The sequence below is a fragment of the Asterias rubens genome, chromosome 12 (genome assembly GCF_902459465.1).
Source record: "Asterias rubens chromosome 12, eAstRub1.3, whole genome shotgun sequence".
Lineage (NCBI taxonomy): Eukaryota > Metazoa > Echinodermata > Asteroidea > Forcipulatida > Asteriidae > Asterias > Asterias rubens.
The window spans coordinates 7947316-8091494 of NC_047073.1; the positions used below are offsets into that span (position 1 = coordinate 7947316).

A 144179-nucleotide genomic window follows, 5' to 3' on the forward strand; every position below is an offset into this window, starting at 1 on the left:
ACAAAAAGACAAACTCGAGATGATACAGAGAAGAGCAGCCCGCTTCGTCTGCAGAGCCTACAACCGCACAAGCAGTGTTACAACTATGCTAAAATCTCTCCAGTGGGACACCCTGGAAAGCAGACGGAAAGTGGCACGAATTTCAATGCTCCACAAAATCCACCATGGTCAGGCTGCCGTCCCGGCAGGAAAGTTCTTACAGCCGGTCACACGCCAATCCAGACACAATCACAACAAGGCCTACCAACTGTTCTCCGCAAACAAAGACTGTTTCAAATATTCATACTTCCCCCAAACAGTAAAAGACTGGAACACATTACCACCAGACATCATAGCCATCACGGACAATAAGATCTTTAAAAGAGCCGTCATATCTCACCTAAGAAGTAACTAAAAACTGCACCGCGCACACTCACTCTTCTCGTTTTGCTCTAGTAAGAGCGTTGAGAATATTGATCCAGATCCAGAGAGAAGCTCCCTCACCTGATACAATCAAAAAGTGTCTACTCAACTTAAACCTGTTTATCAAAAGTAGAGCGCATTATAATAATTAGAGTCCCCAGCACCACACACCTGCAACCTGTACATCCCTACATTGGGAGATTGGTTGCAGTATTGATCTAAATCCAGATCCAGACAATCCAAATGCATGTCATCAGTGGTTGACGGCCGTTCGCGGCATTTGACTAAATTTCATCAAAGTTGCAAATCGATCGTCTGAATCCACTGACTCTGTTTAAAAGTTAACGAACGATAACCAAAAAGAGTCGCCAGTCTGAGCTGTCACCGTGCAACCGGAACGCACAAAAATGAAGTTGAAGGTCCAAAAAAGATGAGGTTGTCAACGAAGGTAAACTAAATTCTTTATTTTGTTGTTACATTGTTGTATTTTCTTAATTAATGTTGTAATGTTAAACTGTCATATATTTTATTTTGTCAGGTTGTACGTTCTAGGTCTCGTGGGCCCTTGTATTCTGTGGAATACCTTGACCTATCTTGTCTTGGTATCGGTAAGTGCAAACCACTACCCCATACAAAATGTGCAGCTTTCGTTTTCGGTTTTTCGGTTTTAATTATAAAAATATTAGTAGGAGGTCCTGTTTTCAAGTTGTCCCTAAAATCGTGGCAAATCTTTTACCTCTCTGTGTGCGATGTAAACAGTCCCTAGATAACAAAAATTGTGGTTTTATTTGCCAAGCAAAGAGTCTCCTCTCCCTTGACCAAAACTTAGAAACACGTAAGGCTCCGTGGTTATACACAGTTGCACTTGTAAATGCAAAAAGTTTGGTATTTTAGGCATTTCTACAAAAAACAAGTAAAAAAAAAAAAAAAGTACAAGGTACAAAAATATGTCATAATGTTGAGGCCATACAAAAAAACTTGCCCACCGAAATTTTTTCATCAAGCACTATTTCAATGGGCCATATTTTTGACCGCGTGAGGGCGCTCTCAATCACTTCCGGGGGTATATTCATTTATACGCAAAACAGTTTTTAAAGATTGGAACACATTATAACCACAGACATCTAATCCATCACAGACAATAAGACTTTTAAAGGAGCCGTTATAATCCACCTCTAAAGCAAATTGAAACTACGGCGCAACAAAAGTGACAGAACGCCTATTAATTTGTGCAGGGCGAATCGCGTGTACCCCCGGAAGTGATCAAAATACTATTTATAGCGCCCTCGCGCGGTCAAAAATAAGGGGCATTTACAATTCACGATGATCAAATCATGTGACTGATGGACCTTCTGCTGAGCATTCTGGAAAAAAATACAGATAAATAAGAGGCTTCCGCTTAGATTTATATTAAGCCGTGTGCCTTATATCATTTTCTTAGATTTTTTGGGAATTTTTTTTAACCCTCATATCAATATTATTACTAACATTAAAATTTAAATATCGGTGCATGGTGATTCAATTATCAGTGTTTATTTACAAATACACATTATTATAAATATATATATATTTTTTTAAATGTCATGAAAAATATGTTGAATAAAATGAAGACAACTGCTGGCTATAGAGTAATACAAAGAGTTTCCCGGAACACTGGTAGTCACTGCAGATGTTTCTTCCACGTATGAAGCTTCCATTACCAACCGTTTACCCCCACATGATGCTCTCTCCACCAATAGGAATAGCAAAACTGTCTGAGGTATTTATGAATTAAATATTTAACCTTCACTTTGTTTTCCGAAATTGTTTTACCGCTAGTTACAATCGATGGGTTGAAACGATGCAGCAGATTACAAGTTCTTCTTCTACAAGGGAATCATATAGAGATCGTACAAAACTTGGAAATGTGTTACAGCCTATGGAAGTTAGATCTCTCCAACTGCAAGGTATGAAATTCAATTTAGATCACTGGCCTTGGCTTTAGTTTGGTGGTATAATATTGTAGCGTGATCTTAATTGGGTTCTTGTTACAACCTGTCACAAAACGCCAACAGGAAAACATTACGACAATCAGATAATCTTAACTCAAAACTTTTGTTCAACTTCTCAAAACACGTCCACTCGGGACAACATCAGCTTCAGAACACCTCAGCAATAAACGATACATGCTAGAAAAAGGGCGCCAAAACAACCAACCGCATCCATCCGGTCAGCGCACCTGGATATATCTAATCTTACACGATGTTATACAATGTTACAGAAGATATTGTCCAATCACTGCACAGTTCACACAAAGTTCAGTCTAGCTACTGTGGGAGCTCTGTCCTTCCTGATCTGGCAGGCACTCCAGCGCACCCGGCGCATAAGTTTGTGTTTGTTACAATATCATGCCTCGAAATAACCCACAGCACCCACAGCAAAAGTTGCGGTGATTGTAACTCTCCATTCTCCCGATGGTTGCATCGCAACTACCACAGCAATTGCCTTGGTGCCCTGTGCTTTTGCCACAGTGCCCCATGCAAGGAACCTGTACAAATTTATGGAGTGAAATTGCTGATACCCCCCGTACAGCAATTTCACTTTGAATGATTATCAAACATTTGACATTCCTCAGGCCTGGAATTTCAACTTTGACAGGGTAGACCATTTTTATTTTGCAAAGGGTACTACCATTTAAGGAAACTTATGAAGAGGCACCAAGGCCTTTGTGCTAGGCCTCATAGTGACTTGTCACACAAGGCAATGTTTTTTACAGGAAACATGGAGGCAACCAACTGCACTGCTTGCAAAGCGTACCTCTTTTGTAGCATAATATTAACCTATTTAGGTTAATAGGGCTCAAACTCTTAAAGCCATTGGACCCTTTCGGTACAGAAAAAAAAATAAAAGTTCACAGATTTACAAATAACTTACAGGGGTACAGAAGGTAGTGGTGAAAGACTTCTCTTGAAATATTATTCCATGAAATGCTTTACTTTTTGAGAAAACAGTAAAACAATATCTATGTTCGATAGCGAGAATTACGGATTTATTTTAAACACAAGTCATGACACGGCGAAACGCACGGATACAAGGGTGGGTTTTCCCGTTATTTTCTCCCGACTCCGATGACCGATCGAGCCTAAATTTTCACAGGTTTGTTTTTTGATATAGAAGTTGTGATACACGAAGTGTGGGCCTTGGACAATACTGTTTACCGAAAGGGTCCAATGGCTTTAATAGGGAAGATCCACCAGACTGAGCTCAGAATCTTTACTGGACCGGAATTTTATTTATAAGAACAGAACTGAAATGAGAACAAAACTAAAATCAAAATGACAACACAGTTTTATCATCTAAACTGTTTGGATTGACAAATATTTTTGAGACTCAAACTCAACATTTGAACATAATTCTTTTTAGTCAAAGATGTAGTGATAGTTCATTTAAAAAAAATCACACCCTGTGTTATTTGTCTTACAAACCACCATAAATTACTTCGAAACTGAATTGTGAATTCTTTTTTTGTTGGAGATGGCCTGGAACTAAATGCTTGTAAACTGCCTTGTGTGGTATAGCCCTGGCCCCTGTAAGTGTACATAAATTAATTTATTGATTATACCATATGATTACAAAAGCTCTAGATCCTGTTGCTGGGGTTTGGCTGATCCAATATTTACATTCCCCATTCACAAAGCATCATCTCTGTTGTCATTTACAACACACTCTAATTCATGATCACACTGTTTACACCACCATCAATAGATGAGAAATATTTGAATAAGCGAGTCAATATTTACTAAGTGTGTTCACCACAGGGACGCTGTCTAGAATGAAACTTGGTATATAATTGAAATTTTCTCATCATATTCATTTTGGTTTTACCCCTACACTGATGGGTGTTAGCACAGTATACTTGAGTTCTGTGAAGAAAAACAATCACACGCATACTTGGGTGGGATTGAACCCGCCCTAACAAATTCTAGAGCAGTGTCTTACTTACAAACTAGGCCAAGAGATGGCCCAGTAGCTAGAAGCAGAGTTGAACTTGGTAAAAAATTGTAATTTTCTCAATATTTATTTTGGTTTTACCCTTACACTGATTTGTGTTAGAACTGTATACTCGAGTTCTGTGTAAAAAAATCACCCATAGGCATATTACTCGGGTGAGATTGAACTCGCCTTTTTTAATTCTAGAGCAGTGTCTTACAAACTACACCAGGAGATTGCCCGGTAGCTAGAAGGAGAGTGGAACTCGGTATATAATTGAAATTTTCTCAATATTCATTTTGGTTTTACCCTAACACCGATGTGTGTTAGAACTGTATACTCGAGACTTTTGGCTAGAAGTCTTTTATTATTTTAGTGAGAAATTACCTCTTTCTCAAAATCTATGCTACTTCAGAGGTAGCCGTTTCTCACAATGTTTTATACTATCAACAGCTCTCCAAAATCTACGTTACTTCAGAGGTAGCCGTTTCTCACAATGTTTTATACTATCAACAGCTCTCCCATGCTCGTTACCAAGTCAGTTCTTGCGTTAATATTTGTTTTGAGTATGTACCTTCCCTTTAATGAAAAATTCATTGTTTATTGAAAAAAAGTAATAAAAAAGGACATCCAAATACAGTTGAAAAATGGTACATTTGTGTGTCATATATTAGGCCTATACAATAATATTTCTTTATGACATCACACAATTTTCTTAAACTCAAAATAATGATAGACTTCTAACTGTTATTGTTTTGTTTTATGTCTCACCACATTTCTCAACTTTCTCAATCCCACCCGAGTTATATTCCTATGGATTGTTTTCACTGAACACAGATATGTATTGAATATACAGTGATAAACACACATCAGTTTATATACAGGGATGTATATGGGTAAAAGCCAAAATTGAGTATTCTTTATCCCGATGCAAATTTAACATATATTAAATTCATTTAATTTCATTCAATCAATTGTTTATTAAAAATCTATTCAATTCGCTGCCAGCAGCAGAATTACATGAACAGTTACATTGATAAAAATTTGGAGTAAAGCATTACATTAATAATTAAAATGTCCTTAAATCTTACACAGAAAAATGGAGATGTACTGTTCACTCTAAATGGGAAGTTCTCAATGTTTTTGGTATGTTTCAGTTGAGCAACATTGACGGCTTGTCAAAGTTCATCGCCCTGGGTACCCTAAACCTTGCCAATAACAACCTAGCATGGCCGGAGCTGATGAAGATCCGCCATATGCACATCTTAGACCTCAGTCTCCATGGCAACAACAACATGGAGAAAGATAAATACTGTAAGTCATGAAGGTCACTCGTCTGAATGCGTTTGGTAATGACTGGTAATTAATGGCAGTAAAAAAAACCTACTTTGTAAGAAGTACAGCAGCTCTGGAGAAACTTTTCACTTCAAAGAACTGCAGTTATGGATAAAGATATAACATTTATCCCTAAATTTGTTCAAGGCACTGTACACGTTTGGTAATTGTCAAGACCAGTGTTCTCACTTGGGGTATCCCATCATAAGGATAAAATAACAAGCCTGTGAAAATTTGAGCTCAATCGGTCATCGAAGTTGTGAGAAAATGTTGGACGAATTTGTGTGCTTTAAGATAGGAATGAAAGACTTTATTTTAGTGAGAAATTACCTCTTTCTCAAAAACTACATTACTTTAGAGGGAGTCGTTTCCCACATTGTTTTATACTATCAACAGCTCTCCAATGCTCGTTACCAAGTCAGTTTTTAAGTTAATATTTGAGTAATTAACAAACGTGTACCTTTCCTTTAATCTGTGTATTTCAATTGTAGATTATTCTTTTTCGGCAATATCTCGAAAGAAACAAACAGTGGGTTTCAATCCAAATGTAAACTGTCTCTTGTAATTAGTTATCTCACAACCGGCCTAATAGTTGGTTCGGAACATGGCATTTGTAGGCTAAATAAGGCCACATAAAATAAAAAAATTGTTGATCGTCCCCGCTCGACCGTTCAAAACCCCCCCGACCCCATTTTGTTTAATTCTTTTTTTTTAAAAGATGTTTAAAGAAGGTTTTTATTCATGTTGGCAAAGCAAGAACAATTCTTCAACTATTTACTTGGGCTACACTGTGCTTAGTTGTTTGAAAAAAGTTTACAGGAAATGTCATCGAGGAGTTAAATTTGTTTGACAAAACTATTGAAAACATCAAAAACACACAAACCCTCTGTTTTATAGTGATTGTGATGATTTCTTTACTCTTAATGTCATATTTGGCATGTCAACAAAACTTAAAAAAAAAAAAAAAAAAAAAAACCTCCCTCCCTCCCCCATCCGCAAAAAAAAATGGACGATCAACAATTTTTTGTGTATGTGGCCTAAGGGGAAATCAGTTGCCTTCATTGCTCTGAGAAGCATTGTATAATATGTTGGTATAAATGTAGCGGCACATGCCCCATGCCTTGTCCAGTGTCTCCTCGGTACCCCCATGTATAAATTCAGATACATGTAGAACCCTTAAAGTGGGGAGGGCCCTCAATGGAAACCAATGCCCCCCTCCCACCCTATTTAAACAAAATCCTGGCTACACTGAGCTGTATAAATGTAAACTCTATCGTCCGCCATATTTGATGAAATGTGCATGTGTGCAAAGCTATCATTGGCTAAGAGCTGTGCGTAGCGCGTAAATGTACGCACTTTTGTATTGTTTATACATCAAATATGGCGGTTGATGGCGCTTAGTGCAATCCATCTGTATATATGCAGCTAGCTGAATATGGAAAACGAATTGTATTCATAATAAATTTTGTACTTACACAAAAACCTTTAAAAAATGATATTTTATTTGTTTTCTTTGATCAGATCGTATTCATGTGATTGACAGCCTTCCTAATGTTTGGATGCTAGACGGTCGCATTGTCACATGTAAGTATAAAATAGTTTGGGTTTGAACAAAGAAAGTTGCATCTCCTTCCCTTGGCTGCAGCCTCCAAAGTTGGGTAAGATCCCTGGCTACAGGTCAGTTAAGGGTTGTATGGCTTCTGACTGGCAACTCGAACAAAGATACTCACTATTAAGTAGGGAGACTGCCAACTTAGGGCTGGATAACACAAATGGTTGAGTTCCGGTATGTTAATCCGTTGGTTGGTGGTTCACGTACGACTCCAGTTCAATTTTCTTTGTTTTAAACCCAAACTATTTAAAAAATTACCCAGTCATGTTTCCCTTGTGGTTTTTTAATTGATATAACGTGGAAAGAGCAAGTTTTTAAGTAGAGCACATCATTAGTAGAAGGGTTTTAAAGTGAAGGTGTATGTTTGGGATTCACTATTAAAATGAATGGCAATGAAATTTCTTTGTTAGAAGCCTACACCAGCTTTCGATAGGATCAAGCGTTCTGGGAAACATTTAACTTTGAAGTGAAATTATTTTATACAAATTTCTTCAAAAAAGAAGAAGAAAAAAAGAGTTAATTTATGTGCCACAAAAAAAACAACAAGGATTGATAATAATATCATTAGGATGAATTTTCTACACGTGTTAATACTTGAAAACACAAAATTTACTTAGACATCTAAGCTGTTAAAGACACTGGACACTATTGGTAATTGTCAAATTCCAGTCTTCTCACTTGGTGTATCCCAACATATGCATAAAATAAGAAACCTGTGAAAATTTGAACTCAATTGGTCGTCGAAGTTGTGAGAGAATAACGGAATTAAAAAAACACCCTTGTCGCACAAGTTGTGTGCTTTCAGTTGCCTTGAATTCAATTCAAATATTTGAGTGAGAAATTACTTCTTTCTCAAAAACTACGTTACTTCAGAGGGAGCTATCTCTCACAATGTTTTAACTATCAACAGCTCTCCATTAAGCTTGGGCGATATCACGATATTATCGAATATCGCGATACTAACTTGGAAACGATTTTGATATCGGATCGATTTGGTTTTAATCAAAATATCGATATATCGCGATATATCGCAATATCGATTAAATATAGCAATATCGGGATGAAATTTCCTAGCTGAGACATCTTTCACCCCATAGGTTTGGAGTAAAACCAAAAGAATAGGTCATTAGAACACCTTTCTTATGCTGTGACTGTCTCTTCTACAACTTTCACTTGGAGTTTGAAGACTGATGATGTCAAATATCATTAATCGCGATTATATCGAATATCGCGATATATTGTCGGCGATATATCGTGAATAAAATAAATCGGTATCGCCCAAGCTTACTCTCCATTGCTTGTTACCAGGTAAGTTTTTATGCTAACAATTATTTTGAGTTATTACCAATAGAGTTCAGTACCTTTAAGTCACAATATGCTACTCTATTCCCTTCTTATAAAGTTTTTGGTTTTGTTAATTTCAGCTGCTGAGCGAATCCAGGTGGAACATTTTTTCCAGGACTCGGCCCTCAGTGAAAGACCAGTTGTAAGTGATAATAATAATAATTACAAGTTCTTATATAGCGCAATTCACAATAATCGTCTCAATGCGCTTTACATTAGTGCCCTGGTCATTGGGCCAATAGCATCCCTTTTAATCTTTCTCAGAGTATACTACCTGGGCAACCGTAGTGTTCTGAAGGCTTTTTCATATACAATATCAACCACTATCTGACTATCCTCGCAGGTACACATGTACCCATTTATACCCCTGGGTGAAGAGAAGCAATTATAATAAAGTATCTTGCTCAAGGACACAAGTGTCAAGACCGGGATTTGAGCCCTCACTCCGTTGACTTAACTACCAAAGTTTGAGTTCGATGCTCTTAACCACTTGAATATGACATCCTACAGAATTAAAAACTTGCAGAAGTGAACCTTGTATAAGTCTCTTTTGCAAGGGGTGTTAGATCTGAAAAGGGCAGTCCTTCGTACAAACTCTGCTCAATTTCAGGGGAATGCTACTCCCCCGGCTAAATGTGTACTTGCTTTAACGTGTACTTCTTGTTATCATTCCAGAGGCACAAGTTAACACGAGAGCAGTTTGTGCCATCTTCTATGAAAAAGCTCCAAGTCAGTGGAATATATGGTGAACGGGTGAGTAGATGTTCTGACAACCATCCTAAATAAAACCCCGGTTCATACTTGTACTTCATGCGAATGCAACGAAAACAAATTCATAACATGGCTCTTTTCGCAGAGAATGTTTCGCTGGAGTTGAACACAGCTGAACTGTTTTGTTTGGTATTCGCAGGAAGTATGAACCAGGCTTGAGCCATTTACCAACAAATGCTTTCTACAGAAGATTGTATTCAAAGTCTTGATACATGTGTTTATTACCCGTAGTCATTTAACAGAGAAACAGAGTTAACCCACGCACACTGAGATCAAGCGAACATTTACAAAGAAGCAGCAGCAGTATTTAAATACTTTGGCTGAGCATCTGACATCTGGGAGATTGTGTGTTCATACTAGTAAAGTGCCCTGCTTGTAACTAGTTATTTTTGTTTATATTCCCGGTGCCTTCACAGACCACGCATTTCATGATGCGGTTCCCAACAAAGGGTGCCCTCAATGTTGAGACAGATAACAGGAGATTGCGATATTTATCATACTGCTTGCAGTTTGACCTACTTCTGGAAGTGCAGCACAGAAAGAGGTGAGTGTCATGTTGATTAAAGGGAAGGTACACGTTTTGTAATTGCTTAAAACAAATATTAATTTAAAAAGTGACTTGGTAACGAGCATTGGAGAGCTGTTGATAGTATAAAATGATTGTGAGAAATGGCTCCCTCTGAAGTATTATAGATTTTGAAAAAGAGGTAATTTCTCACTAAAATAATGAAAGACTTCTAGCCAGAAGTCTTTTATTCCTATCTGAAAGCACAGAAATACGTCCAATAAGGGTGTTTTTCCTCTCATCGTTTTCTCGCAACTTTGATGACCAATTTAGCTCAAATTTCCACAGGTTTGTTATTTTATGCTGTTGTTGGGATACACCAAGTAAAACTGGTCTTTGACAATTCCTAAACGTGTGCCTTCCCTTTAATTCATTATTCAGATTCCTTTAATCATTGGCCAAGTACGCGCAAAGACCAATGGTTATGAGTGGTTGTTTAGTGACATACGTGGGACATGCGCACAGAAGTTGAAGTGCGAACGGACTCTTGTTATGTCAATGCGACTCGATCAGAAAATTAAAACTCACTTGAGCGGCTCACATGCATTTTCATTTTATGATAACTGGTCCTCTCGGCACTGTGCTATGCCGGCTATTGGTAAGCAGTGATGAGGCCATGCCCAGAAGGCTGGTTCAAAATAGTCGACTAGCGTAGTCCAATTATTGCATGTCAACTATACAGAGTAAGGACTAACTTAGTCAAATGATAGTCAATAAAACTTCATGCGCTAAATGGCCATTATGTGCTAAATAGGAATAACACTAGAGCCTCAGCATTGTAGAGAAAGACCTTAACAAATACTACCTGTGCTGGAAGGTATAGAAAATTGGCTGGGACTACTACTCTACAATGCTTTAGCTTATATGATCGTTATTAACTGCACTGCCACAGAGTGAGTTCTTAAATTGGTTTCAACGTTTCGACTAGCTTGCTCTAGTCATGCTCAGGAGACTGAGCTTTCCTGTAATGGTTTTTTCTTCTGTTCCTCCAGAAACCAGAGACTAACGCTATATGAGTCTAACTACTTGGAGTGTCTGCTGGGGGCTAGACCCATTGAGAGAGACAGGTGTAATGTACTCCTGCTACTACTCATAGCGTCGCTGGAATTCTCTCTCCCTACTAACCTGGTCCAGGAAACCCTCAGTGCTGCCAAGCTGATGGAAATAGGGTAGGATGATCTCTCTGTTTGGTGAGGGGAAAGGGGAGAACAGGCCTGGAATTTTCATCATGTTGCAAAGGGCCCTTTTCATTTTGCAAAGAGGAATCGAACTAGAAAATCTTAAAGTCAGTGGGAAACTTTTGAAGGACACCAAGTTCAAGACCAGGGGCAACGGATATTCTGGGATAATATGTGTGTGACCCTAAAAAAGGATAATCTAGAGATAATCTTCTTCTTTAGGACATGCAGAGCTGTGTTTCCTAGGAAAGGGGATAATCTTTGTGTGACTTTGAGAAGGGGAAGATCGTTTTGTGGCTTGTGTATGACCTAGGGAGGATGTATTCTTGGCCGGGGGGGGGGGGGGGGGGAATTGTAATCTCTGTGTGATATTATAAGGAGGATCATCTCAGTAGGACCCGAGATAGAGGACATTTCGTTGTGACCCGAGAAAGGGGATAGTCCCAGTGTGACTCGAGGAAAGGGATAATCCCAGTGTGACCTAGAGAAGAGGTTAATCTTTGTGCAACTAGGGGAAGAGGAATAGTCACTGAATGGCAGTGGACACTATTGGTAATTACTCAAAATAATTATTAGCATAAAACCTTACTTGGTAACAAGTAATTTGGAGAGGTCGATAGTATAAAACATTGTGAGAAACGGCTCCCTCTGAAGTGACGTAGTTTTTGAGAAAGAAGTAATTTTCCATGAATTTGATTTTGAGACCTCAGATTTAGACTTTGAGGTCTCAAAATCATCTGAAAGCACACAACTTTGTGTGACCATGGTGCGACAAAGGTTTTTTTTCTTTCATTATATCTCGCAACTTCGACGACCGATTGAGCTCAAATTTTTACAGGTTTGTTATTTTATGCATATGGGGAGATACACCAACTGTGAAGACTAGTCTTTAACAATTACCAATAGTGTCCACTGTCTTTAAGGTTTAACTCATTGTTTGTTTTCTTGAAGGGGTGTGGATACCATTGAGTTATTCTTGATGCCGAGGGATCATAGATGTCAGATTGCTTCACTCCTCCTCAGTGCAGTCAAAGTGGACAGAGACGACAAAAAGGTACAGTTTCATCATTGTGTGTTGGAATCATCTTTGAAGTGACCATGCAAGTCTTGAGTGTATTCTAACTATTGTTGTTTAGTGTTCTTTTTCGGTTTCTGCTCTTTTTTCTGTCGGTGGTTCACTTTTTAACTCTGTATTAATTAGGCCCACTATTTTTAACGTTGTACCTTTTTACTGGTGACTGTATTTTTATGTGAGCAAAAAGGCCAACGGAATTTTCTCATGAACGGACAATTAAGTTGTATTGTATTGTATTATATTGTATTCAAACATTTTTGGGACCACCCTGTTCTCAAGTACTTTGCCTCAACGCGTGAAGGAAACAAACATGCAAACTTTAATGTGTCCTAATGTTTGAATCTGGCAAGACTTTCATAGTCTTTTGCAACAAAAGCGAAATTTTTTTTAAAGCGCGTTGCCTGTAAAAAGCTGTCAGAAGTCAATAATTTTAACTATAATTGTTTTTTTTTTTTTCGTAGTGGCTTTTCTGTTGTACAGTTAATAAATTTGTTGATGTGTACTTTTCATATCCAGGCCTGATACTTCACGGAGGCAACGAAGGCGATTGCCTCCATGCCCCCTTGTCAATGCCTTGGTGCCCTTGAAATGCTCCAGAAGAAATTTACAATTTCCTCATAGGGTGTCTTTTACCAAAGAGAACATGCCTTGGTGCCCTTGCCCTTACAAAAACGAAGCATACAGGCCTGCATATCTCTTTCTGTTAATGGCTTTTGTTGCTGTTGGTCGGTGGTAAAGAAATCAAATTAAAATAAACAATGTGCCGCCGTCTCTAAAGTAGCAGCTACGGCTACGGCTGGATTGCCACGTCATCATGCATTGAAGTGTAGGACCTCCTGAGCAACACCCTTAGCAACAGTCATAGCCTTAGTCAGAGCCGCTAATTCAGTTACAGCCTAGATGTAGGGCTATTCCCCAGAAAACATTGACTAAGAAACATTAATAGGGCAAGGGTTCGATAAGTCATGCCGTTAACTATTTTTTGAACATTAATTTTGGTTTCTTACCCATACACCGATGTGTGTTAGCACTGTATACTCAGTACTTTGCCGAGAACAAATATCACAGGCATGTTACTCGGGTGGGATTCGAACAGTGCTAACACACATCGGTGTATGGGTAAGAAACCAAAATTAATATTCTTTATCCCCGATGCAAAACTTAACATCTCTTATTATTTTTTGAACCATCGGTACTTTTGTTTGGTAAGCAGTTTGGTGAACAGCTAATTTTATTTTCTCATTTAACATCTTTTCTTGTTTCCATTTTGGTCTGTCAGGATGGTGGTCTGTACGATCGGTTGTACCTGTGCCTGTACCACACTGTGACTGATCTATATAGGAGGATGCATGCAGACATTGATCCATCTTCCCCTCAGCCTTCCCCAAGGATAAATGAAGAGTAAGTAATAATAATATAATAATTGCGGCTTCTTATATCCGTCACTCGGTGACGCTCAAGGTGCTGAAACATTCATTAGTGTTTTCTTGCAAGGTTTGTAAGACTAAGTTTTGAAGTATGATACCTGCTCCTTTATAAAGCACCATATTTACAAGGTGCTGTGGTGCAATTTGCTGCCAATCAAACCAGGAACACAGAGCAAACGCCTGCTCTTTTACTGGGTTCTTTTACGTACATTACACAACACACTGGACCAGCGGCTTTACGTCCCATCCAAAGGACGAAGCATCAGTGTTAAGTGTCTTGCTGAAGGACACAGGTGTCACGACTGGGACTCCAACCCACTATCTGCTGATCAGAAACACCAGAGTGTACGAATAACAAGGCTCTTCCAAGTAGTATTTACTGTAAAAACAAAATTGTAAACAGCCACATGACTCAGTTTACCTTTTTTTGTTTCTTCGGCATTTCAGGTCCAGGGAATTCAAGTCACTCTTAGCAGCAGAGGTTGTTCAGCTCTTCTGCATCGTACCTGTCTTCTTTGACTACGTCACCAAGGAGTCTGGGGTCATGCGTCTGGTTTCATTGGCCACAGCGGATGTAACCGTTGTGGATAAGGTCGCTGAACTCATCGAGCGAATAACAAGACAAGGGGTAGGAATGGATTTTGTGTTGTTTTTTAAAGCACTGGACATGTTTGGTAATTGTCAAAGACCAGTCTTCTTACTTGGTGTATCCAAACAAAGTAATGCCTCAAATGAACAAGATGTTTTAGATCAAAGGTCTCCAACATCAGTTCTTTTCAATGGCTTTGATGGCTTAAACAAACAGCTTTGTAATTTAATCAGGAATGATGACAATCTTGCCAGCTTGAGCAGCTTGGTATGTTGTCTTTTTTTTCTTCCAATGATGTATATCATATGTATTTATAAAACAAGAACTGAATTTAGATTTTCAGTTTTGCCTTTTGACCCACCCACCCACAATTTTGAAGAATAAAAAATTGAACTTTTAAACATTGACTATTCTGAATGGCCCCTTCTGTGTGTTTTGTTATCATTAAGCCTTTGAGAAAAGACTCTGCTAAGATCCAAACGCCAGGCCAGTGACTTTATGAACTCAAACCCTTTTAAACAGTTATTGTTTTAAATGCGTTATGACCTTTGACCCTGTACAGGGTGACCTGAGGCGCATCATCGAGGAGGTAGCAGAATTCATCATCAACGGACTCAACAAGAACACCAAGATTGTTTTAAATAAAAGAATACCAGTCAAAAGCTCTTCTAGCTATGTATTGTCTGTAAGTATATACGCAGTCACAGTTTCCAACAGTTTCTGAAAGACTGATCAAGCTAAATGAGTCGTTTGTCCAAAATGTCAGTATGGAGAAACAAGCCAAAACATGCCAAAAAGGGTGACATTTTCAACATTTTTTTTTTTTCAAATTTAAATGCCAAAATGTATCTTACTTTATCAGTTTTGGCAATAAAACACAGTTAAAACTATTATTAAAAGAAAATGTTTGAATGTATTCTCAATAAACAACTCGACTTTAAACCCCTTTTTCTCAGTTTTATTCTCGCACATCTCTTGGCGTTTCTACATACACCAGCTTTGAACCCAAAGTGGTATCAACATGGGGTTTTAACAGTAGGCCTACTAAAGTATAGAATATGCTCTTTTCAAATGTATAAATAAGAATTATCTGGGTCGACAAACGACTCACTTCGCTTGATCTCATCACAAATGTGTATGGATTATGAAAGATTTTATGATAGTCAGAGATAACATCATTGTATTCCTCCTTCCTCTCAGACACCAAAAGCCCTTCCTAGAAGACCCCAGTCCTCCCCCGTCCATGCCAGTTCGTATCTAGCCGTCGGTCGACCAAGCCCAGAGCGCCCTCTAACATCTCGAACACGTCCATCTACAGCTCAGAGTCTGAGCGTGACCGGACGACAACAACGACTGCCGAGACTCGGAGATAAGATGCTGTTAGCGCCTCAAAATCTTGGGTTTATCATCGCGTTGCCGGAGTGTGACATCGCTCTGGTGCAGCTGGATTGCATACCAGGTATGATTAGTGAAGTAGGATTTGAAACTTTGCATGGTGGGAGTTTAGGTGAAGTTTTGCCATAAGAAAGAGCAGTGTCTCTACACTAAAACATCCTGTCGTTTGTTTAGATGATCTTTTATTATTGATCTGGTGTTGATCAAAGAAAATTGGACTAAAGCAGGATTTGAACCAACAACCTCCAGACCTTTACTACCTGAGCTATATCTAGCCTGATCTGGCAACCATGGGCAGCGCGCCGTATCACGCTAGCTTTGCGTATGTCTCTAACCCCTGGGAGGGAAACTCCGATTCGTGTCTTTGATTGGCTATCATATACGCGCAAAATTTGAAACGCTGTGCGTCTCCAAAAAGCTCTATACGCCGAAATGTGTGCGTATAAAAATGTATGTATTCACTTTTTTTGTCACGCAACACTGAATGCCAAGGCAAGTTTATGACTTTTATAACACACAGCGCATCCAGCGTGTGAGCGACTAACGCCCAACACAGAACAGATCAACCACAGGACTAATTGTAATATCCCTTATATTTGGATATTTTGGAGTTACACTTCCAGGGGTTATGATCGAGCAAGGCATGCTGGGAAAAAAAAGGCGCGGCGAGATCGATCACATCTGGTAACGAGGTTGTATCTAGCCCTATGTTGGCGGTCGACTCCATGTTTTGTTCAGGGATGCCAGTCACAAGTCATATATGTACAACCCTTAACTGCCCTGTAGCCAGAGATCACACTTGAAGTAACAATAGAGCCTGAGAACCCACAGCATATTATCATTCTAATGCAATTCAAAATTGGTTTATTTTAAAAAATACATCATCAAATAAAAACTCACAGACTAAAAGAATTTCATACCCTTCTATCAAATAGTTTAGCTAAAGAGCAAGGACCATGCCCTTTGCTTTGCTAGTGGATTAAGTGTTTAAGATTATTAAACAGCTACTTGAGCGGAATTTGTTTAACGGAAAGGCTATTTTAACTTGTTTATAATGCGTTTGTTCACCATTTAAAGGTAATTTTGATATCTGTATAATTCTGAATTTTTGTGTGATTATCGATTAAAAGGCCCCAACCTCAGGCCCCAACCTCAAGGTTTTGAAAAACTTAAAACACTTCTGCCATTGACGGCGCACGTCAAAATGACAATGCTTTGATGTCATGTCTGGGAGTTTGCTTTATTATATACCTCTACGCTGCAACAAAGCGGCTATACAAATTGGAGCTCCCAGCTCTGCTACGTAACATGAGTGGTTACGTAGCAGAGCTTTTTGCGAATCTTTCAGAAAAGCGCTGGATAAGGGTATTCGAAATGATTGTTTTTTTTACACAATTAAAATCTATTTATAATCATATGACTCGATTTCCTTGATTGAAAACATTTCAAATGAAATTCAGCAAAGTTCACGACTTAACATTTTCGTTCAAGCAGGTCTTTAACAAAACATGTGCAGTAATGTTTGTCTTTGTTTCTCAAGCCAACATGCATTATGGATGAGAGTAAGTGTTAGTGGAAGGAACCAGGGTAACCATAACTCCTTCGGCCTCCCCAGGTCTGTATGCCCAAGGAAATAGTACAGATGCAGTGTAAAAAGGCTTTACATGTATATGTGCACTGTATACTTTGGTACTCAAACAGAATTAAATTCTGTTCAATAAACTTAAGTGAAAGTCAACGTTTGAACATAATTTTGTTTCCCCCCAAGCTTGTCCGGGCATAGATTCGTCCACCATGGGCTAAAATCGGTGGTCCAGTGTTAACTTTTAGCCCTGGAAGTGCTGATGAAAACTTTGCCCCAGCCATGTATTAGTCGGTTAATGCATTGTCTCTGTGATCACGTGATCATGTTTTGCTTGAAATAGCAACTCCTTTTTCCACCAAATTTATTTACAACTCCTTTTTATGCCGACACAACAAACTCTTGTTGAGTTAAAACTTAAGGCTATGCATGGTGGAAAATACTAAGTAATATAGTGTGCAGTGACACTTTATAAACATGTCTTCTGTGAGTAGTGGTGGCTCTGAGAAGACCTCTTCTCAGTCAGGCCACCACTTCTCACAACAGAGATTATTACATGGTGTCACCTCAAGCCCTAGTTGCTTAATTCTCAGTTTCTAAATTGCTTGATACTTGTTAAATGTTGCTCTAACCAATGAAATTGTTTTGTTTTGTTTCCTTTGTTTTTGCTGGCTTTTAACACTCTCCAGACCTGATCCTTAATCTCAAGGCACAAGGTACTCCTTTGGATGAATGTGTTTCTCTGTTTGCAGTGCACAGATGAACAAAAGAGAAGAACATGTTTGTAGAAAAGGCTGCCATGATTGCTCTGTAAAGCCGCACTATTTTCTCCTACTGTTGTTGTGTTTGTTTTTGCCTAGCAAATGCTAATTATATTCAACAGGCATATTTGTGCCACAATATAATTTCCCTCCTTAAAACCCGGTCACACTAAGACGCTGCATCCTTCTATATGTACTATGATGGAAAAGTGGCCGAGAGCGTGGCAAATTTGGGCCAATCGTGGGCCAAACGTTGGAGGATCTCCACAAGCATGGTTTGATCGGGGTGGGATCTCCTAAGTCTGGAAGCTGCATGCTCTCCCCACACTTTATTTTGATAATTTTTTGAGGTGGGGGATGATCAGCATGGTCTTCGTAAGATCGAGAGCTGTGTGAATGGGGTATAAAGCAGTGTGTGTTGCAAAATAAGTGTGTTCTTTTGGTAGGTGCTTCTTGTAAATTGCCTTTCAAGTGGCAAGTATGAAAAATGTTGTCATGTATAGGCAATACTAAATACTGTGCACATTTTGTCTGAAGTTCTGTATGATGCAACCTGAGTGCCTTATAGGCTTCCTTAATCCTTGGCTGTAATTTTCTGCTTTCTGCTGAGTGTAACAATGCTTTTCTTCCTAACCTGCACACACGTCTGCATTTTAGATTGAGTAATGTCAATGTTAAATCTGGAGCACTCTAACTGTATAATGTTTTTTTTTTTTTACACTAATAGGCCTTTAATCAGTTCATAAAAAGAAGTTGTGCCATGTAAAAATGTACTGCTTTGGCTACAGCTATATGGCTTGATTGCTACATCATATTGCATTGAATGAAATAAAGGTGGATTGCACATGACGTCATTGACCACCATCTTTGATAAACAACAATGGAAACGTGCACAAATGTACGCGTTGCGCTTGACTCGCAGCCAATGATAGCTGTGCATGCATGCACATTTCATTGGTGGTGGGCAATAAATGGGATCTACAGGAGGCACTAAAGGCCGGTTTGTACTCGCTGCGACTGCGTGCACGCACCCGACAATTCGAATTTTAGCCTTCATACTTCATCAAAACAAAAAATAGATGTGCATTAAATTTGCGTTCGCGCGAAAATGAACACGTCAACTTGTGTTCATACATTCGTCCGAGGATTTTTCATAAAATAAAATGCCTTCCGTCCAAATCTTTATCGCAAATTTTCCAAACTTCCTTTTTACATCTCGGTATTCTTTTTAAGTTTGTGTTACACAGATTTGGAAAAAGAAGCACAGTTTTTATCTTTTCGTGTCAGGTTGTTGCCATTATTGACTGAAATTGCGTCTACGCGTCCGACAAAATGTTCAAATATTTCAATTCATCCGACTACGCATCCGATTAGTGTGTACGACCTAATTTTCATTTCGAAAAATTCATACGCATTTGCGAAAAACGATTACGCACTGCGCTTCCTTTAACGCACTGCGGACTTTAAAAAAAGAGTCCGCGCGCTGCGTACGCAGTGAATACGCAGCGAGTATGAACCGGCCTTAAGCATCACCCTTTGGCAACACCTTTTGGCAACAGTCTTTGGCAACAGTCGTTGGCTTACACTGTAGCTGTACATGTAGCTATAAACTTAAAAATGTCAGTGGGTGTTTGCTTTATTTTGGAATTGTGAAATTTGAAATCTTATCCTTTAGGGCCCAAGTTGAAGGAGGATTGATCAATTATATGGTTGGTCGGTTGGTCAGTTCGTTGGTTGGTTGGTCATTTGTCAGTCAGTTGGTTGGTCAGTTGATTGGTCAATCGATAGATCAAATTGATTGGATGATGGATTGACTAAAATCCCTAAGGAAGCTAACATAACTAAATAAGAAAAACATGTTTTTTTTACATATATTGTGCAAATTCCACGTTCAAAAGAGCATTAAAAAAAAACTCCTTCCTAAATAGATTTATCTGATAGCTGTACCGGCAAAGTTTTACTTATACAAGGTACTTCTTATTATCCACACTATGGACCAATCCGATGAAACAAAGTTGGTAGTGCCCTCTATTGAATTTTTACAACTGCGGTGTCTTTGCGCAAAATCTAGGCATTGAAGACACGGCAGCAAATGGCGCGGCGCTCAACACTTGCGCCGCGCCCGGTGCACGTCGGATTGGTCTATATCCAAAGTTTGAAATGTCAGATTCTGTGTTTGTTCTTTAGCCCCCAATGGCTCAGTAGTGAAGAGTACCAGTGATGTTGATAAGAACTACTGTTACATTGACATGAATCAAGTGAGATGGGATGGTCAATACCAGTACTGGAAGCCAGTCGGAACCACGGGTGATAGGTAGGTACTCAAAATCATATAACAAACATGATCATTTTTCTGCTTAAATATGATTTCCGATTTGTTTGCCTTGGAAAAACTGCTGTTAAATAGCATGAAGGGTCTATTAAACCCTGCAGCAAATATAAATGCACATGTACATGTAGGTCAACCCTTGTTCTAAAGTAAAATTGTCTGTTTTCTTTCAAGAACCGACTATCATACCTGTAAACCAAGTTTGGTATTTGTCTTTAAATGATTTTTTTTTAATATAATTTCTGAAGTCCAAGTTGATGTGAACAAATTTCATTCTGCACTTAAGCTGACCCTTCCTAGCTCCTTGACTGTCATAAGGAGATTTGTTTAATTATTCAAACTGTGTGGATTGTGTTGCTTTGAAATGTGAAGTGAAATGTTTTGTGCAAACTGGAATATCTTGCAGGTTAGGAGTTTCCAGTGAAATAACTATAGTTGTTTTATTTAAATAATTGTTGTTATTTACTTCAGTTTTGTTGTTATTTACTTCACAGGATAACAATACAGAATATTGAGGAGAAGCTCCCGTCCAATCCACCCACCAGCCCAACCACGGGTAACACGCCCCCTTACAGCCCAAGGGAGGACCCGCACTTACCCCCATCACCAGCAGGAGAGGTAAAGGCTAATAGCTTTTTCAATCTAAAGGAACTCTGCAAACTCCCACAAGGGGCTATGAACACCAAGCTAGCAAACGTTGGTTTAAAACATTTATGATTAGGAATTGTTCAAATCAAGAAGTTGTGGTTCAGTATTTTGATGAAAAAAACTTGCTCTACTCTTAATGAAATTGACAGTTTAGCTTGGTATTAGGATTCGAACCCACAACCTTCTGATTGCAAGTCCTGCAGTATAAACCACTAGACATCACACCACCTTGTTTGTATTGTATTGAAATTTTGTCATAAACTAATCAGGAGCGGTTTGTAGTAGCACTACGTGAATATCTCTTTTTAAATATCTCTTTTTGGTGTTGGTTCTGAAAAGAACCGGATTGTTGACAACTCAACGATTTAATCAGTACACACTGATTGTCATCAGACTGCAAAACTCACCTAATTATACTCCCGCCATGCAAATTTCAAGTCCTACCGAAACTAATCGTTGAAGTATTTTCTCTCTCTGATTGCAGATAGATGATTTGCCACGTTCTGTCTCGGTCCTCCTCAGAGAGAGTCTTAGAATCTCTCCTCAAATCCACATCCTCGACAGTAACGAGTCTGCGTCGCCTCCAACTACAAATCGATCTCCTCCAACTACGAATCGATCTCCTCCGACTACAAAACGATCGCCACGACAGGAAGAGACAAATGAGATAACGGAACTCACCAAGAGTTCAGATGAGGCTGTGCTTTACGATTGCGTCAAGTGTGCGATGGAAGTTGTGAGATTGAACAATGATTTCATGAGCCCAAGAGATGGAGATGATGAAGGGAGATTGGAAGAAGATGCTGAGGAGGAAAGGAGATTGGAGGAGAGTGGCGATTATGAGGAAGAGAACGAAGCAAGAGAAGAGAGGCCAGCGTCGGCGCGCTCCTTGAGGTAAGAGCTCAGGGCCCAATTTCTGCTTACAATCACAATTCTTTGCTTAAAGACACTGGACACCTTTGGTAATTGTCAAAGTCCAGTCTTCTCACTTGGTATATGTCAACATATGCACGAAATAACAAACCTGTGAAAATTTGAACTCGATTGGTCATCGAAGTTGTGAGTAATAATGGAAAAAAAACACCCTTGTCACACGAAGTTGTGTGCTTTCAGATGCTTGATTTCGGGACCTCAAAATCTAATTCTGAGGTCTCAAAATCAAATTCAAATATTTTAGTGGAAAGTTACTTCTTTCTCGAAAACTACATTACTTCAGAGGGAGATGTTTCTCCAGTGTTTTATACTATCAACAGCTCTCCATTGCTTGTTACCAAGTAAGGTTTTATGCTAACAATTATTTGAGTAATTACCAATAGTGTCCAGTGCCTTTAATGTAAGTGAAGAATGCCGAGTATATGGTTGAGAAGTCAGGGACTCTCAGAAAAGCAAACTTAATCACTGTACTAGAAATAACCCAAATGGAGAAAAGACAAGGAAGGAAGTTTCAGTTTTAGATGTGGGAGGATCGAAAGCCCCAGAGAATTACTCCAGGGAACCCACGCAATCAGTTAGGGACTGAAAACTCAATCCACATAGTGCCTCCCGTTGGGATTTGAAACCAGGGTCCTAGAGGTGGAAGGCGAGGAAAGACAATACTTCGCCAGCCCGACCACCCCAAACAACACCCCGATTCAACATGTCAATTATGAATCTATTTACTATCTGTTGCAGGGGTTTGACCGAGAGGGCAGTCGATGATCGTTTACTGGATGAGATCACTGATGCTAACACTCAAACTCCACCCGGTACAAGGAGGATTAGTCGTCAATCTTCTACTGAGAAAATAGTTTGTGAGCAACCAGACGAAAGGTTAGAAACATATTCGTAATGATCAAAAGGTCATTCATTGAACAAATTGTTTAAATTTGAAGAAAATAAATCAAAATTATGATACACATTTTTCTGTCAAACAAGTAATGATTTCTTGTTGTTTTCCTTCAGCAGGCAGCTCCCAGCAAGACCGAAGACAGCAAGCGGGCCATCAAGAGCAACATCGGCAAAGTAAGAAAGAACCTTTCAACTCTAGCAGAGTCTGTCAAGAAAGACTCTGCTAGGGTTGAAATGTCCGGCCATTAATTTAGCATTCGTACCACAGGTTCTTCTGGTTGGTAAACAGTTTGCAATAGCTAATTGTGTTTTCTAAATTTGTATTCAATAAGATATTAAGACGAGTGTTTTATTGACTACAGGTCGACGGCAAGCAATACCTCAGTTACAAGCACTCGGTCTCGTACCATAGAGGTTGATCTAAGACCAGATAGCGAGATGTTCTCTGATTATCAAATGGATCGTACTGAGGAGTGGAAGCGGACATCTAAGAGGCCACAGTCCTCAAGAAGCCTCGGAGGATGTAAGTTTAGTCTTCAGCTCTTAAAGGATTGCGGCTGGTAACCTTGTTCTGAAATGCACAATGTTGTTATACTTTGCTACTTTTCGTGCTTAAAGGATTCAGTACTTTTTGTACGGCACAAAACACAATGTCCACAGATATACATTAAACTTACAACGCTTGAAGATAATGATAGTAGAATACAATACAATACAATACAATACAACTTTAATGTCCCTGCAAGGGAAATTCCTTTGGCCTTATTGCTCACATAAAAACACAGTCACCAGTAACAATGTTAAAAATGGGTTAAACCTTACCCCAGAAAAATAGTGGGCCTAAATACAGAGTTAAAAAGTGAACCACAGATAGATAAAAAAGCACATACGGAAAAAGAACACTAAACAACAACAATAATAAAAATGCAATAACAGATCTAGAATGATACATTAACTCGCCGTTCAAGCTTCCTTTCAAATATTACTTAAGCCCGGTTCATACTCCCTGCGAATGCGAAGCAAATCTTGACGCCACAAATTCGCAACGAACAATTCGCAGCAGTTGAACTCTGCTCTACTCCCTTGCGAATAATCGCTGCGAAAGGAGGGTGTGACGTCAAATTCACGTCAAATTCACTTCGCATTCGCATTCGCAGGAAGTATGAACCGGGCTTTACTGAGGTGCTGTAGTTTTTGAGAAATGAGAGAAACAATGTCATGAAAATAATTTTGTTTTATGAAATGAATTGTTTTTAGCATGTACATGTACAACGTACTAGTATTTTCGCGACTCTCCTAAAAACATCACTCTGTGATTTTCTTTTTCTTTTTTCTTAAAAAATTTATGATTAGTGAAGCTGAAGCTTCTACAAGTAAATTATATTACATACATCTTCATTTACAGTGATTCATGTAATGCCAAAAACGAAAGGTATATCTTGACAATAATAATAAAAATAATTATAATAATAATAATAATAATATAGGTATTTATATAGCGCCTTTAACACAGATCAAAGCGCTGAACAATAAATAGAACAATGTAGTGTGGGGTGCTGTGGCCGAGCGGTCTTTGGTGGTGGACCATAGAGCTATAATTATATAGCTCTATGTGGTGGACTCAAGTACTGTAATTTACAGAATGTGGGTTTGAATCCCGGCCTTGTCAGTTGTGACACTTGTGTCCTTGATTGAGCAAGGTACTTTATCCTAATTGCTTCTCTCCACCAAGGGGTACAAATTGGTACTGGCGTGAGCTGGGAGTAACCTGTGATGGACCGGCATCCTGTCCGGGGAACTATAAATAATCTCAGTCGTTTAATGCCAAGGAAACCGGATATAAACACAGGCCTGATGAGCAATATTCGCTCAGGACAGACTGAACTTTAATATAGTTTTGGTCTGAGTGAAGAAATTTACTGGAGCGGGTTGTAATCCAATGGCCTCCTGATCAACATAGCGGTGCTCTACAAACTGAGCTATCAACCCCTATATTGGCAGTCTCCCTATAAGTCAATATCTTTATTCTAGAGTTGCCAGTCAGAAGCCATATAACCGTTGCCATGAGGCCAGGGATCGCACCCAAGTTTATGAAAATGATATAAAGTATTATTGTAGGAGTAAATCAGCATTTCATTGTAAACTTGTTACCTCAGCATCACGATCTTCAACACCAACACGAGGGCGCTATCATGAGCCATCTGGAAGTCCTGTCTTGGTCCAGACGGCCAATAATTGGCTAGCTGGCGGTATGAATGTTCATCATATAGAGAAACTGACCAATCGGATGAAAATTCATCATACTCCGGGATGGATGGAAGGAGTCAGTGGCCGGCGTCCACAATCCGTCGGACCTAACAGAACAAGGTAAGGAGGTCAAGATGATGATCAACACCAGAGTTTGAATTCGGTGCTCTTAACCGCTCGGCCACGACACTTCCACAACACTTCCATACAGTCTCAGGCACTGGACATGTTTTGTAGTTACTCATAATAATTTTTAACATAAAAACTTACTTGGTAACGGGCAATGGAGAGCTGTTGATAGTAAAACATTGAGAGAACTGGCTCCCTCTGGAGGAATGTAGTTTTCCAGCAAGAAGTAATTTTCAACTAAAATATTTTAATTTGATTTTGAGACCTTAGAATTAGATTTGGAGGTCCGAAATTAGGCATCTGAAAGCATGCGACTTCGTGTGACAAGGGTGTTTTTTATTCCTTTATTATCTTGCAACTTCAACGATCAGTTGAGTTCAAATTTTCACAGGTTTGTTGTTTTGTGCATATGTTGGGATACACCAAGTGAAAAGACTGGTCTTTGACAATAACCAAAGGTGTCCAGTGTCTGTAAAAGCACTAGAAACGTTTGGTAATTACACAAAATATTTAGCAGAAAAATATGGAGCAACAGAGAGCTGTTGATGGTAAAAAACATTGTGAGAAACGCCTCCCTCTGAAGTTCCGTAGTTTCTGAGACAGAGGTAATTTCTCACTAGCATATTTGAATCTGAGAAAGACTTCAGGGCTGAAGCCGTCTTATGCATCTCAAAGCACACACATAAAGGCTATGCACTTTTGCTCAGTCAAATTGTTTTTACCTTTTCTCTGAGAAGCCAAATAACGATCCTGTTTTTTATTTATTTTTTTTTAATTTTTTTTTTTTTTTTTACACTTTGAAGGAGTTTGCAAAAAACAGGTAACCGAAGAAATATCAAGTCAGCTGGGATGTCAAGGGATTCCTCTGGAATGTATACAGGTAAATATAACTTACTAACATTCACATCATCAGTACAATACTGTATTTTTGTTTTATTCAAGGTATAATTATTTTGGTTAACATTGAATGTTTTTAACTTACAATATAAAACAAATCTAATTAAAATGTTATTGTACAATTTAGATGGAACTTGGCAAGTGACTTTAAAAAAATCTTCCCTATATTCAAAAAACATAAATCCATGTGATCGCAGTGCATTAATATCTTGGCAGCTTAGCTGTTAACTCTCCCTTATTTTGCAGAATATTCCCTGAAAATAACCAGTCTTTCAATGTTCTGATGAACAAGTTTGAAAACCTCGCTGATTGTGGCACTGCATTTCTTTGTCAAAGCTTATTTGAACATGTATTTTTTATGGATACCTGAGCTATGTAAATTGTTTTGATTGATTGCTTGGTTAATAGACTTTATAGTACTGATGACACCACAGTTTGTTGACCACTTTGTGAAAAAGTGGACTTAAAATGGACAAAATGTGTTTGAGTCAATTAAACAGATTGCATTATACTCTATGTCTTCTGTCTTAAACTTTCAGACTTGTGAAAATATCAGACATAATGAAAAGGTGATATCGTTTTAAATGTTTTAAATACTGTACCTCCAGTTTGCTCACTGTTCATCATTCAATGACCATCAGGATCAAGTATCTATGAGCTGGTGCTAAGTAAGAAGCATGTGCTTAGCGTTTATTTAAACAGACTTCTAACTGCCATATTCATCTGCATGATAATAATAATAATAATAATAAAAAACATTTATATAGCGCCAAATCCATTAAAAATGCTCCCAGGCGCTTTAAAACAAGAAAATTTTAACCACAAAAACAAAATAATGAAAAGGTTCAAAATTAAGATCAATAAAATATGATCATAAAACAATAAAGATACATAATGTTTGAATAGCACTTTCAAGTAGGGACCTATTGAGTATATCATTCTTAATACACATTGGCGAGGGATACAAAACCATTATCTATCAGAAAAAAAGTAAACAAACTTGGCTTAGTGTTTTTTAAACCGAATTCCAGCTGTGGTATGGATCTGACTTGAAGTATGAAAGACAACAATGCTAAGCAATGTTGGTTTGAACTTAACAGCTCTGTGGCACTGGTCCTTTAATTGTTTCAAATGCAGTCATTATTGGTTTTGCTTCATGTCTTTTATCCCTTTCCAGGATCTTTAGGAAATGTTCCTCATTTACACAGAGTAAGATCATGCAACAAATGTCCTTTTTATAACAAGCACGGGTGGAAAATTAAATGACCTTATGACCTCAAGGTTTGCTAAATATTCATGAAGCTATGCATAATTCATGATTGTCATGTATTAATCATGAGTTTGACCATAACCCATCTCAGGAACTAGCATTCCCATCCTTTGTATAGCTTCCCACAAGCCTCCCCCGTCCCCAGCCTCCTTGAATTATAACTTCTCCCTCGTGGACCAGGCACGCCAGACTACCTGATGACCCAAAGCTTGACATAATTCATCAAGCTATGCATACATGTAGTACATGACTGCCGTAAAATCACCAATCTCAGGAACTAACATTCCCATCCTTTTTGTAGCTTCCCACAAGCCTACTCCATCCCCAGCCTCCTCGGATTATAACTTCTCCCTCGTGGACCAGGCACCAGACTACCTGGACCAAGCTCGTCAGCATAACTTCACTAGATCAATGACCCCACCCTACGGTGGCCGCCAAAGGCCACCATCACCGCTTGGCATGCAAATAAAGTGATGCTGGACTCTAAATGCTAAAGCCCTAAAGCAGCTAATGGTAAAAAATGCATTGGGTGCTGTGCTGAAGTTAGCATTGGGTGCTGTGCTGAAGTTAGCATTGGGTGCTGTGCTGAAGTTAGCATTGGGTGCTGTGCTGAAGTTAGCATTGGGTGCTGTGCTGAAGTTAGCATTGGGTGCTGTGCTGAAGTTAGCATTGGGTGCTGTGCTGAAGTTAGCATTGGGTGCTGTGCTGAAGTTAGCATTGGGTGCTGTGCTGAAGTTAGCATTGGGTGCTGTGCTGAAGTTAGCTGTTCTCCCTTGTTTGATTTGACACATGTTTGAGCAGGCTCCAATTTTGAGGAATTTGCAAATTTGCTGTTAATCTAACTGCATGCATGCTTTGGAGTGATATAGCAATGCTTCCAGGGCCCAATTTCTTAGAGCTACTTAAGCAGAAATTATTGCTTAACAACTATCTACTAAGCAGAAATGAGCAAGAAACCAGTCATACATTGTTCATAAGACATGGTGGTTTGGCTGGTAGCTTATTCTAAGCAGCTCTATGAACTTGGGCCCAGATGTTGAGAGAGGGGCTCCTTGGTCGAATTCAAAAATGCAATAATTTTCCAGTACATAGATACAGTCCTGATATGGATTTGAGCAAAAAATTACAAGTCTTTAACCTCCTGTTTAAACAGTGTAAAATGCAATTTGGTTTGATACCTGTCCAGTGTGAATTTTGCCAACATGAAAAACATGCAGTGTCATTAAATTTCAAATAATATGGGCTTTACATTTGCAGACCTGCCAACCTGTACGCATTTTGCGTACCATGTACGCATTTTCACCTTGGAGTACGTTGGTACGAGAAATTCTTTTGGTGCATTCCTGAGTTTGATGATATTCAAGCAGACTGAATTTGATCTTTTGACTGCTCCAAAAAGTCATCTTTGGATCGAACAGACCCTTTTGGTTCTGATTTGCTATGATTTCAAGTTTAAAATTTTGCTCTGAAAGAGTTTAAGCTGAAATTTTAACCACATTTATAAGATATCTATTGAGAACTAAGTTTGACCTTAGAGCCACTCTCTAACTAATTTGATCAATTAAGGGTTGCTGTGATTTTTGTTCATGTCAAATTGCTAACACTTCAATTTAATATACTTGTTTCATGATCAAATTAAAGGAGCATTGTCAGATTTTTGGCCGATTTACCCGCAAATTTTGATTTAAATTTCAAATAGCTATTTTAAAAGATTATAAAAAGTTCTTAGCTTTCATTTGATGTATTGCACGAAAAAATAGCCAATGATTAGTGATAGGTAATTAAAAACTAAAATGAATTATTGTCGGGATCCCGACAATAATTCACGTCACTGCTGAAAAATGCATTGTTGCAGTGTAGGTACTATAATACATGTACATATGTACATGTGACAAGCTCGCGTCGTTATGTACACTAGTTGAATATGAAACACACATTGGAGTTTGTGTTTATTGAACGCTACGCGATGCTGTTTTGTTCAACTTACAAAATGCCAGTTTTGTCAACTAAGAAAATGGCCGCCTGCGCGCATGCCGGAGTGCCTATATAGGCCAGTGCGCCCTCTAGTTCTTATTATTCTATGGTGTACATCGCGATCGCTGTGTGTCTTGTGGAAAATGAGTATTCATCATGAATTTTCATTAACTTGCTTATCCTTCTGAGGAGGTCGTTGGTTCGAATCCCACTCTAGTCAATTCTTTGTTCAACCCCAAAAAAGATTTGCCAGCAGTCAGACAATCAGAATGAAGTCCTCGGAATGTAGAATTTAAAAGTGTTATAACTATAGTTCCTGACGTCACAAATCTTCACTTTTTATATTTTTCGTTACATAAATATATATCCTTTCTAAATTCGTTCACCATTCAAAATTGATTTTTGACTCCAAATCGGCAAAAAATCTGACAATGCAACTTTAACCCAAGTTATTTTATGGCTAATACAAAGTTTTAGTTCAGACGAGTCTTGAAAGGTAGGGTCATAGATTGGTTTTTGTAAACAAATGATGACTTAAAGGAAAACTTATCAATGTCACATTTTCAGTTGAATACAATGCATGTCTACTTGTCTTGAAAACAGCAACAAATTGTCGCTGTATTCACATAATGAGCGTTGAATCCATCCACATCACGTGTAAATTTCATCTCAAAAGGTGGTCGCATTTTTGAGAGATTGCCAAAAATAGGAAAACACAATCTGAGAAATGTTACTCACACAAGTCTTATTCAAACTTTGGGGCATAACAAACTTTTATTTCAAAAGGTGGTAGTGTTTTTGTGATATTGCCTAAAATCTGGAGCGGTTAAATGTCCACGCAGGAAGAATAATCTGCAATTGGAATACGCAATCTGAGAAACAGTACTGTCAGTAATTCGCTTCTCAGATTCAGATTTTTGGAGTTCAAAAGTGATATCTTTTTCCACTGTAGTACTTTGAAGTTACTGACCTCTCTTATTCAAACTTTAGGGCGTAAAAACTGTTTAACCACATTACTTCGAAGTGAAATGTTTCTCAAAATTTTTACACTATCGAAAACCTGCTTTGGGCTTCTTATCAAAAGTTGATATTGCTGGTAATTTAAGAGTGACTACCAAATGTTTACCTTCCCTTTAAATTACTAGCATTAGTTCATGGACTCAACATTGTTAAGTTAACATTGCAACTTGTTAATTTTGCATTATTAAATCAATGCCACCATAGCTTGAAAAACTTTGTGGCGTGTCATGGCGGGGCGGTTAAGAGCACCGGATTCAATCTCTGGTGTTTGATCAGCAGAGTGTGGGTTCGAGTCCCGGTCAAGACACTTGCTATGTAAAATTGTGGAGGTAGTGCTTTCTGCTCTACCAGCCAGGCTTCGGATTGATGATACCCAAGCCTACATGTACATTCGTATGGACAGTAAAAGGGGTAACCCTGTTTCAGCCCTAGGAGTAGGTGGCAATGGCCTCTGGAATAAAATAATTGTAGCCCACACCTTGACGTGGCCTTCAGGCCTTGTGTGTCTGGCGACTTGCATAAAAAAAAAAAAAAAAAAAAATTAAAAAAATAACCTGCATCAAAACTTCATAAACTTGTGGCTTCATTTGAAAAAAGTGTTGAAAGTTTTAAGTGTGATCACAGCAGCACTTTGGTAATAAAAATATACAGAGTGATATGTTCTTCTTTATATCTTGTTGGATGTTGTCCCTGTTTTGTTACAGAGCCTCTACTCCTGACGCCGTCCGATGATCCTCCCATCTTCTTCGGAGATCCTTCTCGTCTTAAGAATCCAATGTATGAGACAAGAAGAGGCCGTCAGGTTCATATGAGAACAGCAAGAGTGATTTGGGATGTGACGTGATTCCATTTGGAAAGTCTACCTCTTTTCTTTTTTTGGGCAGAAGTGAAGCCATGAGGTTTTGTATTTTTAAGAAATGCTGGGGCTTGAAATTGGAGAGGATTTTTGATGTGAGTTCATTGAAAAATCCACCTGTTTGCTTTTTTAGGGGAGAAGTTAAGCCAGGAAATCTGTATTTTTATGAATTGCTCTGGCTTGAAGGTGGAGGATAAATAAGGTTTAAGAGTTATTTAAGACAAAAGAGTTATTCTATATATGTGTAAATTATTTATGTTCATCAATCCAAGAATGGTCAGTGCCCAATTTTAAAGAGACTACAGGCAAATGCATATATAGCCCGGTTCATACTTCCTGCGAATGCAATACAAAATGTTTACGTCATATGGGTGTTTTTGCAGCGAATATTTTGAAGGAGTTGAGCACAGGATGCGAATTTGTGATGTCTAAATTTGTATTGCATTGGCATCTGCAAAGAGTATGAACCGGGCGATCAATCTTTGGCTATTGAATGTATTGAATCTATTAATAATGAATGCTTGTGAGTGAACTGTCACAGAAAATAGTTACAAAGTGCAGTCTTCACTATTCCATTGAAATTGAAAATGCAAATTTCACAGAGTGATTATATTCTGCGACCATACCCGAATGAAAAAATGTAATTTTTTTCTTTATTTTACTCACACATAGATCCTTGTCATTTCATCCTGAGTTTTTTTCAAAATAAACATTAAATAAATCTACAAAAATTATCAACCACATACCTAAAAAGTACTTTTAAAAATACCTTCTAACGTTGATGTCACCAACATTGTCTTGACCTTGCTTTGTTTGGTAAGCAGGTTGGAAATGATCATTTTTGAAACAATGCTGCGAAACGCCTATAATTATCCATAAAACATTCCTATATTTACTTTTGGAGCATCGCCACTAGTACATACACGTACATGGAATAATGAAAGACAACATTTAATGCATGTAACACATGTAACGCAAGTTCCACCAAACAAATGACAAGGATCTGTGCGGTATATAAAGGGTACTATTGCTGTGGTGGACAGATAAATGGATGTACATGTATTTAAGGGAATGTACATGTACCTTTGGTAATTGGAACCCACTGTTTCTTTCAATCCTATTTTAATGTAGATACACACCCTGGAACTAACCTGTGAAAATTTAATTTTAAAGCCATTGGAAACTTTCGGTAAACAGTATTGTCCAAAGGCCCACACTTCGTGTATCACAACTTTTTAGTTTAGGCTCACTCGGTCATCGGAGTCGGGAGAAAATAACGGGAAAACCCACCCTTGTTTCCGCACGTTTCGCCGTGTCATGACATGTGTTTAAAATAAATCCTAATTCTCGATATCGAGAATTGATAATTGTTTTAACGTTTTCTCAAAAAGTAAAGCATTTCATGGAATAATATTTCAAGAGAAGTCTTTCACTATTACCTTTTGTAAATCCTGTAAGTTATTTGTAAATCTGTGAACCTTTTTTTTTTCTGTTCCGAAAGTGTCCAATGACTTTAAAAGGTGGTAGCGTTTTGGGAGATACTGCTGAAAATCTGTAGCAGTTATGTCCATGCAAGAAGAGTAATCTGCAGTTGGAATACACAATCTGAGAAACAGTACTGTCAGTAACGCTTTTCAGATTCACGATTTTTAGGTCAAAAGTGTTATCTTTTTCCATAACTGTTAAAAGTGTCTCAATATTCATCATACTATCCAACGCTGGTTTACTTCTTACCAAGTAAGTTTTTATTGTAAGCCATTAATTTACAGAGTCATTACCAAATTGATAACAACAATTTTTGTTGTTTATAGCACAGAAAGGTTTTTGTTGAGCCTATCATGGGCAGGGCCCAATACATGGCTCTGCTTACCATAAGTACACAAGGCTGTATCCTTGTACACTTTTTTAAGGCTATAGCCTTGTACACCTTCACAAGCAAAAATTGCTCAGTACACAAGGCTATATAGTCTTGTATACTTTTTCAAGCAAAAATTGCTACATGTAAGTACACAAGGCTATATATAGCCCTATAGACCTTTTCAGGCAAAAATTGCTAAATACACAAGGCTATATATAGCCTTGTACACCTTTTCAAGCAAGAATTGCTAAGTACACAAGACTATGGCTGTGACAACGGTGTTCAATGTATACCATTGGTAAGACCAATGGTGATCAATGGTATTGTAGCGGCGGTGCCGATCGACCGGTAGGGGGCGCCAGCTTGAACAACTCCCCGTAGGAGCACCACTGGCGACCCCGGCAGGCCGATCGGTAACTCTGCTCGCCGGAGAGGGCGCTCTCTGGCTTAGGCCTTCTCTCTTGGGTAATTTCAGTGACTTATTAAGTGTAAATAAAGCTCCGAAACGAGGACAGAAAAGCCAGTAAATTGTACCTTCTTGTGTCATTAAACTGTGTGCATTGCAACCCCGGTCAACGATACAGTATACCAAAAGTATCACCTATGGTGTTCAATGGTTATACCAATGGCTAGACCAATGGTTATACAATTGATATCACCAATGGTACTATATAGGCTGAATGGTGTACAATGTACCACTGGATCTGACAATGGTGTACTGAATGGTATACCATTGGCTATAGACCAATGGTTTTCAATTGTCACCAATGGTACTGAATGGTATACCATTGTACTGCATGGTATACCATTGGGTTTTGAATGGTTGGCTAGACCAATGGGGTTCAACGGTATACTCAAAATAATTATTAGCATTTATAAAACCTCACTAGGTAACAAGTAATGGGGAGAGGTTGATAGTACAAAACATTGTGAGAAACCCTCTGAAGTGACGTAGTTTTCGAGAAAGAAGTAATTTTCCACGAATTTGATTTTGAGACCTCAACTTTACAAATTGAAGTGACGAAATCAAGCATCTGAAAGAACACAACTTCGTGCGACCAGGGTGTTATTTCTTTCCATATTTTATCTCGCAATTACGCGATTTCGCGACGACCAATTGAGCTCAAGTTTAAACAGGTTTGTTATTTTATGCATATGTTGAGATACACCAAGTGAGAAGACTGGTCTTTGACAATTACCAATAGTGTCCACTGTCTTTAAAAGGACAATCTCAACACTCCCTGGTTAGTATTATCATATGGCTGTCTGAGAAACACGTGTAACCTTAGTGGCGTAACCTTGGTGAGTGTGGAGGGGGGGGGGGTCTTTTTGTTAATCCAACTCATATCTGTATTTTATTCGTTAGAAGATATGAGTTCCTTGTTTACTTGTTTCAGTAAAAAAAACTTGATTTTGAATTGGGTTTGGTTATAAAACAGCAAAATTGCAGTGTTTTCTTTTACTCAAAAATCAATTACTCCTGAAACGTAGGCCTACCTGGTAAAAAAAACCCATAGAAGAGCTGTTGATGATAAAACTTCGTAATAAAAACAACCCGCTTTATAGTGATTCTTGTGTGAGAGGTCCCTAAGCATATCGCACCCACTTAATAACAACAGGATTAGAGGCCTATCAAACAAGTTTCCATTTGTTGCAATTGCTTTAGTACTGGTATTCAATCAGTGTGAATGTTTTTTGGTAATCCTGTTTTCATCAACAACAATAAAATCACGCTAAGCAAATTTTTGTGCTTAGCAGCTCTATGAAATTGGGCCCAATTTCATAGAGCTGCTAAGCACAAAAATTTGCTTAAGCATGACATTTTTTCCTCGATAAAAACAGGATTACCAGCCAAATGTCCATTTGTTGCATAGTGTTGTTACTGGTATTCAGCTTTTGTTTGCTTATCCTGAAAATCACATGGAAATTTGGTTGGTAAACCCGTTTTTATCAAGGAAGAAATATCATGCTAAGCAAATGTTTGTGCTTAGCAGCTCTATGGGCCCAATTTCATAGAGCTGCTTAAGCGAACAAATCCTTGCGTAGTAAAATCAGATTACCGGCCAAGACTCCACTCAATAGTTATGCTAAGTAAACAACAGCTAAATACGTACAGTCACAAGCAATGTATATGGCATGAAATTTAAGCGAGCTATTTTCGTGCTGCAGCTCTATGAAATTGGCCCCTGGTCAATTTGGCCATTCAGTGATTCTTGTGTGAGAGGTCCCTGATAAGCATATCGCACCCTCTAACAAACAAGCCGTACAGTGCGCTCGTCGTCAAAATGTGGTCCCGAGAATGTAACAGGTTGGGGGACGACTAAAAAAAGAATCACAAAACAATAGTTTTCTTACGGAAGCCCATCAGCGCCAGTAAAAAATAAATTTCAAATCCGTTTTTACGGATTAGCAATCCGTTATTACGGATTAGTAATCCGTTATTACGGATTAGTAATCCGTTATTACGGATTAGTAATCCGTTATTACGGATTCATAATCTGTTATTACGGATTCATAATCCGTTATTACGGATTAGCAATCCGTTATTACGGATTCATAATCCGTTATTACGGATTCGCAATTTGGACAGGGAACTGTCCGCCGTCTTTTTAGGAATCTTAGATCCCGACGGAGTTAAGTGTAAGGAAGATGCTTCAGAGAAAGTCTTTGTTTATATAACTGTCATAAGAACAATGATTAGAAGACAGTTGTAGTTCCATTAATTCTGGGTGACCCAAGACTTTCTAAGTCCTCAGAGTGAAATATTAAAAGGATAAAAATCAAACTAACATCACTTGGTTGGCAAAATTGACATTGATTATATCTGAGTAGTTTTAATGAAATACATCAAGTCGAGTCTCCACCGTGAAGCATTTTTTGTCATATATCTACATGTATCCATACCCTTCAAATTTGCGAAAACGCTCGTTATTTGCTTAACAGAAAAACTGAAGTAATTATTGAATTATGAAGTAATTATGAAGTAATTATTTAAATGGTTGGAAAGATGTTTTTAAAGTATAATGTAATGACCGCACACAATGCCATTTGTGTGATTTTCTTTATACTACGTGAAGTAAAACTGTTCGTAATTTTTTGGTGGTGTCAAATCTTTGACTCCACAAAATGGCGGACGCCAGTCGAAGCTCTCGTCAATCAAACCACTGCACTCTAGGCTGAGTAACCAGCACATAGCGCCCTCGGGGGATCCTCGAGGGAATCCGTAATAACGGATTACTAATCCGTAATAACGGATTACTAATCCGTAATAACGGATTACTAATCCGTAATAACGAATTACTAATCCGTAATAACGGATTACTAATCCGTAATAACGAATTACTAATCCGTAATACTGGATTGCAAATCCGTTATAACGGATTTGAATTTTATTTTTTGTTGGCACTAATGGGCCTTCGTATTTTCTGGCAGTTGCACGGCGTTGGGACTTGGATCATGCTTGGATCAAGTCTACCGTGTTGTGCGGCACGTGTTGTCGGCTTTTAGTAGGACCCCAAAAGAGGGCGCCCTTCAAACAAATTTGGTGGTGTAAAAAAAAAAAGATGATCGGAGGAGTTGGTCAGCAGTCACGTTATCAACACAGAGTCACCTGATTAAGATAATTATCTCGTCAATTAATGATATTGATAAGTTCGTGTACCTGCATGTACACCTATGTATGGAAGTATTTACATCCGAGATGGTAACACCGAAAGGGATGAAAATGGCACCGGTGTGATGCGTAAAGTTGAGCTTAACGAGTGAGTATTTCAGATAGAGATACGTGACGAATTCCTACGTGACACGGTCACTCTTGACTGTTGTGCATGTGTTTTCTTTCGATTCGATGAACAGGAAATCATAGAGAGAGGACAGAGGAAATGAACTGGGCTGGTGGTATGGACAATGTCACTTTGTGGTGTTGCGATTTTCCTAAACCCTCGATTCTCCCGATCTTTTGACAGCTAGAGTTGGCCCACTTCTTATCTTAGTCCTCTACTAAAAAAAAATACTAGGAGTCTAGCTGGGGAGATTCACTAAACAACATAAACAACATCTGATTAGATTAATCTGGACATAGCTGGATAGGTCTCTTGGAGACATTCAATTTGACACCTCATTTGTTGGGGTCGGGTCATGCAAACCCAAGTTACGCCAGGTCAAAATTTTGCCATTGTTTTCATTAACAAAAAGTGTGATTTTTATGTACTGTAATTTTATGTAGCATACAAATGCATGTGAGTTTAGTTACAAAAAAATGTTTAAATAAATTTGTTTTATTGATTTTTTTATTAAATTTTTGTAATAATTATATTGTTTGTTATAATCTTGAATAAATTGTACAAAACTAAGTCAAATATTGTGTTTTGTTTGTTGTTCAAGCATAACATGTTGGCCAATCACTATCAGCGGCACACATAGCATGACCCGACCCCAGCCCATAAAAGTTCGGAAAATCCCCGCCGTATCACTGTCTTGAAAAGGCGATTGCGACAGACCGCGATGACCAAACATTTTGAACAAAAAATCATTTGACAGCTTAAATTCCACTATTTTGAGTTGTCATTCAGACAACAATTGTCCTCTTTTTATATATAAATATTTTAATTTTGCGCTTTTATGAGATTCTCTTGAGCGGCAAACGGCACATGGTCCAACACGTACAATTTCGACAGCTAGTCAACAGATATGCTCCATTTTTACTACTTTCGAAAATCATGACACAAATTCTAGGAACACAAACTTAATCCCAATGTCTAATGAAGCCTAATGAATCCTTTACTAACACTCAAAACACAAAAAGGACATAAACTTACCAGATCAGAGTCACAAATTTCCCAGGTTCTATTTTTAACCTGTTGCACATCGCACGTTTTTTGACTTCTCAATATAAACATACTATGTTCAGTACTTTATTTTTTGGTCACTAAGCACTGAACCGCAGGTACCAGCCTATTGGGTTGACGAACTGCCAAGCCTATATGAGTGAAAGGGGGGGGGGGCATTGTAAGCGGACAGCGCACACGCACTGCTGCACTGCCTTGTAACTCCCCTTTCACAGACCGGTTTAGTCCAACTTGGCCGCGGCTTGGCTGTTTCTTGAACATTTCAATTCAAGGCATTTCCTGGCAGGCAAGATACTGCACTACTTTAAAGTCTGCTTTATGTACACATTAAATCAAGATTAAGTTGTCATCATTAGCCTCGGAGAAAGACTCTGTTATGGTTGAAACGTCAGGCCATTGACTATTTTTTGCAATTTATATCATTGGTCTTTTTGATAGGTAAACAGTTTGCAACCGTAAGGCTTTTATTTTCTCATCTAAATTAAGAATTGTAAACATGGTATTGTTGTCGCACTCGAATAATAATAATATTAACCACTTTCTATACAGCATTGGAGCCACACATACATGCAGTGCAATGAATACTGCAGCTAGACGTGGTACGACGGGTTCAGGCCACCGTCATAGTGATAGCGACTGTGACATGATACAAACTGCTGACGAATTGGAACAGAACTCGCAATATGAATCCGGTACACATACAAGTAATTATCAGTACGAGCCACCACCGGCCATTGAGGAGAAAATGCGACGAGAGCTGAAGTTCTACTTCATGAATCCGTACGAGAAATACAAGGCTAGAGGGCGTAAACCTTGGAAGCTTGGAGTACAGCTGATTAAGATAGTCTTGGTGACATTGCAGGTAATGGTTAAAGGGAACTTGTAAAAATTAGTTTAGGACAATCAACAAATAAGTATGGTCTAGTATAGGCCTGGGCGAATAATTCAAATATCCTGTTAATGGCGAATATTTTTGCTATACCGTAACCGCGATATCCGCAAGGGGCGCGGATAATAAATAATAATAATATTAAGACTTGTAATACGCACATATCCACCCTGCTGGGTGTTCAAGGCGCAGTAAAACCAAAAACAAAACAAAAACAAAACACAACACAAAGAAAAACAGACACAACAAAATTAGTCATTGAAAACCTGTGACATAATATAAGTTTTGAGAAGAGACTTGAATTTTGTGGTACAAAGACAAGATCGCAGATTAAGTGTTAGAGAGTTCCAGATGCGTGGTGCAGCTGAAGAAAAAGACCTGTCACCCCATGAGTGTCGAGACTTGGGTTCAATGAGGAGAAGCATGGAACTTGATCGAAGATTCCTTGATGGAGTGTAAACTTGAAGCAGTTCAGAAATATAGTGGGGAGCCTTGCCATTTAGAGCTATGTGGACAATGAGCATCAGCTTGAAGATGATTCGTTGAGAGATAGGGAGCCAGTGTAGTTGTTTCAGAATGGGGGTGATAGAACAGGATTTTCTAGACAGTGTCACAATGCGGGCAGCAGTATTTTGGAGCCGTTGAAGTCGGGAAATCTGGTTGTTAGGAAGACTGTAGAGAAGAGCATTGCCGTTGTCAAGACGAGAAGTAACAAATGCGTGAATGACCTTTTCAGTGGCACTTTTGTCCAAGTACTTGCGAATCTTACCTATATTCCTGATGTGATATGATGATAAACGAACAATGTTGTTGATGTGTGGCTGAAGTGTCATTGATGAATCAAAAATAACCCCTAAGTTCCGAGCTTTCAGCGAGGGAACTATCCGAGCATCACCGTATGGCACTGAAACCTTAGTTAACTGTTGACGTGACCCAAATAAAAGGAACTCTGTCTTATCATCATTTAACTTCAGGAAGTTTTGTTGTGTCCAACGTCGAATCTCTTGGATGCATTTCTCAAGTCTTGCAATAGATGCATTGGCGTTTAAAGATTTAAACGTGATGTATAGCTGAGTGTCGTCTGCGTACACATGGTAATTCAGATTAAATTTGAGGATGATGTCTCGAATCGGTAAAGTGTACAGCGTAAACCACTGCGGGCCGAGTACCGACCCCTGTGGCACAGAGTAGTTCAAAACAACAGGGTCGGATATCGCGGTGCCAATACATACAGGCTGAGTTCTATTGTGGAGATACGATTTGCACCATGCTAGGGCTGCATCCTCTATGCCAAGGTGATGCTGGAGCCAAGAGAGAAGGATGTTATGATCAACAGTGTCAAAAGCAGCACTCAAGTCTAGCAGGACTAGTGCTGTAAGGTTACCATTGTCCATAGAAGAGAGAATATCGTTGCTCACACGGACTAGTGCAGCCTCGGTCCCATGGAAAGGCTTGTATGCTGACTGGAACACGTCGGACAGGTTGAAAGTATGAATGTGATCAGAAATACGTGATGACACTACTTGTTCGATGACTTTTCCAAGATATTTTAAGTTTGCAACCGGTCTGTAGTTTTTGAATATCTCCTTGTCCAGGTTTGGTTTCTTGATGAGCGGCCTGATGTAGGACACTTTGAGGCTATCGGGGAAACAACCGGAACTGAGAGATTCGTTTACAAGCTTAGTGATGTAGGGTACAAATATATCAATGTGTTGCTTTATCATGGATGTTGATACTGGATCCAGCTCACAGGATTTTGAAGGAGATTTCATAATAACCCTTTGAATCTCAGCAACAGTGGCAGGCTCAAACACAGGTAGTCTACACTCTGGTTGAAGATGTGGCAATGTCTGCGGCACGTTGTAAGGGACTGATGAAAATGATGAGCAGATGTCTGAAATCTTGGTGACAAAGAATTTCTGGAACTCATTTGCTAAGTCCTGGTCATTGTAGGTGGATGGAAGGACAGGGGTTTTGGGTTTGAGCAACAACTTAACAATTATCTTGAAGAGCTTCTTTTGATCTTCTGAGGATTCTTGTACTTGAGATGAATAATGGATGATCTTTGCCTGGTTGATCAAATTCCTAACTACTTTACATTGGTTGCGATATTCTTGTCGTTGTATTGCCAATTTGCCATTTTTTCGCCACTTCCGCTCCAGTTGACGACGGATCTTTCTTGCTGTAAGAATATCATCATTGAACCAGGAGACTTCAGTTCGGACCTTGACTGATCTCGTTTTCCAAGGTGCGTATTTATCCAAGATGCCACTGACTGTATTCTCATATTGGCTGACATAGGAATCCAAGCAGTCATGATCAACTTCTAGATTTGCTAAATGAGTGCCTATGTCGCGGAACACTTCGGGAGGATTCACATGTTTCCATTGTCGGCTCTTTATAGTGACGGTTACACATGACTGCATAATGGTCATATAATCCAGGTAGAATGAAAAAGTTTGAGACAATTGGTGGGGAGATTTCACGAGTTATGACAAGGTCCAGGCAATGACCGAGACGATGAGTCGGCTCCTTGATATGCTGGGTAAGACCAAAAGCTTGAAGTAGATGCTTAAACTGGTTTGCATTGGTGTTGTGGACGTCATCAACATAAATGTTAAAGTCGCCGGTAATGATGATTTCCGATGGATGAAGCAGAAATTCCAAAATCGAATTCTCAAACTCCCTTAGAAAACTTGAGAAAGTCACATGTTGGCCGTTTGAATCTCTTTCAGGTCTGTATACAATGACAAGGTGAACAGATTTAGAGTTTCCGGAAACTTCAGCATGGAGAGATTCAAAAGTTGTGTACTGGACGTCATTACTTTTCACAGAGACAGATAAAGTAGATCTGTACAGTATTGCAACTCCTCCACCAGTCTTGTGAGGTCTTGGGATTTGATGAAAGTAGTAGCCAGCAGGGGTACACTGACGACATGTTAAGGTGTCGTCTGGTCTCAGCCATGGTTCTGAAACGGCAACAAGGTCCAGATCTTTTTGCAGAACAAAATCAGCAAAATCGTCATACTTGTTACAGATGGACTGTGTGTTTAGAACACAAAGGCTGAGTTGAGATTTGGCTGTAGTCACTGGTACTGGAACAGAAGGGAGTGTAACTTCGGGTACAGGGGGTTTATGAACAGTTCTACGGCGACCAGTTTTTTTACCACGATGTGTAGGTCGGTAAACAGTGCTGGGATTTACAAAAAGGCCAAGGTTCTGTAATGATAATATACAGGAAGGCAGAAGAGTTGTAGCATGTGTGGATGGGGCATAACGGAGACTGAGAAGCTTGTTCCGTGAGTAGGAATTTGCAGAGTTTGGACTAGCTTCTGCTGAGTTTGAGTTATTTACACCTTCAGGGCCGGGATTTACAGCAATGTCACCAAAAAGCACAATTTCCAAATGAAAAGTGGCTGGGGAGTTGTCATAGTAAGAAACAGGGCATTTCAGATATCTTCGGCGGTGGATGAGGCCGAGATGTGTCTTTGGCAGGATGCAAGCACCAGACACAATTGATGCTGATGGAACAAAGCTGACCACAGATGAGTCAGTACAGTACAATGGTCTAGCAAGCAGGGAGAGAATGAAAAGGATACTTACCTCCATTGTCCCCAGATGGGCGAACAATGTCCATGGATTAGGTGGATGACTGCACAGGAAGCAGCCACCTAGGTAAGTGTGTGTAAGCTTTATACACCAGAATTCTCAGCTGAGACAGTGAAAAATTCCAACAGAAAAACACTGTTTTCACAATTCAGATGACTCCAGGATACACAGAAAAAGTCCTGTAGATTCCAGGTGTAGTAACAAATCCAGTTGTATAAGAATAAGAACACAAATTGAGCAATATACTAAGAAATTAGCAACAAAAACACAGAGCTGATTTGAGTGGCCGCTGTCAGACGCTCAGTCAAACATTTTAATAAACCGGATAGTCTCTAATTTTGTTCATAATACTGCATTGAAGCAGACCCTCCAACCACAGAGGGGGAGGGGGTTGAAGCCTAACTTGTCTTTATAACACACCTCTTGCTTTTTCTGTATTCTGGTTGGCTAAACACTGTCACGTGTGATGAACTAATATAGTCTAGTGATCGCGCACGCGTGTTTTGCGGGAACTAGTTCCCGAGCGGGCACTAGTCTTTAAAAATAGTGCCCCGTTACAGCACCCTCTCTTGACTTGAACCGTGAACAGCAACTACAAAACTTCCTTTCTTTTCCAGATTTCTGTTCTTATATCACATTTAAGACGTGTGTTATGAAGCACATATTGACTGGCATAATCATCGGTAACTAGTGTACGTCTATTCTTCCTCGGGCCTGTGAGTGACCAGATAAGAGGCCTATTTCCCGAGGCCGAACTTCTAGTCACTCAAAGTCAAAGGGAATAGACCTACACTAGTTACCTCATTGCCAGTCAATATGTATATTAGTGGATTGGACAACTGTGTGCCTTTCAGCTAGTGAAACCATGTCTCTGATAGAAGTACAGTCCAAAGGAAATCCCCCAAAAATTAACATTGGAGGATTATATCAGACTTCTTGTCCTGGATTAATATTGACAAAATTCCTGAGCTGGATCGAGGTAATTGAACTGTACTCCACATGCAAGGCTCTTTCCTCAGGTTGGATTCAAACTGGGGTGTACAGGGAAAGAAACCACTGAGCCAACATGATTTCTACAGACAATGTGATGACCTGTGACATTTGTATCACATGTTTACAAAAGAGCCACCAAGCCTAGACTTCCTGCAGGCACGATTTGTACACAGCTCAATGGAAAACAACATAAAATCTTATTTTATGGAGATTGCACGGTCTAATTCTTATCAGCTTTTGATATGATGAAAGAGGGCACCTAAAAACTTGTCAAGCTTTTACTTTCATAACTCTTGGATTTATGTGGAAATTATGACACAAAATGTCAACTTTACCATTTGATCAATGCAGTGTATTGCCTGCCAGACAAGCCAAAAAATGTACAGGAAAACACTTACTGTAAACAAAGGTCACATGGTCTATATAAACAAATTGTTTCCAAGTTTGCTTGTTCACCACTTTATGTGACCATCCTTACTCTTTCATTTGCTTGACTTCACAGCTAGTACAATTTGGGACGAGTCAGTTCAAGCAAGCAACATTCTTTGAAGACAACGAGAAGGCTTTCAACAATATTTTCCTGAAAGACTGGGACCCTGGTTATGACTCCTTTGCGTATCCTAAAACCAGACAGCTCTATGCACTCTACTTGAAAGAAGACGTTTTCCAACATTTGGACTATGCTATTTACCAGGTAAAAAATTTGGCTCGTTTTTTTCTCGGGTAAAAGAACTTTGTGAAATAGATGGGGGAGTGATGTGGCTGTCTCATGTTGGAGTTTCAATAATACTTTGGGCTAAGCAAAGATACCAGAAGTATCAGAAGTTTGTGGAAGTGTCGTGGCCGAGCGTTTAAGAGCACCGAATTAAAACTCTGGTGTTTCTGATCAGAAGAGTGTGGGTTTGAATCCCCAGCCGTGACACTTGTGTCCTTAAGCAAGACACTTAACCATTGCTTTGTCCTTCAGATGGGATGTAAAGCCGTTGGTCCCATGTGTTGTGTAACGCATGTAAAAGAACCCTGTGCACTTATCAAAAAGAAAAGGGGTTCGCCCTGGTGTTCCTGGCTGTGGCTGCTGTATGCGCCGTACAATAGGGTCTCAGAATTCATCTCTGCAATAACCTATCTTTCTGAAAGTTTGTATATAGGCCTACTCAGCCCCTTGAGTACCTTGTTTGGTAGATACCTGTGCTATAAGATTTCAATATTATTAGGTGTGCGTGCTCATGCACGAACACCTATTGTTATTGCTCTGTTTTTTTTTTTCTTCTCCATCTTCCTTCTTCTTCCCGTCAACTCTTATCTACAGCATAACTCAAGATTCAAGCCAAACTGAACCTTGAAACTCACCAGACAATTGAACCTCAATACGAAGACGGCACAGTTTTCATTACGTCACGATGACGTCATTAGGTGTCAAATTACAGGGTTTTTAAAGTTGAAAAGGAACCATTTTCGTTTTGCTGTATCTTATCGAATATGAAAGCTATGATGTTCAAAGTTTTCGCATCTGATAGACCAAGACTGGGGCAACATTTGAAAAGTTAATGCCAAAATCGTACGACCTTAGCATCCGGGTCGTTACCCTGGGTCGAAGTTCACCTTCGGGTTTTTTTCGTCAAAAAACAACTTTCGAGCTTTTCTACGGAATAACTCAAGATTGAGATTGAATGGAATGTTGAAACTCAACAGATAGTTGAACCTCAGTATCAAGACAACACATACTTAATTACGTCATTATGACGTCATCGGGAATTGAATTACGTTAGATCAAAGTTTAATATTTGTAAAAATCATAACTCAAAAACTATGAATCGGATTTTGACAATCTACACATCATCGGATAGATCATTAAAAGTTGGACAAATGCTTCACAGAACACGTAAAATATTTTTAATACTAGTGCAAAACAAAATTTGAAAATTTCATAAAATCTTATCGTATTCATGTTTTTAAAACTACTGATCATTTCAATGAATTTTTGTTTCAGATTGTAAAACAGCAATCCCGCTCAATCTTTTGCACAGAAATAACAAAATTTGGACCTTTACATCAGTCGAAAAGGGACGTCAAAGCACCTGTTGACCCACGCGTTTACCCCATTTTGATCAACAACGCACGCTATGTACGCTATGCAGTGCAAGCGCGGGAATTCCCAAAAGTGCTCTCTTTAGTCCAGCGAAAGAGGGCGCTGTAACGTTTTTAGTAACATCGAGCGCTGAGTGAATCGCGGTGAATCGCAGTAGTTGAGTAATAATGAACGTCTCGCACCAAAACTACAAGTAGGAATACATATGCATTGATGTTATAAGATACATTATACACCTTCAGATAGTCCATCACATAATTATAAAATGTTTACAAGTCATACATCAGCTGAAAGGTTTTAATGAACTAGTCAGGATCTACACAAATGAAATCAGTTTAAACTTGGCTTCTTGTTCAAACCGGAGGTTGAAAATAATTGGTCAAAGAAAAATAATTTCACAACCACACATTTTGATTTTTTATATATTTATACGTCATTGGGTAGGTATGTAACAACTTAAGAAACGATACACAACATTGACTATTAAACCTTGACCTCCAGTTAAACAGGAAGATGCAGTTAATTATTTGAAAAAATATTACCCCAGAACCAGAAATTAGTTGTTTATTATCTGAACGTCGTCAGATAAGGCTTTGAAAAACACTACTAACGCTATAATTTGTGACCTGACAAAATTGTCTTCCGGTTAAAACCGGATGTTTAATATTTGAAAAAAATCATAACATCTGAACCATACATTGGATTTTTTCAATCTATGCATCATCTGAAAGGTCTTAATAGACTTATCACGTGCTATACAATATGCGACTCTTGTTTGACCTTGACTTCCAGTTAAAGTTGGAAACTGATATATAATGGTTGAAAAATAAAAAAAATCGTAAACCACATGATTTGATTTTTATCATCTATACGTCAAAAGAAAGAACTCAAAAGACATCACCAACGCTACCAAGTGTGACCTCATTTGACAGTACCTTCCGGTTCAAAACGGAAGTTGAAACTTTATATTTGAAAAAATCATAACTTCTAAACCAAATATTGGATTTTTACAACCCATCCATCATTTAAAAGGTCTTAATAAACTTATCACGCCCTACATAAAAAGTAACCGCTATTTGACCTTTTATCCGATGCAAACCGGAAGTTGGTGTTTAATTTGTAAAAAAATCATAACTCCTTAACCAGTCATTGGATTGATGAGGTAAAATGTTGTCACCAATTCATTCACTCACTCACCACGAACACCTTGTTTTTGTAGTAAACAAAAACTGTACATGTACCTCTAGTTATTATTATTATTAGGTGTTCGGCCAACAGCCGAACAACTATTGTTATTGTTCTGTTTTTTGTTTTTTAGGTGTTCGGCTTTTAGCCGAAAACCTATTGTTATTGTTAAGTTTTTTTTTTTTTTTTTTTTTCTCCGTCTTCTTCTTCTGCCTGAACGTTCTCCGCCAATTTTGAGAAAAACTGAAACTTGTATGAACTTGAAACTTCTCATGAACATCAACCTCGGTGAGTAGACGGCACCGCAACTTTTTTGGAATGGTGACGTCATTGATGACGTCATTACGTTAAATAAACGTGAAATAAACCTTAAATAATTAGAAAAATCATATCTTCAAAACCAAAAGAGCTACGTTCAAGATTCTTTTTTTACATAAAACCTCTTATAAAGATCTACAAATGCGGTGCACAACGTGACCCCATTTGACCTTTACTTCCGGTCGAAACCGGAAGTTAAAGTAACAAATCATGTTATTTTGGGCTCTAGAGCTTAAGTGAATAAAAATATGAAAAAATGTCCAATGCATAAAATTTTTTTAAACTCAAGAGCATTCTAAAAATATAATGTGTGACGTCATAGCTACGTCACAACGAAAATGGTACACGAGGTCGAAAAAAAAATTATTTTGCTATCTCAAAAAATACAGCATGTACGGACTTGAAACTTACCACGTACTTAGACCAAAGCGTGTATATGACAAAGAACAAAATTTGGAATGATGACGTCATCGATGACGTCATTATATTAAATTGAAGTTTTTTATTAAAATACTCATATCTCCAGAATCAGATATGCTACATACGTGATCTTTACACCATATGAAAGGTCATGAAGTATTAAACAAATCTTACACAGGGTGTGACCCCATTTGACCTTTACTTCCGGTCGAAACCGGAAGTAGTAGTTTGTTTTATAAAAAATCGTATCTGAATAATATTATTTTGTGTATTAATATAATAACTTAATTTTAAGGCCCTTCGACGATTCTACAAATGTTTACAATGTGTGACCTCATTTGACCTTCATTTCCGGTCGAACCCGGAAGTATAAGTTTGTACATACAAAATTGTGTATCTTATTAATGAAACGTGGTACATTAATAATCATTACATCAATTTTGAGCTCTCTGTCAATTCTATATGTTTTGCACAAAGTGTGACCCCATTTGACCTTTAAATCCTGTCAAACCGGAAGCTGAAGTTTAATATGACAAACCTTCATTTCTCCGTCTTCTTCTGCCTGAACGTTCTCCGCCAATTTTGAGAAAAACTGAAACTTGTATGAACTTGAAACTTCTCATGAACATCAACCTCGGTGAGTAGACGGCACCGCAACTTTTTTGGAATGGTGACGTCATTACGTTAAATAAACGTTAAATAAACCTTAAATAATTTGAAAAATCATATCTTCAAAACCAAAAGAGCTACATTCAAGATTCTTTTTGTACATGAAACCTCTTATAAAGATCTACAAATGCGGTATTCTTTCACCAAATCATAACTTTTCATCTAACCAACGCTTTTTTACGACCAAAACTTCATCCAAAAGGTCACCCACAACTGCGAACCCAATTTGACCTTGCGGTCTTCAGGTTTAACAAAATTTCAAACATTCCTATCTCAACAACTGCTCGTCATATTTTCACAATGTTTGCATCAGTTTGCAAATTGTTGACCGTGCTCAAACTTTTGCATTGACATGACCCCTGTTTGACCTTTATTTCCAGTCGTTTAAGCGCACCTGCGTATTATCCCCATTGGTACAGCACTAAAACCGTATGTACAACGTACAACGTGTTACACCTATACAAACCCCAAGTGTGCTGCAACTTCCTGTATAGTTTCTGCTCAAAGCGTTTTGTCACTTAATCCTTCCCTTCGGTTAAATCTAGTCTCTTCTACAGTCGTCAATATTCATAAATTCATATTTCCTTAACTACACAAGCCATCTCGACAATATACACCATATGAAAGGGCTCCACATACTTCACAAAAAAGAATATGTTGATGACCTTGTATTGACCTTTTCACCTGTCTAAACTGGAAGTTCTAAAAAACGCTTAGAAAAAAGGTTATTTAATAGCTATTCACTTTGTTTTCACAATAACACACAGCATAGCTCACTATCTCCCCAGTCAACTAAACTTAAAAAGTGATGGCTCGTTAATTCAGGCCAGAAATCCGAACACCTCGAATTTGTTATCAAACAAATTCTTATGTCTAGTTTTCCTCGCGTTCTTCTTTCCCTGCGAACCTTCTCCAGCAATTTTAAACAAAAGTAAAGCTTGTACAAACTTAAAACTTACTATGTACATAGGCAATAGTGAGTAGACGAAACCGCCACTTTTTGGGAATGATGACGTCATTGATGACGTCATGGCAAGGTTTTTAAAGTAGAAAAACGACATTTGCTTTTCGCTGTATCTCAACGAATATTAATGCTATGATGTTCATACTTGGGCATCAGATAGATAAAGACTTGGACAACATTTGTAAAGTTAACGCCAAAATCGTATGACCTCATCTTCCGGTCGTACCGGAAGGTCAAACTCTGCCTTTGTGTTTTTTGTGTTTTTTTGTAAAAAAAGACAATTTGTTGTCATAACTCAAGATTGATATGGAATTTAACATTGAAACTCATCAGACAATTGAACCTTAATAATAAGACCACACAAACTTAATGATGTCATGATGACGTCATCAGGTTTTGAATTACAACAAATCAAAGTTAAATATTTTAAAGAAATCATAACTCCTGAACCACATGGTGGATTTTGACAATCTACATATCATCGGACAGGTCGATCAAACTTCAAAAAACGCTACACACAAAATGACCCCATTTGACCTTGACTTCCGGTTCAAACCAAAAGTTGAACAATTTTACAATTTTTGATCTCTAAAACTACGTACATTTCAACATAAATTTTGCATCCCGTTATAGATGACTAATCCTGCTCAAACTTAGCGCTAGTTTAATGGTGTACCAACATTTTACAATTGAAGTCCGCTCATATCATATTCGGCGTCAAATTGTTCCCCTGTTCGCCCTTCTCATGGCTTAATTATCAAAACGGAATTAAAGACGAAGCTTCGCTGAGATGGCCACCTACTTCAGTGATTCGTATGACTTTTAATTATGTGAGAAAATGCAACCAGAAAAAGACGAACATTGGTTATGCTTTGATCAAACACCGGGAAGCGGATTCGTGACATCGACTCGTGAAGGGTGTTTCTATCCGGCACTCACGGCAGTGTTTAGCGCGCTACACGGTAAAGCTTTGTGAACAAATCATTGCTTTTCAAAATAAGTGTTTATTTAATGCCTAACAAAATCTAACGTGCATCCCAGTTATCGTAGTTGTATCTGTACCCGTGTCGTACACTTGCGAAACCTCTGTAATACTTACAGTTATTTACAGTTATTTACTTCACAAGTCTAAAATTAGTAAACTGTTGTTTCGTATAAAGTTTCCCCAAATCCAGTTAACCTTTTAAGAAGTTTACTCTTGAGTTAAACATCACAAGGATCACAAAACCTTCAAACTTTGCACATAGTTAGCTCTTTACTAATAAAATACATCGCTTTAATAAGTATTAACCTTAGCATTTGTTTTCTGTGCAAAGAAAGGTATAAATGTAATAGATTTACACTTTTACTTTCTGTGAAAATTAAAAAGCTATCAACAATCTGTTCATAGATTTAATTTTCCTCGTGTTCTTTTTTACCTCTGAACCTTCCCAAGCAATTTAAAAAAAAAGTAAAGCTTGTACAAACTTAAAACTTACTGTGTACCTCGGCAATAGTGAGTAGACGAAACCGCCACTTTTTGGGAATGATGACGTCATTGATGACGTCATGACAAGGTTTTTAATGTTGAAAAACGACATTTGCTTGTTGCTGGTTATTTAATAGCTATTCACTTTGTTTTCACAATAACACACAGCATAGCTCACTATCTCCCCAGTCAACTAAACTTAAAAAGTGATGGCTCGTTAATTCAGGCCAGAAATCCGAACACCTCGAATTTGTTATCAAACAAATTCTTATGTCTAGTTTTCCTCGCGTTCTTCTTTCCCTGCGAACCTTCTCCAGCAATTTTAAACAAAAGTAAAGCTTGTACAAACTTAAAACTTACTATGTACATAGGCAATAGTGAGTAGACGAAACCGCCACTTTTTGGGAATGATGACGTCATTGATGACGTCATGGCAAGGTTTTTAAAGTAGAAAAACGACATTTGCTTGTTGCTGTATCTCAACGAATATAAAAGCTATGATGTTCATACTTAGGCATCGAATAGATAAAGACTTGGACAACATTTGAAAAGTTAACGCAAAAATGGTACGACGTTAACTTCCGGGTCGTTACCCTGGATCAAAGTTCGCCTTCGTGTTTTTTTTATTAAAAAAAAACTTTCGAGCTTATCTACGGAATAACTCAAGATTGAGATTGATTTGAACGTTGAAACTCAACAGATAGGTGAACCATGGTATCAAGACACCACAGACCTAACTATGTCATAATGACGTCATCGGGCATTAAACTACACTAAATCAAAGTTTAAAATTTGTAAAAATCATATGGCGCGCAATTTGGGGGGAATATCCAACGGCGCTCTCTTTGGTCCAACGAAAGAGGGCGCTGTTGGGTATAAAGATTTTAGAAACATTGAGCGCTATGTGCAGAGCGGAAAATCGCAATAGTTGAGTGATAACGTCTCGCACCAAAACCACAACCTTTTTTGAATTGATGACGTCATTGATGAAGTCATTACATTAAATAGCTAGAAAATTTATATCTTGAGAATCACAAATGCTACCAATAAGCTATTTTTATGGTCTTTTCCACGACAAAAGTATTTTGTTAGTGTTTGACCTTGCTTTCGTTTAGAACCGGCTTTTTATCGTGACATAAGATTTTCAGTTGAAAAACTAAACCTAAAAATCCGGAGTGGCTTTGCATTAACGATCGCATTATGGCACACTTTTCTAAAACATTTTAAGGGGATTCTCAAATCTGTAATGCACATTTAACTATAAAATAACGACACATTGTATAAAAACATCTTTATGGTTCAATGTTTTTGAATCACGTCATCACGTAACGTCCAACCGAACACCGTGTTTTTGTAATTAACAAAAAACACTATGTCTAGTTATTATTATTATTATCATCCCAGGGCTGTACCACATGGATAAGAGATACACTGTGCAAAGTGCTTTATGGTCTACACCCAGTTTTGAGTTTGGGCAGGAAGGTGCCTGGCTTTAGTAATAATAGGACACTTCTTTAAGGTTGCGGCCAAAGCTCTGATGTTTCTAAGTATTGTTTGAAGCTTTGCATGGTGTGGAGAAACAAGAAGAAACTATAACTAAATAGTAAACTTGCGCGTATAACCATGTATAATCTCTTAGGGTGAGTGTTGGCTCTGAAAAGAGCCAGTTGGGTCTCGACGTTTCGAACAGTATACTCTGCTCATCTTCAGCAGAGTGTGGGTTCTAGTCCTTGTCGTGACACTTGTGTCCCTGAGCAAGACACTTAACTTTAATTGCTTCTTTCCACCCAGGGGTAAATGGTAACCTGTAAGGGCAGAGATGGTTGTTTTGATTAATTTAGTTTAGCACATATTTGTTGCATAGGCTGTGTACTCCCCTGGGAACTGAGATGGGTTAAGGAATGAATTAAATGGTCCAGTGACCAGGGGTTATACATGCATGTAATGGTGGAAGCTCTTTGAGATGCCCATTGGGTGTAAAAGGCCCTATGTGCAAGTTTATTTTTATTATTAAATTTTTTATTATACTATAATTATTACTATTATTATTATTAACGTTTTCAGTATTCGCAATTGGAGAATATAGCCATCGGGACCTATGAGTTTGAAGTATTAAACGGCACTGAAGATATTTACACCATGACGTTGTGTAACAAGCACTTCACATCAGTCGAAGGCAAAAATGGAACATTTGATGTCAATCTTACTACTGCAGTGGGTAAGATAAACTATTTCATGTTTTTAAAGGCACTTGTTGACACCTTTGGTAATTGTCAAAGACCAGTATTCTCACTTAAAGCCATTGGACACTTTCGGTATTAAAACAGTATTGTCCAAGGCCGACGCTTCGTGTATCACAACATATTATATCAAATAACAAACCTGTGAAAATTTAGGCTCAATCGGTCATCGGAGACGGGAGAAAATAACGGGAAAACCCACCCTTGTATCCGCGCGTTTCGCCGTGTCATGACATGTGTTTAAAATAAATCTGTAATTCTCGCTAACGAGAATTGATATTGTTTTACTGTTTTCTCAAAGAGTAAAGCATTTTATGGAATAATATTTCAAGAGAAGTCTTTCACCACTACCTTCTGTAAACCCTGTAAGTTATTTGTAAATCTGTGAACTTTTTTTTTTTTCTGTACTGAAAGGGTCCAATGGCTTTAAAGATGCTATGTCAGATTTTTTGCCGATTTGACCAAAAAATGTTGATTTAAAATTCAATAGGTATTTTGGTGGGGGGTCGAAAAAGTTACAAGCTTTCATTTGAGCCATTGCTTGGAAAAGTAAGCCAATTATTAGTAGCAGTGAAATAAAGTGCTCAAAATTAGTTTTTGTCGGGATTCCGACAATATATCACGTGACCTATTCTATTGTGTTTTATAAGAAACGTTTTAAATTTTTGTCATGGTTCCTGACCATTAAAAGTAAAAGTTTAACTTTTTTTCTTTAGAGCGGGTGATACTCTTTGAAATACCATTCACTCAAAAAAATCTATTTTCTAATGTTTGGGGCCAAAAATCTGACAAAGCATCTTAAAAATAACAAATCTGTGAAAAATTAGACTCAATTGATCAACAAAATTTCAAGAGAATAATGAAAGGAAACGACCTTGTTGCCAAAAAGCACAAACCGTTGATTATTTTCTCTTATAATGTAGGCCTACAGGTAGGCTCATCAATGATACAAACAATTGTATTGTATATCAACGTTCAGTGCTCCCTGTTTTTGAATAGGTTAGCTTTTAGTGTTCATACTCATGGCTTGAAATTATCTTACCAGTCAAAAAATTTGATTTCAGAGGATTTTAAAGTAACTCATTTTTTGATTACAATTCTCCCCCGTTTTAGAAAGTATTCTCCACAGTTGACGAATCAATCTAACTGTTGTAGGCTAACAATTGAAAAAATAAATTCCAGTTTGTTTGTTTGTTGGCAGTATAACGCATTGTTAGTCGTGTTTGTACACCTAGACTACTACTTTATTTTTGTGTGTCAGCTAGGACGGTTCCCAGCAATGAATCATTCATGAAAGGTGTGCGTATCTTCGATATTAGCAATCATAGTTTGGAGTACAAACTGTGGCAATGTAATGTCATGTAACTGTATCTCCCCAAAGGAAATTTATATGTTTACAAAATTATATGTTTGCTTATCAGTTTCCTTCATGATGATTTGTGTTTTTTCGCAAGTCATTATTCAATCAAATTGCAATGTGTTGTGTACTATTAATTCTGTATTTTCTTTTATAGAAATGTCTAGCCTGTAAGGACAGGGATGGGAGCCCAAATACTACAAAACATTTTTTTATAATTTATATACATTGGGTTATTTATTGGACATAATATTAAGTGACATCCAACTGAACGCTTCAAAATGTTGCTTGATTTTCACACTCTAAGTATCTTGAACTATTCTGACAAAAAAAGCTGACGTACAAAAATAAAGTAGGAGTCAATACTTGTGGATTGAGCGGTAATAATAGATAAAGAGATTTTATTTCCTTGTTCTTCACACCCAGCTGAAAAGAGAGGGGTGGATTGTTTTATCAATGGAGGGGATACATATTTTGTTGTCCTTTGTTTCTGAATCTTACTATCGTCTTCTTGTGTGAAATTTGTCCGTGTGTACAAACACGACTAACAATGCGTTATACTGCCAACAAACAAACAAACTGGATTTTTTTCAATTGTTAGCTTACAACAGTTAGATTGGTTCGTAAACTGTGGAGAATACTTTTTAAAACGAGGGAGAATAGTAATCAAAAAAATTGTTACTCTAAAATCCTTTAAAATCAATTTTTTTTGACTGGTAAGATAATTTCAAGCCATGAAGTATCATTGTTGAGCCTACCTGTTTAAGTAGTGTAGGCCTACATTATAAGAGAAAATAATCAACGGTTTGTGCTTTTAACAACAGAGGAATTATGTTCAAATAACAAATAACTCTTTATTAGAAAAAACACTAACTCAAATACTTTCAAAATAACATTGAAAGCACCTGTTGGTCCCTGCAATTTGATTGCAGGATCTATCCAGTACACTCAAAAATTTGTTACGGATACCTGCCCTGTATGGTATCCTGACAACATCAATATGGAACCACAGCAGAACCTGACTATTTTTCACGCGAGAAGTCCGTCGTCTGCTAGGTTTTCTGTATTGTTTTAAATTTGTTTTTTCAGGGACAAGGACTAAAAATTTGCCTTGTATCCACCATTTTCGGATTCAGCACCCACTAATTAGTTAAATCAGGTACATGTATGTTACCAAATTTTACTCAAAAATGCCCTCGAAGTTGTTTTTTTTTTAAATCTGGTCTAGACTAATACTAAGCATTCTTTGCTTACATAGCTACAGTGTAGTACAGTAATTCAGCAGTTGCACAGTTCGAGTAAGTGGAGAATGAATGGTGATCGTAAGCGCAAAATTCGCCAGTAACCAGAGCCATGAAATTGGTCTAAAACATTGCAAGAGCTCTTTTAAGTAACAAGAATGGTTTGCTTTTTGCAGATTGTCAGCAGTTTGAAGTTTCACCGACAGCTAACATCAGCATAAAGACAGTTATGAAAGACAAGAACTTCAGTCTGAACTTTGACAGGTGAGAGAGAACTTTTTTGTTTTTTATCAAAAGTGTCAACCAAGATTGGCTGATAAAACGCCAGAGGGCAGGCAGGGTAGCAAGATTGGCTGATAAAACGCCAGCGGGCAGGGTAGAGTTCATCATTATCAATGTGCTAGAAGGGATATAAATACTTAATTCTTTTTATTTTTTAAGTACATTTTTTAGTTTTATAATTGTTTTATATTGACGATTATGTTTTTTGTTTTATCACTTTTTGTTTTTTTATAACGGTCCCTTAATAATTGAATATATGACAATATTAAAGACACTGCACACCTCTGGTAATTGTCAAAGACCAGTCTTTTCACTTGCTGTATCTCAACATATGCACAAAATAACAAACCTGTGAAAATTTGAACTCAATTGGTCGTTGAAGTTGCGAGATAATAATGGAAGAAAAAACACCCTTGTCACATTAAGTTGTGTGCTTTCACTTGCTTGATTCCGGGACCTCAAAATCTAATTCTGAGGTCTTGAAATCAAATTCAAATATTTTATTGGAAAATTACTTCTTTCTCGAAAAGTACGTTTCTTCAGAAGGAGTCGTTTCTCACAATGTTTTATACTATCAATAGCTCTCCATTGCTTGTGCTAAGTAAGTTTTTATGTTAACAATTATCTTAAGTAATCACCAATAGTGTCCATTGCCTTTAAGTGATGTTTGAAGATTGCATGGTTTGAATAATAAGAAATAATTATACAACATTAGTAAATTAGTAAACCATACATGCACTTCTGTATTAAAATATTTTGTGGGAGTGATGGCTCTGAAAAAAGTCGGTTTTGTCTGGGCGTTTTAAATAGTTTACTCTGCTCGTTTTCAGCAGAGTATACTGATCAAAACATTGAAACCACCGTTTTTTTTTAGAAGCAACACTACTCAAAAGAGATTATACAGAACCAACACTACTCAAAAGAGATATAGAACTAACACTACTCAAAAAAGTTATTTATTACAGAACCAACACTACTTAATACACAGGAACCAACACTACTCAAAAGAGATATAGAACTAACACTACTCAAAAAAGATATTAATTACAGAACCAACACTACTCAATACACAGGAACCAACACTACTCAAAAGAGATATATACAGAACCAACACTACTCAAAAGAGATATAGAACTAACACTACTCAAACAAGATATTAATTACAGAACCAACACTTCTCAAAAGAGATATATACAGAACCAACACTACTCAATACACAGGAACCAACACTACTCAAAAGAGATATATACAGAACCAACACTACTCAATAAACAGGAACCAACACTACTCAAAAGAGATTATACAGAAGCAACAGTACTCAAAAGAGATATTTACAGAACCAACACTACTCAATACACAGGAACCAACACTACTCAAAAGAGATATATACAGAACCAACACTACTCAATATACAGGAACCAACACTACTCAAAAGAGATTATACAGAAGCAACAGTACTCAAAAGAGATATTTACAGAACCAACACTACTCAATAAACAGGAACCAACACTACTCAAAAGAGATTATACAGAAGCAACACTACTCAAAAGAGATATATACAGAACCAACACTACTCAATATACAGGAACCAACACTACTCAAAAGAGACATACATGTACAGAACCAAAACTACTCAAAAGAGATTATACAGGAACCAACACTACTCAATACACAGGAACCAACACTAATCAAAAGAGATATTATACAGGAACCAACACTACTCAATATAGAGGAACCAACACTACTCAAAAGATATACATGTACAGAACCAACACTACTCAAAAGAGATATATACAGAACCAACACTACTCAATACACAGGAACCAACACTACTCAAAAGAGATTATACAGAACCAACACTACTCAATATACAGGAACCAACACTACTCAAAAGAGATTATACAAACCAACACTATTCAAAAGAGGTACAGAACCAACACTACTCAAAAGAGATATATACAGAACCAACACTACTCAAAAGAGATATATAAAGAACCAACACTACTCAAAAGAGATATATACAGAACCAACACTACTCAAAAGAGATGTATACATAACCAACACTACTCAATATACAGGAACCAACACTACTCAAATGAGATATTACAGAACCAACACTACTCAAAAGAGATATTACAGAACCAACACTTCTCAAAAGAGATATATACATAACCAACACTACTCAATATACAGGAACCAACACTACTCAAAAGAGATATTACAGAACCAACACTACTCAAATGAGATATTACAGAACCAACACTACTCAAAAGAGATATTACAGAACCAACACTTCTCAAAAGAGATATATACAGAACCAACACTACTCAAAAGAGATATATACATAAACCAACACTACTCAAAAGAGATACAGGAACCAACACTACTCAACAGAGATAATATTCAGAACCAACACTACTCAAAAGAGATATACCGTATACAGAACCAACACTACTCAAAAGAGATATATATACAGAACCAACACTACTCAAAAGAGATAATACAGAACCAACACTACTCAAAAGATATACATGTGAACAGAACCAACACTACTCAAAAGAGATAATATACAGAACCAACACTACTCAAAAGAGTTAATATACAGAACCAACACTACTAAAAAGAGATAAACCGTATACAGAACCAACACTACTCAAAAGAGATACAGGAACCAACACTACTCAAAAGAGATATACAGGAACCAACACTACTCAATACAGAAAGGTTTCTCAGGATATAATGTATGGTATTAAAGACACGGACACTATTGTTAATTGTCAAAGATCAGTCTGCTCACTTGGTGTATCTCAACATAATGCATAAAATAACTAACTTGGGAAAATTTGAGCTCAATTGGTCGTTGAAGTTGCGAGTTAGAAAAAGACACCCTTGTCACACGAAGTTGTGTGCTTTCAGAAACTTGATTTCAAGACCTCAAATTCTAAATCTGACAGTCTGAGGTCTCGAAATCAAATTCGTGGAAAATTATTTCTTTCTTGAAAACTACGTCACTTCAGAGTGAGCGCACAATGTTTTGTACTATCAACCTCTCCCTATTACTCGTTACCAAGTAAGGTTTTTTATGCTAATAATTATTTTGAGTAGTTACCAATAGTGTCCACTGCCTTTAATCTTTATGAAGAATAACATTTCATGAAACTGTACAGATTAGATTTTGAATCATAATAAAATATATTCACCACACAAAACCTTGTAGGCTGTGCCATAAAACCTTTGGATGTGTTATGTTTATAAGCAATACTTCCTTGTTTCTGCTTTCATAATTTGCGTTTAAAGAGAGGTTAAAGACACTGGACACTATTGGTAATTGTCAAAGACTAGTCTTCACAGTTGGTGTATCTCAACATAATAACAAACCTGTGAAAATTTGAGCTCAATCGGTCGTCGAAGTTGCATGAAATTAATTAATGAAAAAAAAACACTTGTCGCACTATGATTACGTGAAGTTGTGTGCTTTCAGATGCTTGATTTTGAGACCTCAAATTCTAAATCTGAGGTCTCAAAATCAAGTTCGTGGAAAATTACTTGAATACAATGTTACTTCAGAGGGAGCCGTTTCTCACAATGTTGTATACTACCAACCTCTCCCCATTACTCGTTACCAAGTAAGGTTTTATGATAATAATTATTTTGAGTAATTACCAATAGTGTCCACAGCCTTTAAAGAGAGATTACTGATCATAAAAACTTACACCATGGTCCAGTGGTTAGACTGCAGGACAAGGTTGTGGGTTCGAATCATGCCCAAGCTTACCGCTGATTTCATTAAAGCCATTGGACCCTTTCGGTTCAGAAAAAAACCAAAAAGTTCACAGATTTACAAATAACTTACAGGGTTTACAGAAGGCAATGGTGAAAGACTTCTCTTGAAATATTATTCCATGAAATGCTTTACTTTTTGAGAAAACAGCAAAACAATATAAATTCTCGTTAACGAGAATTACGGATTTATTTTAAACACATCATGACACGGCGAAAGGCGTCGAAAACAAGGGTGGGATTTTCCGTTGTTTTCTCCCGACTCCGATGACCGATTGAGCCTAAATTTTCACAGGTTTGTTATTTGATATAGAAGTTGTGGTACACAAAGTGTGGGCCTTGGACAACACTGTTTACCGAAAGGGTCCAATGGCTTTAATGACTAGCATTGTCGCCTAGTTACTGAATCAAAATTTCTTGCTTTGTGCAATTCATAACCATAGACAGCTAACCAATGTTTGTATGAGAGAGATTGGCTTTCGCCAGCTTGGTGCTAACATGTATATCCCCTCTTGGAAGTTTGCCGAGTTCCCTTGGCGGGAAGACAGACAGATTATAGATAATAATTAAAAGCTGTTAATATAACATTGTGAGAAACAATTATCTTTGAAGGAATGTGATTTTAGAGAGCGCGGTAGCTATTCAAAAACATTTCAATATGAGAAACATTTCTGCATGAAACATTTCTCAGATTGTGTATGCCAATTACAGGTTATTCATAACCGCTCAAGTTTTTTGAAAATATCTCATAAAAGCTACCACTTTTTGAAATGAATTTTGTCGGTTAGTTTAATGTTAATATTATCTCCATTTGTTTAGAAGGACCTTTGTTAGTTTTAACATGTTTTTAAAGCTAATATCATGAACCATCACTGAATACACAGGGTCCATAATTGCATGGCTCTCCTTACCCCACATTTCTGTGAAATCGTATTTCATCAGATCAAAGACATACTGGGTTTTTTAAAAACACATTACACAGTGAGGTATTATTCTTCATTCATAAATACCCCAGACAGTTTCTCCACTCCTATTAGTGGAGAGCGCGTCATGTGGGGGTGTTTAAACGGTTGATAATGAGCAGTGTTTATAACCGGCTGGCTTCCGCGTGTCTGGCGCGCAAGATTATCACGCGGAACATAATTCATAGCTATTAGTAACAGCGCGTAATCTATTTCTAAGTGCGCGCGCGTACACATAACCCACACGCAACAGACTCTTCACAAAGTTTTTGAAAAAAATATTTAAAACCTCGAATTTTCAACTGTCAAAGTGTCTGTAATTGTATTTTTTAAAACGTTTTTTCAACAAAAGGGCATTTATGAATGGGAATAAAAGAGGAGTGACTCGTTCTTAAACGTCCGTTTAAAACCTTGCAGGGTCATTGCCGTGCGCTATTCGACCCTGCAGGCTTTAAACGGCTATGTACATGTAAGAACTCGTCGCTACCCTTTATATTAATATTCAATTAAAAAACAAAGCAAGACTGCCGGACTTGTCCAGTTATAAGTTTACTCTGCCCAACACTAAAGCTATTGGCCTCAGGACTGCGGGCCAGTCTAAACTTCAATCCCTGCTTGCTATATACTTTACAGTGCACCATGAGTGCAGAATTGGACACTTTCAGAACAGAAAAACAAATTAAAAGTTCACAGATTTACAAATAACTTACAGGGTTTACAGAAGGTAATGGTGAAAGACTTCTCTTGAAATATTATTCCATGAAATGCTTTACTTTTTGAGAAAACATTAAAACAATGTCAATTCTCGATATCGAGAATTACGGATTTATTTTAAACATGTGTCATGACAAGGCGAAACGTGCGGAAGCAAGGGTGGGTTTTCCCGTTATTTTCTCCCGGACTCCGATGACCAATTGAGCCTAAATTTTCACAGGTTTGTTATTTTATATATAAGTTGTGATACACGAACACGAAGTGTGGTCCTTGGACAATACTGTTTACCGAAAGTGTCCAATGGCTTTAAACGAAGCCAATAAATTGCAGTCTAATGGAAACCATAACATTGCGTTTTGTTATTCTTAACATTTCCTTTTTTGATTTTACTTCCTGTTTCATTCATGCAAGTAGCTTGATTGAGTTGAAACTGAAGTTTTCGATTCGGAGTTTACATGTGAAGAATCTGGATATGCTGACGTCACCAGATTGTGTCAGGTTCAATATATCAGTGAGTTTCACTTTAATAGTTAGTATTCTTGAAAAGGACATTGTTAATAATGGATATGGGTTCATTTATAATGCCCTTGGTTTATTGCACTGGGTCCAGTGCGCCCCCCCCCCCAGGTGCCCCCTCCTAGAAAAAAATCTGGAAAGTGGCTAATTTGTTTACGAAAAGCGTTAGCCAATAAACTTGAGAGCTAACATTATTTGTGCTGTAAAGCATTATACTAGTACTTGTTAGCTAATAAATGAATACCATCTCGACCAGAACTTTTCCACATGTTGGTCTAAACGTGAATAATTCACTGATACAAACTGAAGAGACCATATGCGATGTGATGGTCAAAATATACTATGTACATTGAAATCAAACTAAAATACCTTTTTCACAACTTGATTGTAAATACAAAGCTACAACAATGTGAACAAATTAAAATAAAAATGAGTGGTTGAACTATTTATTAGAACCGATGTTGACAATTGAAGTGAGCGCTAACATTCTTTGTTAATGTTAAAGTCACCTGGAAATATAATTTTTTTTTCAAACATAAGAGTATATGCTTATGAACAATAAAACAATTTTTTTTAGTAATTGTTAGTCTCGATTTATATGTTTAAAAAATAGATAAAGTTGTTTCGGGGGCTGACTCCGCCTACCCCTTTTGTGACGTCAATCGAGGCAGACTTTACCTGCAATGCGTAGAGTAAACAAACATGCAAAGTACATTTTTTTGCATTTTTTCGGCAATGCCGACCAGGTGTTTTGCTGCTGGATGCAGCAAAACAACTAAAGATGGGGTCAGGTTGCATGTGTTTCCTGCAGATCCCAAGTATGGGCGGTTGTGGGCCGCGAAAGTCGGACTCACAAGAGCAATAGTGGTCCGACGTCTTTTTCAGTGCTGTGCAGCGAACACTTTGAGCCGTCGTGCTTCGAATCCGGAACACACCACACATTTGACATGAAGAGAAAAGTTATTCTAAAACATGACGCCATCCCAACAACTTTTCCAGAGTGGGAAGTCAAAGAAGGTACCTGAAAGACGTGACGAACCTAGAGGAGCGTATGCCAAACGTGAAAAATTTTGGTAAGTTGAACTTTGAGGGCATGTTTTTAGCTTGCGATTCACCATGCAGGGTAATCCGAGTGGACCGTCCGAACAGCAGCCATAGTGCTCCGTGACCGTAGTTTTGTCCGTACATGAAGGCATCATACCGATCAGTTACCCAGACGTAGTGTACGGGGCCAGACCACACATTTTTTCTTCAAATATCGCGCCTCGATTGACGTCACGAACAGCACCCTCTCGAGTCTGGGCCTACTCTTAAATTTGTAAATAAAATGAGAACTAACTTTTTTAGAACATTCCACACATCAAAACAGATATCTTAGTGACAAAAGCTTTATTTTGAAAAGAAATACCACTTCCAGGTGACTTTAAGCATTGTACAGTTGTTTGCTAATAGATGACAACAAAAACCATCCCACTCAGCTGTTTGAACTATTCAGCATGATGGAGTTTGTTCCAGCTTCAGAATAAAATACAATACAATACATTATAATACAATACGATACAATAATACAATACAATTTAAACTCTATAGTGTATTTCTTTCTAACTTTCTAAAAGTGACACATTTCTTTATTTTGACTTCAGATCATTTATGATTACACCATCCATGGAGGTCGCATTGGGGTCAAACTTGACGAGGACCACTCAATATTCTACTGTTCTAATAAAGTAACGGGTGGTAAGAGTTCATCCCTTCTTATTTTCAGTCCACATGAAACTTCAAACCAAATAACTTTTTAAGTTTTTTTTTTTTGCATTAAAGGCAGTGGACACTATTGGTAATTACTCAAAATAATTATTAACATGAAACCTTTCTTGGTGACGAGTAATGGGGAGAGGTTGATAGTATAAACTTCGTGAGAAACGGCTCCCTCTTAAGTGCCATAGTTTTCGAAAAAGAAAAAGAAGTAATTTTCCACGAATTTGATTTTGAGACCTCGGATTTAGAACTTGAGGTCTCGAAATCAACCATCTAAACGCACACAACTTTGTGTGACATGGTTTTTGTTTTGTTTCATTATAATCTCGCAAGTTCGATGACCAATTGAGCTCATACTTTCACAGGTGTTATTTTATGCACTGTTGTTGAGATACACCAACTCTGAAGGCTAGTCTTTGACAATTACCAATAGTGTCAACTGAAGAATGATTATTTTGTCTTGCCCAACTACATTGTACATGTATAAAATGCACTGTATGAGTTGCTGTGCTTGGCCCAATTTGAAATGTGACTTCGGTGGATATTTTTGGAGCCCCATACGGGAAAAGAAAACAAGAGAGGTGCTGCAAGATTTATTAAGGGCAATTATAACACCCCTTACTAAAACTCTGCCTTTTTATTGGTTTAGAGCGCGACCCATGATATGTCTTAGTTTTACCAGAAACCTGGCGGTCGTGTGATAGTCGTTTGCAATGCAAAAGTAAAGACTATTACATGGCGCGCGCGGTACCCAGATGTCTTTTTACCCACCTCGAACTCAATCAGCTGTGCATCTGTGTATCTGAAATGCGGGTACAAACGTTATGTGTACGAGGATGATAAATAGTGTGTTTGTGGGTGTTATAAAACAAATATTGACTGCTTTTACTCGTGCTATGGTTTAAACTCTGACTCCCTCGGTGATCCCCGGACCGTTCAATTTTTTCCAAAATAGAACGCTCCGGGGATCACCTTGGGAGTCGTTGTTTTAACCATAGCACTCGAAGCAGTCAATAGTTTTATACTACACCCGCACCGAAGGCAAAGTTATGCACCTCCTGGGAGAGTTAGGTTGATGCACACTGAAGAAAAGGAGAAAAGTAAGCCAGACTCACCAACTTGGTGGACATCCCCAGTGACCGCTACCTAATGCCAGCAGCCAGACTCAAGTCATTTAAACATCAAAAGCGCGTACACATGTGCACTTTTCCATTGTTTTTTCCATCAAAGATGGCAGTCAATGACGCATATTGCAATCCATCTATAGCCATAGTGGAGTGGAATGCCCTTGATGACTCATGTGAATGCAGCAATCTTGAACAATTTCAAGCAACAACTAATTTGAATTCCCATAACTCCTCATAAGCCTGGCATCATACGCTCATTGAGTCCAGCCAATATTAGGCTGTATCTGAGTTAGCGGCTTCAGCTATGGCTACGGCTGTTGCTAAGGGTGTTGCTGAGAACGTCCTATACCTCAACGCATGATGACGCGGAAATCTAGCTGTAGCCCTAGCTGTTGAGGTCAATTCGGACACAGCCTTAGAGTAAAAGTAAAAGTGACATTAAGGATCTTCTCACTTCAATGCAAGTTTAACTGAATCTTTGTTACCGGTATGTGTTTTGTGTTGTGATCTTCTCACTTCAATGCAAGTTTAACTGAATCTTTGTTACCGGTATGTGTTTTGTGTTGTGATCTTCTCACTTCAATGCAAGTTTAACTGAATCTTTGTTACCGGTATGTGTTTTGTGTTGTTTTTTCATTTAGACCATTTTGACGGTGTTTTTAGCGATCTTGTCAAGGTCTACGATGTGCTGATCATGATCCTCTGTTCGCTATCTCTCACTCTGTGTTTGAGGTCCATCCATAGAGGAAGGAAACTGAAAAAAGTAATTCTAACCCCCGTATAATTTTCACCATACACCCAGTCTGCAGGCCTAATCCTTCACAGAGGCAATGGGAGACTTTCTGGGACGATAGAGGGCAGCAGACTTACCGGGTAAATCCATTGTTCTCAGAATTATGCGCATGTTCAGAACTACGTAAACAATGGAAATTTACCCGGTATGTCTGCTGCCACCTAGCGCTGGAAAGTCTCCTATTGCCTCTGTGGCCCATTGGTGCCCTTGGTGCTCTTGAAATGCTCCTTTAGAAATTAACAATTTCCAAATAGGTTGCCTTTAACCAAGGAGAAAATGCCTTGGTGCCCTTGCCCTTTCAAAAAACAAATCATACAGACTTGCCCAGACCTTGCTAACCTTGTTCATTTTTAATCCCTGAGAAATTTGCGGAAAATTGTTAGGAAATAGAAATAAATAACTTGCTCAAGAATTGTAGATTTGGTCTGATACCTTTTCTTTGACACTCTTGTTCAAGTGGAAGTAAGTCAAGTGTTGTGGCCAGGAATTGAAGATTTGGTCTAATACCTTTTCTTTGACACTCTTGTTCAAGTGGAAGTAAGTCGAGTGTTTTGGCCATCTTTAGATGCTCTTCCTATCAGGAGAACTCGGCAAACTCCTTTAAGGGGATATAAACCCCAAGCTGGCAACAGCCAATCTCTCTCATACAAACATCGGTTTAATCATCGTCTATGATTATTATGATTTACACAAGTCAAGAAATTGTGATCCAGTAACAAGACGACAGTACTTAGTCTAGTCATTGTGAAATCAACAGTTCTCTTGGTAGGATTTGAACCCACAACCTTGTGTTTGCAAGTCACACAGTCTAACCATTTTACTTCTACAAAATCCACATACATGTACTAATCTATAGACCCTGTAACTGTTAATTCACATGTTAACGAAAGGGCCACAGAGCCTGGACTTCCTGCAGCCAAGATTTGTACTTAGCTCAATGGAAGAAACTATAAAGTTCTTAATTTTTGAGAAGATTACACAGGTTTTTGTTTCAACTTTTGATACAAAGACAGGAGGCCTGTCTCAAAACTTTTTCATTAGGATTTGAAACTTTGCATGGTTGAATTACGATCTAGTAAGGTTTGCCGTAATGACAATGAAAATCTCTAATTGAGTTGGGGTGGTTCTAAAAAGACTGTAGATTTCAACTTGTTTCAGAACCACCCCTAATTCATTTAGAGATTATCATCACATAGTGTTACTGCAAACCTTACTAAAACTTGTTCAGTTGTTATTGTTATTAACAAATTTTCATGTCTCTGTTCTCCTGACAGAAAACAATGAAGTTTTTCAAGCGGTATTACAGCAAAAATTTAACCCGGATCGAGAAACTTGAGTTTCTGAATTTCTGGTACATCATGATAATTCTGAGTGATATGTGCACAATTATGGGGTCGACCGTCAAATTGCTGATTGAATTTAAGGTAAGTTTACTCTATGTCATGGCCTGTCATGGGCAGGCGGTTAAAGTATTTGGGTACCTTTTCAAAATGTCCATAGTTTTACATTAAACTTACAGGGTTTGAAGATAATGATAGTGGAAAGCTTCCCTTCAAATTTTACTTACTGAGGTGCTGTAGTTTTTGAGAAATGAGTAAAACAATGTCATGAAAATACGTTTGTAAATGATTTAAATAATTTTCGTCTCATGAGACGAAAATTATTTTCATGACATTGTTTTACTCATTTCCCAAAAACTACAGCACCTCCGCACGTAATATTTTCTGGGAAGCTTTCTACTATCATTATCTTCAAACTGTGTAAGTTGAGAGTAAATTGTGTTTACATTGTGTTTTTTGTCCTACAAAAGTTACATAGACCCTTTAAGATCCCTGTATTCAAACTCTGGTGTTTCTAAATTTCTGGTACATCATAATCATTCTAAGTGACTTGTGCACAATGATGGGTTCAACTGTCAAATTGCTGATTGAACTTCAGATGCATAACAAAAGGCTTCAGCTGAAGTCTCATATTATTTGAGTGAGAAATTACATCTTTCTCCAAAAACTATGTTACTTCGGAGGGAGCTGTTTCTCAGAATGTTTTATACTATCAACAGCTCTCCATTGCTCGTTACCAAGTGAGTCTTTGTGCTAACAATTATTTTGAGTGATTACCAAAAGTGTCCAGTGCCTTTGCAAAGATGAGTTTTCAAGGCTGTTTTAAAAATGTCCGATGTCTGGAAGGCTCTGATGGAATAAGATAGACCATTCTAGACCTTCCCTGCAGCTACCCAAGATCTGCAAAGAGTTACTAAATATTTATCTCTCGTCCGTGTAGCGTCTTTGTTACAAAGACTGTATCTATGATTGTGGCTGTGCACTGTAACATTGTCATGTGTAATATTCTGCATCTTTTGTTCCCCCAGTTGAATACTGCCTATGATGTATGTAGCCTGCTTCTTGGCTCTGGATGTTTCTTTGTTTGGCTCGGAATTCTCAGATATCTCGGCTTTTTCCCAAAATACAACGTAAGTTTTATTTAGTTAAATCGAAACGATACCCGCTGCCAAAACTTATAATTCAATTCAAACTGCCTCTAGCTACCAGGCAATCTCTGTAGTCTTGTAGGTAAGACACTGCTCTAGAATTGCAAAGGTCGTGGGTTTGAATCACACCCGACTAAAAGGCCAATTGATTCTTTTCACTGGACTTCTCTAAACAAAAAAAATGAACAACCTAAGTTTGTTGTATATTTAGTTTGCCGTAATAACACCATGTGTAAATTGAGTTGCTGGGAAGATTAGGTTCTTTTGAGAACTTGTCTTGCTGTTTATCCTCGGAGTAGAACATAATCTACCCAGAAAGTAGATATATACATGGTTATTAGACATTTAAAAAAAACCAATAATGACCAAAGATTTAAGTAGGCAAAAATAAAGTCAAAAATATTACGGGAAAGCTCCACTAAAGATTTTCTGAGTATGGCTACAAAAACTAAGAAAGTATAGATCCTTTCCAGTGATCGAGTGTAATATCAAGTACTTGGATCGTTAAAATTAACGAATGGGCATTTTTAAATGCCCATTCAATTATTTTTGCCTGGGGCATTCAGCAGCACCTCTGGTTTGTGCATGATCCAATGTAGTCCACTGTTTGGAAAGCAGTTACATGTACATGGAAAAAACAGGTGTAAGTTGCCAGAAGAAAAAGATGTGTCTTTTCTGCCTCTTTCTTTAATGGAGCATTCTCGTAATGAATTCGAAAATTTATGTATCTGGAATTTTGAGTTAGATTGAGTGTAAACCATTACATGGTACTTCATGTGTGTAAAAGGAGTAGGTCTCATAATTCAAACTTAGTACCACATACTTTGCATGGAAAAACTGTATATTAAAGCACCTTGCGCGCTATATAAGAAGCTACTATTGTTGTTATTAATATTATTTTACATTACAGATTCCCATAGTAACGTTGAAGAGTGCTCTACCAAACTGTGGCAGGTTTATTGTATGTGGGCTCATTCTGTACATGGCATATGGTTTCTCTGGTTGGATCGTACTGGGACCTTACCACCACAAGGTACGTTTAAAGATGTCAAATCAGGCAAAGAAAATGTTGCACTAATGAAAATAATAAGTTTTGAAGGTACACAAGTAGTACATTCTGCTCAACCAGCCAGTCTCCTAATGGATGATACCCATGTCTATCCTAAGGGACTGTGAAGGGGGTAACCCGGTTATGCAATGTGCCTCTGGTGACAGTAGATTTGGGTTGATAGCCCAAATCAGTTAAAGGCACTGGACACTATTAACTCGAAATAATTGTTAGCAAAAATACTTAATTGGTATTGAGCAATGGAGAGCTGTTGATAATGTAAAACATTGTGAGAAACGGCTCCCTCTGAAGTAACGTTGTTTTCGAGAAAGAAGTTATTTTCCACTAAAATATTTGAATTTGATTTTAAGACCTCAGAATTAGATTTTGAGGTCCCAAAAGCAAGCATCCGAAAGCTTACAACTTCGTGTGACAAGGGTGTTTTTTACTCCATTATTATCTCGCATGTCATACAGTCATATCGTGCAAAGACAATTGTGCACTAATGATAAAAATAAGTTGGGAAGGTAGTGCATTCTGTTGAACCAGGCAGGCTCCTAGTGGATGTAACCTTGTGTCAGCCCCAGCAGTAGGTGGCAACATGCCCCTGGTTACACTTTGTGTAGCCCTCACCTTGAACTGGCCGTCCGTGGCCTTGTTATGTCAGGTGATCTCTCATAAACCAGCAACCCCAAAACCAAACCAGTTTTTATGTAGAGCCTTATCTACATGTACGGGTATCTTGAAGTGCTGGTCTAAGACAAGTCTTTGAACTATAAGACCTTTTTAGGCTGCGCTTACAAAGGTACTGTCGCTTTTTTGAGATATCGCCAAAGAATAATCCCTAATTGGAATACACAATCTGGTCACAGATGCAAATGTTATTTTGGGGCATAAAAACTGATACATTTTTACAAAATCACATTACCTTGAAGTGAAATGTTTCTCAAATTGCTTTATACTATCAAAATGTGCTGTATTTCTTGCCAAAAAAGTTTTTTATTGACATTAATTATAAAAGTGATTACCAAACAGTTGCCTTCCCTTTAAACCCTTAACGCCTCAATGCCCGGCTTACACGCATGCCTGGATAGCAACCTTTGTTTGCCTACAGCTGTACCGGCCACCGACTGCATTCCACGGCTTACCACATACACAGTCCACAGCATTCCGGAAAAGATTAGCGGCCATAGCCGCCTTCCATCTTCAAGGGGTTAATGATTACTTTTTTATTTGTTTTGGTTTTACCCATATACACTGATGTGTGTTAGCATTGTACATTATACTCAGTACTTTCACGAGCTCTGTGTACAAAATCACAGGCATATTATTACTCTGGTGGGATTTGAACCCACAACCTTTGCAATTCTAGAGCAGTGTCTTAACCAACTTTTTTTTTCTCGAGAGAGAGAGAGTTTGGGAAATTACTTCAGTGCTAACACACATCATTGTATATGGGTAATACAAAAATTAATATTCTTTATCCCTCTTGCATATATCCATCTATTAAGTTAAAATTTTTTTTCCCTTTCATTCAGTTTCGAACACTCAACGTTGCCATTGAGTGTATGTTTAGCCTCATCAACGGTGACGATATGTATGCCACGTTTGATGAGATGTCTGATAAGAGTACAGTGGTGTGGATCTACAGTCGTATCTATCTCTACTCCTTCATCAGCCTCTTCATCTATGCCATACTCAGTCTCTTCATTGCTCTCATCATGGATACCTATGAGACGGTCAAGGTGAGTCCACCTGAGGTTTTTTCCCCTTGAGATTTTGTTCATTAATAAAGTTAATATAGGGTGCATTCGATAAGCTTCCATGTGTCGACCCAACTGTGCTTACTCGGGTGAGCCCCTGACAAGAGCTAATGGAACGATCACTCACCCTCTTGTGGTGATGTCATGCACCTGGGGCCAGTCCCAAGTGACCCACTCCACAAGCAGGGAACTTGGGGCTGACACAGAAAAGTCCCTTGAATGACCCCAAAGCTATTTGAATGTACACTCATACGCCATTTTGGAAGTTGTGTTTTAAGTATTAAACTAGCCCACTTAAAAAATATATATAATTGATGACCGAGAAAAGAAACTTTGAAACTATTTGTGATTGTTTTCTTGATTGTTTTTTTTGTGGTTGGTTTTTTTCTCAATCAGGAGTGTCACGGTAGACACAAGAATCACACGGATCTCGAGGCATTTATTGATAAATGTGATGACAGACCGGAGTCGGGATGTTATCGGAGAAAGAAAAAGAAGAAACGAAAACTTTTGAAGTTTGTTCGCAACTGCTGTAAAAGGTTTGTTAACCAAGAATATTAATTTTTTTTTTTTCCCCCATAAACACCATTGCGTGTGAGCACTGTATACTCAGAACTTTCCTGAGCTCTGTGATATAACTCGGGTGGAATTCGAACCCACGACCTTTGCAATTCTAGAGCAGTATCTTACCAACTAGACCACTGATTGTCTTTAGCTTGTAATTTTGTTTCTTACTAGAGGGACATTCTGTGCAAAAACATTGCATTTCCTTGCTATTTGATTTGTGTTTGCAGTAAAACAAAAAAACAAAAAAAAGATTGACTGAAGCGGGACTTGAACCAAAGACCGCAGGATTAACATAACGGCGCTCTACCAACTGAGCTATCCAACCCTATGTTTGCAATCTCCCTATTAGTCGATGTCTTTGTTCAGGGGTGCCAGGCACAAGCCATTAAACCGTTAGCTGTCCTGTAGCCAGAGATCACACCATGTTCATAAATACAACCTGGGAAGTGGCAGCCAGGGGGACTTTACACATATATTTTAATTAATATTGTTATTTACAAATAGTTTGTTTGTATGTTTGTTAACAGATCCAGCTCTTCCGATGAAGAAAATTTAGTTCAATGAAATTTGGGAATACATTGGAGCAGTGCATTGGCAAGTCTTCCTGTATATAAAGCACTACATTCCCACCTTGACATTGAATGCAGAATAATTCTATGGCATATGACGACCCATAAGTATTAACTGTACATTTTTGTAATGCGCCAAAGACTGTTGACACAATGAAACTGGCGCTAAGATATCGGATATGGTGATGCCCAGTAAAAAATTAATAGTAAAAACATTAAGCAGGTACTTATTCTGAGCACCTTTTCCAGGGGTTGCAAAGTGCTAGGATGTGTTCAACACAGAGAATCTAAAACAAAGAAGGCCCAATATCAAAAACAAGTGTGTCTTCAGCAGTTTGTTGAATGATTCAAGTGAGTTTGTATTTCTGCAGCTATCAGGAAATGAATTTCACAGGGCTGGGCCCGCATTGGAGAAGGCTCAGTCTCTAGCTTTAGTGATTGGCCAATCCTAAAAAAGAAGGTTGCTTAGCGCTCCAACCTCTTAATATATAAGGCTTTTTCAAACACAATATCAACCTTTGAGGTACCCATTTATACCCATGTACCTTTCTTGTAGTTCTACCTTATTCCCCTTTGGTATGCAGTTAATTTGATAAGCTTTTATATTTATAATGTGCTTCATATATACCTATCAGCATTGGCAGTTTTTCTTGGATTTTTTTCCAGAGTTTTTTTCTTTTTTTTTCTTTCTTTCTTTGGGGGGGGGGGGGATACTTCTGTAGTAGGAAAGAAAGTGTTTGAGTGTGACATTTGGGCTTGGGGTTGGAGAATCCCTGAGCAACCATCAAACGAATTTTCTACAAAACACGGCCAATACTTACGTAAATTTTGTGACGCCATATTGCAAAACGATGATATATTGATACAAATTCGTTTGACAAGTTGATATTTTACCTGCCTGATGAATTTCTTTCGTCTGAGCAACCATGTTTGACATGGTATAGAAAAAGCACCCAACAGCTTGCCTAGGTACCAGTAAAAAAAAAAAGATTTGGTAAAAAGATGTACGGTACTATTTAAATAGGTTGCCAGATACATAAAGTGCTAAGATACGCATTGATGTTTTTGAAGTACATGGCCATACTGCATGGAACTGCTGAAAGCAGCAAGTGGTACTTCACACAAATTTCCGCTAAGCAAAAATTAGCAGGATACCTGTCACAGATGATACAATGTGGAATCGTGTTCTGGCGTGTAACCTTATTCTGGTAAGCATAATTTTGGTTCTCTTTGCTACTTTTTGTGAAAACTGGGTCCCTTGATTGCAATATACATGTAGGTGCAGTTCGAAGTTGTTTATATCCAAGATAAGGTTGTGAGTGTTAAACAGTATTAGTATTCTATTTAAAAGAGCAAGGAGCAATTTTAAACAAATAAGGTAAAGCTTTATGGTTTGTTTATATGGCGTGAGTTTTAGGAAAGGTAATTTTCATCACGAATATTAGCTTACATACAAAGAGTTGTATATGAGAATTAGTATACACATAATGAATGTTTATGAGTGCAATGGTGCAAATATGTTCATGAGTTGAAAGATGGAATGTACTATTCAACGAGGCGGAGCCGAGTTGAATGGAACATTCCAGCTTTCAACGAATGAACATATTCGCACCATTGCACGAATGAAAAACATTCATTATTTGTTTTATATAACATCCAAGTAGATCTTTGTCATTTTTATTGAATGATACAACTTTCAAAACAAACAAAGCGTAGGCCTCCAATTTTTAATTGTAGAAGACGAATGCTAGTAATTTTACTAATATGCCTTGCTGCGTTACCGAAGACAACGCGCACGCAGTGATGTTTTTACTCAGCTTTTTCGTTCCATCCGAAAAGTACCATTGCACGCTGGCAGCGTGCAATGGTACTTTTCGGATGGAACGAAAAAGCACGGTGAGTGACTCAGCGTGCAATGGTACTTTTATTTGCTACCACGTGACGGACAATCCTCCAATCAAATGGCAAGGATCTGCTTGGGTGTTATATAAATCACACTAATTACACCCACACACACCTGCAATCATGGACCCTCCTTTGTTCAACTCTTTGTGATAGCAACTGTGGACCCCATTGTATTCCTTTATGATAGCAACCGTGGACCCATTGTCCCTTTTGTTATAGGTCCTGGTTTGAATGTGGATACGTCTGCAACCGTGGACCTCCATTTGTCCCTCTTTTTTCTCTCTTTTTTTTCAACTGCTCAGATTGGTTTTGTACACGTTTTTTAACTGTGGACCTTTCCCGAACTGTCGACCCTATTGTTCTCTTTGGTTATGGTCCCGGTTTGAATGAGTGTACCTACTCACTGGCCAACACAGCTCTGTGTTGCAGTCACTTTGTAGACATTCCTTTGTTATGTACACTTTAGGAAAATCCTTGTCTTTAACACTGTGAATAACACTGTGAATAACACTGTGGACACCTGAGAAGTCCACATAGTGCTTCAAGTTCCCACACTATGTGGACCTCTTTTGTTCTCGGGTCCACACGTATATAATGCTTGCCCACCATGGGTTTGAATCCCTATGGAGTCAACATACAAACTTCCCCTTACAAAATATTGGTTGTGTGAACTTGTTCAAACACAAAAATATTTCAAACTTGCCCAGTCAGTTTGCCTTGTGGTTTATTACTGACTTATAATCATGTCTACATAATTATTTTAAAAAGACTCGGAACAACTCAACAGGTGTGTGCCTTTCGATAACTGAAATGAAATTAGGTTAGAACTTTAAGACTTAATTTTATTTTGACAAAATATTGTTTAATTGATTGATGATCATCATAATCGTATAAACACTTTTATTTACATTATGAATGACTTCAGTGTAAATGTTGAGACTCAATTGTGAATGTAACTTATGTGGTTAATGGTAAATCCAAGTAATTTTTGCAACTTGGATTGTTGCAGGGTTTAACACAAGGCATTTCTTTTTATATTTATAAAAACGAAAACAGATCAAATAAAGATAATAAAATTGTATGTAAGTAATGGAACTTAAATCCTTTGCCAAGTCTTTCAATTACAAAAGCATAGTCGTGCGACCTCCCAAATTCATCAATCAACAATTCTTTAAAGTCACCTGGAAGTGGTATTTTGTCGAAATAAAGCTTTAGTCACTAATATATGTGTTTTGATTAGTGGAATGTGAATAAACAGTTAACTAAGGTTCTAAAAAAAATTAGTTCTTATTTTATTTACAAATTTAGGAGTAGGCCCAGACCCGAGAGGGCGCTGTTCGTGACGTCAATCGAGGCGCGATATTTGAAGATAAAATGCTGCACAGTGCTGAAAAAGATGCCGGACTGGACCACTAGGTACTATTGCTCTTGTGAGTCTGACCAGCCATGCAGACTGACCCCATCTTTAGCATACAGCAGCAATAAACTTGGTCGGCATTGCCGGAACAATGCAAGAAAACATTTTTTTCGAAACGTACAAACTCGATGACTTGGACTAGCATGTACTTTGCATGTGTGTACTCTACGCATCAAGGCAAAGTCTGCCTCGATTGACGTCACAAAAGGGGTAGACGTAGTCAACCCCCAAACAACTTTAACTATTTTTTAAACACATAAATCGTGACAAGCAATTACTCTAACAATTGTTTTATTGTTACTAAACATATACTCTTATGTTTGACAAAATAAAAATTCTGTTTCCAGGTGACTTTAAATTTGGGCAAAACAGTGGGGGAAGTTTGGGAACACCAAGAGAAAACGACAATGGACAGTGAAAGCAACAAATTAAATTGTACTGTGACCCTTAAGAGCTTAGGTAACTACAAAAATATACCATTTACTGGTTGCTAGAGACTCAAATAATATTTGACAATGGCTGGGCATGTAAAGATTGTAAAACATTTTTGGGAAATGCACAGCCGCACACAAGTGTGTATACGCCTGCAACCGTGGACCTCCATTTGTCCCTCCTTTTTCTCTCTTTTTTTTTTTGCTACGGCAAAAATTTTTTATTAAAGACACTGGCCACTATTTGTAATTGTCAAGTCTTCTCACTTGGTGTATCTCAACAAATGCAGAAAATAACAAACCTGTGAAAGTTTGAGTTCAATTGGTCGTTGAAGTTGCGAGAAAACAATAAAATTAAAAACACCCTTGTCACACGAAGTTTTGTGCTTTTAGATGCTTGATTTCGAGACCTCAAAATTTAACTCTGATGAGGTCGCGAAATCAAATTCGTGGAAAATTACTTCTTTCTCGAAAACTACGTTACTTCAGAGGGAGCCGTTTCTCACAATATTTTATACTATCAACAGCTCCCCATTACTCGTTACCAAGTAAGGTTTTATGCTAATAATTATTTTTAGTTATTACCTAAAAGTGTCCACTGTCTTTAAGTTATGACGAATAACTCGTCCTAACTCGAAAGAAGAATCCTTGTGAAATCTACCACGGGCATGTAAAGAAGTCAGTTAGATTTAAAAATTGTTGGGAAATGCAAAGAATTAAAAAATATTTAAGATGGTGTGGTATGATATCTTGGCCCTTCATGGTTAAGTGTGTACATTGTGCTCGTGAATCTTTTGAGGGTTGAGTCCTCATCATATGCCCTTGCAAAAATGTTTTCTAATCACGTTTCTCAACTGAAACTTCTTACACAGAGTCTGTCTCGTATATGCATAAATGATCAGCCTTTAGGTCTAAAGATTTCAGGTTGTAAATCACCATCAGTAATTTGAAACTGAACCAAACTGCAAAAGAAAGGCCTCAGCCGGAAGGTACACGTTTGGTAATTACTCAAAACAAATACTAACTTATAAACTGACTTGGTAACGAGCATTGTAGAGATGTAGATAGTCTAAAACATTGTGAGAAACGGCTTCCTCTAAAGTAGCATAGATTTTGAGAAAGAGGTAATTTCTCACTAAAATAACAAAATACTTCTAGCCAGAAGACTTTTATTCCTATCTGAAAGCACACAAATTCTCTCATCATTTTCTCGCAACTTCGATGACCAATTTAGCTCATATTTTCACAGGCTTGTTATTTTATGCTTATGTTGGGATACACCAAGTGAGAAGATTGGTCTTTGACAATCACCGAACGTGTACCTTCCCTTTAAAAGCAGCAACAACAACCCTATATAGCAGAGTCGTTCTCGAAGGATAAAAAAGGAGAGAGAAAATAAGTTAAACCTAAGAAAGTAGGCCTGCCCAAGTTCCGAATTTCCGACAAAAATTTATTTGACTTGCTTTATACAAAATGTAAGGAAGCATTTTGCCGCCACACTAATACAAAAATTCTTATCGCTTACGCGATAAGTTTCGGTTCATCATGTACGTACACCATAAGTTATCGTGTACAACTTATCGTGTATCAACATGAGTACCACACACTACAATATTATACATTTAAAAAATTTCAAATGTACATTTCCAAATATTGTTTAAGCGACCTTTTTACATGCCGTACTTTTGTCTAAGAATACTATTTGAGTCCTCTAAGTGTACGTACACATTTGCTTTATTCAAGTACTGGCAATAGGCCTACGCTTCGGTAAAAGTTGTTACATTTTTTTGGTGACGAACAAAAGTATTGCCTGTTCATTCGTCACGGTATTTCGATTGAGGATGCTTCCTTTTTACGACTTGGACATTAACACGGTCGTAATATTATAGTCTTGGACGGTTTGGGATGCCGTAAAAGGGAATTTAAACTCCCATCATTTATCTATTTGTAGACAATGTACAGAATGGTCACCACGGAAGTCACATTATTCTAATATTATATTTCTCTAAAATTATTTTGGGTTGAACAAAGATGTAAACCTGCGACATCCGGAGTAACGTGCCAGCGTTCTACCATGCAGTCAGTTTCCTGTAGCTTGGGTTTTACCCGGCCCATTTCAACAAAAATCCAAACAGCATTCAAAACGGCCAAAAGGAGTAGTTTCAACAGGTTTAATTATTAGCATTTTTACTATGGTCATATATGGAGGTAGACAATTAAATGGGTAAATGAAGATCATTCAGTCCATTCCGAAGCCACAAGATTTATTCATTTTCGTAACCGCAAGCAGCAAACCCTGGGCTTGATTTCACAAAGCACTAAGTTATATTTAAATGACTTTTCAATGTTACCACTGGTGTAATTTGTATTGTGACTTTCCTTAATCGTCCCAGGACGAGCAGACCTCCCCTCGTTTCAATTTTCAATTCAAAGCTTGCATTTATTTCCTTAATTTGTTAAAACAATGCATACAAAAAAATATGATTTTAAGAACAAAACCGAAATCCAAATAATAGGCGTACGGAACATCTTCTCTAGTAGTCGGAACTTGTGTGACATACATTGTGACACAAACAAACAGCACGACAACGGGAACAAGAACGGACGGACAGTCAGGCAAGACAGAAAATGTTCAATGTGTAAAAACATAGCTACGTGCTCCGGGCTAAGAAAGCTCTAATAATGTGCCCCTACTGATGGTGTATTTCTTAAAGTTGCACAAGAGTGACAAAAGTAGGATTTGAAACTGTGCATATAAGTATACTAAGAGAGGCAGCTAAACCGTTCCTTTAAAGCCATTGGACCCTTCCGGTAAACATTATTGTCCAAGGCCCACACTTCGTGTATCACAACTTATATGACATAACAAACCTGTGAAAATTTAGGCTCAATCATAGTAAACGTCGGAGTCTGGAGAAAACAACGGGGAAATCCACCCTTGTATCCGCACGTTTCGCCGTGTCATGACATGTGTTTAAAATAAATCCGTAATTCTCGATATCGTGAATTGATATCGTTTTACTGTTTTCTCAAAAAGTAAAGCATTTCATTGAATAATATTTCAAGAGAAGTCTTTCACCACTACCTTCTGTAAACCATGTAAGTTATTTGTAAATCTGTGCACTTCTGTACCGAAAGGGTTGGCTTTAAGACCATATGAAAATCTCTTCGAAGTAGTGACACAATAATTATAAATATGGTAGCGCAACAGTTTATTTTATAGCTATGTTTACCATGTTCATTTTCTCGAGAACACATCTGTTTGTGTGATCTATGGCGTGAAGCACTAAACATCACGTCAATCATGCAGCTCATCTGCCCCAGCCTGATTTGTCGCCCGTTGTTTGGTCGTTATTGCCGGCCTAGCCATGGGGGAACCGGGCCCCAGACTGCCCATATTTCACCCATAGACTGCCTGGCGAATTACGCTCCACCGTAAATTCACGGTTGAGAGGCCTACTTGACATACTCAATGCCAACAGGTGATCTGTCTGATACTACCCACTCGTACTTCTCTTTCCAAATGAAAGTTAGTCAAATTTTCTAATAGAAAAATTATGTGATATAGGATTTGAATAACGGCTCTTTTCAGAACCCCCCCCCCCAACCTCACTAGAACGTAATTTCCACCGTTTAAAGTTTCAAATCCTACTTATTATGAATACTTCACGTGTGAAGAAAAGGGCAAACCCCAATGCCCTTATTCATATGACTTTTCGTTTTCTTTTCGTTAGGGACACTACACTATGGAAACTCTTTGTATAACTGTCAAAGACCAGTATTCTCACTTGGTGTATCCCAACTAGGCATAAAACAAAACAATCTTTGAAAATGTTGACTCAATTTGTCATCGAAGTTGCAAAGCTTAATTTGCGCTTAATCGGTACGTTATACATTGACATGAAGTGGGGAGGAAACAATAGGCTATGGCTAAAAAAAACGTGTTAAGAGAAGTTTTCTGTTTATAAAGGTAATGTTGGACATTGGCCATTCACAAAGGCTGAATATCAATAATGCTTTTCGATATTGGACATTGGAAAAACCTATTTGCATGTCCTATATCCAATAGGAAACTAACTTTACCGTCATTTTCTTTTTACGGATTATATCTTGCATACTACTTTTGTTGATTTCATCCACACAATGTTATTCGTGTGCGTGTCTTGTCGGCAATACGCCACCGTAAATTACGGAGATACCAAACAATGTCAAACGAACCATTGTTATCCTTTCCCCACGCGGCAGTCGGCAAAGCTTAAACCCGGCACTATTATGTGCTTGAGTTTTCATACCTCTCTCTTAGCTCCACGATCTAACATACCCGCCGGAAATAATATTACCACCAAGGGAATGGTGTCTAATGGTTTGTTTACCCTAGTAATCGCTAGACTATGGGCAGATAGGAAGCGCGGCTAATTTTCCTGAAATATTACTCGCCCCCTGAGGCTCTGGGATTTGCAAATTTTGTAACCCTAAGAAAAACCAGCTGTTATATTTTGCAAGGCATTGTTAGGGGTCTGGTTTGCGTTGATGGTAATTCGTGTGCTGATTCGGATATGCATTGACCTTGTGTGAATAATATAATGTCTGTTTCATATGTAACTTCTAAACCCTTTAGTCGGCAGGTCCGCCGGCTGGGAAGCTATTCATTTTTTAGTAAAATTAGTTTTTGTTTCCAGAATTCAAGGTGCTCAGAGTTATGTTTCAAAGAGTGTATAATATGTATAAAAAGGGGGCACGAGGGAGGGACACACATTAAAGGCACTGCACACCTTTGGTAATTGTCAAAGACTAGTATTTCTCACTTGGTGTATTATGCATAGTGAAAATTTTGACCCATTTGGTAATCGAAAGTTGCAGGAGAATGTTGAAAGAAAACCACATTTGTTGCACAAAGTCTTTTAATTATTGAGTGAGAAAATACTCTTATCTCAGAAACTACAATACTTCAGAGGGAGTCGTTTCTCATATAATGTGTTTTACTATCAACAGCTCCAAATTGCTCATTACCTAGTTTTTTTTATGCTAACAATTATTTGGAGCAATAACCAATATTGTCCGGTGTCTTGCAAACCAGTGTCAATAATAGACCCAAAGGTACCAATAGTTTTGGTCGAACTGGATTCGAACTGCCTCCAGCTACCGCGGCGGGAAGTCTCTGTGGTCTTTAGTCGGTATACACTAGAATTCCAAAGGTCGTGGGTTCGAATCCCACCCGATTAACAGAGCTCGAGAAAGTACTGAGATACAGTGCTAACACACATCGGTGTGTGGGTAAAACCAAAGTTAATTGACTGAACAGGAGTTGTTAGGCCTACTATCAACTTCACGTGAGATATCAAGGACCACAGAGCCCCCTTTTTTTTTCAAAGCAACACACATTAAAAGAAATTGTTCTCTGACTCCATGTTACTCTCAATGCTTCTATAGTCTCGACTTTCGGCGCCAAATTCATCATCAGTTCCCATTATGTCAAGGCTGGAATTTAATCTTCGCTAATATTCAATATTCATACCAGATATGATGTTATGTAATTCATACAGGACGGTAACCACTAATTCAAGGCAAACCGTAGTTTCTGTAAACCCTGCAAATGATATTGTAAATTGGCAGTGACAGAGTTGGGTATGTGAACAGTTCATACGAAAACGTAACCTACTCCCAAAAGAGATTTACACATGGTGCTACCGCCAACATCCTAGTACTCCCACATGCAAAGTTTCAAATCATACTTGAAAACCTCCCCGCCTTTGTGTGTGCACGTGCGTAAAATCTGGGATATTGTTGAGAGGGAGGATGAGTCAACTTTGTTTGTTATAGGAATGGATATAGAAACAACTCTTATTACTAAATTACCATCGGCAATTTTACCCCACAGTATATTAGCAAAACTTTTTATTATAGAATTATTTGTACTCCAAGTCACAAGAAATCTAAATATCCACAGAATCGGCTTTTACGAATTATAAGCTAAATTAAGGCCTGCGTGAATATTCATGATTTAGGGCAAAAACCATGAATTACCAGAAGTATTTGTAAGCAAATAATGTTCCATGACCAATTTCAGCCACCATAATAGATCTTCACACAAATCTTAAAGTTTTCAGATATGAAGAAAGTTAAACAAAATCAAGGTCAAACTTTACCCTTATGGCCAGTTATTAACGACACCCCATCATACACCCTTTTCACTTCCGCCGGCCAATGAATGATTTTTCCGGGTGTCAGGAAAGAGAAGCATCTGATTGGCTGAGGGTGAACTCAAATCCCAAGTCACTACCCCCACCCCGCCCAGCTACTTTATGATATTTGTCATTCCATGTTCTTTGATAATTCAACTTCGGCTTCAACAATCGGCTTCAACTGGTATACCCTTTGTGATGAAATTCAAAGTGGCATTACATTGACAAGTGAGGTCCGACCAGCTCATCGTTAGTACTTTGAAGGCCTCCCCGTTTGAAGTGTTGAGCAGGTTTTCAGACGAGGGTTGTGAGTAAGGCTTAGTGTAACTGCAGGGAACACTGTTGAGGTAGGTGTCAAATACCGTTACTAACCTTTCTTGTTTTTGCCAAAACTTTGTGGACACTTTATTCCCCTGTATATCCAATCGTGTTTGCTTTAATCTCTGGTAGAAAACAACTTGATTATAAGTTCTCATGATCACTTCTATTGGTAATTACTCAAAATAATTATTAGCATAAAACCTTTCTTGGTAACGAGTAACTTTGCGAGAAATGGCTCCTTCTGAAGTCATGTAGTTTTTGAGAAAGAAGTAATTTTCCACGAACTTGATTTCGAGACCTCATATTTAGAATTTGAGGTCTCGAAATCAAGCATCTGAAAGCACACAACTTCGTGTGACAAGGGTGTTTTTTCTTTCATTAATTTATCTCGCAACTTCGACGACCGATTGAGCTCAAATTTCCACAGGTTTGTTATTTTGTGTATATGTTGAGATACACCAAGTGAGAAGACCGGTCTTTGACAATTACCAATAGTGTCCACTGCCGTATGGTAATTACTCAAAATAATTATTAGCATAAAACCTTTCTTGGTAACGAGTAATGGGGAGAGGTTGATAGTAAACAACTTTGTGAGAAACGGCTCCCTCTGAAGTCATGTAGTTTTTGAGAAAGAAGTAGTTTTCCATGAATTTGATTTCGAGACCTCAGATTTAGAATTTGAGGTCTCGAAATCAAGCATCTGAAAGCGCACAACTTTGTGTGACAAGGGTGTTTTTTTCTTTCATTTATCTCGCAGCTTCGACCACCAATTGAGCTTGTACTGACTTCACAGGTTTGTTATTTTATGCGTATGTTGAGATACACCATTTTATGCATATTTTGAGATACACCAACTGTGAAGGCTGGTATTTGACAATTACCAATAGTGTCTTTTAAATACACTGGACACGAATGGTAATTGTCAAAGAAAACAGATACATCAAATCATTGGATGGTCGGGGTGTCATGGTGGTATATCTTACTAATCTTTCCTCGCCTTCCATCTAAAGACTCTGGTTTGAATCACACTGGGGCGCTGTGTGGTCTGGGTTTTGTTTGCGTGACTGCGTGGGTTTATTATTCTCTGTGGTTTTCCCTCCACAACTAAAACTGAAACTTCATTCCTTGTCTTCTTTCCTGGCTTATGGCAATTATTTCACTGATTAAGTTCGCTTTTCTGGGAGGTAAAGTGGCTTCACAACATGAAATGAAATCGCATCGGCTCGTACATTCTACCCTCGAACCTCCACTTTCTTGCATGCTCCTTTAAAAACATTTTAAGTTTTACGTCTTTACACCATACGTGTCAGACCCGATAAAATCTTTACTACCAAAATATGGATAATTGATTTAAACAGAAAGTTAAAGACACTGGAACTATGGTGGCCCTGAAGGGACAATGAACATATATTTTTACGTGTATATTGACGTCACTATTCATGGATTTTGCCCTAAATCGCAAATACTCACGTCATTTGTTCAAAGACTAGTCTCCACAGTTGGTGTATCTCAGCATACGCATAAAATAACAAACCTGTGAAAATTTGAGCTCAATCGGTCGTCGAAGTTGCGAGATAATAATGACAGAAAAAATACCCTTGTCACACGAAGTTGTTTGCGTTCAGATGCTTGATTTTGAGACTTCAAATTCTAAATCTGAGGTCTCGAAATCAAATTCGTGGAAAATTACTTCTTTCTCGAAAACTACTCCACTTTAGAGGAAGTCGTTTTTCACAATGTTTTATACTGCCAACCTCTCCCCATTACTTGTTACCAAGTAAGGTTTTATGCTAATAAATATTGAGTAATTACCAATTGTGTCCACTGCTATAGGCCTATAACATAACTTCCGTAGACAGAAAAACAGATCAAAAGGAGCCACATAATAAGAAACAAGACAAATTTATTAAAAGAAACAAATTTTAACATTATGAAGCAAAAATCAAAGACAGTTAAAAACATTATTTTTCAGAAATACGATTTTACCGTTGCGGTCTATCGTGCAATAAGAATCTTCAGCAATTATACTGCATGAAAACGCCTTGGAAGGCTTTTTAAACACACATTTAGAAACGTTTTTTTTATGATCATGAAATCAACACCTTAGGTGTGCAATCCAATTTAGAAACTTACATCCGCTTTTACGAGTTCATAATTGTACCCTAGAGATACACGGCAGTAAATCTTAAAGACACTGGACACTAATGGTAATTGTCAAAGACCAGTCTTCTCACCTGGTGTATCTCAACATATACATAAAATAACAAACCGGTAAAAAATTTAGCTCAAATTGGTCGTCAAAGTTGCGAGATAGTAATCATGAAAGAAAAAACCCTTGTCAAACGAAGTTTTGTGCTTTCAGATGCTTGATTTCGTGACCTCAAAATCTAATTTTGAGATCTCGAAATCAAATTCATGGAAAATTACTTCTTTCTCGAAAATACGATCAGAGGGAGCCGTTTCTAACAACGTTTTATAACATCAACAGGTCTGCATTGCTCGTAACAAAGTAAGGTTATATGCTAATAACTATTTTTTAGTAATTACCAATAGTGTCCACTTCCTTTAACCAGTCAATTGTAAAGAGTTGAGAAGACACCATCAGGAAGAAATTGTTTCAACCACCAAAAGTATATAATAAGAAAAGACAACACAGTGGTCCGGTGGTTAGACTTGCAATAAAAGGTTGTGGGTTCGAATGCCCTAACTCATAACTGTTGATAGGCGCTCATCAATGTACTTTTACATGAGCCACTTACACTACAGGCAACCGATTCAAGGCAATTTCCATGAAGGAAAGATCATCACATTATTTTGAGTATTCACATTTTGTTTCCCTTGGGGATCGTGAGACATTGTTTGATAAATGAACAAAGAGCTAATCCAGTAGCTTTCTCCCTCGTACTTGCATCTCTTTGGAACTCCTTGCCTGGTGCATGTTTCCATTCATCCTATGATCTGCCATCTTTTAAGAGGAATATCAATTCATACCTTCAGCTCTATTATGAGTTTCTGCATGTCTGTGTTTTCTTCCTTGTAGCCCTTTACCTGGAGTGATTTTTAGCCTTGTTTTGGGCAAACTTGCATATAATAAAAAAAAAAAAGTGTTTCCAAAGTGGTCCATATAGTAGCATGCATGCACTGCAGGTGGTTGCCTCCAAGTTGCCTTACGGTGCATATTAATTTAATTTCAAACTCACATTTATTTCTATAAAACTTAAAGAACATATCACAATTAAAGCCCCATAATTTGTATTAAAGAGGTAACAATGTAAATGCATTTCTTCACCAGAAAATATAATAAATACGCTAAATAGCCGCTCCGGAAGCGTCTGCTTATTAGCTTGGACCATAGAGAAAGGAGTTTCTCTATGAGAGAAAGGACTATCTCTGTGATTGGACCAAAGATAAAGTGGGGGGGGGTGGTCGACAGCCTTGATTTTTTGACAGGGTTCGGACCAATGTAGTAGATATTACAGGTGCTAAAATCCTCACCCTTGATTTGCACTGATCTGCCCAAAACATAAACCAGATCAGATATACTCGACTCTGTGAGCTTCAAGGTCAGTTGATACATAGTTGCGGTTTTGAAACGGTCTCGTGTTTTAGGCAGATGAAATTACGGTCATAAATCCCTTCAGCGCGTGATTCTGTGATAAATCCATCTGTAGGTTTATAAAGACTTCCCGTCTTTGGACCGTCTCTGATCCTCGGGTCTTAGAGTATTAGGTAGCGCGTGTATATTGCTGTGTTTTTATCATGGACTGTGAAAGAGGACATTGTAGTATTGTTTCCGGTAAGAGGGCCCACTCACAATGAAGTTTCGCTAAAAAAGAAGGGCTTAAGGAAAAGTATAATTGGGTTTTTAATTTCTCGTCTCTGAATAATGAAACAATTCTTGAGTGGTTACAGCGGCCAAACTGTCCGTGTGGTCTGACTCGGGATATTAGCTTCGACAAGGGATAGAATCAACATTGCAAATGAAATGAACACGTTTTCCCAAAGGTACTTCGCACTGCAGTTCCAATGGCAACGTGTACTATTTAACAGTGATGGGCATCGCAATGATGTGACAGTTCAGAGCTTTCCCATCGAACGCGCCTTCTCTCTCAAAATATCTTTTGTCTGGCAGAGTTTCAAAACAGGGTTTCAATTTCGAGACTGTGCGTTTTCTCTTTAAAAAGTTGTCTATAATTCCATCATTTAATTACAGGCGAATTCCGGAGCGGTTTGGTAATTGCATTATATACGTTAATCGTTATCAAAGTCTGACAGTTTTTATTTCTCTCGTGATTTATGTGTGAATCTAAAATAAAATCCAGCACGGTGGCCTTGCTGATTGAGATTTTATGGTTAAAAGTTTGAGAGAAAGAGAGATAAGAAACAATTATCCGAGTTTTATGTGAGGAATTGGTTACTTTGTTACGCAAGTATTTTTTTCCAGGCTCCATGTCATTTTATGGTTCTCGTGGGTCCTTTTTCTAAACGGTTGGTTCGTCGTTAAATTTTTAACTTTATTTCATAAGGGAAACAAACACAGCAGCCGGCTCAATGAATGTAGAGATTGTTTAACTGAAATGAACAACTGGGAACTGTTTTTAAAGTTATTAATGTCAAAACTTTGAGATGTCAACCACCGGGTTTTTCACGACCAGCACTACTCATAAGAGATTTCCTCATGATGTTTTATTACCGCAAACATCACCTGTACTATCTCTCAACATGTAACGTTTCAAATCCTACTAAAAGGTAGGCCGGTGTGGCGGTTTCAACTTTCCGCTGTGTTCAGTTTTCCGAATGACCAAATACGGTAGCATTACGTCATGCGATGCCTGCGCACAGCAAGCAAAAGTAGTCCGTTTTTAGTGCCGTATTGAGTCATCCATTACCCTCCGGTAGCTGTCATGGCGGCGTCCACGAGTCGAGTACAACTAGCGGCAAACGCGTGGATCGTATGAGTTGTTTTTTATGCAAGCAGAGTGTGACCTGCCTAAAGTTGTACCCATGAATACATGTAAAGATGGGGCAAGAGATTATGTGACTACACAGAAAAGAATCGTAATATAAACAATTTGGGGGTCACTGCTGAGAGAACTACAGTACTCGCCAGGGTACTCGCGGCGGTATCTGACAGGTCACCCGGAAAACTGAACACGCCGGAAAGCTAAAACCGTTTGAGCAACGTGTCGAAATTTCCGGCTACGTCACCCGGAAAACTGAACACGGCGGAAGTCTGAAACCGCCACACCGGTCGACTCAAACATTTTCTCAGAGCGAAATCAATATTGTAGGCCCCCTTAAACTCTAGGTATCAACTTTATATTTTGTTGTGCTTTTTTGGTTGTGCTTTGCAGATTAATTTTAAGCCAATAAGTCATCAGAAGACAAAGACTGCTGATTATAAGATGCATCGGGTGCTTCTGGAGCTAACTAGTCATATTATATTATTCGTGGAAGTCCACTATAGATTTATAATTAGGTGTAAACATTATTTTCTGTTAATTTTCTATGCAGATTTACTGTAGTCTAAGAAGTCATCGGAAGACAGAGACTGCATGCTGGTTAGTTTGCAGGTGCTTTGGAGTTTTGGAAGTCCACTATCAATTCACTAATGATGGACAGAAGAAGTCTTGGACTCGTCACCGTCGTGATCATGATCATGGTAACGGGAGTATCAGCAGGTAGGTTCACGTCTGCTTATCAATTAGTTCGGGGAGAGGAAGAGATACATTTGCGAGGGGTGATGGGGAGGGAATTATGCCCCCTCGGCCTACTTCTCTGGGATTAACAAAAATGGGGTTTTGGACCACTGACAACTTTATAGTTCTGGTCATGCACACATTTCCAAAAATAATGGGTTCACTAGACCAAAGCAAAACCCCGTTTGAATTGTTCGGTTTTAAACAAAAATAAGATACCCGGATTATTTAAAGACGCTTGGCACTATTGGTAATTGTCAAAGACTAGCCTTCACAGTTGGTGTATCTCAACATATGCATAAAATAACAAACCTGTAAAAATTTGATCTCAATCGGTCGTCGAATTTGCGAGATATCAATGAAAGAAAAAAACACCCTTGTCGCAGCATGTTCGCACGAAGTTGTGTGCTTTCAGATGTTTGATTTCCAGACCTCAAATTCTAAACTTGAGGTCTCGAAATCAAATTCGTGGAAAATTACTTCTTTCTCGAAAACTCTGTCACTTCAGAGGGAGCTGTTTCTAACAATGTTTCATGATATCAACCTCTCCCCATAAATCGTAATCAAAAAAGGTTTCATGATGATAATTATTTTGAGTAATTACCAATAGTGTCCACTGCCTTTAAATATTAACTTTACTTTTTATGTATTATTGTCCTCTTTGTGTGAAGACGAATCTGATCCATCTAAAGGCTCTTGGCTAGGTGACTGGGGGCCGACGCACTGGCTGCAGGAATTGTGCCACTGGGCGGGTAAGTTGATTTTAACAAAGTCGGGCCCCTTGTATGACTGGTGTCGCATGCAATTATGTCCTCTATGCAATACTATCCGGAGGCGATATTACATATGCAAAATGTCCGCGGGACGGTTTTGCATATGGAGTAGTGTCCGCCTGGACGCTGCTGCATAATGCAATTGTGTCCGCCCGGACACATTTGCATCTGCAGTTGTGTCCGCCCCCGTGCAAAACCGTCCCTGCAGTAAATTAAACGCCCTTGGTCGACGGAACACGTTCGCCATTTTTTTTTTTTTTACAACCTAAGTGCATGTCATGTATGACATGAGAAATTTTCGGCCGTTGGGTATAACGTTCGCTGCAATCATACGTGAATATTCATGCTGCATATACGTATAGGTTCACAGTGCATGCACGCTCATTTTAAGCACGCACGTACATATACAGTCATGTACATGTCCACCGTACGGTTTTTGCAAAGCCCCGGACACGATTGCATATGCAAAAGTGTCCGGAACGGACAGTATTGCATGGCGGACACAATTGCATCTGACACCGGCGGGGCTCTGTTCCCCACCTTCTGCCCGGGCTAGATTTATGACAATAAGTTCTTTGTTTGATAGTTGCTGAATACAATGTGGTTAGCGTCTTTTTTTTTACAAAAAAAATTTGTAGAAATTTGTGTCGTTCAAATTAATATTATGTTTAGGTTTGAACAAAGACAAATTAAACCAACAGGACTTGAACCTACAACCTCCAGATTAGCGTACGTTGTTCCAGTTGGTTAGACTGCATGACTTGCAATCACAAGGTTGTCGGTTCGAATCATACACGCTATAGTATTACCACTGATTTGACAATGGTTAAATAAAGGAGGCCTATTGTCATCTAGTCATCTGAACACAATATTGAATTTAATTCAAATGGTTTATTATTGATAAAAACGTCATTGCGGCCAGAGGCCGAATAAAGAGTTTGTGTACAGATATCTTGATTTGTGCAATTCATAATCATACATTAAAGGGCAGTGGACACTATTGGTAATTACCCAAAATAATTATTAGCATAAAATTCCTTACTTGGTGACGAGTAATGGGGAGAGGTTGATGGTATAAAACATTGTGAGAAACGGCTCCCTCTGAAGTGCCATAGTTTGCAAAAAAGAAGTAATTTTCCTCAAATTTGATTTCGAGACCTCAGACTTAGAATTTGAGGTCTCGAAATCAACCATGTAAACGCACACAACTTCGTGTGACAAGGGTGGTTTTTTTTCATTTTTATCTCGCAACTTCGATGACCAATTGAGCTCAAATTTTCACAGGTTTGTTATTTTATGCATATGTTGAGATACACCAAGTGAGAAGACTGGTCTTTGACAAGTGTCCAGTGTCTTTAAACCAATGTTCGTGGAAGATTGGCTGTTGCCATCTGGGTGTTTATACCCCCTTGTGGGTTCGCTGAGTTCTCTTCATGTGATCGTTTTCAGGAATTTGATTATATCTGACTTGCACCTCTCTGTTTTCATCAAACCAGGACTTTGCGACCGTGTCTGTTTCGGGGACCTTGGTTGTTTCTCCGACGATCTACCGTGCCACAAGGACTTCTTTCCCCCGATGACCCCGGCGGAGATCGGTACAAGATTTACGCTATACACCCGGCATCCTCGGAACTTGTCGTCGCCGGTGAATGGGAGTGATTTTGGCGGGAGTTGGAGGGTTCAGTTTGAGGGTAGACGCAGATCTGTTTTCATCATCCATGGTTGGGGAGAGACGGACGATAAACAATGGGTGATGGAGTTGAAGGATGCACTGTTGGATAAAGTAAGTTGTAATTTTATGAACATTAGTATGTAAACTGTTGTTATGTTATCCCTTCTCTGAATTTTATCTATGGGGTACTACTTTAACAAAGAAAACACTTGTGTGGAATCGAACCCACAACCTTGTGATTGCCAGTCATGTCGTCTAACCACTTGATCACAGTGCTTCGAACCCGTAACATCAGTTGTCTTATTACTTCCTTTCACAGGAAGACGTCAACATTATCACAGTTGATTGGGCAGACGGAGCCGATGAACTGAACTACATGAAGTCTGTCCAAAACATCCGTGTAGTTGGTAGAGAAGTGGCGAATCTGATCCAACTCATGCAGGACCAAGAGGGATTGGAACCATCTACAGTGCACCTTATCGGTCATAGCCTTGGGGCACACGCTGCTGGATATGCAGGCAAAGCCATCCGTAGAATTGGCCGTATAACTGGTAAATATTTGAAAGTTGTTGTCCCACACCCATAATCAAATGCTATTTTTAAGTTAACTAAAAGGCAAAGTATTGGTTTTTGGAACTGTTCGATTGTTATAATCCTATATATATAAAAGTGGTGGACAATTTTATTTCAAATGGTGGTCGCGTTTTGGGGATATCTCCGACAAATCCGGAGCGAATGTGTCCATGCAGGAAGTATCATCTCTAACTGGAATGCACAATCTGAGCAGTGATGTGCTTCTCGTTGTAAAAGTTCAATGTTGAGGCAGACAAACTTATGCCTTTTTTAAATAACCATATTAGTTCGAAGTGAAATGTTTCTCATAATGATACTCCCGAAAGCTGCTGAAAGGTCTAACCAAATAATTGTATTGCCATATACTTTTAAGAATGATACTAACCGTATACCACATAAAAAAATATTGCTTGCAGAAACCTTTTACCCAGTCCAATAACCATCAAGTTCACGTTGTTGTGCCGGGTGTGTTGTACTAAATGTTTTTGTCAACTTTGTTTTACTGAAGGCAGTTATGAAATCAGGCTCTTGTCAAAACTATTTAAATATCTAGTGTTAAAACAAACACTGAGAGCCAGATGAAACGAAAGAGAAAACCTCTTTGAAAAAGTATTATCAAATATTTGTGTTTTTATCAGGATTAGATGCGGCTGGACCAGGGTTTGAGAACGTAAATGCAGGCTGCCGATTGGACCGTACTGATGCCACATTTGTAGACGTCATACATACGAGCTCCAATAGGCTCATTGCAGGAGGAGCGGGCATTGAGCAGAAGGTTAACAAGAACAAATCAAAGACAACTCAAGAAACATGAAAAGGATATCAAAGCAAAACTATAACACACACAATACACCACCCTAAACCGACAAGCAACGCATGGCGATTGTTCCTTAAACGTTGTACCGTTGAAACTGAACGGTTTTTAATAATAATTTTTTTAGTTATAAAGAATGCTCACCCTTTGTGGCATTAACTCAATTGTTTGCATCAAGTTAAACAACTGTTATAGAGCAAACGAAATGTTGTATAGCTGTAAAAGCTTGAGGAAATAGAAATCAAATCATAAGGACCCAAGGCGTACCCCCCCCCCCCAATAAAAAGAAAAGAAAAAGAAACAAAACTTGACATGACGTGTTGACACTTAACAGAGTCTTTCTCGAGGCACTTCATTACAAGCCTTCAAGAAAGACTCTGCCTATATAGCGTCGAAACGTCAGGTCATTAACTTTATTTGCAGCTATAAAGGCTTAATAAATTTCTGTCATTTCCCCCGATCGTAGCTCGGCCATGCAGATTTCTATCCCAACGGCGGCCATGACCAGCCTGGCTGCAAATGGTGGATGATCGGCTGCAACCACGCCCGATCACACGCCTACTTCATACAGAGTGTGCACGACTACTGTCGGTTTCCCGCCCTGCCTTGTGAAACTTTGGAGGACTTTAAAGCGGGAAAGTGTCGGTCGTGTAGCAATGGAGGGTGCTCTACCATGGGGTACAACGCAGACAGGACTGTTTCTCATGGCAGTTACTACTTGAAGACGTTGAAGAAGAGTCCGTACTGCAACTTTAAGAACTATCGCCGCAGAGACAAGTTTCGGAGACAGGGGTCTAAGAATGAGATATTCAGTATGAAGAAAGGACGTACTAAGTCGACGAAAAAAAGTCGCCACAATTTTATGGTTTGAGTATGTAACATATAAACCAGAAGGAAGAACTAGTGGATATAAGTGACGACAAAAATAACGATTTGTGAAAGATGCTGTCATAAACTTTGTTCTCAGTGAAGGCCAAATTGTAGCATAATGCCGTGATGTCCGAAACGGCCACTGCGGCTACAGTTCCGGCTAGATCAGCGCGTCTTGTGCCTAGCTATAGACACGCTGATCTACTAGCCATAGCCGAAGTCGTCGTGTGGACACGGTCTATAAAAAGCTGTGCTGTGGCAAGCTTCCTTTCGAAAAGAAGACGTTCTGTGAAGTCTATTTTTGATATTGAACGGTGACTGTATTATTTAAAAGTGATCACAAGTTGTACTTTAAAGGGAATGTAACGTTTGGTAACTACCCAAAACAAATATTAACTTAAAAACTGACTTGGTAACTAGCATCGGAGAGCTGTTGATAGTATACAACATTGTGTGAAATGAGAAACAACTCCCTCTGAAGTAACGTAGTTTTTGAGAAAGAAGTCATTGCTCACTAAAATAATAAAAGACTTCTTTATTCCTATCTGAAACACATGAATTCGTCCAACAAGGGTGTTTTTTTCTTTCATCATTTTCTCGCAACTTCGACGACCAATATTGAGCCCAATTCACAGGCTTGTTATTTTATGCTTATGTTGGGATACACCAAGTGAGAATACTGGTCTTTGACATTTATTACCAAACGTGTTCAGTGCCTTTAATCAGTAATAAAGTGACGAAACGAAGTTATGTATTTTAAATAATGTCTGGTTCATTTATACCGAGCTCCTAGAGGGACCGGTCAACGATATTATTTCAACGGTAAGCAAAATTAAAATTAATTGGTTCGCTCCCTCAAACACTATTGAGTCGTTCGAACGAAGTCATTATTACTTCATTCTTACGAAATAAATTATGTCGTTGGTTTTAGGTCCGAATCCGGGACGGGTTGAGACTTATCTTTTCAAAAAAGTGAAATTTAATGATGACGGGATTTTATTGATCAGTGATGAACTTGCCCGGTTTCTCCGGACTCCGCCGTTGTAACGTTGTTGGCTTTGGTCCCAGGTTTGAACCCGGAACAATAAATTACAAATAAAGAAATTCGCTGATTTTTGTACGTGCAGCGAGAGGTAGCCTTGGCGGCTTTTTGGCGGGGTCCTCGGTTTGTATCCGGAGAAGTAGTCTCGCGAGATAATGCGAGAGAACCGTTCCGCTATTATATCACTGCAACAGACAAACGACTTGTCCACAAGTCTAGGTTAGTGCGTGGTGGACAAAGCCTGTCAACAGAGGGCGCTATGTGACATATTTAGAAGGTCGTCGAATTTCATTGAAGGATGTTATCGGCAAGGAGATTGACGCTTTGGTAACCCAGTGCCAGTGGGAGATTTTATTGAAGAGAAATACGCCTCAAGAGGTAAAAATATTCTTTTTCTACTGGGGGGGGGGGGGGGGGGGGAGGTATAGAAATGGTTGACCCAGTGACGCCTCTTGATATTGTCTGGAAGGTGACGAAACATTAATTACATACTATATTGCTAGTTTATTTACCAAAAAGTTCGTTGTATATCGAATACGATCATTTTTGACATTTCCTTTTTTTCTGACTATTTCTATAGGGCCCACTAATTCAATAAATTGTTTTGTTTTTAAATGTAAACACGAATTTGGCATTGAGACACCGGAGAAACCTTGCGTCACAGAATAAATATGTCTTACTAAATTACATTGAGAATGGCTGGGACTCGGGAGTTAAAAGTAAAACTTTAGTCTTAGACTTTAGAGCTTAGACTTATATCAGAGACAGAGGAAGTCAATCAAGTAGGCCTATTGTTACGTGTAGGGGACTGTAGTACATCATACATGGTAGTACTAGTAGACAGACCGAGTAATTCAACTGATCAATTTGTGATGCTCGAGTAGACCCAGTGTCAGTGACTGGGGCGCTAGATTCCTTTTTAGAAATTTTGACATTATCGGTCATCTAACTAAACTAGATGACCAATAATGTAAAAATTTCGAACTAGATGACCGATAATGTCAAAATTTCAAAAAAAGGAATCTGGCTAGATGATCGATAATGTCAAAATTTTGAAAAAAGGAATCTGGGACGCTAGATTCCTTGCTAGCTAGATGACCGATAATGTCAAAATTTTGAAAAAGGAATCTAGCGCCCCAGTCACTGGTCTAATGCTGGAGCTCATTTATTAAAATGGAGTCTTTGGCTACAGCCACGATTTCAGGACAGTCAATATATACTAATATAGCTAGATTTCTGTGTCATCTTGCATTCCATGTTTATTGCCACACATCATAGTTTGTATTGCAGAAAACTTTCTGAATCCAGGCAACCAGGCAATACCCTTTAGCAGTAGTTGTAGCCATCGTAGCCGTGACCGTCTGCTAATTTTGATACAGCCTTGTTACATCATACGTGTACATCTTGAGTACCCGACTCACTAGGCGACTCACAACCACAGCGACATTTTAATTTTATCCCAATATTTCTGATTTCAATTCAAAGTGTATACTTTTTGTTTCGGTTATATGTTAATTTTTACCAATTTCAATATAGATGAAAAAAAGGATTACCAATTCACAAATTTTTCAGTCACTTTTCACCTAAGCTTTACACTAGTGGCTTCAAAGCCCTATAGAATCACGGACTCCTTTTGTTTGTTCAATACATTCGAAAGGAGTCCATAATTAGGGCTAATGGCTCTGTCAGACTGGCAACTCATCACAGCTGGTTTTCTCCTTCAGACTCAGAGATAGCCCCACTTGTGTGGCCAATTCTGAATCCTACCTCACAGTTGGCCACTCCATGGTTGAATGAGCTGGTTATTCAAGATTTTGTACCGTTTGTTGTTTATGGTACATGTAGGTTGTTAGCAATGAATGTTACAGTCCTTGGGCGGGCCTGTCCATCCTCAGGTAGTGAAAGTTCTTCATCGTATACTTCTTACAACGCTCAGAATCATTCAAGGTGAGTATTGAAGTAGACACAGTAAACTGGGACGTTGTATAGACGATGTGACCTGTGACATCACATGTTTACAAAAGAGCCACATAGCCTGGACTTCCTGCAGGCACGATTTGTACACAGCCTATGGAAGAAAACATAAAATCTTATAATTTATGGAGATTGCACTGTCTAATTCTTATCAACTTTTGATATGATGAAAGGGGGCACAATCTTGTCCAGCTTTTACATTCATTATTTTTGGATTTATGTGTAAATTATATGACACAAAATTTCAACTTTCCATTATGACCTGGGCCCAATTTCATAGGGCTGCTTAACGGTAAGCAAATTTGCGTGCTTACTGTACTCAGAAAAATTTGCTTAAGCCATAGCATATTTCACAGGTAAGCAGAAAAACTGGGCGGCCATGTTGCGTGTTTACCCTGGATTTGCATTGTGACGTCATTTATTTCCGTGCGGTAAGAACCGGAAGGTTAGCATGCCTTTTCGTGTGCTTATGGTTAAATTGCATCCTAAGCACAAAAATTGGCCGCTAAGTAGCACTATGAATTAGGCCCTGTGCAGTATTGTGCCTGCCAGAATACTCAAAGAATGTATAAGGTCACAGTTGATGTAAACAAAGTTCACATGGTCTATACTTGTTTTCAAAATGTGATATCTGTGGTTGACAAGGGCCCAAGTGAACCATTGTGTTTGATTGCTCTCCGAAGATAACAAATTTTAATACATGTTTGTACTTGGGCAATTCCACACTAATGGGCACAAAAGTGTGACATGGGAGGGGAATGTTTGATAGTAATAACTAAATGAAGTATGTTGTCATGTATTTTTGTCTGTGTACATTCAGAAGCACATGAGGATTGTGGTTAACAAAAAGGAGGTAAATGACCGAGTATTTAAGAAACTGGAAGGATAAGCCTTCAAGATTTATACGTACGTAACAAGGACAGACATTTTGGTTATCATTTGATAGAAGTTATACTAAAATAAATGTATTGTCAAATGTTCTCCAGATATCAAATCTACAGACCCTTAGGGATAGTTACCAGCCAAAGTAAAAAATATTTTCTTCCCTGCTATTTTAGAAACTTAAGTTTTTAAAACAAATGGTTACGTACAAACATGGACAGAACTTCGTCACAAATTGTCTGTCCATTGTTCGTACAGGACTTTTTCCCCATTTTTATTGCCTTAATACCCACAGCAACATCTCAGTTTTATTGCTTACACTCTTTAAGAGTCAGAAAAGTTACTAACTCAATATTTTGTAAGTGTTTTTACATTCTTTCTGTACTTTCCAGCCCATTGTCTGTCTTTTGTTACATACGTAACACATTTCAAATGACCTTGTAATTCCTAGAGGTCACTAATTTTTTTAATTTTTGTTTACTATGTAGGAACAATCATAAATAGATTTAAAATGTAAAGAAACAGACTGTAACAAAATAGTTACTTTTGTCCAACTAGACCCAGCATCTGCTGGGACGCTGTACTCGTTTTTTTAAGTTTGACTTCTGCGATCAAACTACATGTACATTTGTAGTACCCCAGTGATCCATTTTAGATATGATGGAAATCATCAATTTGTTTTGATTTTCAAAACACCCAGCCACCAAAAATGCCCCAAAATGACAAAAGACCAAACAAAATAGTTTAAAAACCAAGTATTGGCCTCTCGACATGATGCAACATCCGGCATTTTAATTGTACTCATAATAATTGCTTGTGTTCCAAATTGATAATTTCACAATCAGAAAAACCATCTACATGTATCACTGGGTTAAATATTAAAGGAAGAACTTACATCACTAATCATGTAGGCCTACATTTAGATTTGCTATCTTCGGAAAAGAAAAACCCACACTTGAAATAAACTTAAGTTTTGATACAAAAGATTTAGTGATAGTTTAAAGCATTCAGGTTGCCTAGTGGTTTCTTTGCTGTTCTTTTGCCTCTGGTTCCCGGTTTGAATCATGGATAGAAGCCTTGCATGTGGATTGAGTTTTCAGTCACTAACTCATTGCATGGGTTGTCCTACTTCGGGTTTCCTCCTTTGTCTAAAACTGACACTTCTTCGTCATGTTCTCCACACAGTTATTTTCAGGACTTTGGATCACATTGCTAATCAATTTTGAGGGACCCATGGGTTCATTACCAAAAGATAATAGTATTATCCAAAATTGTAATCTATATGGGAAACATATAACCCCTTTTTTTGGGGGGGGGGGGGGGGCAACTCCCCAAAAGCTGAAATATTTTAATTCTTAATGTTTTGCTTGAATTCCAGTTTTTCAGGCTTTTATCAGCAAGGCGATACCAACCGAGCCATCTACAATGATGCAATCCTTCCAATGGTTGGCCTCTTGGGGGCAGGCTTCAACTGTAGCTTGCTGTGTTTCGGAGAGAGCGGCTCGGGAAAAAGCTTCACCTTGGCCGGAGAAGGGCTTGGTCAGCCGGGGGTCATTCACATGGTCATCAATGATCTATTTGTAGAAGTAGATGAACTAGAAAGAAACGGTATGTATGGTAGAAAAGATTCTCCTGTTTTGTCCCCGACCCAGACCTAATACTTTACGGAGGGCAACAAAGGCAATTGCCACAGGTCATTGCCATGGTGCCCTTGAAATGCTCTTGCCTGGGTGCCCTAGCAAACAGGCCTGCCAAGCCCTACCTGGGGAAGGCGTGGCTGAGCGGATAAGAAGACCGGACTCATTCTCTGGGGTTTCTGTTCAGCAGAGTGTGGGGTCGAGTCCTTGTTGTGACACTTATGTCTCTCACTGGGACCTACACAGTGTTATGTCCCATTCGCAGGACCCAGCAATGATGGTTAAAAACTCGCAGGACCCAGCAATGATGGTTAAAAACTCGCAGGACCCAGCAATAATGGTTAAAAACTCGCAGGACCCAGCAATGATGGTTAAAAACTCGCAGGACCCAGCAATGATGGTTAAAAACTCGCAGGACCCAGCAATAATGGTTAAAAACTCGCAGGACCCAGCAATGATGGTTAAAAACTCGCAGGACCCAGCAATGATGGTTAAAAACTCGCAGGACCCAGCAATGATGGTTAAAAACTCGCAGGACCCAGCAATAATGGTTAAAAACTCGCAGGACCCAGCAATGATGGTTAAAAACTCGCAGGACCCAGCAATGATGGTTAAAAACCATCATTGCTGGGTCCTGCGAATAAAACTGTAGGTCCCGTGTTTTGGGTAATGCTCGTAAAAGAACCCAGTAAACTTATTATAACTAAAAGGGGTTTTAATAGCCTTGCTCAAGGCAGTCGCATTATTCGCTCCGAAAAGACGCCGCTGTAAACCCACCCATATATACTGTGCGTGGTGCGTGTTATCACACCGCACGACCCACCGTATACACACTGTCTTTGTACGACTAGCATGCAGCTCATGAATATGTATATCTTTCGTCAGACCTCTATCAGACAACACAGGATGTGAAGCAAATGAATTATTCATTTTGACGTCCAATCACGCACTTCCCTTATCACACTTTGGACCGTATCATGCTCGCTGAGCATCCGTGGTGGTGGTGTGATGTAAACATGTCTCGTCTTTCACGGGCATTATGGTAATGAGTTGACCGTGGGAACTCTTCGCTTATTATAGTAATGAGGTCAGTGGCTTCAACACAGACCCTACAAGGCTGTCGGCCTGACGGCCGACGCATGCGGATAGTGTACGGGGGCATCGTGTCGTGCGCTGTGGTTACACACATTTTACGCAACAGTGAATACGGGTGGGTTTTTATACAGCGTCGGTCTTTTTTCGGAGTGAATAATTCGACTGCCTTGAGCAAGGCTAGGGTTTTAACTACAAGTAGGCCCTATATAATATCCATCATTTTCATTTTGTAGAATGATTTTGTAATAATTTTTGTGTGTGTAGGCATCTTGATCGGTTTTCTGGATAATGATTATTATTACACAGGTTTTTTATTTCACTTTTAGGGTCTGTTGCACATGTGAAGATTCGTATGTATGAGATTTATAGCGAGAGTATTAGAGACCTGTTGAATCCAGACCAGCAAGGAGGTGCTGTGTGTGATGTCAGTGTCAACGCAAAACACGGAGTTTACGTTGAGGTAATTTTCATTCTGAGGTTTTATGTAAGGTTTTATGCTAATAATTATTTTGAGTAATTACCAATAGTGTCCACGGCCTTTAGCGTCAATGATTATGAGTTGCACAAATCAAGAAACAGTGGTGAGAAAGAGAAAGATCAAGATTTCTCCCTTTCCAACTATTTTTTGTTTTTATTAAAAAAAAAACTCTTCATAACAACTTGGATATTTTTTTTTTTCAATCTTGATGCTTAGAACCTGACAGAGGTAGCAGTAAGTAGCGCTTCTACTGCAATATCTATGTTTAAGACTGGCTGGTTGGCACAGAATTCCAAGGCAACAGACTTCGGTGAAGCAAACAGTCGGACGACAATTGTCGTTGAAGTTCTTCTTATTCAGGTATTGTGACCCTTTTTAAACAGAAATCTTGACCCTCCCTTTTCCCAGTGCCATTTTGCCAGTGAGTTGACTAACCAATGAAAACCCTTTAACTGAAGGGCTCAAATTGTACACTGGACCACAGGCCCAAAGCATCTGGCAATTAAAATCATGACCGGACAAGTCAGGCAGCCAAATGCTTGTGTTTTCAAAGTCTAATACATTATATAATTATTCTATGATTTTTGAAGAATACTTTCTCACAATACAAATGAGATAAATTTTATCTTAGTGCTTTTTCAAATTCATTTTGTTCATCGTAAACTGTGTAGCAGTTTTTTTCACTGATGGTCGTAAATGCAAAATTCTTGTCAAGTAAATATTTTGGGGTATTTTTCTAACACAAAACACAATGTCCACAGAGTAACATTAAACTTACATGCTAAAATAATTTTCGTCTCATGATCGCTGAGACAAAAACTATTTTCATGACATTGTTTTTCTCATTTCTCAAAAACTACAGCACCTCAGCAACTAATATTTTAAGGTACGCTTTTTTACTACCATTATCTTCAAACTGTGTAAGTTTAATGTAAATCTGTGGACATTGTGTTTTTTTGTCCTACAAAAAGTACAAAGACACTTTAACTTCAAGCCCTACGGTCTTGTTGGGTTTTCCTCCCAAATTTGAGACATGAACTGTGTGAGCTGGTTGGTGTACAAGTATATGTGGATGTACAATGTATGGCTGTCCGTCCTAACAATTGCACTAGGAATATTTTTTCGTATTTTATGTTTCACAGGAGAGAGATGAAAACACATATCCGTATAAATCAACGTTCACCTTTGTTGATCTCCCCGGCGCGGAGAAGCTTGCCACGGACCCCAAGGCTCTTAAGAGGAGTGAAGGAGCCTTGCTAAATAAATCTATTCTTGCCCTGGGAAACCTGATTGAAGAATTGGCCGACAAACCAGACTCTTCCAGGTGCATCCAGTACGAGTAAGTGTCAAACATTTTCAGAATTTTTCCTGATCTCAGAACTTTGTTTAAAGGCAGTGGACACTATTCGTAATTACTCAAAATAATTATCAGCACAAAACCTCACTTGGTAACGAGTAATGGGGAGAGGTTAATAGTATAAAACATTGTGAGAAACGGCTCCGTCTGAAGTGACGTAGTTTTTGTGAAAGAAGTAATTTTCCACGAATTTGATTTTGAGACCTCAAGTTTAGAATTTCAGGTCTCGAAATCAAGCATCTGAAAGCACACAACTTCGTATGACAAGGGCAGCATTCGACCTTAATGCTGGTCCGCTGGCCAAATGCCAGTGGAATCCGCGGCGGACCAGCTGAAACACCTTGCCAAGTGGTCCGGCTGACCAGTCAAAAATATCGGCAGCGGTACTACAGAACTATAACTACTTATTTATTATTTTCAAGTTCGAATAAAACGTAAAATTGTTCACTCAAGGTTTGGATAAAACGTAAAAAAATCAATTGAAGTGCCGCCTGAACGCTGGCAAACTTCCGACGATCACGCATATACACAGCACAAAATCCCATCATGCAACGTACAGGCTTGTAGTCTTTGTAATAGTTCACGTGTGACAATAAATGTGAAAAACATTAAACGCTCTATTGGTGAAATTACGCGATAGCTTAGAAAACTAGTTTCAACCGCGTTGACAAAAGACCACACAGCAAAACACGCACATTCTGTCAGCATGGTCGTCAACGGAGCAGATTTTCGTGGCAGTAAAGTTTACGAAAAACTGAAGACGGTGTAGGCTTCATTCAACAACAATTACCAATATTAAGGATACTCCGGATGAGCAAAAAGGAGTATTTGATTGAGTATGTAAGGTTCTTCTGTCCTGATTTGTTTAATTTTGTTGTAATTTGGGGCTTGGTTTTTTTTTGCGAGGCAAATGAAGACGCAGTATTATTTATCATATGCGCGGTTGTTTTGGGTTTTTTTGCGGGTTGATTTCAAGAAAGACTGGGTTTGTTTTTGCTGCTATTTAAAACATTTTTTAAACAGAAATTTTTTCACAAAACAGTTGTTGACACCGACCATTCTATACACATATTTTAGAAAAATAACTGTAAAAGCACAACTCATATGCTTCTGCATGGATGATGCAACTATTTTGATGTCTACTTTTTTTCTCTTTTTTTTCTGGACGAAAGTGGGAAGATTTTGGGAACTTCTTCATCAAGTGATGAAGGCAATCGGGGTAGGATAGGATCTCTTATGTTTATGAATACTTATTAATAGGCAATATTTATGATAAAATTACTAAAGCGATCGCACGTAACTCTTCCCACTGAAGATTTGAAGGTAATAAATAAAAAGTTAATGATATTTAAAAGTTTTTTTGTTATTTGTAAAACACTAATTTTTTTCATAAAAGTACTTCTTACATAGAAATACTTCGATTATGTGGAGTGATTACAATAAACCATGGACTAAAAAACTACCTAAATAAAGATCATTTTATGTTTTCCAACTGGCTCTGACAAATAAGCTGACCTGTTTTTAAATTAATTTATAATATTATTATTAATTGATTTAAAGAACAAAAGGCACTCAAATTAATGAACCCCCTTACGAATACAATAACTTGGTAAACATAAATGAATTATGGCTTTCAGTGCAGTTAACTTGACGTTGCAATTCATATTGAAATAGCGACGATCGGAAATCGAGATAATGTATACAGTTGGTATACTAAGTATTAGTTTAAAAAACAATTGCCGGACCAGTCAAAAATCTGGCGAACCAGTGAAAAATCAAGCCAACTGGTCCTGCTGGCCAGTTGGAAAAAAAGTTAAGGGCAACCCCTGAAGGGTGTTTTTTATTTCATTTATATCTTGCAACTTCAACGACCAATTGAACTAAAATTTTCACAGGTTTGTTGTTTTATGCATTTGTTTAGATACACCAAGTGAGAAGACTGGTCTTTGACAATAACCATTAGTGTCCACTGTCTTTAAAGGGTTTTGTAGATCAAGTTTTTGGCCATGACATGAATCCCTGTGGGAAAATAGTGAGTATACAGTACTTTACACACTACACAAGTAAGTTTTTTGGGGGTGTGATTTCTCTGGAAGTTGGAAAGTACTGTGTATAGGCCCACAGTAGTTTACACACTAGACATCGGTGAATGGGTAAAAATCAAATAACACTCTTATTCTCAATGAAAATTTATTATTAAACACTGCATTAGGGAACATAATACAGAATTGTTTTTGTTTTGCTACCAAAATAGTTGCTGGCAGTGTAAGGACTTTATGTAATCGACAATACACATAAACTGACAAACCTATGAAAGTATGAGTTCAATTGGCCATCTGGGTCACGAGAAAATAGTGAAAAACCAATCATACATATTTTGCACGACATTGATGTAACAAATAAATTAATAAACTCCAAACAGGAAATTAGTTTTATTTATCAAATATGAAATTTCAGACAGAAATATTTTAAGGGATGTTTTCTACTATCATCATCATTAGACTGTGTTAGTTTTATTGATCTCAGACAATTTTTTGTTCTTACCAATTCTGTAAGTTTCCTTTAAACATTAAAGACTGCAAATTGTTTTTCAGTGAATCCAAACTGACCAATCTGTTGCGTAATCAGCTCGGAGGCAACTGTAATACAAAGGTCATAGTTCATCAGAAGCCCCGCTCTGATCCGAGGGTCACCCAGGCTGTGCTGAATGCAGCGAACTACTTTGGGCGGATCGTCAACTTCTGTGTGTTGAATGACACTGCTGCACAGGTAAAAGAGAACCTTGCTAAAAAAAAAATTCCCCTGTGGCATGTCATGGCCAAGCGGATACGAGCACCAAACTCAAGCTCTGGTGTTTCTGTTTTGTAGTGTGTGGGTTTGAGTCCCTGTCGTGACACTTGTGTACTTGAGCAAGACACTTAACTATTGCTACATCCTTTGGTTGGGATGTAAAGCTGGTGGTCCCACGTGTTGTGTAATGCACATGAAAGAACCCAGCACACTTTTTGCAAAAAGAAGGGGTTTATTTATTGATTTCATCTTATTTCACATTCATGAGGTTCGCCCCTGTGTTCCTGGTTTAATGCTGCATGTTGCGCCACACAATTACATGGTGCTATGTAGAGGAGTTGGTCTCCTACTTCATAAACGTTGCTCCACAGCTTGGGGCAGTGTACTTCCCAGGGAGCTGGACAAGATGAAGGGAATGTGATTTAAATGACCAGGACACTAGTGTAAAGCACATTGATAGTTAGTTGTAATATGCGTGGTATAAAAAAAAAGTTATTATTACTACTCTGCGGTCTGTTCTCTTTTAAAATCTTAGGGTTTGATCACTCAGTATCGAGCTCGTCTTCTTGACCTTCAAGCTCAGAAAGGACGCACAGCTCCTCCTCCTGCCATCGACTCAGAGGAACTCATCTCAAACAACGGCAAACTCGTCAAGGAAAATGTAAGACAACAGGCCTGGAATTACACAGAGGCAATTGGCATCTTTGCACCAGGTCTTGGCCTTGGTGCCCCTTGAAAAGTTTCCCATTGACTTAACAAATTTTCAATGGAAGTGCCCTTTGCAAAGTTAAAATGGCTTTGCCCTTTCAAGGATGAAATTCCAGGCATGAGACAAAGATTATTCATTTTAATGATTCTCCAAAGTGGTCTTTGAAACTAACTACCGGGGTGGTTTGGTTTGCGTAGTGGTATCTTTCCTCACCTTTCACCTCTAGGACCCTGGGTCAATTTTCACAGAGCTGCTTAGCGGCCGATTTGTGCTTACTGTACAATTTCCATTTTATAGCACTGCTACTTGTAAGCACATGGCATGCTAACCTTTCGGTGCTTACTGCAGTCGGTGCTTACTGCACGTAAAGGAATGACGTCCCAATGCAAATCCATGGTTAATTGTAATGACAAATTGACTCTAATTTATTGATGGTTTTCATCTGGTAATGTCTTCTTTGTTTTCTGAACTCCAGATGAAGTTGAAGGAGGAGGAGGGATATTTCAGGAGGAGACTTGACCAACTCCAGAGTCGTCTTGGTGACATTGCCATGGCAAAGACTGATATGGCATCTAAACTTATCCTGAACGAAGAGGAGAGGTTAAAGGTCAGTTTTAAATTTTTTGCTGCAAGGGTGTATTTTCTTTCATTTTTTTCTTGTAACTTTGAGTCAAAATTTCCACAGGTTTGTTATTGTTTGCATATGTTGGGAAACAACAAGTGAGAAGACTGGTCTTTGACAGTTACTTAACATGTTTCCAGGGCCTTTAAGCAATTATTTTGCTTAAACAGCTCTATAAACTTTTGCCCTGTTATTAATATATTAATTTTGGGACACTAGCTTCGCAAAGTCTTATAAAGAGACTTTTTTAAAGGCAGTGGACACTATCGGTAATTATTCAAAATAATTTTTTAGCATTAAAACTCACTTGGTAACATGCAATGGAGAGCTGTTGATAGTATAAAACACTGTGAGAAACGGCTCCCTCTGAAGGAACATAGTTTTTGAGAAAGAGGTTATTATTTCTCACCCAAATAATAAAATACCTCAGGCCCGAAGCCTTTTATTACACACACACAAAGTTCTGCAACCAGGGTGTTTTTTCTTTCATTGTTCCCTTGCAACTTCAATGAAAAATTAGGCCCATTTTCTTACATATTTGTTATTGTATGTTGGGATACACTAAGCAAGAATACTAGTCTTTAACAATTACCAAAGGTGTCCAGTGTCTTTAATAAAAATGTTCAGCGAGCTCATTTGCTTTTATCCAGTGAGTTATCTTATTTGAAAATAACTGAGCAGAGTTTCCATTATGTGTTGTTGTCAGGTATCTAAGATGTTGGTGGACCTTCAGATTGAGAATAGTCGTATTAAGGAGAAGGCATCCCAAGATGCTTTTGAGTTGAACAATAAGGTAAAATATTTTAGAAGATGATTTCTGATGACCCACTTCACTTGTCAGTTGCCCCCAACACTTTCAGAACAATCCTCCCAACATCAGCTCATCTAACACAGCCATTACATTAAAAAGATTTAGTAGATGTTAATTTTGCATCGCGGATAAAGAATACAATTCTTTTTTAATTTAACCTTACACAGATGTGTATTAAGCACTGTATACTGGGTACTTTCCCGAGTTCTGTGAAAAGGAAACTCACAGGCAAGTCATTCTGACTACATTCGAACCCATAACCTTTGCATTGTTAGAGTAGATGTCGGATCACTAGACCAGGTGGTTAGGGAGGCAGTTCACATGATAACGTCTTTGAGTATGAATTGCACAAATCAGAAGTTGTGATTTAGTAACTAAACGACAATACTTGTTCTAGTCATTGTAAAATCAACGGCTAGATAGGACCCACCACCATTTGATTGCAAGTCCTGCAGTCTAATCACGTGACCACAGTGAACTTCTATGTCTGCTCTCGGTGGGATTTCCGGCTTATATAGTGGTCCAGTTCATTTTCTTGAGAGTCCTGGTTTTCACAATCAAAATTAATTAGCCACAAGGATATGTGCGTTACATCAGAACCAAATATTGTTATAACTTTTGTAAGTTATTTGTTCTCTATGGCAGCTGATGAGTCTCGACACTGACTACAGGCAAGCCTTGATCATTAAGGACCAGCAGGCCAAGGAAGCTAAGATGTACCGTGATAGATTGGACCTCATAGAGAGAGAACGACACGAGCTGGCCGATAAGTTTGTCGTGATGAAAGCGGATTACAAGGCACTCGCCCAGAAATACGACAGCGAGGTTAGAACTTTAGTTGAGCACTTCTTTTTATTGAAAAGTTATTATTCTTATCTTTGTTTTCAAATATTGTATTGTTGGATTTTTTGTTACCATGTGATGTTGTTAAAGGAAAAGCGTGCCTTTGGTTTTCGGAACCGTTTGATTTTTTTTATGGATGTGCAAATAAAACAGGTACACGTTGAGATAAAATGTTTTTGCACAGAGAATTTTCATGAGAGATTAAATGCTTTTGCAAAATCAAGATATTTTTAAGCTTAATAAAACAATATTGTGCTGTGTCGTGACCGAGCAGCCTTGTCCAGTGTTGCCAGCAGCAGAGTGTGGGTTCGAATCCCGGTCATGACACTTGTGCCATTGAGTAAGACTCTACCAGCCATGCTCCTAGTGGATGATACCCATGCCTACATCCTTTTAGACGGTGAAGGGGGTAACCCTGTTTCAGCCCCAGGAGTAGGTGGCAATTTTGGTCAACAGCTCAAATCAGTTAAAGTCACTGGACACTACTGGTAATTGTCAAAGACCAGTATTCTCACTTGGTATATCTCAACATGTTGTATAAAATAACGAACCTGTGAAAATTCGGGCTCAATTGGTCGTCGGAGTTGCGATATATTAATGGAAGAAAATACACCCTTGCTTTCAGATGCCTTGAAATTGAGACCTCAGCTGAGGTCTCAAATTCAATTCAAATATTTTAGTGCGAAATTACTTCTTTCTTTACTTCAGAGGGAGCCGTTTCTCAGAATGTTTTATACTGTTAACAGCTCTCTATTGCACGTTACCAATTAAAAGTTTTTATGCTAACAATTATTTTTAGTAATTACCAATAGTGTCAAGTGCCTTTAAGTGTAGCCCTCACCTTGAATTGGCCGTTAGGCCTTCTGAGGCGTTATCTCATCAAACAAAATTAAAAAATTACTTGATACATTTTTTCATTTCTGTGATTTGTTCTCAGGTGAGTAGAAACCAGGACCTTGGATTGGAATTACTGAATCTCCTCAATGCTAAGGTGACCCTTCTCAAACAGGAGGAGAATCTCGCTAGAGCCTCCAACCACAAGAGGGAACAGACTGCAGAGGAGCTGAGACGAGCTAGAGACATCGCACTGGGGCTCAGTAGCAAGAAAGAACGAGTGAGTCACATGTAGACGATGCATTGTTTCAAAAGTATTTAAGGAACCCGTTACATATGATTGGGCGAGTTGGCCTATAAAAAGTGTTGTAACTGTTTATTATGGTTATAAAGATGTTTTAAAAGTAGAAATATAATGATCCACACAAATAATCAGTCAGTTTCCTTTGTGGTTTATTTATGTCATTTTTTCTTTTTTCAGGCTGACGAAATAGGAGCATCTGAGATGGACAGACAAGAATTGCAAAATAAGGTAGTTGGAAAACAAGCAACTAAGCATTTAAGCAAAGGAGGCTAACTGTCAAGGTGGTATTAATTCAGTGCCCACAATTGTGGGTGGTTGACCCTTGTGAATGGCTGCCATTGTTTCTAAGTGTAGTTGCAACAAGCTACTTAGTGATCGACCCGATGCAATATCGATCATAGCTAAAAATAGAATACATAAGAAAAGCTTAGAAAAGGTTGTGTCTGACTTTCACCCCTTAAAGGAACTGGACACTATTGGTTATTACTCAAAATAGTTGTTAGCATAAAAACTTACTTGGTAACAAACAATGGAGAGCCATCATAATCAAGACCTCAGAATTAGATTGTGAGGTCCCGAAATCAAGCATCTGAAAGCACACAACTTCATGTGACAAGGGTGTTTTTCTTTCATTATTATCTCGCAACTTCGACTACCAGCTGAGTTAAAATTTTCACAGGTTTGTTATTTTGTGCATATACATTGTACATGTACACCAAGTGAGAAGACTGGTCTTTGACAATTACCAAAGGTGTCCAGCCGTCGATTTCACCAAACTCTTCCTAACATAGGATTAATCTTAGGACTTAGGACGAGTAAAGTTCCGTATTCAAATACGTACAGGTGACGTAGGACGCATTGAACCCATCCTAAGTTAGGACGGGTTACTCATCCTAACTCGAGTTAGGATTCATCCTAGCATTTCGTGAAATCGGCTGCAGTGTCTTTAACAAAGATGAGACCACCAACATAGGGCTTGATAGCTTGGTTGGTAGAGCACCAGTACTGTAATTTGGAGGTCTGGTTCAAGTCCCACTTCAGTAAATTTTCTTTGTTCAAACCTTTACTGGTTAATATTCTTGTTACAGTTGTTCAGCACTCGAGATAGAATGAAAAGTAAATTTGATGAGATGAGGAACCAGTACGATGAGCAACAAGATAAACTTCAGACCAGAATGTAAGTCAGAAATTAAACAACCTTTCATAAAGTTTGAGTAGATTAGATTAGAATTTTATCCCCTGGCTGCCATTTCCCAGGTTGTATCGTAATTTTTTTGTCATCTCTGGTTATACACACGGCAGTTAGTGGTTGTATGGCTTCTGACTGATACCCCCAAACAAAGATACTGACAAAATAGGGAGAACTCCAACATAGGGCTAGATAGCTCAGTTGATAGAGCGCCAGCACATTAAGCCGGAGGACGTTGTTTTAAAACTCTGTATTTTTCTGAAATCTTAGAGTGGAATTAAACACAGCACTCAAGAAAGCTCGCCAGACTACACGGGATTCCCAGCACAAACTTGCGCAACAGGAAGTGGTAAATATTGCAGATTCTTTAACATTGGGAGGAAAGCTACGTCATAACTGATGTTATGACGAAACTCCTACTATAGTTTATAGCATTCTGTGAAATCATACTTCCCCCCGGGGTATCAAGCTTCTTTTACACCATTATTAAGACTAACATCCAAAACAAAGTTGGAATAGGGCCCAATGCTAACCCTATATACATGTAGGACACTTCTCTGTACACAGATACAGAGTCCTAACTATTAAGGCCCGTTTCTGGTATATATTTGCGTTCAAGACGCAAGATGCAAGACGCATGAATTCTTGGTCACCGCATCTTGAATGCACAGCGATAACATGCAAACGCAACGCAAGATTTGCGCGTCTTGCGTACACACGGCAACTATGAGAATAGGAACACAAATGGGAATTTCTTAACGTTGGGAGCTGCACTATTTCATGAAAATGACGGATTTGTGAAGAATATGTGACCACCCAAAACCCACAGCAGAAAAATATATGCTGCCATGGAATGTGTGTCTGTTGAAATTAGTTGTTTCTTGCAGGTAAGATTTGAGTTTTGAAGCTGTGAAAATTTCCAGCCCAGAAATGGACCCTTATATCCAGGACGTCACTGTTGTATAATACGAAAGTGTAAGGCCGCCAGGGCTAGGCCCAATGCTTGCTCTTGTGTCCCTTCATCTCGTCGTTTGATTAGTTGTTGATGTACAGTTGAATTACTTAATTACTGATCATAATGCAAGATCCATTTGGGTGTATGTTTATGGGACATGTGCAAAAGCATAGGAGAGTGCCTGGCTGCTGAATTTGTATCAAGGTTTACAATCGAGGTTAACCCTCTGTATAATGAGCTTTTGGAGTGTGTTTGTTGAAGGTATGATGGTGGGTGACCCCAAAAAATGATTTACTTGAGCATTAATTTTGCCGGGTAATAAACAAATAGCAATAACCCACTACAGACCGTGGGTACCCTAAACCTGAGAGTAAAAAAAAAAAAGAGTAAATCTTTCATCTTCCCTTGATTTAGGAACTTCTGTCATCTCGTGAGAAAGTGCGAGAATTAGCCGTGGCAAACAGTCGATTGCAAACCCAGCTCATGGAGAAGAATGAAGAAATGCGATCTCGCCTCAATAAGTACTTAGAAGATATCTCTGTAAGTTTTGAAGACTTGAGTATGAGTATGTTGCCTATTGATCATTACAAACCAAAATCATGGTGTGTCCTGGCCAAGTGGTTAAGAGCACTTACGTTGTTACACTGGCAGTAAGCAACTGGCTATTTAAGCATTTGTTTTTCAATTCCTCTGTGTATGAATTTATTAAAAAGCCCATTTTCCCTGACTTCAGAGATAATTCGCTTGAGGAACATAGTTTAAAGTTTGGGGGATTAGGACAAGGTCGCTTCCCTGCTGGATTCGTTGACTCGTACACAAAACGGGCCTTAGTCTATTGTGTGGTAATAATATTGTTTGACCCATTTGACCCTAACTCATATTCATGGGTCCACCCCTGGAATGGTGAAATACAATCTCTAGGGGATTGCTTTTTTTAAAGTTGATCTTGAAATGAGACTTTGGAAATGAACTCTGATGATGTATTTTTACTTCTTGTAGGAATTCGTTGACGATCGGGATGCCACCCTCAATCGTAAGATGGAGTCTAATTTATCCAACTACGTACGCAGCATGATGAAGGATCTTAAAGAGACATACAAAGCAAGAGAGAAACAGCTGAGTGAAGCTGCCAGGGACTTCAAAACTAAGATGATGACCGTCGGTAAAAAACACGAGAAGCTCATCGTCGCTTACAGGTACTTATTTAGCTAATAATAACAGTAATAATAATATTGAAGTCTTATATAGCGCACGTATCTAATGTACCAAGCAAAGTAATCAAGGGCTGAGTGTATACTAACTTTCAGAAAGATAGGTTATTGCAATGATGAATTCTGAGACCCAATTAGTTAGCACCTTATAAGGGTTTACAAGGTGCTACGGCGTGCACTGGGTTCTTTTACATGCGTTACACAACACAAGGGACCAACCTCTTTACGTCCAATCCGAAGGACGAAGCTGTCTTGCTTAAGGACACAACTGTCACGGCTTGGGATTCAAACCCACACTCTGCTGATCAGAAACACCAGAGTTTGAATTCGGTGATCTTAACCGCTCGGCCACGACACTTACAGTATCCACTTCCAAATCTAATAATAATTTAAGATTTGTATAGGGCACCTATCTACCTACAATGGCACCCAAGGCACTATTATACAAATATTGAGTGGCTCAGAGTGAAATGGGAGGAATATTATCGCAAGGTAAACCTTGGGCTGTTCCATTTCACGAGGCGAAGCCGAGTGAAATGGAACAGTCCAAATTTTACCTAGCGATAATATTCCTTCCTGCCATTCCACGAATTAAAGCCACTCAATATTTGTTTTATATAACTGACATATAGATCCTTGTCATTTGATGTATTTTAAAAGTATAACATTATGAAAAATCACACAAATTACTGACAACCGAAAATCATATAGCGCCGCGTAGCGGCAACAATGCACAAATCGGATCACAACCTTTTGCACAGGTGCTCCTTTGTTTTAGCAGCGGCGCGGCGGCGCTGTACTGCTCAAAAACATTGGGAACAAGGATGATCCTAACTGTTGAATGGGAAATACTGTTTCCCATGGGCGAATAGGTCTTTTTGATCGCCAGTGCGGATGGGAGTAATAGTGAATGTCACGCGAAGTTCCACCAATCAAATGACAAGGATCTGTATGTCAGTTATATAAACTATACTATACTACAAAGGCATTTCTAAAGCGCTCTTACAAAAAAATGTATCACAGTGCTTTACACAGAAAGAAAAATAGCAAGAACAAGATAAACATACAACCAGGTTAAGAGTCATATAAATAGATTTTGAGAGCTTTTATGAAGGCTGAAAAAAAAAGAAAAAAAAGATAGGCACCTTCTCAAAACTATTCCAGAATAAGTTGAGAAATAAAAGTGTAATCTGCAAAGGGTAAATCACAGAGGATAAATTGCATGTTTTATCCACAACTATGCTGCCTGACTAGCCTCTATGGTCAATAGTGGTCAAGTTGTAAGACTGTAGGACTTGCAATTGCTATCCGTTGATTTCACAATGATCAGAATAAGGATTGTTGTCTCGTTTGAATCACAATTTTTTGATTTGTTCAATTCATAATTTCATAATTTTGTTCAATTCATAATCATTGACCAATTATGAGAGAGGTTGGCTGTTGCCAGCTTGATGTTTGCTGAGCTCCCTTAAAGGATTTGGGTACTTTTTGTAACACGAAACACAATGTCCACAGATTTACATGAAACTTAAACCGTTTGTAATGATAGTAGAAAGCGCACCTTAAAAAATTAGTTTATGAGGTGCTGTAGTTTTTTGAGAAATGAGTATAAAACAATGTCATGAAAATACGTTTTTACGTGCTAAAATAATTTTTATCTCATGATCACTGAGACAAAAAAAAATTCCATTACATTGTTTTACCCATTACTCAAAAACTACAGCACCTCAGCAACTAATATTTTAAGGGAAGCTTTCTACTATCATTATCTTCAAACTGTGTAAGTTTAGTGTAACTATGTAGACATTGTGGTGGTTTTTCCGACAAAAGTACATAGACCCTTTAACAAAAAGCTATGAGCAGTATGTGATTTGACCAACTAACTGATAAGGGCCCAATTTCATAGTGCTGCTTAGCGGCCGATTTGTGCTTACTTTGCAATTTCTATTTCATAGCGCTGCTAACCGTAAGCACACGAAAAGGCATGCTAACCTTCCGGTGCTTACCGCACTAAAATAAATGACGTCACAATGCAAATCTACGGTAAACACGCAATATGGCCGCCCAATTTTGCTGCTAACCTGTGAAATACGCTAAGGCTTAAGCAATTTTTCTGCTACAGTAAGCACGCAAATTTGCTTACCGTTAAGCAGCGCTATGAAATTGTGCCCTGGTCTTTTTATGAGGCATCCTTAGTTTCATCACCAGAAATGTATAAAAATCATGTGTCATGCACAGATTATTTCCAGTCATATTTTTTGACCGCCACAATGAATTTATTTTTATTTTTATAGATACCTAAGGAAGCAGATGCAGAGTGAGGTGATGGTAACAGAGTTTGATGTCGGCCCCGATGAGGATCAGCTCACCCTCGACAACGACGATGTGGAATCGGCAAATAGACAAGAGATTAGGAGGTTGATGGAGGCATTGAAGGAGGCCAAGAGAGGTCAAAGGTATGTACAAATGTCTAAGACAAGAAGATATAGGGCAAGGAGGATGTTTGATTTAGACAGAGACCACAGGGGAGTTAATTTGAAAACTCCAGATGTGGAATCGGCAAAACAACAAGAGATTTTTAGGAGGTTGATGGAGGCATTGAAAGAGGCAAAGAGAGATCAGAGGTATGTATTTTTTGGTATTGCTTTTTCATAGTTTTAGTAACAATCCTATCTCTTTATTTATTGTTCTAATATGTAATGTGATTTTTTGTTCATTGTACGTTGTAATGCACCTTTGAACAGCGTTGCCTTGCCTCACTTTTGAGCTTTTAATTTTGATTTACTCTTTTTTCTGTCTTTCTTATTGGTTGTTTCTTGAATGTTTAAACATTCTATTGTATATTTTTACTGCTACTTCAAAACTTTGGTTAATGATCCTCTCTCTGTATTTATTGTTCTAATGTGTAATGTGATTTCTATTGGTTTACTTTTTTTATTGTACATTGCAATGCGCCTATGAACAGCATTGCCTTGCCTCACTTTTTAGCTTTTAATTTTGATTGTCTCTTTTTCTCATTTTCTCAGTTGTTTTCAGAATTTTTAAACATTGTAGTGTACATGTATATTTTTATTGCTACTTGTAATGTGATATTTAATGTTTTTTTAAAGTATTTTTGTTGTACATTGTCAAGTGCCTTTAAAACAGCATTGTCTGGAATTGGTGCATTATAAATGAAAGTACTATTATTCAATTATTATGCACAAAGATCTAAGACAAGAAGATGGGGCAAGGAGGGAGGATGGTTGATTTTGACAAAGACCGCAAATGGGTTAATTGGACAACTCCTGTTATGTTTTAAAGGCAGTGGACACTATTGGTAATTGACAAATGTGCACTTTCTCATCATGTGCATGAAAAAAAAAACCTGTGAAAATTTGAACTCAATTGGTCGTCGAAGTTGCGAGATAATAATGAAAGAAAGAAAACAAAATCTGGTACACGAAGTCGTGTGCATTTAGTTGGTTGATTTCAAGACCTCAAATTCTAAACTTGAGGTCTCGAAATCAAATTCGTGGAAAATTACTTCTTTTTTGAAAACTACATCACTTCAGAGGGAGCGGTTTCTCACAATGTTTTATACTATCAACCTCTCCCAATTACTTGTTAACAAGTGAAGTTTTATGCTAATAATTATTTTGAGTAATTACTAATAGTGTCCACTGCCTTTAAAATAATGGAAATGTTCAGGTCACAATATTTACTTCTTAAGCCCAGCTTTCAAAAGCAATGGGGGCATCGAAGGGCTGTTAACTGGAATGCTATAGAACTTTTCATATGTTGTACTTTACTAACCCCCATGTTCATTAAGTTTTACCCTATGCCGATGTCTGTAAAGCACTTTAAACTCATTACTTTCCCGAGTCTCAAAAAAAAAAAAACATTTTACTTGGATGGGATTCAAAGCAGATTGTAGATGTCTTCCCACTATACCTTTATGTTACTTCAGTTTATTTACTATCAGTATCTTATTTTTTTAAATTATTTTGTAATGCAGTTATCTTTTAGCCTTGAACCTTTGTTTTGTTCTGACATGTTTAATAATCATTTTGTTTTTCTTAAGTGGTTTTATAAATGTATTCCCAGTATTATGTATTGCTTTTTACTTGGGGCTAGCATTCAATTCAATTCAATTCAAAAACGGTTTATTAAAACATGTCTCACAGTTAAAAACTGAATTGCACATGTCAACATCAGATGTTAAAAAAATTACATCAAGTAGAAGTTACAAAGAAAAGGATATTAAACAAGAAATTATTATTATATACATTGTCAAAAATACATTGGTAAGAAACTAAATGCAAAGGCCTATATAAATAAATTGTTATTACTATTATTATAAGACCACCAAGATTGCCCAACATTTTATTCCCGATGCAAATTTATCATCTGTGATGAATATTATGCTGTTTTGTAGGAGTGGAGGTCCTGTGGGTGATAGATGGAGCGACATTCAGAAACAGCTTGGAGAGTTTACCAGTACAACACAGGTAAGTAGATGGGGGGAGGTTAAAGGCAGTGGACACTATTAGTAATTGTCAAAGACTAGCCTTCACAGTTGGTGTATCTCAACATAAGCATAAAATAACAAACCTGTGAAAATTTGAGCTTAATCGGTCATCGAACTTGCGAGATAATAATGAAAGAAAATAAACCTTGTCACACGAAGTTGTGTGCGTTTAGATGGTTGATATATAGAGACCTCAAGTTCTAAATCTGAGGTCTCGAAATCAAATTAGTGGAAAATTACGTCTTTCTCTAAAACTACGGCACTTCAGAGGGAGCTGTTTCTCACAATGTTTTATACCATCAACCACTCCCCATTACTCGTCACCAAGTAAGGTTTTATGGCAATAATTATTTTGAGTAATAGGAGACTTTCCAACGCTAGGCGGCAGCAGACATTTGGGTAAATTTCCATTGTTTACGTAGTTCTGAACATGCGCATAATTCTGAGAACAATGGATTTACCCGGTAAGTCTGCTGCCCTCTATCGTCCCAGAAAGTCTCCCATTACCAATAGTGTCCACTGCCTTTAAAGTAGACCTGCACCAGGTCGTTTGGTTGGTTGCCAGGCCTGTAATTACACTGAAGCCACAAAAGTCGAAGCCATTTTGAAATGTGGTGGACACATTACTAGAGCACTACTTGGTTTGGGTAAATCTGTCTGTATACATCCAAACCAAACAGGGCCCAATTTCATGGCTCTGCTTACCGTAAGCATGGAATAGGCGCTTACGGATGCAGGAAATTCTGTGCTTACAGCAAGCGTATTTCACGGGTTAGCGGCGAATTTTGGCTTCTGCGCGTGCATACTACACGTGACTAGGCATTCTACGCTTACAAGACTAGCGCAGAAATTCGGCGCTTGCACGTAAGCGGGGAATCGTGATCGTAAGCGCAGAATTCGGCGGTAAGCAGAGCCAAGAAATTGGGCCCAGTTTCCTTATGCCGTGTCCACCATACCCTAAAAATGCTTATGGCCTCTGTTGACCCTTTTCTTGGCCTTGGTGCCCTTTCAAAAGTTGCCCGTTGACTTAAATAAAATTTTCTGATTGAAGTTCCCTCTGCAAAGTGAAAAGGGCCTTGCCCTACTAAGGTTGAAATTCCAGGCCTGGGTTGCACCAGGTGCACCAGGGAGAGTCGGAGTTGTGTTGACTTTTATTGACTTTTATATCAAAGATTGTTGTGTCCTTGGTTAAATACAAGTGCGCCCTCTAGTGTTAAGGGGGTTTTAGGGTTACGCCATCTTGGATGGTAGAGTTGTTTTACATGACATGAAGTGAACATGATGGCATACTCTTAACTAACTTCTCTGCGTTCTTGTGAATTCCTTACTGACTACACTACAAAGGTATTAGAGGAGCAATGCCAGAGCTATCTTACACAACTAACAGCACACTTGCATCACAGGGCATTTGCTACAGCTGCTCCTCGTTTGTGGAATTTGTTACCACTGCATATTCAAACATCTAGTTCATTAAGTACTTTTAAATCTCAGCTTAAAACTCATTTGATGTTTCAGTGCTATTCTCACTCAATGTGATCATAATTTTCCTTGTAGAAAGTTTTGTGTAAGTTATGTAATGTATAATTTCAGGCACCTTGGGCACTCTATCGGTTGATATGCGCAAAATTAGTTTTGCTATTATTTTGTTATTATTATGATCCTGGTTCCTTGTTCTACACTTGGGTTCCCATCATTACAGACAGAATTGTTTTAATCTTGGTTCTCTTTGCTCAACATGGTCTGTGTCTTTTCTTTTCACTGATAGCATGAGCTAGAAGCAGAAAGAGCGTCGCTGATGTCGTCCAATGCCATCTTGGAGGAGCAGTTAGCAGAATGCCACGATTACATCGATAAACATCTCAACAAGTAAGAATCTCTGTTTATGTTAATACTACTCATCCCTCTTTTTTGTCTTTAAAGTCTGCTCTAAAAGCGTAATATTTTCGTCAATTTTATTTAGGTTACATTGCTTTGTTTTGTGATTCTGGAATTCTCTAATTTAACTGAGTCTTAATGCATCTTATTGTGTATTTTATTGTGTATAGGGATAATCATGATTGTTGTACCAATTTTTTTAATGTCCTGTTAATAAGGGAATAAAAGGGTAGCAACGAGGTCTTAAATGGCCATTTACAACCGGCAGGGTCGTGGCCGTGCGATGAAGGCCCAAGCCAAAAGCCAAGGCCGTTACTGCACGGCCACGACCCTACAAGATTTAAACGGCAGTTTATTCTTTTATTCCCATTCATAAATGCCATTTTGGTTAAAAGGCGTAACCAAGTAGGACACTCTGTAAAAACTTATCAGTTTCTGGTGTCTGAGCTATGTACATGTACGTGTGGTGCATTTTTATGAGACAGTTTTCGGATATGTATTTGTGCGCGTAATGCATCCTCGTATCCATGGGCTAAAATGGCGCGGCGAAATCAATTACCCCTGTGAAGGAGGTTGTGGGCTAACCCTCACAAGTTCTATCCGAAAACAACCAGTTATAAACAGCTCCAGCTGGTCATTATCAACCGTTTAAACACCCCCCTGTGACGCGCTCTCCACCAATAGGAACAGCGAAACTGTCTGAGGTATTTATGAATGTATTTTAATCTATCGTTGTTTAATTGGTTACCAGTATTTGTAATAATATTAAAAGCGCATTGAGATTATTTGTTGATGTAATTAAACAATTAAATATGTTATTATTGTTCATCACGAACAAAAATCCAACTTTTTTAAGCATGGGAAGGGGGTGGGTGTCATGGCCGAGTGGTTTTGAGCATGAAATTTAAGTTGTCAACTCGGATACCACCAATTAATTTTAACCTATTCATGCAGGTACAGAGTTGGGCATACTTGCGGATACCACAACTCATTCTAACTTGGGTGTTTGAGTTCATTCCGGTACAGAGTTGGGCAAACTCGGATACCACCAATTAATTTTAACCTATTCATGCAGGTACAGAGTTGGGCGTACTTGCGGATACCACAAATCATTCTAACTTGGGTGTTTGAGTTCATTCCGGTACAGAGTTGGGCAAACTCGGATATCACCAATCATTCTAACTTGGGTGTTTGATTTCATGCAGGTACAGAGTTGGGCGAACTCGGATACCACCAATCATTCTAACTTGGGTGTTTGATTTCATGCAGGTACATGTACCAAGTTGGGCAAACTCGGATACCACCAATCATCCTAACTTGGGTGTTTGATTTCATCCAGGTACAGAGTTGGGCGAACTCGGATACCACCAATCATTCTAACTTGGGTGTTTGATTTCATGCAGGTACCAAGTTGGGCAAACTCGGATACCACCAATCATTCTAACTTGGGTGTTTTTTTTCATGCAGGTACAGAGTTGGGTAAACTCAGATACCATCAATCATTCTAACTTGGGTGTTTGATTTCATGCAGGTACATGTACCAAGTTGGGCAAACTCGGATACCACCAATCATCCTAACTTGGGTGTTTGATTTCATGCAGGTTTAGAGTTGGGTGAACTCGGATACCACTAATCATTCTAACTTGGGTGTTTGATTTCATGCAGGTATAGAGTTGGGCGAACTCGGATACCACTAATCATTCTAACTTGGGTGTTTGATTTCATGCAGGTACAGAGTTGGGCGAACTTGGATACCACCAATCATTCTAACTTGGGTGTTTGATTTCATGCAGGTTCAGAGTTGGGCGAACTCGGATACCACTAATCATTCTAACTTGGGTGTTTGATTTCATGCAGGTATAGAGAAGAGAACACATCACTGAGGAGAATTGTTGGAATGAAGGAGAGGGACGGCAACACCTATCAGGACCCGCCTAGAGGACAGAGAGGGAGCTACCCAAGAATCGCTGCTGGACCCTCGCTGACTCATCCAAGTTGGCAATACTAAGCCCCTTTCACACGAGAGCAATTTAGCAAGGTTCTCTTGCTAAATTGTACCATGGTTGTAAAATTTTGTAAAATGTACCTCGTGTGAGAGGGCAACAACTTTTTCTACACTGTCCAAGTTCTCTTGCAAAATCTTGTCAAACATTGCTACATTTTACAACCTTGCTTAAATTAAGCAAGGGACCCGAGTTTAATTGCTGTTGAGTGAATAGCACTTTAAAAGCACTTTAAAAGCACTGTGTCTATGTCCATTGGTTATCGAATGGCAAAACACTTCTGAATCTGAATCTGATTAAATAGACATCCTATTGGAAACTCGCAAATTTGACGACTAATGAAGCTGAAACTGCTACAGGGTAAATTATAATACATACATCTTTCGCTCACAGTGAGTAGGTATTCATGTCATTGCCAAAAACTTGATCTACAAAAGGTACATGTATGAAAACTCTTTAAAGGCATGGGCACCTTTAGTAATTGTTAAAGACCAGTCTTCTCACTTGGTGTATCTCAACATATGCACAAAATGACAAACCTGTGAAAATTTGAACTCTATTGGGAGTCGAAGTGGAGAGAATGATGAAAGAAAAACTCTCTTGTTTGCACAAGTTGTCATGGTTTTTTGCTTTCAGATGCTTGTTGTTACTTCACAGAGGAAGCCGTTTTTCACAACAGCTCTCCGTTGCTCGTTACCAAGTACTTATTTATGCCAACAATTATTTTGAGTAATTACCAATAGTGTCCAGTGCCCTTTATATACATACACCAGTGGATCATAAGGGTCTCAGCATGGACTTGATTTGTCGGACATCAACATTTCCAAAAATTAGGTGTGCCATCCGTTTAAAAAATATTGGATCTGCATATGATGACCCATTCTAAAATTGTGGTATTTCTATCCGAAAGCCCACTTAGTGTATAGAGGTTAGTGTAGTGTAAAGAGGTTAATGTTAGTAAGCATCCTGCCAAATTATTTCATCTGGAGTGACCCTGCTGATTAGAAATCAATAATAATAATAATAATAGTAAAAAATTATATAGCGCCATGTCCATTGAAAACAATGCTCCATGGCGCTAATACAGAGAAATATTTAAAAAATAGATAATCAGCAAAAACAACAAGATATAAAAAAAAGTTTAAAATCAGCAACAACAAAAAATCAAGCGAACAATGACACGCAATTAAAGAAATAAACTATATACAATGGAAAGTTATAAAATATACAATAGGAGTATGCACAATTTTTAAAATGCAAAGAGATTGTACAAACAGACCAGCTGTGGCCCTAATAAAATTGTAAAGAGAGACATACACCAAAACTCTGGGAAACAATTTAAATTAAAGAATGGAAAATAAGTGCTAAAAGAGACCTTAAGTGATAATAAAAACCACAACAACTACAAGAACAATATACAAACCAATAAACAAACAATAGAATAACAAATTTGGATCTTAAAAGATCGCCTAAAAGGGACATTTGGAGATCCAAATTTCAGTGGTGTCTATGAATGCTCCGGCCAGAGATTTATGCATGAATTGTTTCTCAGATTCAAATGTTTTGATTAATTTCTAGTCAAGATAGCGTCTGAGACAATTTGCAGTATGCTCACTACAATAACCATTTTTATTACAAAATAAGCTTTCGTATATAAATTACTCCTTTTTTTTGGGAGGGGGGGGGGGGGTAAGGGCCATACCAAAGTATTACCCTTGTTTGAAAATATGAACAATGCCCTTTTCCCATCCAACTTTTTTTTTTTTTTTTTGCTTCAATTTAAAGCTTCTTTTAAATCACAGATTTTATTTCATTTTTGTTTCTTCTTAAGAAGATTGATTTGTGGCCATGGAGAAAAGGTGAGGATTTGTTAAGACTTCGGTATCCACAAATAATGTCATTCAACTCTATTCAAAGTCAAGTTAATTGAGTTTATACAAATGTAATATAGTCTAAATCTTTATATTATATTGTACATAATAATTAAATTATGATAATAATTAAAAACAAATTAATTCAACAATTAGCTCACTTAAATACTTTCTTAATTATTTCCAATTGTACTTCAGGTATTTATTGTATAGTTAAACCTACGCAAATTTATATTCTGCCTGTATATATACATGGTATACTACCTAGGAACTAGTCTACTCTGATCTGGGCCCAGTTTCATAGAGCTGGCGTAAGCAGAAAATATTACTTACTAATTTTCTTCTAAGCATAAATGAACATGATACCAGTCACAAATTTTACACGTAACATGGTAGTTTGTCCGGTAAGGCGGTAACCTTATTCTGGTAAGCAACATTTTATTTTGCTTAGCTACTTTTTGTGCTTAAACAGCTCTATGAAATTTGGCCCTGCAGTGTACCAGTTGAATGGCCTACCAGATTACCACATTGGTCATTTTTCTGATTTGGCTACAGTACACAATGGACCCTTCCCACGAAATATGCTTATTACATTTACGCATGCGTACAGACCTTATTGGTTGGCAAACGCCATATTATAGTTGTGCACTAAGCAGACGCGCAATCGCGTCTGCGTCACGCACCCATTAGCCGTGTACAAAACAGCGCGATGTTCCCTCATTTTGCCAACCAAAACGTTAGTGCGCACGCGCTATGTGCAATTTACATATTTCATGGGAAGGGTCTATTGCTCTTAAGTGATGTTTGAAGCTTTGCATGGTATGAAGGACAAGAATAAACTATAAATAATAGTAAACATGCGGGTACAACCATGTAATAGTTCTGAAAACGTTTCCAACAGTATACTCTCTCGTCTTCACGGCTCAACTGTGGTCAACATCCCTTGATAAATTATCTTGGGATGACGACATCTGGAACGTAGACTCGTGCTGAACAGGTTTAGATTTTCCGTTTTTGTAACACCACAACAACAAGGTGTTCGTTTTGCTAGTTCTTGAAAATCAAACTTATACACGACCTCGCGTTTTATTTTCAGTGTTCAAGAATCTATTTTGTTCGATTTAAACCTGAAGTCGGTGTAAATATTTTGGACAAATCTGTGTGACGTCTGTTCAGTTTTCGAAAGAGGAAATTTCCGTAAAAATCCAATCATTGGTTCAGGAGTTAGAATTCCTCAACTTCCAATTCAATGTCGTATACTGGGTCACACTTTGTGCAGCATTTGTTGACTTTTGAAGACCTTTACTGACGATGTATACATTTTATAAAGTTCAATGTGTGTTCAGGAGCTATGATTTTTTAAAATAAATATTGACACATGATTTGTACCAGAGGTCGGGGTGTTTAATACCCGACTTCCTAATCAATGCACGACCACCTAATCATAATCATACGGAGTACCATACCCGTACTTTATACATGTACCAGCAAAAACATATTTATTTCTGTGTCCATAGTTCCATTATATATAACCTACCAGTTAAACAAAAAAGTGGATTTATTGATTTATTGTCCGTACTTCCGGAGAAGGGATTTTGTTATGTTATTAGTTCATTTGTACTAGCAATTGAATGGTTCGTTAGACTGTCGATTTTGGGACACGGACGATTTTGAGCACCAGTGTGTTGTGAGAAACAACACATAATCGCCCTGTGTAATTCTACCTACATTATGGTAACTAGCGGGATGCCGCGATTCGCTTCGCGCGGCACCCCGCTAGATGATGAAAATCCTTTACACAAATATTTCAAAATGTAATATTTATGCATGGTGTCATCATTCTAACCCAAAATGAAGCTATTGCGCACGTCCGCCACTACTTGCAGTGGCTGCGCCCACCTCGTTTTGGGTTAGACGACGTACCTTATGCACACTTCTAGAAACTATAAGGCTCCCCGTGAGCCTTAATAGGGGTCTAATATTTTGGGCCTCCTTAACGCTGTACGTTTTTCAAATCAGCGTTGATAGCTGAAAGTTTTACGGCCGTTAGCCAGCAATAACTAAAGTTTCTGTTGTACTACACTACAAAAATTTCCACACACACTCAATATACATTCATAATGCTTGCATTTCCTTTTTGTTGTGTGAAATTAAAAAAAATCGTCAAAAAATGACATTTTCTGCTCGGTTCTCACTGTTGTTTTTCTGCCGCATCGCACCGGCCTACATGTATAGATCGACGAACTGCCGAGCCGCGGCCGAGTCGAACTGTGAAAGAGGTGTTACAAGGCAGTGCAGCAGTGAGTGGGTGCTGTCCGTTTACAATACCCGCCGTTCACGCATAAAGCTTGCACGCACTGTGGCGGCCATATTGGATTTGGCATTGTGAGGCATTATAGGACATTTTTTAGCTTGGCATACAGCACATTCGAGCTCAGCAACCCTCAATACCCCTAAAAAACTTGTATGCCATAAATTAACACAATTTGCCTTCAGGGTTGATTTTTTTTTTTAAGTTTACCCAGTCTATCTTAGGCCCTTTACTTATTCATCGCGAATTATGGAGCGTCACGTCCCACGATACATATAGCGTTTTTACAGCACTAAATAAAGCGAGTTTTCGGAACATGCTGTGTGCCAAAAATCTAATCTATCTACTGTTTTTTTACCACCGCTGTTTTGGTTTTTTTTCGGGTGGGCGGTAAGAGCGTAGGCCTCTTTTTAGTTTATTCTCATCTGAATTTGTCCTGTTAACTTTCTGGTCAATAAGCTACGCGTTACGGGAGCACTAAACGTGACTGTGAACGTCAATAAGTGTATTGTTTATTGTCACTTTGGGCTTATTGCATCTCGCGAAATTTTAACGACACAATTTCTGACCGTTCATGTTCACGCTGCTCTAGGAACAAACCTCCATACATCCCATATATCTGGAACCCTATATCGTACAAACTAAATAAAAACGGTAAGTTCGTCCTCACTCCTTAATTTTCTCAACTTATTTCACTTTCAGAAAGCATGTCAAGTTAGTTTTATGGTTTGTTACGTCCAGTTTGGGTCAATTTTTTAATTGACAAACTCCTAAAAATGTACCCCATTCGGCCGCATAAAGCCTCTTTTGTTAACACTATCTCCAGTTAAACCAACCCGACGGGCCGATTGCTAAAGTAGGTTACAAAAAGGATTTGGCAAAATGTACATTCTGAGACCTGACCGACACACTGCTCTAACCAATTTTGTGAATGGACTTATTCAAAATGGAAACTTAATGTCGTTTTGCTACACAACTTTCACCCAATGCAAAGTTCTTTTTGTACAGCTTCAAAACAGCCTTTGACGTACGTGTATTAAGTTTCACAAACTTCCGTGATGGGGTAAACTCTGAAACTGCAACACTATACCTCCATGAACAAACCGTATTCTAGAAAGGTATTCATGTACTCATTTGAGTTTACTGGCAAAAAGAATCAGAATGTATACACTCTCTTCTTGTAAATAATTTGTTCTATAAAAATAGTGTCCATAGTTTAAAAACAGCAAGATACGTTTTGCATCAATAGTGCAATTTCTGTATGGAGATTTATTGTAAGTCCGAGGTCGCCACCCACTTTCAACCTAAAGTAGTCCCACGGCGACCTCCTTCACCAAGCCACAGGTGGCCTGTCTCAAAACCAGACAACACACCACTCACAATACACTGACCAGAATGTAAGGAGAGGTTGGGCTCGATTTCACATGCTTACTTTATTTGTGTAAGCCCCCCCCCCCCAACCTCAAAATGTTATTAATAGACACCTTTCAGGCTCCTTCCAACCTATAGCCCTACCCAATTTTTCCAAATTATAAAGCTTCCGTTTGATCCCATCCGCCTTGTCCATAATTCTCATGCCGTTTGGAAGTGACTGTTTTTTTTATAAATATTCTCCATTTAAATTTAATCTTTTCAACAAATGAGTCACCTGTCAGAAGGATTTCTAGGAAGTCTTGTAACAACATCGACCAGTGGTTGACATTATGGTCGCCTGCGAAACATCAATCTGTGAGTTACTTCATTCATTCAATGCAAATTCGTGAGATTTCATTCGGTTTTGTCCTGGCACCCAGCCTCTTCGACCCTGCGCGGCAGTGAATGAACCAATCCGGAGAACCATGCTCAGTACAACACGAAAGTAACCCGACCAAAAAGGGCGGATCGAATGGCAGGTGGGCGGGCAAGGGGCAATGAGTGAACCAATCCGGAGAACCATCTGCGAAACACTGTCCAATGAGTCACCTGTCAGAAAGATTTCTAGGAAGTCTGGTAACAACATCGACCAGTGGTTGACACACGGTCGCCGCCCAAACTTCCTCCAATCAGATGACTCGTAAGTGGGAGTTTGGGTCAGGGTTTTGTAGACTTGCAACCCGACGTCTGAAAAGACACAAACGTGTTGAATTCCACACACACAACCGTGTTGATTTCCACAAGGATGCCATGCCACTGGACCTTCTAATTTCAATCCAAGATGGCGCGGGTTACGCTTTTAATAGTATAGATACGAAGTAGGACCATACCAGTACTTTACATTTTCCAGAAAAGATTTTTTGTTAGATTGATCGTTTGAAGATGTAGGTCTCCTTGAGTTGTAGGCTACTCGCTGGCCTTGAACGATGAAATTCTAATTATACTAATTATTTGCAGCTGGGAACGATGGATTATTAAAGGCAATAATAATAATGCTGTCCACGAATAAACGAAGCGTCGAGGTAGGGGTTATATTTTTTGTTGAAAAAAACCCCAAGGGTATGTAATTAATTGTGTATCTCCCTAAGGGTGGGGGGGGGGGGGGGGCGGCAATATATATATACATAAATATTTTTGGGCGTCGACTTTTTGTTTTGCGCCGCCTTCCGGGTTTTGTTTTGTGTGTATAATTGTCTTGGTAGTATATTGTTTCATGAGTTTGCTTGGCCCGATGCCAACAGCATGTTGTCAGTTGTCAGGATATTTTACTGCTTGTTGTTTTATACAAAGATCCGATTGCATGCGTACTTACCATGAACAAACACGGTCGGCCATTTTATGGAGTAAAAACATTGACTCCTCAAGTTCGCGTGCCGTGTTAGTTCATGACGTATAAGGAAAACCGTGCAATTTCGAGGCATATTTGTGTCGATCATTATATTTTATTTTTGAAACAGACCATATGCATTTCATAACAAACGGTTTTCAAACGCATTTCATAGACCAACTCGCCCGATCCAAGGCAACGTGTCCCTTTAACTGCTTATTGACCCAATTCACCTGATGTCATCATCAGAATAAATTTAGATGCGCCATTTTGGTGGTCAATGTCAATGTTCAGTGAAGTGCGCATTTTTAGGTGACGCGGCGTTTACACGTAAGACTAGATTGGCCGCGCGTACATACGCGGGTTCTGGCATGGGGGCCCCATTGCCTATCTCCCGTGTACATTTTCTGTGCGTTGCCATCAGCACGTGACTTTTTGCCGTCAGCACGCGACATTTAGCGCGTCAAAGGCCTATCTTCCGTGTTCATTTCCGCGCATCGCCTTTCGACTGGAATTTTTTACTGCGTCCATGGCGAACAAAAACTTTTTCTACACAGGCAATGGCGCGTGTGTACGCGCGGCCGATCTAGTTATTTTAATTCTATATCTATGGTAAGACTACCAACATGGCACATGACCTTATGCATATGACGCCATTTCAGTAGGGCGCCCTCACCTAGAGGTCAAAAGGAGGTTGTTTATTGGCCAATACTGTGCGCCGCGCGTACAAATCTTTGCGTCTCGATTGTTTCGTCACCGTTTTTTCCTCTAAGATGGCGGCTGGATGACGTCAATGCATAAGGTCCATACCTAGATCGGCCGCGCGTACATACGTGCCATAAGCCGTACTCAAAAATTTCGCGTTCTTCATGGACGCGCTAAAAAGTCACTTGCTGGTGGTAACACACAGAAAATGAACGTGGCGTTTGTGCACGAAGCATCACTCGTGCGCCCTCTAGTTCTTATATATAACTCTATGGCCTTAAACCACTAAAGACCATATAAAATTTATATAGAATATAAAAACTAGATCGGCCGCGCGTACATACGCGGGTTCTGGCATGAGGGCCGCCATTGCCTATCTCCAGTGTACATTTTCTGTGCGTTGCCGTCAGCGCTTGGCGGCGCCCAGCACCTGCGCGCCATTGCTGGGTAGTCTTTGTGCCTATTTTGTGCACAAAGACACGAGAAAATCGTTTTCCTTTTCACTTTTTATGGGAATTGAATGTCTTCCTCGACAATCTATGAAATGTCCTTGATGTGGCTGCTTGATATAACAACGTACTATATTCTTGATAAATTTTTAAAATTAAGCAGAAAGTATAATACTGAAATTCTGACAAAATACCTTGCCGCTGTAATGCATTTTAGCGACTATTATGTCGTTTCCGCGTCTTTGATCCTAAACTCGCCTAAGACAATCACCTTTTTCAAGATGATTCGGCTTATATTTTGGTGCAAATATTTGTGGTCAGTGATCTACATTGGTATATCATGATGTCCTGTTAAGGAAATTTTGTTATTCGTTGAGGAAAACATTTAATTTCCATAAAGAGTAAAAAGAAACATGATTTTCTCATGTCTTTGTGCACAAAACTAGATCACATAGATATAGAGATCATAATATAGAAAAGAATAACTAGATCGGCCGCGCACGGGATCGCGGTGACGGGGAGGTATTGAGGCGCGGGTTAGATAAAGGACGAGAGAGGGAAGGGGCCCACGGTGGGAACGGCGAAATAAATGACGGGGAAAATGAACGGGGCTGGGGATATAAAAAGTAAAGGAAAACGTGAAAAGGGACTTGAAATTGATACAGTACATGAAAATAATAAACTGAACGAAAAAAAAGGGTAAAAACGGGGTATAAACGGGACTGGGAATGAACCACTAACGGGACCCGCGCAAAACTAAAAAAAAACATAGATGGGACCGACAAACGGGGAAAAAATGGCAAGTGTACGATTTCACAAAGTACTAAAAGGTTCGTCGTGACTCCGAGTGCCACCTATTCCACCCCACCCTTTCACCACCCTACTTCGGAATTCTTTCTATACGCAATGATTTCTAGCGGGTGCCGCGCAACGGGACATAAAGGAAAGAACCACCAGCGCAAAGCGCGACATCCCGCTAGTTGCGTTTATTACGTTGGATGGATGATGCTTTTTTTCCTCTCGAAATTTACTGTGCATTTGTTGTTTGTTTATTAATTGTTCTTCATTAGTTTTATTTCATATTTCGTTGACCATCGTCAATGTTTGATTGTTCATATCTTTGGTTTCCTATTGTACCATGGAGGAAGAAATGTGGGTTCCGTCCTCTATGATTGTATATATCCTATACACTACAGTATACCATGCATTATCTGTACTAAATAAGGGCCTTCTTCATATTTCCCTAAACCACCCTACCTGTTAAATATTGCATTGCCATAAAATACAGTCATGGTCCACTGAAGGATCGTAAAGAGTAGCATATTCACGCGCAAACGAACAATTACTTTCCTTAATTAATTTATTCGCTGGCAGGCCCTAAATGCTTCCTTGGTTTATAAAAGAAATAGCAATACTTAAACCATGGAGGAAGCTTTAACTAACTGCACATTTATACAGGAACATCGTTGGGGGAACTTGTGGCTCTAAGTTGCTGCACTAGATGTCAATATGGATCAAGAGCAACTAAGAAAACGATTCAAGTAAGTAAATCAGACATGTGTCCAGTTTCGTATTGGTAATTACTCAAAATAATTATTAGCATAAAACCTTTCTTGGTGACGAGTAATGGGGACAGGTTGGTGGTGTAAAACAATGTGGGAAACAGCTCCCTCTGAAGTGCCATAGTTTTCGAGAAAGAAGTAATTTTCCACAAATTTGATTTCGAGACCTCAGGTTTAGAACTTGAGGTCTCGAAATCAACCATCTAAACGCACACAACTTCGTGTGACAAGGGTGTTTTCTTCTTTCATTATTATCTCGCAACTTTGATGACCGATTGAGCTAAAATTTTCACAGGTTTGTTATTTTATGCATATGTTGAGATACACCTCTTGTGAAGGCTAGTCTTTGACAATTACCAATAGTGTCCACTGCCTTTAAAGGCACTGGACACTATTGGCAATATTATTACTCAAAATATTTTTAGCATAAAAACTTACTTGGTGACGAGCAACAGAGAGCTGTCGATAATACAACATATTATCAAGCATCTGAAAGCACACACATTTTGTGTGCAATAAGGGTGTTTTTTATTTCATTGCAACTAGCTTCGACGACCAATAATTGAGTTTTCATTTTTACAGAGTTTTTCCTTTCATATTTTCTCGCAACTTCGATGACCAACTGAGCTCGAATTTTCACAGGTTTATTATTTTATGCATGTTGGACACACTAACTGAGAATACTTGTCTTAGACAATTATCAAAGGTGTCCAGTGCCTTTAAGGAAAGTCAGTGAAATACAGCCTGCTGTAGTTGTAAGAGAAATCAGAAAAGATATACCAAGTTAAGGCCTTTATTATCCCTTAAATTCTCTTGGCATATCGATTACAGCGGCCGTACCAGCTTAATTATTTACCAGCTCCATTTCTTTCCAAATAGGGCTGGATTTCTGGCTGCTTCAAAGAACTTTGACGAAAATGACTTAAATGTTGATTTGTCTGGCAAATCTTTTATGTTGAACGGAGCAAACACAGGCATTGGGAAAAGGGTAACTATGGAACTTGCTAAACGAGGTAAGCCCTGGGAAGATTGACAACTTAACTTAACTTAACTTAACTTAACTTAACTTAAATGCATTTATAAAGCGCTTTGACACTGTTTCAAAGCGTTGTACAGCCAAGAAAAACATTAAAATGCAGGATAAAAAACATGAGCTAAAATAGCAATATGGTTTTAAAAATACACAACAGTTAAAAAGTAACAAAAATTTAGTAAAAAATTGCATTACAAACAACGTCCATGGCAAGGGAGGATCTTGCTTTAACAGGTTATACAATTTGTAAATTTTAGATTATACCTTTTCATTATCCTTAATTTAAAAAATGTATCTCTTTGATTTAACTTTCATCACAGGTGGAACAGTCCATATGATTTGCCAGCATGCTGATGAGAAAACGAGGAAAGAGATTGTTGAGAAAACTGGGAACATGGTGAGTGATCAAGGTCGATGAGGCAAACTCAATAATTATTGTGCCGCTTGAATAAGCATGATATCCATAAAGTTTGGTTATAAAATCCACAATAACAACAATATTGTATTTTAAGCGCCAAGAGACATACCAGCACAGACATAAGGCCACATAAAAAAAAGAATTGTTGATCGTCCCCGCCCGACCGTTCAAAACCCCCCGACACCATTTTTTTCCCCCATGTCTGGATATCTCTTTATACTTTTACTGCTCAGATTTTTCAGCTGATATTTTTTCAAAATGTACAGGTTTGAAAAGATGTTTAAAGAAGGTTTTTATTCATGTTGGCAAAGCAAGAACAATTCTTCAAATATTTACTTGGGCTACACTGTGCTTAGTTGTTTGAAAAAAATTACAGAAAATGTCATCTAGGAGTTAAATTTGTTTGACAAAACTATTGAAAACATCAAAAAAACACAAACCCTCTGTTTTATAGTGATTGTGATGATTTCTTTATTCTTGATTTCATATTTATTTTGGCATGTCAACAAAACTTAACAACTTTTTCCCTTCTTCTTTTTTTGTGGAAAAAGAGAACGGTAGAGCGGTCAATAAAATGTATAATGAAATTAGCATTTATGAGAATTTTACGCAAAAATTAAGGTCACGTGGTTTACCCGGACCAGTTTTTTTTTATAGTTCGGCTAAACCACGTGATCTTCCAGCTGTAAGCCTATGTCAATTTCAATTGTTTCTTTAAATTTAGTTATAAATATTTTACAAAAGACATCAGGTTTTCAGATTATGGCTACAAGTTATAAATAAATGTGAAAATAATCGTAAAAGATTTTAACCCCAAAATCGGTAGCGCGTCCAATGCAGCATAATAAATGTGCACAGCTTGGGGCTGGCGAGGAGGGAAACATTGTGTAGCCGTGCTATTCAGTGAGCGAGCGCATAAACATAGCCTAGAAAATAGCTATAGGCCTAGCTGGGAGACATGACAAAGGTGGGAGGGGCAGGATGCCAGACCGCTGAGTACCTTTTTGTCATAGTCTGTACATCACTGCCTATCATCAACAGGGCCCAATTTCATGGAGCTGCTTTAGCACAAAAAGTTGGTAAGCATAACACAAGTATGTTTACCTGTAAGGTTACCAGCCAAACTACCGATGTACCATGTCACATGTACAATTTGTGAGTGGTATCCTGCTCCTTTCTGGTTTAAGCAGAAAATTGTTAAGCAATGTTTTTTATGCTTAAAGCTATATGAAATTGGGCCCTGTTTTTGTTTTCCTTTAAGAATTCGAATACTTTTTCAAAATGTCCACAGATTTACATTAAACTTACATGGTTTAAAGATAATGATAGTGGAAAGCTTCCCTTCGAATATTACTCACTGAGGCTGTGTAGTTTTTGAGAAATGAGTAAAACAAGACACAAAATCATTTTGGTCTCATGGGACCAAAACTGTTTTAGCATGTAGAATCCCCTTTCGGTAAACAGTATTGTCCAAGGCCCACACTTCGTGTAGCACAACTTCTATATCAAATAACAAACCTGTGAAAATTTGGGCTTAATCGGTCATCGGAGTCGGGAGAAAATAACGGGAAAACCCACCCTTGTATCCGCGCGTTTCGCCGTGTCATGACATGTGTTTAAAATAAATTATCGTCAACGAGAATTGATATTGTTTTACTGTTTTCTCAAAAAGTAAAGCATATCATGGAATAATATTTCAAGAGAAGTATTTCACCACTACCTTCTGTAAACCCTGTAAGTTATTTGTAAATATGTGAACTTTTTTTTTCTGTACCGAAAGGGTCCAATGGCTTTAACCAGTTATGATATTGTACCAAAACCATAGCAGAACTGGTTTATACGTTTTTACATGCTAAAACTGGGACGAAAATTATTACTTTTACTCATTTCTAAAAAACTACAGCACCTCAGTAAGTAAAATTTCAAGGGAAGCTTTCTACTATCATAATCTTCAAACTGTGTAAGGAAAAAGTACATACACCTTTTAAGGAAATGCAGTATTTAATTCAATGCCCTGTTTACAACCTTCCCCTCATTTTCAATGTCTACATTTGCCAAATTCCAATATCAACATAAATGAAGAAAGTGTGCCAGTTTTATTTCCTTTTATAGTTTACACATTCTTATTTCCTGTTCCAGAACATACATCTACACGTATTGGAGCTATCCAAGCCCAGAGATGTCTACGACTTCGCAACAAAGTTCGCCGAGGGCTGGAAGGAGCTTCATGTGTTGGTATGAAATAATCTTTATCACATTGCGCCTCTCTTTAACATGATGGTTCCCTAATCGGTCCACAGGCACGGAAGTATCAGAATATTTTAGTGTGTAAAGGCACCGAAAACTATTGCTAATTAATCTAAATAGTTGTTAGCGTAAACAATATGGTTACGAGCAACCGAGAGCTGTTGATAGAATAAAACATTGTGAGAAACAGCTCCATCTGAAGTATGTTTGAGAAAGAGGAATTTCTCACTTAATTATTAATCAAATACTTCATGCCTCACGCCTTTTTTTGGGTGGGGGGGGGGGCATCTGAAAACACATTGGGTTGTGCTGTCATGATCAAAGCCCTGTATGCATACATATGACTTTGCACCCTCATATTGGATTGATCAATGGTATTGAATGGTACACCATTGATGTTATCAGTAAGGTATTGATGATGTAATCAATGGTATTAAATGGTTTACCATTGATGTTATCAATGCTACTGAATGGTAAACCATTAACTAAATAAATGGTGTCCAGAAGTATACCATTGATAAGATCAATGGTATTGAATGATAAGATCAATGATATTAAAAGGTTTATGTCTCATTAGAGCGTCACCTATCGGCAGGAGTAGGAAAGGCGTGTACAATAACATGGGCACAACCATCATTACAACATTGTTTAATAGTTAAACTGTGATGAGAGGGACTCAATAGTCTGCACAATGTGTACACTTAGTACATGATTCTACATTTATTCAAGACTACTCTTCCAAAATTTGCGCAGTTTGACGATAAATCCATGTAGGTACTTATATCGGTATACATGTAGTTCATGATCCACATTTTTTGCGATCCCCGCGCTTTCAATGGCCTCGGAAGAGCCCCACAACAACTCTTTTGTTTTAACCCTGTGTGGCCGAATGATTAATTGTGGGTAACTTGTTTACTTGATTTATGAACATGTGTGCATTAATTAATCAAGTTCCTTGATCAATTTCAATAGTTATTCAAATTTTGTGCTGGTATGTATAATTTATAATTACCTGCACAATATTGTCATGCACACGCAAGTGGGTCTCAAGGAAAGCCAACGTGCAATCACTATTGCGTAATTTGATGCATACGTACACTGTTGCGCAACAGCCAAGAGTAAGTTCGAATGGGCACATCAATTTTAGTCGACCCGTGATTGACTACCGACCATCAACGTACATGCGCAGTGACGCACTCACTCGAACGACTCACTTTGAAGTCCCTAGTCAACCTTCCACCTCTGTCACTCGTTCCCTCTGCCCTTTATACATGTTAGAATGGAACATGTTGTTGGGACCACAGACATAAAGACCAGTGAACAAAAACCATGGGCTCGAGGCCGGTTCCAAACGGTCGGCTACAGTAAAGGGGTTGTCCAATCAATGGTAGACCAGCATGGGTTTCGGTAAAAATGGTCAACATTTTAGTTAACCTTGGTGCACACAGCCCCTTTAAGAAGTGATTCAACGTGTTTGTGAAATTATCGTTTTATTAAGGTGAACAATGCTGCAGACGTAGTAAAAACCAGAGACATCACCGAGTATGGTTTGGAAACAAACTTTGCAATAAATACCATGGGGCCGTATCTCCTTACGAAGACTCTGCTACCAACCATCAACAGGACGCCTGGATCACGAGTGGTGAGTACGGCCTAGGCTACTTGTGATGTAGCCGGCCTATCTCAACGTAACAAATGATATCACGCCTGAAATTTGTTTTGCCTTTGATGTAAACACCTCGTGGTACGTTCGACAAAAAGTGGCCTTTGACCATAAATGTTTAGGTTTTCTTGACACAATTATTATCCCCCATTTCAGACAGGCGCTACATAGTCGCGCCCAAACCAAATTCTGAATTACGTGAATGGAAAGTCGACATCTGAAACGGTATATAGGAGCGACTGGGCACGCTAGAAGTTGAAAGGTCAACTGTGTAGCAGTCGTTCGGAACGACCAAACCCGCTCCCAAAGCTTTTCGATCAGAGTCGCGCCTGTCTGAAAAGGGTGCAATTCCCTTTTATAAAGGAAAGACAAATTAAGTAAACAAACAAAAAAGCTTCATGAAAAACGATTCTGATTAGATCCGTAAAAAATCAAGGTGTTCACACTTCTGACAGGTCATGGTTTCTACAGGCGGTGTCTACAAAGAAAAACTTAATCTCTCCGACCTTAACAACGAACACATGGAACCATTCGATGGGCACGATTGCTATACACGTAGCAAGGTAAGTTTCATTGTATTTCTTGATACCCGCGGGACAACAATTTATTTTTTTGTAAAACACTAACAAATTAAATACTAGGTACCCTAGAGCATGGAGGAAGGAAGAGAAGGAGCTCCAACGATCCGCAAAACCGCAGAGGAACAAAAGAATACCCTGACAATGCCCCCGTCTGACCAGTGGATAAAGATAGGAGACCTCCAGCTAGACGGCCGATTAACGAGCTCGATTAGATCTCTTTGTACATAACGTGGGGTACCGCCGCTCTGCACCGTTGCCTTCCTGTAAAGTTGAATCATTGGAGACAAGAAATGTGAATATACACGTTTTCATTTACCGTTTGTGGTGGCTTCACTGAAACATCATGGCATATATTTTTTTCATTTTTTGTTACTTTCCGGTCACTAGCGGCGAATCAAAATTTGGGTATAGGCACACGAGGGTGGTTGGTATTCAGTTGTGTTAATCGTTAAGGTGTACAGTAGCGTCCAAAAATGTTATCGCGTCTAAAAAAATAGTTTTCCTCTATTATATCCATACGACATACGACGCCATAGTTTGACCAAGAACCAAGTGCGCACGCGCAAATTCACAAACGCCAGGTCGCCCATTGTTTGTGTAAGGTATGTGAGTGATTACGAGGTGTCGTTAAACGATGCGGTACCACGGGTTCGACTTTTGAAGTCCATTCGTTCGAGCTCCTTCTCTTCCTTCCTCCATGCCTAGAGTCAATGATATTTTGAACGGTTACAGTTGTAACAAAGTACAGAATACTTATTCAATTTAGAATTAAATTGCTAAGAAGTTTCATTGAAAACTTACTGATATTTCTTGCAAAATACAATGAACTATTCAAATGGATTTGGTTAAAGTTACTTATATATATACAAGAACATGTGTCGGTTATTTTCATTTTCAAAGTAAGAAAGCTGTTACAAGATACATAAGGCAATCATATGTAGTATCTATAGACCTTTATTTTGCAACGTCAAAGCCCAAGTTTTTGCCAACCCAGATTGGAAAACGATGGAAAGCCATAAGTGCAAATCAAGAAAAGATTATTTTTGTTAACAATGTAACAAAACTTGTTGATTTTGTTAAAAACAAAACAACTAAGTATGATGAGAGATGTTTTTATTTAATTGAACGTTTGCAGAAAATGTTTAATTTTGTTAAAGAATCTCTTTTTACGATTTAGTGTTTAACTAACATTTGGGCTACTACCAAGGCGGTTTGTTTATCAACAAAAGAAAGGTCAATAGACCCCCTTGCATTGGCCGCCATCTTTGATGAAACGTGCACACGTGCAGCAATCATTGGCTGAGAGTCGTGCGCAGTGCGTACAAGTGCAGTGTACTTTTCCCCAAAAGGCAGTCAATGACGTCATGTATAATACTTTCTTACATGCAGCGTCAACAACTGATCATGAATGAAACGTGGGCCAAGGAGTATCCGAACGTGCACTTCTCGACAATGCGTCCTGGGATAGTGGATACGCCCTTATTGTACAAATACCTACCGGTTGAAAGGATTCAGATAATGCGTGCAAATGACATACTGCGCACACCGGAACAGGGTGCGGATACCATCGTGTGGCTGTGTGCCGCAGAGAAGGTCGCCCAACAACCAAATGCGCAGTTTTATTTGGGTGCGTATCTAATTATATTAAAACCCTCTCATGTATTTATGAATAATTTTTCTAGATTTAATTCCCAAGGAGTGCTGTTTAAGAGTATAACAAAACAAATCTGAGAAACGTTTCGTGCATGGAACAAGTCTCAAATTGTGGTTTTCAATGACGGACTGTTGTTTATACGTGGATTTACTGCGTCTAAAAACCTCTACATACCCACCGTTTTGAAATGACATTTCCACAGGCTAGTTTAATTGTATATGTCTGCATTATTACTGGTTAAAACAACGGAACGGTTCACAAATTCAAAGGTTCACCTTTAGAAGTCAGCATCAAACTAATTAAAACCTTAAAATAATGTCTCTTTCTCAACACAGATCTTTTTACTGTATATTTACACATGTATAGACTAAAACAATCAAACGGTAAAACAAAAGGTTAAACTTCGCCTTTCAGGCACCATCAAAATATACCCGTAGGTCTACCTCCATACGAGCTTTAAAGACACCCTGATTTGCTTGTTTCCCCCCCCCCCCCTTCATCATATCAACACAGATCGTTCGGTCGTACCTGAACATTTACCTGGACTGGACACGGACTCGTCATTTGAAGAGAAACGGCAACTCATGCGCTATCTGGAAAAACTGGCTGATGACGTCAGAAAGGATGCATAGGTCAAAGGTCATTGCAGAAAATGCCACAATACAGAAACATCTCTTCTCTGAGTTTTCAAAATGATTTTTTAAAATATAATTTGGACAATTACTTGGGGTGTAATTTTGATACTTAGTGATCTCTTTCTCAATTGGCTACAATCATTGATAGCTTCAGTGATACAACCCCCCCGGGGCGGCGAGTACGATTCGCACATGTTTTCTGTTGGATGTCGTGCATGCGCAAAATAAATCTGTCAAGTATAATATAACTATGACATCCGTCTGAGACAGCTCTAGATGAAAAACCGAACCGAATCTTAGGTGATTGTAATGCCTCCTGCTGGCATTTAGAGAGAGAGAGATAGACGGGGGGGGGGGGGGGGGTCAGCTTGTATCATCAACTTTGGTAGTTTTAATTACGTTAACACTTGGCAGCCATGTTGATGGAAAGGTACATGAGTGAGGGGTTAGACTCTAGAGGGCGCCAGTCCTGTATGTGTGCATGTGTGAATGTGACAGTGATAAACAACTGTATGTATGCATGTGTGAATGTGACAGTGATAAACAACTGACATACTGGATGCGAATTGCGCGAGGTTAATAAAGTACATAACGTCATCACTGCAATAAACTCCGCAAATTTTCTCCCCGACGTCATAACAGTTCCGTCAAATTGTTTCAAAGATGACGTTCACAACTTGACGCTTAGCACTTAAATTTTATTTTATGGAAACATCATAATTTTTATAATTGTTTGTGTATTTTAGGTATTAAAGGAACACGTTGCCTTGGATCGGACGAGTTGGTCTGTAAAAAGCATTTGTAACCGTTTTTTTGTTAAAATAAAATGCATATGTTGGAACGATGTTTGAAAAGTTGAATACAATGATCCACACAAATTTGCCTCGAAATTGCGTGGTTTTCCTTTTACTGTGCGAACTTACACGGTCGGCCATTTATGGGAGTCAAAAATTTGACTCCCATAAATGACCGATTGTGTTAGTCGACGAGGTAAAAGGAAAACCCTGCAATTTCGAGGCATGTTTGTGTGGATCATTGTATTCTACTTTTACAATATCTTTCTACCCATGTACATTTTATAATAAACGGTTACAAACGCGTTTCAAAGACCAACTCGACCGATCCAAGGCAACGTGTTCCTTTAAGAGGCTGCAAATGGATATATTAGAGAAATTACAGTTGTATTTTGCCAGTAATAAATTAATGACAGGCAGTATAAACTTGCTTTGATTCTCCCTCAATGTTATGCGCTCTTTTGTTTGGCTTATACTGATTTCTGAGTGCGGTGTTTTGTTGGCTTATATGATTTTTTTGATATAAATTTGGCAAATTGGCCTTACTAATAGAATGATCGCTAACTTGTGATTTGCTTCTGCCATCTTTGAGTTAAATTTAAATGACCACAGGTTGGTTCTGATGGAGACTAAAATGACTTCATTGGATAAACGTGAAGTGACGTAAGCTTTCCGTGCTTTGATTGGTGTATGAGGTGATTTAGACAAATAAGTCATTGGATCCACACTCCAATCTTCCTTACAGAAATAACACGTAATCCCATCAACCAGTACTTCATACATGTACCAGCAAAGACATGTTTACATTACTTGTTAATAAATAATGGAGATCCGAGCTATTGAAATTGCAAACATTCAACCACCGCACACACTTCGTTGGTGGATCTTGGAACATTGACTTGCCCGCACTGGATGCCATGATGGATCAAGAACAACTCAGACGACTTAAGTAAGTCAAGTCAGCCATGTGTATAATAAGCAAAAGCTAGTTTCGTGCTTAAGAACATTTTGTGCTTAAGCAGCTTTATGGAATTTGCCCCTGACCTATTGTTTGAGAGATTTAGATATATTGTATTGTATTGTATTGAATTTTATTATATAAAAGAACAGGGGAAACGAACCCCCATACCCTGATGAAGGGTTACAACAATAACCAAATTTAATCCAACAAAGTTATAAGGAGAGTTTAGCGTGAACAAAAATGTTAAGTTGTGTTTGGGTTTCCTTTAACTTAAAGGCAGAAAATATTCACTTCGCAACACAACTCATATTGGTTTTATCATGATAACTCGTAAGAAAAAAAATGTGTCCTCCTCAGATGAGATACTAAAATCTGTGTAACTTTGACCAATTAATTGTAGTATCATACAATTTCTTTATGAATACAGTAAACTTTGGGCAAAAACGAATTAAATGAATCTGTGTAACTTTGACCAAATTGTAGTTTCATAAATTTCTTTATGAATACAGTCAACTTTGGGCAAAAACGAATTAAATGAATCTGTGTCACTTTGACCAAATTGTAGTTTCATACAATTTCTTTATGAATACAGTAAACTTTGGGCAAAAACGAATTAAATGAATTTCCGTTTCAGCATTATCCAAGCAGTGAATATATGATCCCTTAATACTACACCTGTATGTCTCCCAACCTCAACTTGTAGTTTATGTGCTGAGCGTCTAAACTTTGCCATGACTGACGATATCGAGGATTGTACAAATAACTTGGGTATGGTTTTATCTCGAAATTTCCTTTCAAACGGCCTACGCTTATTTCTTTGGGTAGAAGAGCCCGGGAATCATCATGTAATATTTCAAAACCAGTTACAAACAAAAACATTACATAACTCTTGTCTAGATGTATCACAAAGTACATGTTGACAAAGAATTCCTGGCAAACTCAAAGGTGCATTTCATTTGACCAAACCAAAGGTATTCGGGATTTTGAGGAACAAAGACGGTTTCCCCGCAATTTCTAAGCTAATGTCCTCCTGAAATGCATTATAAAGAATGGAGTCTGAATGAATGTAGGTTGACTGGTTAACTAAAGCCAGTATTTAAAGACATGGACACATTTGGTAATTGTCAAAGACCAGTCTTCTCACTTGGTGTATCTCAACATATGCACAAAATAACAAACCTGTGGAAATTTGAACTCAATTGGTCGTCGAAATAGCGAGATAATAATAGAAGAAAAACACCCTTGTCACACGAAGGTGTGTGCTTTCAGATGCTGGATTTTGAGACGTCAAAATTTGGTGGACACATTCTCTGTTGCGGCACAAAATCTCCGCTGAGCACGGCGGACAGAACCTAATAATAAGAAACCGTTTATTCTAGGAGACGCTCTCTCGGGGGACGCTGTACCCTAGGCAAGCCATGCAGGTTAATTGGTCCGGGGACAGATTCACCGGGGGGACAGAATCTCCAACCACACCAGCGCTCTTCTGTAAGTTTTAGACTACACGACATTTGTATTTCTAAGGAAAGTCAGTAAAAACGAAAGGGTCTGAAGTAGAGAACTCAGAAAAGATACCCCAAATGTATAGCTTTTTAATCCCAGAAATTCTCCTCGTCAAGAACGCATTACCATCTCATCTATTTTATTAGCTTTATTTCTTTCCCAAAATAGGGGTGGATTCCTGGCTGCTTCAAAGAACTTTGACGAAAATGACTTAAATGTTGATTTGTCTGGCAAATCATTTATGTTGACCGGAGCAAACACAGGCATCGGGAAAAGCGTAACTATGGAACTTGCTAAACGAGGTATAAGCCCTGGGAAGATTGACAACGTCCATGTAAAGGGAGGATTTTGTTGTGGTAGCTTTCAGAATTGTCATATAATAACAATAATAATTAGAGATATATTTTGCGCGATTTCAACAAAAAGCTATCAGTCGTGCATAAATTCATCATCACTTTTAATTTGCCGAGATGTAGAGCAATGCGCCATTCCAACAGCTTTATTCCACATATTGTATCTCTTTCGAACCCCTTGCCGAGATGTAGAGCAATGCGCCATTCCAACATCTTTATTCCACATATTGTATCTCTTTCGAACCCCTTGCCTTGCGCATGCTGCCCTCCCCCATCCCACAATTAATCTAGACTGTTTTAAGGAGAATATCAATTCATACCTCATAAGCTCCTCTGCGTTTTTCTTCTTGCAGCCTAGGCCCTTACCAAAAGTGGCTTTATCCTTGTTTGGGGCGAACTTGCATTAAAAAAAAGAGTTTTTTAAGTGTCATACCAAAACACCTTTTTATGACTTAACTTTATTCAGGTGGCACTGTCCATATGATTTGCCAGCATGCTGATGAGGAAACAAGGAAAGAGGTTGTTGAGAAAACTGGGAACGAGGTGAGTGATCAAGGTCGTTGAGTACATAAATTTCTCCGCAATGAAGTATTTTCTCAAATCAATCTTTAGGAGCGGTAAAGATGGACATTTCACATTCATTTTCATTTTATACACATTAAACGACTTAAATTTTGCTTAGCTATTCCACATAGGGAAAGTAAGAGTGAATACAAAGATGGGGCACCAGCATAAAACAACACATTTCCCGTCTAAAATAGCATTTTATGGCAATTTGCAAAGTTGTGCCGCCTGATTGAGCATGACATTCATCAATGTGGCCAGCGGCGTAACTAGACTTTTTTTTTAGGGGGGGGGGGGCAAAGAAGTACTAGTGCAAGATTATTATTAAATATGTTAACTGATAGTTGATACACACCAATGCCGTTCTAAAACAGTCTACATAGTCGGCATGTAACAAAAGATTGCGAAAACAACCAAATCTTAGAGATCTTGTCATTTGTATAAGATAAAACTTTTCGACTGTATACAAGGATTAAATTACCAACAGTGATTACCAAGTATCAATTTAGAGTTGTACACGGCATTCTCAAATAGGCTCTGTGGGTACGAATGAAATTATTGTTTGTATACTTTATTTCAGTGTTTTGTATTTCATTTTTTTATGTGCAAAAACAATCTGAATGTATTATCTGAATGCCTCGACCAAAAAGTTTCATTCATGTTTTGTGTATTTCAGCGGTAGAAAAAGCAATGGATATTTGACATTTTAACAAAGAATGGCGGCCATCTTGAAATAAAAAATAAAAAATAAAAAGCCCCTCCTCCTTCCCTTTTTTGAGAAACCCGGACGCTAAACATGTTTCTTTTTTTACTCGGCCTTATTGTGACAAGTGTAAGCCTTTAAAAAAAAATCAAAATCAAAATACAGGATTGAAATTGTGGGTGTATAATAATCACATTTTAGTTATAAACGATTTATATATTAGGGCCTATAAGAATATACTTTTCTGTGATTCCGCAGCCCCCCCTGCCCCCCCCCCCCCCCCCTCTGGTTACGCCACTGAATGTGGCTATATTATTATTACCAAACATATAACACTGGACAGGTTTTTTGTAACACCAAGAAACATGCCAGCACAAATATTGGACACACCAGCTTAGCTTTTTATGTGCTGCAAAATAGGCTATAAAATAGGTTTTCCATGAGTATGATAGAGCGGGACTAAAATGTATAATGATATTCAGATGTGTTTGAGCATTTGAGCATGTTTTGCTGCTAGATATATACATCATGAATATTCAGCAGCTTATGGATACAAAAATATAAATAAATGTGGAATTTAGTGAGCGTAATATTTTTAATTCAAAGAGTCCTAGTATCGGTTATTACACAATTACAAAGGAGCAAATACAAGCAGAAGAATAAATAAGTAAACAAAACAAAATCAAAAAGAGTTACCAATAGGAAAACCAACAACTTGTTATAGGCCCTATAGAATAAACATATTTTTTATAACAATATTTAGAAAATACTTTATCGTATTTTGCTTTATAACGACATTTCAAATTAATTAAACGTGAATTAAACACGTATGTAGTTGATCGCGAAGCCCTTACGGGATGGGTTCCGGGGCCGCTTAAGGGCCCCGGGAATTTTTGATTCCGCTAGATGCTCTGTGGTGTAATCTTACGCCAACTATAGGCATAATAATTGACGACCTTTTGTCATTCAGGTTCTTTTTATAGTCTGTATACCTTTAAATACCATTAAATGGGTCATATCCGGGGGTTTTCTTCCTCAGGAATCGCAACATTTCAATACCCTGTGTATTCTGACCTTTACTTCATGTTCCCACTGCTACACTAATTGCAAAATTCCAAAATCATCATTAATGAAGAAAGTGTGTTTATTTCCGTTAGTATTTTATACATTCTTATTTCCTGTCTCAGAACATACATCTACACGTATTGGAGCTATCCAAGCCCAGAGATGTCCATGACTTTGCAACAAAGTTCGCGGAGGGCTGGAAAGAGCTTCATGCTTTGGTATGAAAATGATCTTATCACATTGCGCCTGTCCTTTAAATATTATGCTTACCAGGACAGGACCATCGGCCACTATACCATGTCACACGCACAATGTTGCTGGTATCCTGCTCATTTCTGCAAAGCCGGAAATTTTTGAGCAGTATTTTCTGCTTTGAGTAGCTTTATGAAATGTGTCCCTGCTTTGATTATGACGACACAGCCCCTTTATAAAGGAATTCAGTGTTTTTGTATAGTGCCTTTTTGAAAACAGGTAATGTTTAATTATCGTGTTGTTATTATTAGGTGAACAATGCTGCAGATATAGTATATACAAGAGAGATTACGGACTTCGGTTTTGAAAAAAACTTTGCAATAAATACCATGGGGCCGTACCTCCTTACGAAGACTCTGCTACCGACCATCAACAAGACGCCTGGATCACGAGTGGTGAGTTACGCCTATTTGTGATGTAGCCTATCCGTTATACTCGACGTAAAATATTACACCTGAACACGTTTGACGTAACACTTCGAGGCTCGAACAAACAAATCAAATAATCAATCAATTACGTTTCAAATAATGGCTTTTGTCCATAAGTTTATATGTTTTCTTTAAACAAACACCATGTCATTTTAATAAGGGAATGACAAGTTGTAAAAACAAAAAGCTAAAT

General features: G+C 38.4%; 6 protein-coding genes across 9 annotated transcripts in view; all 6 read left to right on the plus strand.

Moving 5' to 3' along the window:
• Window positions 1-781: 781 nt before the first annotated feature.
• Window positions 782-31303, plus strand: LOC117297650. Of its 3 annotated transcripts, XM_033780795.1 has the most exons (25): window positions 782-850; window positions 941-1010; window positions 2221-2348; window positions 5529-5685; window positions 7228-7290; window positions 8743-8804; window positions 9338-9415; window positions 9850-9977; window positions 10991-11167; window positions 12128-12230; window positions 13531-13652; window positions 14126-14306; window positions 14830-14952; window positions 15468-15726; window positions 17934-17960; window positions 20193-20319; window positions 20829-20952; window positions 21467-21876; window positions 22654-22791; window positions 22927-22983; window positions 23172-23332; window positions 24966-25176; window positions 25989-26065; window positions 27654-28110; window positions 31051-31070. In XM_033780795.1, the coding sequence occupies exons 1-24, from the start codon at window positions 833-835 to the stop codon at window positions 27824-27826; spliced, it is 3174 nt and encodes a 1057-aa protein (XP_033636686.1). In that variant the 5' UTR covers window positions 782-832; the 3' UTR covers window positions 27827-28110; window positions 31051-31070. The 3 variants fall into 3 exon arrangements, with proteins under 3 accessions (XP_033636686.1, XP_033636684.1, XP_033636685.1); XM_033780793.1 differs by lacking the exons at window positions 17934-17960; window positions 27654-28110 and having other exon boundaries at window positions 22924-22983; window positions 31051-31303; XM_033780794.1 differs by lacking the exons at window positions 782-850; window positions 27654-28110 and having other exon boundaries at window positions 944-1010; window positions 5467-5685; window positions 22924-22983; window positions 31051-31303.
• Window positions 31304-36631: 5328 nt separating this feature from the next.
• LOC117297619 (mucolipin-3-like) lies at window positions 36632-72711 on the plus strand. Its single transcript, XM_033780744.1, has 14 exons — window positions 36632-36821; window positions 38457-38769; window positions 43901-44092; window positions 52576-52729; window positions 55526-55613; window positions 61502-61598; window positions 63247-63340; window positions 65130-65251; window positions 66556-66705; window positions 67650-67751; window positions 68680-68802; window positions 70356-70562; window positions 70977-71119; window positions 71675-72711. Exons 1-14 carry the CDS (start codon window positions 36736-36738, stop codon window positions 71709-71711), a joined length of 1908 nt encoding a protein of 635 aa, XP_033636635.1. The 5' UTR covers window positions 36632-36735; the 3' UTR covers window positions 71712-72711.
• A 14894-nt stretch (window positions 72712-87605) lies between these two features.
• LOC117297729 (pancreatic lipase-related protein 3-like) lies at window positions 87606-92395 on the plus strand. The gene is made up of 6 exons (XM_033780878.1): window positions 87606-87653; window positions 88343-88423; window positions 89941-90227; window positions 90436-90667; window positions 91328-91464; window positions 91970-92395. Exons 1-6 carry the CDS (start codon window positions 87626-87628, stop codon window positions 92372-92374), a joined length of 1170 nt encoding a protein of 389 aa, XP_033636769.1. The 5' UTR covers window positions 87606-87625; the 3' UTR covers window positions 92375-92395.
• Window positions 92396-93725: 1330 nt separating this feature from the next.
• LOC117298049 (coiled-coil domain-containing protein 78-like) lies at window positions 93726-119978 on the plus strand. Its single transcript, XM_033781277.1, has 21 exons — window positions 93726-93793; window positions 95261-95362; window positions 97650-97879; window positions 99330-99463; window positions 99698-99841; window positions 100624-100820; window positions 103433-103607; window positions 104164-104289; window positions 104813-104944; window positions 105666-105752; window positions 106416-106595; window positions 107551-107727; window positions 107929-107979; window positions 108840-108928; window positions 109211-109289; window positions 110310-110435; window positions 110895-111091; window positions 113401-113562; window positions 115524-115596; window positions 117382-117482; window positions 119349-119978. The coding sequence occupies exons 2-21, from the start codon at window positions 95271-95273 to the stop codon at window positions 119497-119499; spliced, it is 2703 nt and encodes a 900-aa protein (XP_033637168.1). The 5' UTR covers window positions 93726-93793; window positions 95261-95270; the 3' UTR covers window positions 119500-119978.
• An 8956-nt stretch (window positions 119979-128934) lies between these two features.
• LOC117297918 (dehydrogenase/reductase SDR family member 12-like) lies at window positions 128935-137706 on the plus strand. 2 transcript variants are annotated; one of them, XM_033781101.1, is made up of 8 exons: window positions 128935-129111; window positions 130012-130145; window positions 130486-130562; window positions 132723-132818; window positions 134329-134472; window positions 134949-135056; window positions 136464-136701; window positions 137242-137706. In XM_033781101.1, exons 1-8 carry the CDS (start codon window positions 129080-129082, stop codon window positions 137358-137360), a joined length of 948 nt encoding a protein of 315 aa, XP_033636992.1. In that variant the 5' UTR covers window positions 128935-129079; the 3' UTR covers window positions 137361-137706. The 2 variants fall into 2 exon arrangements, with proteins under 2 accessions (XP_033636992.1, XP_033636994.1); XM_033781103.1 differs by lacking the exon at window positions 130012-130145.
• A 733-nt stretch (window positions 137707-138439) lies between these two features.
• Window positions 138440-144179, plus strand: part of LOC117297730 (dehydrogenase/reductase SDR family member 12-like) — a gene marked incomplete at its 3' end in the record, with an annotated part of 6715 nt that continues 975 nt past the window's right edge. Inside the window, exons 1-5 of the mRNA XM_033780879.1 lie at window positions 138440-139106; window positions 140790-140923; window positions 141441-141517; window positions 143429-143524; window positions 143810-143953. Coding sequence (XP_033636770.1) covers window positions 139075-139106; window positions 140790-140923; window positions 141441-141517; window positions 143429-143524; window positions 143810-143953 — 483 coding nt within the window. The remainder of the gene's footprint in view (window positions 139107-140789; window positions 140924-141440; window positions 141518-143428; window positions 143525-143809; window positions 143954-144179) is intronic.

Excerpts from the sequence above, each read along its gene's own strand:
- LOC117297650 (XM_033780795.1), top strand. Across the intron at positions 2,349-5,528 it reads TAGATCTCTCCAACTGCAAG|TTGAGCAACATTGACGGCTT; the intron begins GTATGAAATTCA and ends GGTATGTTTCAG. Across the intron at positions 5,686-7,227 it reads CATGGAGAAAGATAAATACT|ATCGTATTCATGTGATTGAC; the intron begins GTAAGTCATGAA and ends TTCTTTGATCAG.
- LOC117297619 (XM_033780744.1), top strand. The coding sequence starts at position 36,736 with ATGTATGGAAGTATTTACATCCGAGATGGTAACACCGAAAGGGATGAA. Across the intron at positions 36,822-38,456 it reads CGTAAAGTTGAGCTTAACGA|CATTGGAGCCACACATACAT; the intron begins GTGAGTATTTCA and ends CTTTCTATACAG. Across the intron at positions 70,563-70,976 it reads ATACCTATGAGACGGTCAAG|GAGTGTCACGGTAGACACAA; the intron begins GTGAGTCCACCT and ends TTTCTCAATCAG.
- LOC117297729 (XM_033780878.1), top strand. The coding sequence starts at position 87,626 with ATGATCATGGTAACGGGAGTATCAGCAG. Across the intron at positions 87,654-88,342 it reads GGTAACGGGAGTATCAGCAG|ACGAATCTGATCCATCTAAA; the intron begins GTAGGTTCACGT and ends CTTTGTGTGAAG. Across the intron at positions 88,424-89,940 it reads GGAATTGTGCCACTGGGCGG|GACTTTGCGACCGTGTCTGT; the intron begins GTAAGTTGATTT and ends TCATCAAACCAG.
- LOC117298049 (XM_033781277.1), top strand. The coding sequence starts at position 95,271 with ATGAATGTTACAGTCCTTGGGCGGGCCTGTCCATCCTCAGGTAGTGAA. Across the intron at positions 99,842-100,623 it reads TTGAAGTTCTTCTTATTCAG|GAGAGAGATGAAAACACATA; the intron begins GTATTGTGACCC and ends TATGTTTCACAG. Across the intron at positions 107,728-107,928 it reads TCAGTAGCAAGAAAGAACGA|GCTGACGAAATAGGAGCATC; the intron begins GTGAGTCACATG and ends TTCTTTTTTCAG.
- LOC117297918 (XM_033781101.1), top strand. The coding sequence starts at position 129,080 with ATGGATCAAGAGCAACTAAGAAAACGATTCAA. Across the intron at positions 129,112-130,011 it reads CAACTAAGAAAACGATTCAA|GGCTGGATTTCTGGCTGCTT; the intron begins GTAAGTAAATCA and ends CTTTCCAAATAG. Across the intron at positions 130,146-130,485 it reads TATGGAACTTGCTAAACGAG|GTGGAACAGTCCATATGATT; the intron begins GTAAGCCCTGGG and ends CTTTCATCACAG.